Source organism: Astatotilapia calliptera, chromosome 9, assembly GCF_900246225.1.
Source record: "Astatotilapia calliptera chromosome 9, fAstCal1.2, whole genome shotgun sequence".
Lineage (NCBI taxonomy): Eukaryota > Metazoa > Chordata > Actinopteri > Cichliformes > Cichlidae > Astatotilapia > Astatotilapia calliptera.
Genome location: NC_039310.1, coordinates 1,869,593 through 2,007,424, shown reverse-complemented (window position 1 = coordinate 2,007,424; position 137,832 = coordinate 1,869,593). Strand labels below are relative to the sequence as shown.

The 137,832-nt window shown below is 42.1% G+C and overlaps 4 protein-coding genes across 7 annotated transcripts in view; 2 read left to right on the top strand and 2 right to left on the bottom strand.

The window, feature by feature from the left end:
• Positions 1 to 23,470: 23,470 nt before the first annotated feature.
• LOC113029812 (collagen alpha-1(XXI) chain-like) lies at positions 23,471 to 99,928 on the bottom strand. Its single transcript, XM_026180828.1, has 32 exons — positions 99,899 to 99,928; positions 90,228 to 90,345; positions 89,979 to 90,115; positions 89,712 to 89,831; positions 86,052 to 86,168; positions 85,616 to 85,802; positions 85,346 to 85,511; positions 85,028 to 85,250; positions 81,188 to 81,361; positions 79,190 to 79,267; positions 79,039 to 79,050; positions 78,844 to 78,915; positions 77,768 to 77,821; positions 77,634 to 77,687; positions 76,883 to 76,936; positions 76,746 to 76,799; positions 76,044 to 76,097; positions 75,656 to 75,709; positions 57,671 to 57,724; positions 49,535 to 49,570; positions 49,388 to 49,441; positions 45,035 to 45,088; positions 42,825 to 42,878; positions 40,348 to 40,419; positions 39,881 to 39,916; positions 36,050 to 36,094; positions 31,716 to 31,748; positions 30,188 to 30,343; positions 29,860 to 29,914; positions 28,486 to 28,680; positions 24,622 to 24,699; positions 23,471 to 24,130 (listed from the first exon to the last, which is right to left on the bottom strand). Exons 2-32 carry the CDS (start codon positions 90,304 to 90,306, stop codon positions 23,943 to 23,945), a joined length of 2,799 nt encoding a protein of 932 aa, XP_026036613.1. The 5' UTR covers positions 90,307 to 90,345; positions 99,899 to 99,928; the 3' UTR covers positions 23,471 to 23,942.
• A 2,015-nt stretch (positions 99,929 to 101,943) lies between these two features.
• zcchc2 (zinc finger, CCHC domain containing 2) lies at positions 101,944 to 121,326 on the top strand. Of its 3 annotated transcripts, none has more exons than XM_026179366.1 (14): positions 101,944 to 102,932; positions 107,201 to 107,321; positions 107,697 to 107,767; positions 111,344 to 111,415; positions 112,264 to 112,364; positions 114,131 to 114,234; positions 114,682 to 114,765; positions 115,403 to 115,457; positions 115,573 to 115,699; positions 116,429 to 116,496; positions 116,658 to 116,719; positions 117,791 to 117,883; positions 117,967 to 119,415; positions 120,648 to 121,326. In XM_026179366.1, exons 1-14 carry the CDS (start codon positions 102,141 to 102,143, stop codon positions 120,707 to 120,709), a joined length of 3,261 nt encoding a protein of 1,086 aa, XP_026035151.1. In that variant the 5' UTR covers positions 101,944 to 102,140; the 3' UTR covers positions 120,710 to 121,326. The 3 variants fall into 3 exon arrangements, with proteins under 3 accessions (XP_026035151.1, XP_026035152.1, XP_026035150.1); XM_026179367.1 differs by having other exon boundaries at positions 101,945 to 102,932; positions 114,682 to 114,744; positions 117,961 to 119,415; XM_026179365.1 differs by having other exon boundaries at positions 101,945 to 102,932; positions 117,961 to 119,415.
• Positions 121,327 to 124,829: 3,503 nt separating this feature from the next.
• ift74 (intraflagellar transport 74) overlaps positions 124,830 to 137,832 on the bottom strand; it is a 13,565-nt gene continuing 562 nt past the window's right edge. For both annotated transcript variants that reach the window (XM_026179692.1, XM_026179691.1), the window contains exons 3-21: positions 137,288 to 137,421; positions 136,667 to 136,808; positions 136,532 to 136,580; positions 136,198 to 136,296; positions 135,995 to 136,055; positions 135,643 to 135,702; positions 135,487 to 135,548; positions 128,292 to 128,430; positions 128,129 to 128,191; positions 127,901 to 128,044; positions 127,316 to 127,356; positions 127,155 to 127,234; positions 127,024 to 127,077; positions 126,453 to 126,550; positions 126,254 to 126,380; positions 125,953 to 126,116; positions 125,672 to 125,797; positions 125,481 to 125,541; positions 124,830 to 125,195 (exon numbers count right to left, since the gene is read on the bottom strand). In XM_026179692.1, the coding sequence (XP_026035477.1) occupies positions 125,080 to 125,195; positions 125,481 to 125,541; positions 125,672 to 125,797; positions 125,953 to 126,116; positions 126,254 to 126,380; positions 126,453 to 126,550; positions 127,024 to 127,077; positions 127,155 to 127,234; positions 127,316 to 127,356; positions 127,901 to 128,044; positions 128,129 to 128,191; positions 128,292 to 128,430; positions 135,487 to 135,548; positions 135,643 to 135,702; positions 135,995 to 136,055; positions 136,198 to 136,296; positions 136,532 to 136,580; positions 136,667 to 136,808; positions 137,288 to 137,416 (1,815 nt within the window). In that variant the 5' untranslated portion in view covers positions 137,417 to 137,421 and the 3' untranslated portion in view covers positions 124,830 to 125,079. The remainder of the gene's footprint in view (positions 125,196 to 125,480; positions 125,542 to 125,671; positions 125,798 to 125,952; positions 126,117 to 126,253; positions 126,381 to 126,452; positions 126,551 to 127,023; positions 127,078 to 127,154; positions 127,235 to 127,315; positions 127,357 to 127,900; positions 128,045 to 128,128; positions 128,192 to 128,291; positions 128,431 to 135,486; positions 135,549 to 135,642; positions 135,703 to 135,994; positions 136,056 to 136,197; positions 136,297 to 136,531; positions 136,581 to 136,666; positions 136,809 to 137,287; positions 137,422 to 137,832) is intronic.
• LOC113029081 (leucine-rich repeat-containing protein 19) lies at positions 129,781 to 135,480 on the top strand. The gene is made up of 6 exons (XM_026179693.1): positions 129,781 to 130,476; positions 131,848 to 132,203; positions 132,415 to 132,526; positions 132,705 to 132,792; positions 134,045 to 134,251; positions 134,350 to 135,480. The coding sequence occupies exons 2-6, from the start codon at positions 131,857 to 131,859 to the stop codon at positions 134,661 to 134,663; spliced, it is 1,068 nt and encodes a 355-aa protein (XP_026035478.1). The 5' UTR covers positions 129,781 to 130,476; positions 131,848 to 131,856; the 3' UTR covers positions 134,664 to 135,480.

Below are 137,832 nucleotides of genomic sequence, written 5' to 3'. Positions count from 1 at the left end.
TGAAGGGTCACAGGTGGGATCCCGCGCCGCCCGCTATTAGAGCACCTGCTCATCCTGCGTGAGCTAAACCAGCAAGCTGAACTTGTCTGCTGACAATTGTTTTGCTATGGGTAAAATTCGAACTCACGCCTCCCGCTCTCAGAACGCCTGCTCGTATCAGTGAGCTAAAATACAACTCACCGCGGTGAGCTAAACTGGCAGCCACACTTGTAGTGTGGTCCAATTCATTTCAATGGGACAAAAATATGGGAAAAAAAAGCTTTATATTTTAAAATGTATAAAAGTAATGAACACCGAAAGATAAAGGTTACAAGAGCAGAAATGGCAGAGTATTTTAAAATTTGAATGGTGAAAATAGCACAAAAACTGTGGGAGTAGTTAAAGGCCAAGGAACGGAGCATCTAGAATAATAATAATATGAACCAGAAAAAGTTGCATTTCCTGCGAAAATTCAGTGTGAAAGCAGTGTAGCAGAAACTGATTTCCAAAACCAGCTGAAGAAGCAGAACTGTCTGCTGAAAAACAATGTTGCCATGAGGAAGATTCGGACCTGGGCCATCCACTCTAAGGACGCCTGCTCATCTTAGTGAGCTAAAACACAGCTCACCCTGGCGAGCTAAACCGGCGATCACACGTGTATTTCAAAAAGTATAAAAGTTACGAGCACCAAAGATATAACTGGCATTAGCAGAAAGAGCAGACTTTGAATGGTGAAAGTCCCATAAAAACTGTGAGAGTAGTTAAACAGCAAAGAAACGGAGCAACTAGAGTAATAAGGTAGAAGAACAAATATTAAAGAGAAACAGGAACTCAATAGTGTGACGGCAATCACACCATTACACACTAATTATTTGAATGCCTACGGCATGCACACATACTGGACAGCTGCTTAGACTCAGTATGAAAGCAACATGGAGCATACACCCATGGTGGAAGGTTACTTTTAAAATGTATTCCACTACAGATTACAGATTACATGCCCCGGAATATATTTTGTAATGTATTTCATTACATTAAACAATGAGAGTAACATATTCTGAATACTTTGGATTATTTAATATATTATCATGCTGTTTACAGCTACATGAATGTCCTATTGCTGTGTGATTTATTACTATCACTGAAGGTTACTCTCCATACCAGTACCAACTAGATGTTTAAATCTTAATATAAAATGAGTAACAGTAGGTGGACATTACATGCTTCCAGCTCCCGTTTCTGCTCGGTGACAGCTCGTACTTTTCTCTCCCTCCTCGCTCACAGACACATCACGGGTGTGACAGTCCATTCTCCCTGCAGCACGGGCTACACTGCCCATCAGGCTACATTCTTTAGGGCGATGCCTGTAACACTCTGCCTGTTGCCTTCATATTAAGTAATTATTTGAATAATTTTTTAAAATATTTCTTCACGCCATTATGCGGCCGTAAGTGGAGGTGACATGGGCCGCGAGATTGAGACGCAGGCATTAGAGCCTCTGTGTGTGGGTTTTGTTTCCACGCAGGTGGAAATATACAGAGAGAGGGCATAGCCGAACATATGAAACAGGAAAAGGCTGCCGTGTAATCCCATTATTTCAACTATGTAACTGTATTCTGGATTTTAAAAGGCAACGGTAACAGAATACAGTCACTCGTATATTTTATTTCAAATACGTAACGGCGGTACATGTATCCTGTTACTCCCCCAACGCTGTGGATACTGCAATATTATTTCACGCCCACTTGTCTGCATGGAACCACGTGTGACAGGTTGTGGTTGATTATTAACTTTGTCAGTTTTGTTTACTGCTCAGACTAAATTCCCCATCCCTGCCACCCACATATTTCACACACTGTGGTTTTTTAGTATTTAGTCAAAAATATGATAAAATAAAATACATTCATCCATGTTCCATGTTTTCTAAACAGAATGATCATGGATCATCAGGGTTTCTGCTTCATCATTTGTGGACAGCACAGTGAGCAGTCTTTGCAGACAGTGGTTTGTGGAGATTTTCTTGAGACTTCACAGTAATTTCCATGACATAATCACACCTTTTAAAAACCTTTTTTTTAATTCCATTTGCGCCGAGAGCCCGAAGAACAAAAGCATCTAACTCTGATTTCTGGTCTGGCGCACAGAGATGTCTGCAGACAATTGGTGCAGAACCCAGGTGATATTATATGCTGAAATCGGTGAGATATTCACAGTCGTCAAAATTTTATATTGTGGATGATTTTTCTCAAATTGTTCTAGTTTGTTGATGCACTTTTTTTGCAGGTAAGTGAACCCCTCCTCATCTTCAGAGAAATCTTAGCTTCTCTCAGATGCTTTCTTTATAAATAAATTTTATTAACAAACTTTTTCCTTACCTACAGTATTTCCACAAATGTTTAAATCACTGCACCTATTTCACATTTTCTTGAAATAATGGAGGCTCAAGATTTTTGCTTTTCTTTAGTTTTGCATCATTTCTTCTTTTCTTGAACAAGCCCTCTTATCTGTAGCAGGACTGTGTCTCTACTAAGTGAAATTCTTAGAGAGAACATCATCATAGTCATAACTGAATACAGCATCAGATCTGCTTCATTTTTTTAGCCTGATTGAATAAAATACACCTGGATTGGCTCAGGCTCAGACCTCAATCATCTTTTTTTTAAAAATAATTAAAAAAAAAACCTAGATATAACAATAAAAAAATGCTCATGTATAGTATCTTCATGTTCTTATTATGGGAAACCCTCCCGTATTCTGCCTCTTTCCCTTAACTCACCAAATGGTCACAGCAGATGACTGCTCCTCCCTGAGTCTGGTCGTGCTGCAGGGCATCATCCTAACATTCTGCTTCTGTCTAGTATTGCAGAGTTTTCACCTTAAAATATAAAATGGAACTCGGGATGGACTGTACCGAAGTACAGCCTGTTTTTCATTCAGCTTTATTGCAGTCTGTCACTGAGTGTTCCAAACATAGAAAGAAGACTTTTGATTCTTAGGGACGGTGTGAAAATACTCAGAATCATTGACTCATTGAAACAGAATCACTGAAACAGCTCAGTTTGTGACGTGGGGTGTGATGTTCTATTTACTAGCTTGATAGACTGAGTTGCACACCCAGCGTCCCAGTACAGCTCCTCATGTTGAGCATGAAATCAATATACTGTAAGGAAATACATATGCCATGCAGCCTTACTAACCACTCACTGAATGAGAAATGTTAGGAATAAGTTTACAAAGTAGAAACAGACTTATCACACTGCTGCGTCCCAACTTAATCTTAAGTGTATGCAATAGCGGTTTTAATAATAAAATTCACTGCTGTAGAATATCTTCATGATATTAAAACCACTTGTCTATCTAACAGCTTGTTGGCAAATTGTTGGCAAATTACAGCACTCACTTGCTGACACCGCTTGCTGACATTTCCCGTAGCATAGTTGGTACTTTAGCAACAGTATATTCGCTGAACATTGTTACATTTGTACAAAAGTCATTATGCTGAATCAAATTCTAGATATGGGTACATAAAGTAAATGTTAGGCCCCACTTATATTCATGAAAGCTATGACTTTTTGCGAAAAGGGAAAAAGAAATTAGTCTTGACGACGTATGACGATTTTTCTACTATTTTTGCAACTTGTGACACATACAGAAAAGATACCTTTCACTTACATACCCAATTCTTTGGTGGTGAGAGCGGTGGCAGGCTGGGATGGAATATAAACGAGAACTTCCTACACTAACTGCATAAGAAATAACATTGTAAAGCAGAAGTAGTAGTTCGTTGTGGATTTACAGCAAAAGTACATACACTGACACCAAATATCAGAGAAAAAAGAGGAAATCAATAGGAGATTTTTGTGTGTGTGTGTGTGTGTGTGTGTGTGTGTGTGTGTGTGTGTGTGTGTGTGTGTTGGGGGGGGGGGTCATTTTTTGAAAAAGCTCTGTGGAGCAGACCGACATTCGAGGGTTTCTTTGGCATGAGAACATTGTCATTCTTTTTAAAAGCACGTTATTCGTATTTGTAGTCCACAGGAACACATGAATCTATGTTTTTCCACTTTTTCCAATAAGTTTCGAAAATGTTGGAGCTTGGTGTCCTGTAGTGCTGACCAATGTGTGTAATGTTAGTTTAACACAAAGAAAATTCAGGGGTGAAAATAACATTTCTAGCTTTTGAAAATGTTTGATAATAAGAGAGAGTACCGCACCAGCAGCTTTTTGTGGTGAAAAGCAGTTTTGCATCCTGTGCAGAATGTCTAGACAGCCAGTGTGCGTATTAATAAAACACACAGACACAGATATATAACTCAAGCTTGCAGGAAAAAGGCCACCTGCAGGGCAAGTGGGGATTTTTTTAAACCACTTATTCATTAAGGTTTGAATGAAGGTTGAATGTCAGTCTGACTTTCAATATATGAAACACTATTACTCTCGGCATCACTTACGGTAAATCCACAACTAACAACACTAGAGCAAACTATGATTAAGTGTGAGCAGTGCAGCGTGGTAAGGCTCTTTCTGCTTTAGAGAGTTAGTGGGTGATTCCATGGAAAACCAGTGAGTGCCTCCCACCTCAGGTGTTTTTGGAGTTTGGGTTTTTTGGGGTTTTTTTTGTTATACTGGTGATGAACATTGCAAGGCCATTACGACACAACAAATTCTCTCACAAGCCCCAAAAGTAACAATAGCTGACAGCTGATTTAACCAGCGTAGCACTTCTTCCATTGGACTTGAAACCTACATGTAACACAAGCGAGCATGACAGCTTAATCAATAGATTTGAGAAATGACTTGTATAGTTTGCACATGCTGAATATGATGTTCCTTAAGGAAGTGTTCACAATAAATCTTTCCTTCATTTTAATTCTCACTGCTTTGCTACGAACAATTTTATAATAAAGTTTCACTTATTTAAAAACAAACATCTTTTTATGGCTACAGAACATTTGTTTTCCAGGATAATTGTTATCATTTGGAATTATTGCCTAGATTAGAACATTTGTCTCGACTCTATTAACTTTTCAACAATATTACTTTACTACACATCTACTTCCAATTTCACAGTGCTGTTGAATTATTTGCCCAGAAAATTTTATGCAGAGTGGTGAAATCCCCACCCACCACCACTTCCACACAGAAGTACATTCTTTATAAAATGTAATCTTCCATTGATGTGCACACCAACTCATTCAGGCCCTTCTTCAGTCGTTTTATAAAGGATCTGAAACAAACAACAGGACACAACAATTTCTTTGGGCCTTGATACACCAAAATAAATAGTTCCAGTTGCTAAGGATGCTATAGTGTTTCTGTAACACTGTTGCTACTGATTTTATTTTTGAGGTCTGACCATTCATTATTTTTATATACGGCATCCAGGTGTGAATGTTTCAGTTTCACCCGTCAGCTGTGCTTTCACACCCTGACATTGTTGCATGTATTTGCATCTTTGGGTGGTATGCTCTAGCGACTTGGTGTTGTCACAAGACAAAAAACACAGAATAAAGTATGTCTAATGACAGTTAATACACGCGATCACATGAATCCTATAAATAGAGTTCACAAAAATGTTCTGTTTCCTGTTGCTGCACAGCGCACGCAAAGGGGTTTAGACAGCAGTTTCCTCTGAGGAAATGGTGATGAAGTTTGACAGAAAGTTTCCCCAGCCTTGTACCTTATCTCACGACACAACATTGGCTTTGAATGATACAGATAAACAGCTGCAACAGGGAAATGGTTAGTGTCGCTGACACAATTAGTACATCTTTAGCTTCAACTGGACTTCATATTAATGTAGTTTGAAAATGGAGGTTCAAAATAATGGTTGATAACTGCTGAATTGAATGGTAAATGGACTGGTTCTTATATTGTGCTTTTCTACTCTTCTGAGCACTTAAAGCGCTGTACACAACTTGTGCATTCACACAAGCACATTTTTCAAGGTGCGTTCTAAGTAACATTCACACACATTCATACTCCGATGGATGCATCGGAGAGCAATTTGGGGTTAACATCTTGCCCAAGGATATTTGGCATGCAGACTAGGGGAACCCAGGAATCGAACCACCAACCTTCCGATCAGTAGATGACCTGCTCTACCGCCTGAGCTACAGCCATCCCAAATTGAATGTTTATAAGTTGTGTTGAGAGAATCTATAAGTTCTTAATGTTTGTCGTGACCAGTCACATGATGATTCTTTGACCTCACAGAGCACAATCATGTTAGATGCAACAAGATTAAGAAGATTAAAATGATTCTTTTCAGTTTGAGGTGAACTATTGGGGGAATTAATTTGGGGCAATTTGAAGGAATTTGTAGTGGCATTAAATGTCACTACAAAAGTACATGAACAGTCTTAAATGGGGGCGAAAGAAATTCAGGGGACTGGAACCAGCAGCCTTTCTCCATGTCACTACTCTTACTTAGATAAAACCTCCACATAATGGGATGAATAGTACACGATTGTGCTTTACTCATAGTGACTGCAGAAATTACATGACCTGAGATCAGTTTTTATTGGTGTATCTCATACAAAAGTAATTTTTATTGAAAAGCTCTATTGGACACAAATCCTGAGGCCCAAGAGCACTATAAGCATTCAAAGCCTGAAGTGATCTTTAACTGACCTTTGACATCGACCTTTAATTTTCAGTTGAACTTAAATATGCAAAAAGATTCAGAATTATTTCCAAGATTGGCAAAATATTTTTAGAGTCACAAATGACAACAGAATCATGAACAATTGGGGTGATATAGTACTGTAAGGACTTCAAGATCAGATGTGGAAGGATTTTAAATTTGATTCAAGGACTCAAGGAGCTTTATTGTCATTCGTATCACATGTTTACATGAGGGGAAGGAAATTATGTACACACGGTCCCGGAGTGAAAAGAAACAGAATAAGGAAGAAACAGAATTTTAAAAAGTAAATACATAAATATTTTATGAAAAAACAAAACAGAATAACAAGTAATAATTAACACAAATAAATAGAGTGCAACAACCTGAGTATGGATATGGAAATGTAGGTATAAATACTTTAGCAGCAAAGGGCATGATGACCAGCATTGATAAAGTGACGGTGTCAGTAGGTGTCAGTAGGGATTGACGTGCTACAGAAGCAGTTCTTGTCCATTATGCACTGAGAAGTCTCACAGCTTCTGGAGTGAAGCTGTTTCTCAGTCTGCTGGGTTTGCATTTAATGCTCCTCAGCCTCCTGCCTGAGGGGAGCGGGACAAAGAGTGTGTGTGCTGGGTGAGTGGGGTCCTTCATGATACAGGTGGCCCTCTGCCTGCATCTGGAGGTGTATATGTCTGTGACGGTTGGGAGGCTGCCTCCGACCACTCTCTGTGCAGGTACCCTTCTGGAGCTTAGTGGACACATGCGTGGACAGCACCTTTTAGCTCTTATGTCCACAGTCATATTCAATGTTGAAATGGAGGTGAACTTTATTTGAATCATTCGTGGAATAGTAACAGATGAATTTTAAGGCTTCTGAAAATTGTTCGTTCAAACCTTGCCAATTAAACAATCATTCTAACACACATCAAAAACTTTTCACATTTTTATACATATTAAGGTGAGCTATAAGCAAGGGTAACAACAGTTAAATCAGGCAAATCTTGACAAAAATGAAGGTCTTTAGATTCAGTTATCAGTGCCTGCACAGCTTGGGTTTTTTTTGTTGTTGACAAAATGTATCGAAATATAAAGTTTCAACATTTGTCTAATTATATTACTATTAATTAATGAATCTTACTTCTCAAGATCAATGCACAAGTTGTCTGACCTTCACTATGCAGAATGATGTGTGTGCAGATTTTGACCCTTGAAGAGTTTATATTAATCTGCATTAATATAATTGCATCTGCAATCTGCAGTTGAACTTGGAGATTCCTGCCGCTGTCATCTGATTCAGTATGATCATCAGGCTCAGTCTCGACTCTGTGTATCTACAAGAATTGAAAAAAGTCAACACTTTATTAATTATATTTTAAATTCAACTTACCTTATACTTTTTACAATATAGTATAAAATGCATATTGTTTCTTTAAAAACTACTAACACACTATTAAAAACTGCAGAATGCTCAATTCCAGCTTCATTTAGTAATTCAATTAGTAAATAAAAGTGAGTAATTAAGTCACTTAATTAACTAAGCAACTGTAAATGTCACAGTATGCAGAAGTACAATTCAATTTCAATTCAATTTTATTTATATAGCACCAAATCACAAAAAAAGTTGCCTCAAGGCGCTTCATAGGTACAAAGAAAAACCCAACAGTCATATGACCCCCTATGAGCAAGCACTTTGGCGACAGTGGGAAGGAAAAACTCCCTTTTAACAGGACGAAACCTCCAGCAGAACCAGGTTCAGGGAGGGGCGGGGCCATCTGCTGCGACCGGTTGGGGTGAGAGAAGGAAGACGGGATAAAGACATGCTGTGACTGGAAAGGAAAAACTCAATGCATCATGGGAATCCCCGGCAGCCTACATCTATTGCAGCATAACTAAGGGAGGATTCAGGGTCACCTGGTCCAGCCCTAACTATATGCTTTAGCAAAAAGGAAAGTTTGAAGCCTAATCTTGAAAGTAGAGATAGTGTCTGTCTCCTGAATCCAAACTGGAAGCTGGTTCCACAGAAGAGGGGCCTGAAAACTGAAGGCTCTGCCTCCCATTCTACTTTTAAATACTCTAGGAACAACAAGTAGGCCTGCAGAGCGAGAGCGAAGTGCTCTAATAGGGTGATATGGTACTACAAGGTCATTGAGATAAGATGGGGCCTGATTATTTAAGACCTTGATAAATATTGATTTAAACGGGTGTTGATGCTGATAAGAGACAGGAGAGCACACAGCGGAACTCAATCTAACTAATGACACATGGGAAGTACAACTGAACATGCTGAACTGACATAGGCTATCACAATAAAACAGGAAGCACATAAAAAATAAACAGTGACAAAGTACAAACTGAAAACACTGGGTCAACGACCCAGAAACCCTGATTGAAATAGGGTCAAGCTGGGTCAAGTGTTAGGTTTTTAAGTCGTGCTTTAACTATTGCTATCTTGAAGGCCTGTATGAGCTCTGCATGGACAGGCAGCAAGATACATCGGAGATCTTTTACATCCCCAGCAGGTCCTTGAGGTCATGTAATCCCAGCTTGCTGGTCATAAAATGTTGAAAACAAATGGTGACAGAGCTTTTGTAACAGTGGCCTCCAGACTCTGGAACGCTCTCCCTTTGAGCTTGAGATCTGTGGACTCAGTGGCCTCTTTAAAAAAAGTAGCTAAAAGTCATCTTAAACTATTAAACTTGGTTCATTTTTGTTTTTTCTTTTAGCTTTTCTGTGAGACATTTTGTGATTTTTATCTAGAAAGGTGCTATACAAATAAAATTTTACTTTAGGTTAGAGATGGACCGATCTGATATTACGTATCGGTATCGGTCCGATACTGACCTAAATTACTGGATCGGATATCGGAGAAAAATAAAAAATGTAATCCGATCCATTAAATATCACGAAAGCACCTCACAAAACTTGCAACACGCTGTAACTCACCTCAGAACGTTAGCACGTTGGAGCAGTATGCATCACGTGATAGAGCGGCTGTGGCATGCGGGACCTGTCGGTGGTCTGGATAGCATGTGGAGCTTCGATGGCAACCCGGCATTTCATCTCCGACAAAGTTATCCCCGAGAGAAGTAAAGCAAGTGTGTAAGTCCATCTCTGAATGTTTGTAAAGCATTCCTGCGTTAAGCTTACCAAACGATATATGGAGCGACTGCCTCTTCTTGCTGCTACTTCAATCATGAAACTGCTTAACGATCAGCTGATCGGCTTTTCTGTCGCGAGTCCGTCTCTCTGGTTTGTTTTTGGCCCACTTTGCTCCAGAAAGAGGAAACCAGCGGCTGAACAACAGCAGCACGTTTAAGCTTGATCAGCTGTAGTTAGAATTTATTTATTATTACTTTCTACTCGAGGATCTTTTTCTACAGCTGACGGCTGTAACTGTGCAGGGGCGGATCTAGCAAAGTTTAGCCAGGGGGGCCGATAGGGCATGAACAGGGAAAAGGGGGCACAAAGACATACTTTTCTTTCTTATTCTCATTTAAAATGTCGAGCTTTCAATAAATAATTATCTAACACCCAAAGTTTTAATTTGATGTAAAATGAATAGAAGTCCATTACTGTATATAGTAACTATTAAGTCTAATATATATACCCTAGTAAGCTATAGTACTTTTTCCTTTGGGAAGGTACCATCTGTGCAGTCTGCAATTTTGTTGAAGAAAGATGTTGAATCTATTTAATATTTCTTGAAAAATAATTGATTTCTGTGTATTTTTTTCACACTGCATCAAATTAAGGTTGATTACGTTGATTAAGCATCATGAGGTGGAGCGTGAGGGGTGGTTCCCTATTTTTTATTTATTTATTTTTGTTGTTGCTGGGAGTTGGAACCCTATTAGTTAGGTTGCTTAATATTTATGCTAAGTACTCTTTAAAATACCAGAATAGTGAGGATGGTGTAGGTTTAAGTTTATTAGATTGATCAGTATTGCTGAACTATGAAATATTTTTTTTGTATACAGGTATAACAGAATAGCTTTAGTGTCGTTGTTGTTTTAAACTTGAGTATGAACTTATACAAAATGCAGCAAGATATTTAAAAAACAACAGTTTTGTTGATTAAAAAACACTATATCGGATTCATATCGGTATCGGCCGATATCCAAATTTATGATATCGGTATCGGACATAAAAAAGTGGTATCGTGCCATCTCTACTTTAGGTACTTTTACTTTACATCACTGATTAATAGATACATTACATTTGAGATCATTTACTTTTAAGATCAAATTTTAAAATCACCTAAATCACTCTGTGGCCAGCAGACTGCAAGCGCAATCTCTGACAGGCCTTCTCCTAATATCAGGAGACTTTAATCATGTCTCACTGGACTCCACACTGCCCACCTTCACCCCGTATGTGACCTGCCCCACCAGAGACAATAAAACACTGGACTTACTGTACGGCAATGCAAAAAAAGCATTAAGTTCATCACCTCTCCCTCCCCTGGGCAGATCTGATCACAACCTGGTGCATCTTGTCCCTGTGTATGAGCCCAGCCACCCACACAGTGCAGAGATGGTCGGAGGAGAGCGAGGAGGCTCTTAAGGACTGTTTTGAATCTACTGTGTGGGAGTTGATCTGTGACGACCACGGAGAGGACATCGACAGTCTGGTGGCGTGCATTACGGACTATATTAACTTCTGTGTGGATAACACTGCACCCACCAGGACTGTGTGGTGTTTCTCCAACAACAAACCTTGGATTACCCCAGAAATGAAAGCTTTCCTCAAGCAGAAGAGGAGGGCCTTCAAATCTAGAGACAAGGAGGTGAAAAGGGTGCAGAGAGAGCTGAGGGGACTGATAAGGAAAGGGAAGGACAGCTACAGGCAGAAGATGGAGAACCAGCTTTAACAAAACAACGTTGGTGAAGTCTAGAGAGGCCTCAGAACCATCTCGGGCCACAAACATCAGAACTCTCTGCCTGGGGGAGATGTGAGGTGGGCAAATGAACTGAATCGTTTCTTCAACAGATTTGATTCATCCAGGATGCAGCTTCAACATCTGCTGCAGACTCACCCACCCCCACTGCTGCTGTTCCACCTCTGACACCTCAGATACTTCACACCTCCTCTACTCACCCTGCTCACTCCTCCCCACCCCCAACAACAGCATCCTATAGAGATTGAAAATGTGACGTCATTCAGGGGTAAAACCGCAAAGGATTCTGGGAACTCGTGGCAAGAGGTACTAGCGCACGCAGGCTTTCAATTGAAATCAGTCACACAGCGATAAAAAGAAACACAAAAATGTCAAGAAGCTGTTGTATTATTAACTGCAATAGCCGGTCGCATGACAGCCACGGGAAGCCGACGGGTAAAGAGATCGGTTGTTATCGGATTACGTCGTTGAAGAGAAATTGTTCGAGCCATGTTTCCGAGGTAACAAAGAGGCGACGGATGGCAGCCATTCAAAGATCAAATATAACGTCCCAGAACACTCCAGCTCACAGGTTAGTCTGCTCCAAGCATTTACACGAAGCTCAGTCTGCTGTTGTAGTTAATACGTCATTTTCATAACATAATTGGTGATATAGGTTACAAGCAAGTCTGGCGCTGAACAGAAATTGTCGCGCTATGCTCCTTTATTTATTGTGCATAAATAGTGAATTGTCCTGACACAATATTGCGTTTCGCTTCTGTTATTATGGTACATTGACAAAAACATATACTTTTATTCACAGGATAAAACAGGTTTTTTGTATCACTAATTGCCCAGTACGATTACAGCATACAGTATTATTGTCACTGCTACATTTCTGTGATGGGTACCAGAAATTATTTCCACTACTAATTAATTACCGTTGAGCTCAAAGGTCCTATTAATAAACGGTTAACGAATGTGTATTTATGAAGACGATTTGTGAGACTGGTAAACTTATGATACGTACGATGGTCTTTCGTTCTACACGGTGCATTTCAAGGTCCTGTACCCATCCGTCGGTAAACTGTACCTGGGCTTGTTGCAGTGACCTGAAGTTACTAAACTTCATGAGTGTATGCACTCACTCCAAGAACCGTATGATTATAAATCTGCGCGTGGTGAAAGTTGGGCAGCACGCTAACGTCTTTTATCCACTCTGTGTGCTCGTAAGGGTCTAACCCTTTCTCTCCTTTGGTTTTTCCTCGTATCTTTTCTTTGACTCTTCATCAAGTCTGTCTTCGTACGGATCGGCATTGTTCTCCTTTGTTTTGTACATAACTTTTTTGGAACTGGAGAATGAACGTTTTGTGGTGCTGCAAATGCTTGCGTTTGATGCAGTACTTGGATTGTTTTGCCACAAGTTCCCGGCATGCAATGCACGAAAGTCACGTGGTCTGTCAATCTCTATGGAGATTGACAGACCACGTGACTTTCGCGGACCTCACTCTCATGACACTCATGACAGGGTTAGAAGAGAGAGACCTAATGGTTAATAATCCACCTTTCACTGCTTCACTCTTTTTTGTAGATATGGATATTGTGTTGTTCTTACTTTGTGATTCTATTTTGAATGTTTAAACTGTTTTCTGTTGATTTTGCTGATTTTTGATTTGTTTTGTGTTGGTTTAGAAGCAGATGCACTCTCTAAGGGGATGCGGTTTGGGGGTATAACAGGAGAGAATCTGCAGAGAGGTGTGCAAGACTACAACTCTGCTTCCTGGTCCCAACTCTGGATGCTCTGGATTTTAGGGGATTTAATAAATTTGGCCAGATTTCTAGAATGAGAGCTGTTCTACACAAAGTCAAGGGATGACTTCGCTCCTAACAAGACCAATTTTGCCCCAGAAAGTTTCCCACTATTTATAAAACCCAAACCATTTTTGGACACCATTCAGACCAACAGCATTTTAAAGAGAATATGCAGCTAATCATGTGATTCCTGGTCTGATTAGCGAGAGAACCAGAGAAGACTACAGAATTTTGGCAAAGTCGATTCAATATTAATTTTAGTGACCTCATGTAACCGAGTTTCATTACTGCTGATGTGAATTACTGTTTGGCAGAATTTATGCTTGCCTTTAGCCAGCAGCTGCAGTAGTGCTTCAGTATTGACCTCTGCAAGACAATACACCATAGTTGTTGAAGTATCTCGCTTTCTCGCTGAATGAATACTGTAAATATAATTACAATATGACAATATGAAATAAGACATTTTCTAAAAGCTTTTAATGAAATGGGCTGTACAAAAAAGCTACACAAACACACCACTGTGTATTGTAACAGAAACAGGAAGTGATACTGCACCACAAAGAGTGCCAACACTAAGTGAGAGCATTGGTATAGGAATGTGAAAATGTTTTTCACACGGATTTGGATTTCTGACGGATTTCTCACACTGCAAACACATTTGTGGCACATTCTCCTGCAATATGCATTGTGTGGTCTGTACACTAGCAATGTTTTTACATTGATACAATCAGCTGTTAGATGTTTTCACTCATCTATGACACACTTATATTAGGAGCCTCATCACCATAAAATACAAAAGTACAACCTTATTTGAGCTTATCTTCTATATTTTATTACATTTATTCATTTATTTATTTGCATATTTTCACAGATTTCTTTATTTACAGGATGCTTTAAGTGCAGTATCGATTCTCTTGTTAAACCGTATCTTGCTAATGTCACAAATGGCATCCAGCACTTCTGAGGTAAATGCACTCATGCACAATAAACAAAACGTAAACATACTTTAATTAAGTTTGAACAGAGCTGTCTGATAAGGCTATCTCTGCTTTAGAGAGTCAGTGGGGGGTTCCATGGAAAATCAGTAAATACCTCCCACATCAACTGGTGATAGACATCTCCTTTATGAAGCTTAACAAATTTGTTGAAAACCCCAAACTAACAAACTAATTTGCATGAGACCAGCTTTTACTAGTTTCCTGTACCCACTTCACATCAGTTTAGAATTCTATCATTCATCTGATTTTAACAGTGCATCACTTACATGTGAGGCGAGTGAGCAGCTTAAATAAATCGATATGAAATGGCTTGATTTGTTTTGTACATTCTGAAGGAAGTGTTTAAAGTCCTATTCACATTACATCGCACCTTGGAAGGAACATTATTGTCATTATGTCAAATCTCACTGCTTTGCAGATGATACACAACTTTATATTTGTGTTTTACCAAATATCTAATAATGAAATTCCTTTTTTAAAAGGTTCAGGTCACAGTGTATGAAGCTGAAGCATTATCGGTACCCTCATGTGTTTCATAAACAAATAAGCTTTTACACATTTAGTGAAGATATGAGGGTAACACAATTTTATTAGGGTGTAAATTACCTTGTTTTTGCTGAATTAAACAATGTAACACTTCCCCTCACTGACAGTGTTGCTGCACAGTTCTAGGGTGACATAAAGAACTGAAGCATTATGTAGGTTAATGAGATTATTAGCATCACTTCATTATAAATCTGTCAAGTTACCTAAATGGAATCAATCACAGAATACCATGAAAAGTTTAGTTGATTTTAATGTCAATAAAGAAATACAGCTGGGTTTGCAAGCTATGCTGTTCAGGAAGTTAAGCAACCAAAACTCTTCACAGGTTAAAACTAAGCAAGTGAATAAGCTGATAGTTAAACCACCGAGACTTTGAGCGGATGGTTAGGCAAAAGGCATTTAGGTAGAAAAGGTTTACATACTGTCACGATAAGGGCTCACTGTGTTTCCTGAGAAGGTGAGTTAACGCCCCAGTGAACAAAGCTCTCTCATACCTTCCTACCATTTGCTTACATGAGACAAGTCATTTTCCCGCATGCAAAGTCAAAGTGGGATAGGCAGATGATGTTCTCCCGAGAGGTTCCTAAACAGAGGAAATGAAAGGTGAGTGGGTGTTACACAGAATAAACTCGAGCAAACAGTCTGTAACTAAAGGCCTGAACAACCGTCCTGCTAGAGCAGGTTAATGATCTGGCCATGAGCAATAGTGAAGTCGAAGTTCAAATACGGAGCTTGATTGGTGGATGACAGGTGTGCTTGGTGTCCAAGGACCACACCCACGCTGGAAGAGACTGGTTGATATCCAGTCATGCCCACAATTGCACAGACAGGGCGAAGAGAGAGAAAGGACAGTTGGTGCACCTGGAGGACAGGGGAACTATGAAAAAACAGCCTGGTTCATATAAATTATTATTATTCATAATTATTTATACATGAAAAAAATGTAAATAACCGGTCAATAGTGTAGTATCCAGTTTATTGAAAATCACAGAACAAACAAATTTACAACAACAAAGTGAGAATAAAAGGGGTGGAGGAGCCTTTTGAGGGCCTTGCATTCTGGGTTTGAGCAGTGTATATATTTATCTACTGTGTAGAGACACCAGTAGAAGCAGTTTCACAATTTAAAAAAACAAAATAAATAAATACACCAAAAATAAACAACTTAAGTCAAATGGTAAAAAAAAAAAAAGCAGCGATATTCATAATACAGTCCACTCAAGGTCAGTGACTGTTAAACAGAAACATGTTTCCTCACAGGCAGTTTGAGTGTTTCTTAGGCAGCGGTGACTTGCACTTCATTCTGTCCTCAGATTCTATGGAAACGTTGTGTGAAGCTCTGGTGCAAAAAGGAGACATTTCATATTCCACTGTGCATGATTAATAATCCAGTCTAGTACTGATGATGAACAGACACATAATGTGCACTCACAGACTCAGATCTGCTACATTTATAAAAATACAAGAAAACATAAATGCTCACTTCTTTACATAAACAGAACTCAATATAATTTTGTTGGGTGAATGCAAAGATGTTAAGTTCATCTAATTCAATGAATGTTTGGTTGTTGATACAAGTAATGGAAACCACGTCTGTTTAACAAGTGATATATGAAAATACAAGTATATGCATAGTTGTTATTATTTTATTTCCAAAATAATAATATTGTCGTAACTATTAATTATATATTCAGGTTGAAAATACAGTATAATGCAATATTATATACAACTGAAGATACTAGTTGTGTAAAGATTTTAACCCAGCATGTGCACAGTTAAACCTTTTTAAAACACATTGTTATGTTTTATTTCAGCAGGTGAATAAATAAGTCTTAGAACTGTCAGCTGTTGTCTTCTGCTCTAGCCAACTGTTTTGTGTAGCTAAGAAGATGCTTTTTACATCATGCACAAAATGTTTCCTTTACAGGAATCAGAGCGCACTTCCGATACTGATAAGCACATTTGAAGATTTAAAATGATGCCCACATGAATTTTATCATAATATTCTGTGGTTTACCACAAACACATAGTAGAGTTTATTTCATTTCCCAAATGGATTAAGAAACGGGGCACCCTGCCTTGTTGTGAATTTGTGACAGTTGTCTTTGAAGCATCCAAACCTTCATTTTTAAAGTCAAAATAACAAATGAAAACGCAGATAAACAAGTCAGAGTGATAAAATCCAGAATTATTTTAATATTATTTGTTTTTACAAAAAATACAATGTTGCCATTTGTAGATTTTATACATATATATATATATATATATATATATATATATATATATATATATATATGTATATGTGTGTGTGTGTGTGTGTGTGTGTGTGTGTGTGTGTGTGTGTGTGTGTGTGTGTGTGTGTGATATCATTGTAACATGATATTTTTCAGCATTTATGAATATTAACATTAGGTTACAATATATATAATAAATACAGGGGAAAAAAACATAACATACAGGTACCGGTGGTGATGTCACCGTATGCAATGGAAAAGGTTTTCACACATACAGTACGTGCTGCTTTTGCACTGAAGATGGTGAAATGATAAGACATCACTTTCAAGATAGCACCAGCAATGGTAAAAATAACCAACTCACTCATGTATAAGGTGAGAATCCTCAACACAATAACAGGAAGTTAGTTATGAGCAAAAGCAAAAGTAGCATGACATTTAGGAGCCAGAGTGGGAAGTACAAAACTGGTGGCTTTTATGATAGACGTGCATCCTAACCTTCAACTTTGTTTTGCAACCTTAGTATCTTATTGCTAGATGTCAAGTTGTTTTGATCATTAAGAAGTATATTTCTATTCTTGTTTAGAGTTATAGGGTTTGGGCTATTATTAATTACACGAAGATTCATTCTACAAAGTACACAGCCTTTCCATATTAAGGTGCTCAATTCTCAATAATGTAAAATGTTCAAAAGTATTTTTCAAGTCTATTTACTGTATATTTAACTAAAAGCAGCATTTCCAATTACTTTGAGCTTGTGTATGACGTTTATCTGCAGTTGTTGAAGTTGTAAAATGAGAAATTTGTCTTGTGTGTGGCAAATGTATGTTGACATGTCAGCGGTCAGTGCTGTCTCCATCATGTTCAAACTTATCTTATTGTCACTTAGTGGAAAGATGCTCTACACAGTTCAAAACACTGAAGCTTCTGAAGCCCCTCCTACTCTGAGACAAACCCGCCGAGGAATAACACTCTGGTTACAAGCAACTCAGGGAAACGTGAAAGTGGAGACACTAGTGAAAAATTATAAATCACATCAGCAGTAATGATCCAGTTAGGTCAATTACAGGTCACCAACATCAGTTTTGAGTCACTGTGCAACTTTACCAAAAACAATGTTGGAGTTTGTGCTGGTTTCCTCTCAAGGTGAATCAGTAGAGACATGTTTAGCCACATAATATTTTTAAACACTTGGCTGTCTAGAAAGCTGACTGTCTATTGGGCAATTATAAGGACAAACAGCATCCACCCCACTTTGGGCGGAGCAGTTCTCCAGTCACAACCTGGCCAAATGTATTAAGTCCCCAAAATGTGACTATCGGGAGTTGAGACCAGGAAGCAGCGCTGCAGTCTTATACTCTCTCTAGTTATAAAACAGCTAATGGGTCATGTTGTCCATTTTAAAGGTACAGCACTGATACTGCTTTGAATCATATCTATTCAACAGATTCAAATTTGTTTATGTAACTGGGGAGTCCTCTTCACACGTCAGGTGAATCATAGAGATTACAAGGTTCTGTGCTGGGACCAGTTTTTATTACAATGCAGATGATACCCAGCTTTATCCATCCAAAATTAAAATTAATTAGAACCAAGAATGTCTTACAGACATAAAGTCCTGGATGATTTCTCATTTCTTGCTTCTAAATTCAAATAAAACTGATGTTATTGTACCCTGACCCTCAGAAGTTTTAGAAGTATGGTGCCTAACCAGATATTTACTCCGAATGGCATTACTTTGGACTACAGTAACACTGGGAGGAATCATGGAGTCCTTTTGGGCCAGGATGACCTTCAATGCGTGTAGTAAACACATGCAGTAGTGTGAAAAAGCGTTTGAGCCCTTCATGATTTGTTATTTGCATTTGCACAGTATCCATAAAAACTGGAAACATTCTGTCTTGGAGTGGAAAAGGTAGTTCATGCATTTATTAATTATAGACAGGACTATTACTAAAAGCTCCCTGAAAGGCCTTCAGCTCATCTAGAACAGCGGTCCCCAACCCCCGGGCCACAGACCGGTATCGGTCCGTGAGTTCTTTGGTGCCAGGCCGTGAGAGTTCAGGCTTGGGTGTGAAATTTATGGTTTTCAGGGTTTTTATCGTTAACTCGGTTTCCCTGGGTCTTTTCCCGTGTTGTAGTTGTGTGTCTTATTTTGAAAGAAATATTTACTGCCTCCGTCTTCCCGCTCCACCACAATCAACCACACATGCAAGGCTAGGGGTGCAGGTGTTTCACCAGGGTGCAGGAGAGGCACTCCCCCTCTGTCCCCTTCTGGCCGCCTGTGCCTCAATTTTATTCCGAAACCTAGACATCCACATGGGGGGGGGGTGTGCACGTTATACAGCGTCCAGAGGATGGTCTGTGTATTCAAACCCATCTCTGGCGCTGGTGCCCTACCCTCAATTTTAAATGCTGAGGGTTTTCGGGAGGAGCCGTGCTGCTCTCTGGCAGGAAGCACCATGCCCTCCTGTGTTTTAAATGCACTTTAGAACAGCACGCAGCAACACTACATATGAGCGGGTGGAGGGGGGTTGGGGTTCCTCACTCACCCCCGTTCTCTGTTAACCGTCGGGAGGTGTTGGCCGTCCGATTGGGTTCTGGGATGTGGGGCCTCCCTGCTACTGCAGATACGGCGGCGGTCTGCTTGCCTCCACCCAGGGAAAAGGGTTACATCTCCTGGGTCTAGGTGTGGTTTCCCCCTCTGGGGGCTAGGGTACCTGGACCTGGGGTATAAAGTATGTTTGGGGAGTGTGATTGTGTGTACAGTGTCTATTTGTGTCTTTCTCCACATCGGGTGATTGTCGAGTATTTGTATATGTGTGCATGAGGGTTGGAATGCACGTTTGTCTGTGTGCGCCTGTTCGTCTGTGTCTATGTGTCAGGTCAGGTCTTAGACTCCACCTCTCTGGGAACATCTCAGGCCCTCCGAGGTATGAGGGCTTATCTCCCCACCACACTCCCTGCCGGTGGCGGATGCCCTCAGACGTCAGTGCGTTGGTGGTTCTTGGTGTCTGGGGCTGGGTGGTCATGTATGTACAAGCTCACTCCAGGTGGCTGCTTGGCAGCACCTGGCGCCTGTGATTCAACTGGGCCCTGGGGGGTGGGGGGCCCTCTGGTCTCTGGGCCTAGGGCTCGGTCCTCTCTGGCACAGCTGGCTGCTGGCAGAGCCCACAGGCACATCACTGCAACCCCCTGTGGCCTCTGCTCCGTGGCTGCTGGGTGACCCCTCATCTGGGGCTCTCCTCAGCTCTTCCCAGGAGGATGGCACGGTTGCCCCCCTGGTGATCCTCCTTGGGTTGTCATACTCTGGGGCCTCTGGATGTCTGGGGCCTGGATCTCTTTCATACCTGCTTCATGCCCTGGGGGACGGGGCTATAGCTCCCCACACTCCCTAGCATATCGTTACATGGAGAAACCTTTTGAATACAAGTGCTCTCATCCACACAGGTGTACACACGGGTGTTCACAGACACAAACTACACCCTTCTTGGCTGCTACCTCAAAGCACATTGTGTATAGCAACACAATGACAGGAAAGTTTTAGCATCTTTTTGACAGCATTGACTGCTGAAGAGAAACACACGCTTGTTAACACACATTTGTACATTCGCATAAATAGGACGGTGAAAACAGGAAATAACTCCCAAACTGACATTTCTGATTATACATATTCAACAATAATTACACTTTGAACAGGAACCAAACAAAGAAACAAATTCAGATGAGTGATCAGTTAATAACTATGCGCAATATAAACTTATTAACATTATGTTAATGTTTATGTCATATTACTCAGTGGAAACCAATGAATGCAAAATGGCTGCATTTAAATGTTCTAATCTGAAAGAGTTTCCTGATGAAAATCCCATTATTTCTACAAATGGGTAAATGCTTTTCATTTTCAGACAAATGAGGATAAACCACTTTCATATCTATTTATAGCCTATACACATATTAATGGATATTGGACTCACTTGTTGTAGACACTAATTTTTCTGCAAAAATGAATTTGGATGTTTTAAAAGCCGTTCATCATGGTGAAGGCACTGGTCAGAATTTTATTGCTGGGGTTTTAAAAACTCAGTTTAACTGTACTCTATCCCCACTCGCAGCAGTCATATGAATCTTGCCAAGTTTATTCTGACAAGTGAAAAATTAAAAATCTTAAACACCAGACTTGTTGGGAAATTGGCTTCCTAAATTGTAAAGCCTTCCAGTCTACAAGTGATAACATGCCTTATCAATCCTAACCATACGTGGAATTGGGGATCTCTGGGAGCCGTTCCCTATGAAAACAAACACCTTGTACAAATGCTGACGGAGATGTTGTGTGAAAAAATAATTACCATATTGTGTCCCAGTACTTGCATTCATTGTTTCACTGATTATTCCTGTATGAAAATGCTCACTGAATTTTGTCTAGAACAGTTAGCAAGGATAAGCTGCATCATGCTAAGTCCGTCTACCTGGATCTGATAAAACTGCCCTATTAGGCTCCATCTTTCCACTCATTTCTGTACACAGCTAAGCAGAGTTGATTTTGTTAACTGTTAGCTATCAGTTGGGTAAAGAATGGAGAGAATTTGTTAATTAAAAAACACAATAAAAGGAATATTTAAATGTTAGCCTGTTAGCATTAAAATGCTATGTTTTGTACTGTATCGCAAAATTATTAACATATAATTGTAAAATGAATTTGTTCACATTGTGATCCTGCTGTAGGACGACTAAACATACTTACATTTAAGAAGGATGCCTAATTCAGTTCATTGTTCTGTGACTGTGACGCTGTGTAAGACCAAGAAAGTATTCTATGGAGCACTGGGGCCTTTGTGGTAACAATTAACCAAGCGGCAGCCTATGAACCCAAACTTGAAGTCCAAACAACTGCTGCTGCTCCAGCTGAGCCTGGGACCAAAGGTTGGTCAGTTCACATATTTATAGATAGTCTGCATAATGAGGGTAAGAAGTTTTGCTTCATGAGGTCACAGAGACATTTCCTCTTAATGCAGTATTCTGATTGTCTACAGTAAATGTGAGCGTTTTCTCCAAATATGAAGAAATTAAAAAAAGGACATTGTATGCATTGACAAAGTAAAACCTATTTAAAAATAACATTTATACTGTTTTGATGTTTGTAAATTGCGTCCGTATCATAACTTTCTGTTCCAATGCTGTTATAGGCGTTTCATTTTTGTAAAAAAAATTCTAAATAGCAACATGTTGCCAAATATATTCACTGCTGCAATAATATATCTTTGAAAACCACGATATAGATAGTACCCTGTTTTTATCAGTACATTGACCTGTGCTAAATTTTCTTATTCTTAGCTTTATCATTAGGAATAGTTTGTTTTTAATTCTCAAATATAAGGGTGTGTTTGAATAATAATATTACTACAGTACTCACTAGTCAGACTCCCGTGAGTCTGAATCATATATCTTTTTTTAGTTTTTGTTTTTTCAGGTTGACATTAATAAAACTCCACACTTCCTCCAGTAATTTCAAATTAAAAGGGGGTCTAGGATGTGATGGATTGTGCCCTGTGAGGTGTTTGGAGACTGTTAAGATAAAAAAAAAAGCTGTATAATTTATAAGGCAGAATAAATGATTGAAAAAGGAAAGTGACTAGAAATAATTAATGATTTTAACGGTATTAAAAATAGAGAAAAGAAATCCAAAGCAGAAACACGATGGATAATGTTGAAGACATGGATGACCTTTTCACTTGCAAGTGGCTTAAGCAGCAATATTACAATTAGAGTTTGTTTTTAAAATAAAATACACACCTGAAAGAAGAAGAAAGAACTTAATCTAAGCTTCAAATATAAAGGACTTGTTCATTCTGCAGATGAGGTGAATTAAGGCCACTGACAGAGGTTTTACAGTAATCCACATGAACACAAAAGGAATGCAAAGTGAATACATAATACTGGCAAACAAGAAAACAAATATGACAGATTAAAAGCAGTAACAGGTTTCATGAAAACAAAAACAACCCATCTGTCACAGCTTTGGATTTGAACAAATTGTGATGCTCTGTGCACAAAACATGACATAAATATGTTTTTCCACCTTTAGTGATTACATGTACTGTGCACCTGAAGGAGGTCAAGATCTTTATCAGTTATGAACCTTTGAACTTTGTTTAAATTCATATGTTTGACCAAAGCGTTTAGCGAACCACAACATAATCATGTGAAAATGTGTTCCATACAACAGATCCTGATTCATCATCGCGGCAGGTGCTGCACTTCTTACCATTTGCAGATGGCATCATTTCTCAGAGGCAGAGCTGCACAGACGACAGAAATAACCTCACTGGCTGATCCTCAGTAGAAAAGCAGAGGTTCCAAGCACAGCATAAGAACTGATCCTTTTCTATTTCTTTAATATTTTAATATGCAGTTTATAGTAATTGTGCTTTTCTCACATTAGCCCACGATTTAATTAATAGAGGTTATACATATTTATTGAGGGTATTAATCATATTTGCCTTCTGTATCATTAACTTAAACAGTAATTCAGGTAAACAAGGAGGTAGACATATTTATTATTATTCAGATTCCTGGCCTTCTTGCCTCTTACACTGACAAAAACAATGCGACTCAGTTACAGCTCTTGGTGTTCGTCTGACTCAATCAGGATTTAGAATTCACTATTTAAACTTTAGAAGTTTAAAATATCTAGGACGCTAGCCAGCTTGACCCTCTTTGATCATGAATTCAGTGATCATGAATCAATGCCCTCCCTATTTCTGTTCATACCAGCTCATGAGGTTACAACTGCCTTGGCTGCAGATATCTCTGTCTTAAAGGTGTCAGCAGTGTGTGCCAAGTCAAACGCAACCTCTCTCACTCCCATGTCATCAGATGTGTGGTCCTTTGCTGTAGTGTTCCCTGAGATTGTAGGTCTGATAGCACATAGAGATGTCACAAACCCCTGGAAGTCCTGGGCTACCCCTTTTGCCAGGATCTCCCGGGGGGCCCGGTTTGCCTGGGATTCCCTGGTTGCCCGGCTGGCCAATCCCATCAAAGCCACGGGGACCCTGAATCCCTGGAGGGAAAAGAAAAGATTGAAATAAGAACCACCTCTGTACTTAGCCTAATTTAGGTCAGTGATAATTGAATTAGGAAGTTCAAGTCAGTTAGATCATAGGTTTACAAAATAATGCAACAACTCCACAGTGGTATTATGACACAGTGGGTGGGAACAACAAAAACTCAGCCACAAAGTGGTCAACCACATAAAATGACAGAGTGGGGTCAGCAGATAGAAGAGCCTTATAAACGTACTTAAATGTACATTTATAAGTGTACATAAATGTGCACTATATTAAAATTAAGAATGGGATATCATTCAAGTTCATTTTCGTGGTATATTTGTGGCATTTATTAAACATCCACACTACTTAGAGCTTTCACACATTTTCCAGAACTCTCAGGTAAAGTTCCTGGCATAGGTGAATAATAGAGGGTAGTACCAGTGTGGAGGTTATGGGATTGTAAAAGCAGTTAATAGGTTAATATGTGCACAATGAAACATACCTTGGTGTCCAGGTGGTCCTGGTGGTCCCTGGTCTCCATCTCCTTTTCTGCCTTTCAACCCTCTGGGTCCCATGTCACCTGGGGATATGATAGGTCTGTGTTTAAAAACTAACATTAGATTCAGACTGAGAGCTTCGGGAACAAAAATGCCATGTTTTCTGTAAATTTGAGTTTTGGGGACATTTTACGTCTGTTTTCCATGCAAACAATAACTTCCCATGCTGAAAAAGGAAACGATACCAAAAGGTTCAGTGGCTCTCCTTGCAACTAGAGGCTGACTCCAAAAGTGAGGTCGCAGTGGGAGATATTCGTATACCGTACTGTGAAAAACGATTTGCGCCCTTCCCAGTTTTAAAAAGCTAAACTTTCTGAAATCTTTCCATCATGTTTTGTCTGACATAAAACTAACACAACATATCAGAAAAACAGCATATGAGTCGAGTCCAATATGGTGGCAGGAGTTTAATGGTCGGGTCGGCTGAATGACTGTGACATGTTGAACCCACAGGTACTGCAGCCAGTTAAGGCACTGGCTCAGATGGTGGTGATGGTTGCAAATGAGCGGCAGCTGGACACCCAGGCTAAGTGACAGACATGGGTGCTGGAGAACCTGGTTGCTCAGTCTGGGGCTACTTCATCGCCTCCTGCTCTGGTGGTGGTGCTACACCAAACAGGAAGGCAGATGACCCCCAGTCCTTCCTGGAGGTGTTTCAGGCTATGGCGGTGGGCTGCCTGCCATCTCACACAGGCCCAGAGAGCCTTGGCGTGACAGTATGTTTAAGGCCCTATTGGTTACCTGAGCACAAAAGACAAATTACTCATAGGGCTGAAAGAGTCACACAGTGCACGGTCCATAGTTCCTGTGGTAGAAAAAAAAGAGTCTATAGGATTCTGTATTGACTATCGCAAGGTGAACGAGGTGTCACAGTTTGATCTTTATCCCGAGGTGGTTCTCACTCCCGACGTGTAACATACCGACAACTTGTCACATCCCGAGGCGTCCCATGGGAACGCGAAAGGTGGCCGTTCCCATGATACACGGCGGATTGTGAATGACATCGAATACAATGACACTCCCGCAGTAATACACGCTCCAGCCATGTATTCCAGCCCTAACCCTAACCTTATCCCTAATCTTAACCACCACCTTAATCGTGTTAGATGGTGTTTTCCAAAGCGATTTAAGTAAAATAAACCTACATGTGTAGATTCATTCCAAACAGTTCTCATGTTTCCTCGTTTTTCCAAACTCGTAATATAGGAAATGGACTGATTCTTATTCTTTTCTACTCTCCCGGAGTCGTCAAAGTGCTCTATAAAAAAGCCATGATCACCCAATCACACTTTCTCTGAACTTACTGCTTTTTCTAACTGCACTCACACTCCAATGGATGCATCGGAGAACTGGGGCTTAGTATCTTGCACAAGGATACTTGACATGCAGATTGGAGGAGCCAGGGATTGAACCACCAACCTTCCGACGCTTTGGGAGTGAGAACGTTTTGTTATCCCATATCCCGGGTCAAGGAGTTCCTGGATTGGTTAGGCATAGCTCGCTTTTTTAATCACACTGCATTTAACAAAGGGCTACTGGCAGATTCAGATGTGTGCAGAGTTCAGACGAAAAATGCCTTCTCCACTCAGTATGGTTTGTGATACATAAATAAACTTAAAATGAATTAAACTATTACTGACAGTTGTACTTGTACAGTGGGGCAAAAAAGTATTTAGTCAGCCACCGATTGTGCAAGTTCCCCCACTTAAAATGATGACAGGGGTCAGTAATTTGCACCAGAGGTACACTTCAACTGTGAGAGACAGAATGTGAAAAAAAAATCCATGAATCCACATGGTAGGATTTGTAAAGAATTTATTGGTAAATCAGGGTGGAAAATAAGTATTTGGTCAATAACAAAAATACAACTCAATACTTTGTAACATAACCTTTGTTGGCAATAACAGAGGTCAAACGTTTACTATAGGTCTTTACCAGGTTTGCACACACAGTAGCTGGTATTTTGGCCCATTCCTCCATGCAGATCTTCTCCAGAGCAGTGATGTTTTGGGGCTGTCGCCGAGCAACACGGACTTTCAACTCCCGCCACAGATTTTCTATGGGGTTGAGGTCTGGAGACTGGCTAGGCCACTCCAGGACTTTCAAATGCTTCTTACTCCTTTGTTGTCCGGGCGGTGTGTTTTGGATCATTGTCATGTTGGAAGACCCAGCCTCGTTTCATCTTCAAAGTTCTCACTGATGGAAGGAGGTTTTGGCTCAAAATCTCACGATACATGGCCCCATTCATTCTGTCCTTAACACGGATCAGTCGTCCTGTCCCCTTGGCAGAAAAACAGCCCCATAGCATGATGTTTCCACCCCCATGCTTCACAGTAGGTATGGTGTTCTTGGGATGCAACTCAGTATTCTTCTTCCTCCAAACACGACGAGTTGAGTTTATACCAAAAAGTTCTACTTTGGTTTCATCTGACCACATGACATTCTCCCAATCCTCTGCTGTATCATCCATGTGCTCTCTGGCAAACTTCAGACGGGCCTGGACATGCACTGGCTTCAGCAGCGGAACACGTCTGGCACTGCGGGATTTGATTCCCTGCCGTTGTAGTGTGTTACTGATGGTGACCTTTGTTACTTTGGTCCCAGCTCTCTGCAGGTCATTCACCAGGTCCCCCCGTGTGGTTCTGGGATCTTTGCTCACCGTTCTCATGATCATTTTGACCCCACGGGATGAGATCTTGCGTGGAGCCCCAGATCGAGGGAGATTATCAGTGGTCTTGTATGTCTTCCATTTTCTGATGATTGCTCCCACAGTTGATTTTTTCACACCAAGCTGCTTGCCTATTGTAGATTCACTCTTCCCAGTCTGGTGCAGGTCTACAATACTTTTCCTGGTGTCCTTCGAAAGCTCTTTGGTCTTGGCCATGGCGGAGTTTGGAGTCTGACTGTTTGAGGCTGTGGACAGGTGTCTTTTATACAGATGATGAGTTCAAACAGGTGCCATTCATACAGGTAACGAGTGGGGGACAGAAAAGCTTCTTACAGAAGACGTTACAGGTCTGTGAGAGCCAGAGATTTTCCTTGTTTGAGGTGACCAAATACTTATTTTCCACCCTAATTTACGAATAAATTCTTTACAAATCCTACCATGTGGATTCATGGATTTTTTTTTTTTTCACATTCTGTCTCTCACAGTTGAAGTGTACCTCTGGTACAAATTACTGACCTCTGTCATCATTTTAGGTGGGGGAACTTGCACAATCGGTGGCTGACTAAATACTTTTTTGCCCCACTGTACCTGTACACTGGATATGTGCACATCCAGGGCACAGAATTATTCAGTGTCTTCCCTTAATGTTCTCAACCAGCTCCTCCAAAGTCGCTGCATGGCTGGCCTAACAAGTTAAAATGCTACACAGCAGTGGAGTGGTATCTTCCACAGCTGATTAGCCACTCTCTGTGTTGAAGTGGTGATAAATCACAGACAGCTCGCTGAGATGGGTGTGGAGCATTTGTTGTCTTTTGCTCTGCTGACTTTCACTGATGTTCGCTTGTTTAATGATCTTGTTTTATGGGGTACAGTGAACATCAACACATCCAATTTGTTCATTATTGACACTGTTTTGATTTTAACTGTTGATGAAAGCGGTCGTAAATTTTGTCCCATCGCTTCTTTGTGATGCTGTGTTGTTACTTATTGCCTTGTTTTCATCAGAGTGAGGAGCCAGAATGGAGCTTTTTGTCACAGTGGAGCAGATATAACACTGGTGAGAGGAAGCTTTGTGTATAGACAACATAAACCTGTCTGAAGGTACTGGTTCATAACTTTAAGAAACTGTGTCATATCAAACCTTTGAGGCCTGCGGGGCCCTGTATTCCAGGAGGTCCTGGGTAACCAGGAGCGCCATTTCTGCCAGGGTAGCCTGGAGTTCCCATGGAGCCTTTGGGTCCCGGTGCTCCTGGCTCACCTGGAGGACCCTTCACACCCTGGCAGGGTTCACATCTAGAGTGAGGAGTCAGGCTCTGTAGCAATGCTGGCAGCTGGTCTGTAGGGCACAGCCACAACATGAGAAGAATCTGCTTTTGTTACACACTTTAACAATACACTGTATTTTGCGCACTATAAGGCGCACTTAAAATCCTTTAATTTTCTCAAAAATTGACCGTCCGCCTTATGTATGAATTCTGGTTGTGCCATGCTGTAAAATGGCACCTGTTAAGAGACATGCTTACGAAGCGGATTTCAAACTCAAGGCTGTCAGTCGCGCAGTAGAACACGGGAATAGAGCAGCTGCAGAGAATTCAACATTAATGAATCTATGGTACAGAAGTGGAGCAAGCACGAAGAATGAGCTGAGTCAAGTTTGACTTATCTGACTGTTTTGTTTTGCTTAATGCGTCTTATAATCTACAGCATGTAATTGCCAGCTTTAGACTCGTAGTTGCAGTTATTCAGTCTTATAATATGAATCTATAGGCAGTCTCTGTATTTTTTAGGTTTGTACTAAAAGCTTAGCCCAAAACAGCAGACAGACAGGACTGTGAGCAGCAGTTAAAAAGCCTGATAGTACAGACAACATAAGACTTTATTCAGACAACATGCTGAATTGTCTTAATTTTGCATTTTTGAAATGGCCACTAAGAGACAAAAAGCCTTTTGACCCTACAGAAGTCAGCAAAATACTGAAATACTAATTTCGTTACACTGAATCCAACATTAAACCAGTTCTGAAACCTTTGGTCGTTGTAAGAGGCAGAAAAGAACATTATTCAGCTCGTGTCCATGAGTGTATGCTTTCACAGCCACATCCACGCCTCATTTGTCACATCCAGTTTCAAAACACTGAGATGGCAACATTGGAAATGTCATCTCAAGGCTTCAGAACAGGACTTTACAAACCAGCAGGTGACAGTACAGTATCCATCTTTTATTTTATCTATGGGTGGGAAAAAAGGAGCTGTGAGAAAAAAAACATTCACTGGATTCTTCTTTACGTCAAAGGCTAAAAACAGGAAGGAGGTGATTTATCACGACTAACACGTTCATTCTGAGTTTAAGACTGTCTTTTACAAAACAACTGCACTTAAACTAGACTAAGCCCATTCGCCAATTTACTGCAACAAGTGGATATGGATGAAAAGCTATTGTGTGAAATGCATGTTTGAGACAACTGCGGCTTTGGTTTTTGCACCGCAGAGTGATGTGAACACAAACAAATACTTACTACGCAGAACATCAGTGCAGAGCTTTACGAGATGTTCGTCTGAGGGAGGCTTACCCTGGAACACACAATTACACTTTGATTCAGCTGAAGCCACTCTGGGACTTGGAAAACATGCTCTGGCTCATGCCTGCAGATTTAGAGGATCTTCTCAATGCTCAGTTCTCCATCTTCATGTAGCTCACACACACTGACAGCAGTGTCACAGTAACTCCCAACCCTGACCTCTCCAGGTGTGGCAGGAAAGTGTCCTTTCTCCAACATTTTTCAGTCCTTTTTTATTCTCACTGCTATGGTTGTTAACATCAGATAAGAAAGGAGGCACACTTACAGGTTTGCCAGGATATCCCGGTTGGCCTGGTTGGCCCGGTTGGCCTGGCGACCCATCCTGTCCGGGAAATCCCCTGGGACCAATGACACCCATGTGGCCCATGTCACCCTTCTTTCCATCGGGTCCTCTGGGGCCCGTATCACCTGTCACTCCTTTCTGAAGCAGCAACAAAAGAGCACAAAAAAGTCACACTCTAAAGAGAGAAACAGTAAAACTGATCTGCAATTACTGACTGCTAAACACTTTTTCTTAACACTCCTAACAACTGCATAAGCAGATAAATAATACGAAGGCTTGTTGGAAGGTTGTGTAATAGGTAATAACAGTGAACTACCTGGGATACTGTTACCTGTGTCAAACACAGGTTTGTCCTCATTCAAAAGCCTTTCTCTTGTAATGTAAGAATTTAAAACATCGTAGCATATCAACATTGGTGTTAGCTCGGCAGTCAGACACTGCAAACTCATCCTCAATCTCAAATCATTTTTGGGGCGTCCATGAGTGACACGCAAGGTCTCTTTTGAGCTGTTCCAGTAATAGTGAGGTGGGTATCCCAACTTGCCACATGTACACATAGAATGAGATTTTTTGATTTTTTAACATTCACGGTGCTGTGAGAAGACATTTGAACCAAAACCACAATAGTTCAATAGCACTGGTGCTCTGTCATCCTTCATTCCTCTCTGCCTTGCTCCATTCAGTCCAATATTGCAGCAGCCGGTCTACGAAATCTTTGATACACCAGTGGCTCTGACAAAAACAGCAGCATTTGACACCCTGGGTGTGAAAACATGTTAATACAGCAACTTTCATCCACATGGCTCGGACATACAGCTTTTACCTCAGTCTTCTGACATCTGCTATACCAGGGTGTAATAAAACCTTTACAGCTTTCTTAGTTTAGATCAAGTCAGTTGGAAACAATAAAAGTTTCCAACGCTAGCTAGCTGAACAGCTAGCTAGCTGAAACTGATCGAATCTGGTATTTCAACTGACAGAATTTGTGATAAATACAAATGCTTTGTCAGTCAAGAGAAACTAGTTTCTGTAAACCTGCCTAAGAACAAGTACAATGACTTTATAGGCTGCTGTTGTTGTCAACCTGCAGGTGTGCCACGCACGGGCGAAAGGTTTGGCAGATATAGGTGTAGGGCAATGACAGTCTTAAAGGAGCTTTAGTAAACAGTGAATAACAGTGAAGCTTTGCATATCTGCTTTTCTAATGATCAAAAAGCAGATATGTTTTGATGTCCTACAAATGGCAGCGACTGAGGGAAGTTGTATCTCCTTAAATTGTGATTCTGCAGACAGTAGAGTAAGTGTTTGATTTGCAGATGTGTGCATCTTAGGGAAAGAGTGCTTTTGTGATGTATATTTCTGCCCGGGGGCCCAGATTTCCACAGGCCTGAAGGTACTGGCTCTGTAAGTCTTTTATAGCAGCCATGCAGGCTTGACAGGCCTTCTCACTGTGGTGCAGAATAAGACAGAATGGATTATATCTAATACCGCAAAGTCTAATTCGACAAACCTCTCCTTTCCATCCCCTGGGTCCCACTTCGCCCTGACGGAAGAAGAAAAGAGAGTGGGGAGGGAGGGGAGGACGAGAGGAGGGGAAAATAGAGAAAGACAGTTAGAAACTTCTGCTTACATCAAAGACAGTATGTCAGAGAAACTACATGAGCTGCTCTGCATTGCTGATGCAGAACTGCTCTTTTCTGTCAAACCGATGACTTAGATTGGTTATTGTAATGCATTTTATAAAGATTTTTCCCCACCTCTTTCTCTTTGTTGTAATGTGATGAAAATGTGGATTTCTTAGCCCCTAAAAACACGATCCAGTGGTAACCACAGTTCTATAAAGCTTCTACACTGCTGAATTACAGATAGGTTGGTATGTTCCATTTTCCATGAAATGCTTCCCTTTTTGCTCCAGACTTCCTCTTTCTTTCATGACCAGGTAATTGATTTCAATCATTTTAGGAAAGAAACTCTAAGAAACCTTACTAAAGCCATAATGCCAGGGGCTTACAGCACAATCTGCCAAAGGAACTTTCTCAATCACCCGCACTGCTGATGTAACAGGAAGAAAATCAATGTGAAATTAAGGTCAAAAACCCTACAGACATCCACTCAAAGACTCGAGAATGCATCCAGCAGTGCGACACTGTTGGTGTTGGGAAATGTTCATGCATGTTCAGTAGCCGTTTCTGTTTCTGCTCAAACTGCAGCTCTTTGTTGCTTTCTATTCAAGTCACTGTGTGGATGCACTTCACACAAAAACTGAGCTTTCCAGTCAAAGGACTCACAGCTTTTGTGGTTTCAGTTTTACAGAATTCAAGAGTTTCAGTTACCCTTCTTTGTCATTGGTCATCAATCAGTGTCCACAAGTGTTTCATCATTTTTTAGGTTAATAATATAGACCAAACACACAAATCCATAAAGCTAATATGAACAGCCTTGCAAGACCTTGCAGCTTACACTTCGTAGAATAATTAAAGAGCCTTCAATTGAATTATTCAATGAATTAATGAACAAAACAGCCCATGTCTTGTGTTGTTAAAATTTAGTCTAGACGGAAGGTCTTGTTTTACGTAGGGAATGTTTATTGTAGCATGGATAGAAGTTTAGAAAGACAGGATTGAAAACTGCAAAAAAATAACCCCTAACCCAACATCTTTAATTACCCTACATGTTGAGCAATGTAAAATGTTCAGCTCGGGAGACTCAACGTCCACTACAGCAGTTACTCAACTCAGCAAACTAAGGTTAATGTGTTCAGGTTCCAGAAATTCTCAGCAGAATTAACCCCGTGGCTATCACAAAAACCACATACAAATGTACACACATAAATATTGTGTAATTCTGTGTAATTATGGTTGCAAAAACCACCTCTGTGCATTTGTATTTTGACTTGAATCAATGCTCCAAACAAAGCTATTGAGAAATCTGACAGATAGCATTATTACTATTGTTTATTTTCTGTTGCAGTAACATCATGTGTGTGTGTGTGTGTGTGTGTGTGTGTGTGTGTCTGTGTGTGTGTGTGTAGGGTCTTACTAAAGAATTATAATTATGGATTTAGAGTCATTCCAAGTAAAGAGCCAGTGCTGTCAAGAGGGATAAAGGTTTTTAAGTTTGCTGCTTTGTTACTTTACCTCATTGGTCTCTAAAAGCTTCCTCATAAATGCTAGCACTGAATGTACGCAGTAAACTCCACAGACTGTGTGTGAAAGGTATTGTAGCCACCATGATGCCACCTGTTGGAGCATCAGTGATGGATTTTTGGACGTCACCAGCTAACACTAGCAAGCTAATTTAGCAAGCTGTAGCCATAAAGTGCATGGGTGCAATACAGACATAATAAGGGTCAGTAACAGACTAATCAATGACATAGTATGTTGCACAAGAAACATCCCTTAGGTACCAAAGTGACAGCTTCATCACTTCCTCTTGGGAAACAGGGGCACACCCGCCCTTGTTCCCTCGAACTACAATCATATTCATTTTAGCCAGCAGGAATTAGGAAGTGTGTCTGAAGACAAAAATATCAAATTCATTTCAGAGGTGACACGCTTGTGATTCACCGCTGATGCATTTAGCCTAGAGTGCACATCACATGGAGGCTGGGCTATTCTCGACACTAAGGAATTACAGAGTGTGAACATTAAGCTGCATGCTGAGACATTCATGTGTCTCCAGTGTCGCACGCATAACCACACAGCCGTGGCTCAGTGTGATGCAACATGGCTGCTGCAGTGCACACACCTCCAAGTTTACTGTCAAATCCTTGTCTTGGAACGTGAGGGGCAATGCCTCAGGGATCAATACCTACTGATAAACACTTCAATTACATAGATTAGGTGGAAACATTCTGATTTTTATGTTTTCTTATTGTGTTTATTGACATTCATTAAAGATGATAATTGCAATGTGGAAAACATGCTAGTTCTATTATACTGCCCTGCTTCTCTAATCTCATTTCACCTTGTTGCCAGGAACAATCATCTGCCAACAGCTTGAAAATACTCCCCAACTACAACAATTCCATCTATTCAGCATTAGCAGTTGTTCTGTCTCTGCAGCTGTTTCTTGCCTCTCTCTGATGGATAACGGAGTGTTTCACAATTACATCTAATAGATTTCTTCTTATAGTAAATATCATGTAGATCTCCTATTGTTTGTTTATTACAAACAATACTTTACATGGCTGACAGTCAGTTCTGCGTTCCACCCAGGAGTGGTTCTTCAGCTCCTGTATCTAGCGAGCTTATCACTAGCAGGCCTTCCTCCATGTCACGATAAGAACAACAAAGTAGCTAAATTATATTTATCTGCTTCAGGTTCCACATGCTGATATTACTCATGTTATTAGTAATACTTCTGCTTTTTCTTCTTTGACAAGTCACAGCTGCCAAAGCAAGTATGTGAACAAGCTATCTTGGTAATTAGTGACTTGTTTACACATACGTCAATATAAATTCACACGTTATTTTTGCTTGTGTGTTTTTTAAAGATATATTTGTACATGTCGTTCTACATCTGCGGAGCATTTTACACAGAAACAAATGAACCTGAGAGAAAATAGCTGCTAACGGAGCAACGAGAGGTTTCTCCATGTATGACTGATGTTATTAGACATAGATAAAATATCATTAATTTTACCTCCCTGAGCAAATCAATCATGGTGTTGTGTGAGCTAAAGTTATTAGACTGAGCTGTAAAATGTGTCTTTTTATTGCACTTCCAGCAGTCCTAGAGCTGCTGTCTGTCTCTCTAATCATCACCTTCAGATTTGTTCGCCAGTTCACGCCATCGAAACCTGTAAACTGACCATTGATTTTCAGTTAAACGTCTGTATTTCAGCCTATTCTGACACGGTGTCTCCTCTGGGCCCTCCTCGCTGTTGCCAAGAATCTGAACTGTGGCACTGTGATCCTCAATAATGTGGATCTTAGCTTGAGCCTGAACAACGAAGCTGGCTGGGGCTTTGCCACGAGGGCCCCTGGAGTTTGTCTCCAGGGTCACTTATCAAGGCATATTAACTCAGCTTAGTCACCTCTCTCTGAGTGGCTGTTGAATATGTGCTTCCAGACTAGATTTTATGATTCTTTGTGTAAAGCACTGTTGCTGTTTTACTCCCCTCTTTTTCTTTTCGGTGTTACTGTGTTTTTAATGTACTGTTTTCTTTTAGCAGAAATCCATATAACACTTCTCTTACAGAGGCTTTTTAAGGTGCTTTATAAGATCACAATCAGGCAGTAAGTAACTCATGATGAGCATGAATGTTGTGATAATTCTCATTCTCACCCACTTTCGTGGTCTCTTAAAAAAGTATTTAGAGTTTGGTGGCTTGTTGGTGGCCAAATCAAACAATTCAAAAATCCAAAAACAATTTCAAACCTTTGCACCCAATTGTTGTTTTCAGCAGCCACTAAGCATGTATGCTGTGCAATCATTCCACCGTTTGAACAGTACAAAGAAAGCCTACAGTTACAGTCACATTCACGATGGATGTGTGCAAACGTTTGACCTGATCTGTAAGGACTGTAATGACTTTGGGAGAATTTCTATGAGGGCTCCAGTTTATTAGCTACAGATAGCTAAAGAAAAGAAATTCTAACAAGATACTGGTTTGGTCAAATTTCATCAATTCTCTATTTTTCCCCAACCTAAACTAGTTTAAAGTAACCTCATGATGTAAGCCTAAATTAGCTCCGTGTAAGTCCCATCCCTGTGTCCTTGTGGGGACATTTGGTTCAAGTAACTGTGCACACACACACAAGAAACACACATTTTGAACACAGTGTTTGAAAACATAAGCTCCGCTGCCACCCAGTGGAAGCAGAAGGATTCTACACTCACCGACACGCCGGGACTCCCGAGATCTCCGTCTCTGCCTCGCTCCCCCTGCAAAAGAGATACCTCATCATTGACTGGAGGATTGTGTGAATTTGTTTGCATGTGTGTGGGGCTGAATGTGTGTATGCACTGGTGTGTGCCTGTCAATGTCTTCATTTTATATGTGTGTGTGTGAGAGAGGGACAGGGGGAGTGGAGAAAAGGTCATGATTACCACTAGCAGCCAATAAGGGAAAGCCAGAGTGAGAAGGGATAAGAATTGGCTGCTGGTGACCTTTAACAAACCTGACTTTTTTATCTCATTTGTGTGGTTTTCCAACCACATCCTGCAGCAGAGGAAGCACCCAGAGGAGCTTTCTCTGTTCCTCTGGGCCATCACTCTGTCTGCCATTAGTGCATGTAAAAGCAACCAGTGCAGACAACAGTGGCTGCAGCAAAGCTGAGGTTTTATATTAAAGATCAGCTTACATTAGACATCTTTGGCCTCTTACACTTGCTCTAAGAAACTGGAGCTACTTAAATATACTACATACTCACTGCAGTCCAATGCAGTCATATTAGTGAAGTAATCGCTTGAATAGTTGCTGCAAACATCTTTGTCCGCTGTGTCATCCTGTCAGAACAGGGTGTTCAAAATGTTCTTATTAAAATTAGAAGAACTGAGGAAAATCTACCAGTTAAAGCCTGTATCAGAGAACACTCAGTACTCATGCTATTTAAAAAAGTGATAATTAGTTAACAAGCAAAAGCTCTGCTGTAAAATAATGTCAAATAGATCATCTGTAACACTATATCTGATTGTCCTGCAGGTTCAAAATAAATTAAATTAGATGATGTCTACCTGTGTAAACCTCTGATGTCCACCTGTGTAAACCTCTGATGTCTACCTGTGTAAACCTCTGATGTCCACCTGTGTACCTGTGTAAACCTCTGATGTCCACCTGTGTAAACCTCTGATGTCCACCTGTGTAAACCTCTGATGTCCACCTGTGTACCTGTGTAAACCTCTGATGTCCACCTGTGTAAACCTCTGATGTCCACCTGTGTACCTGTGTAAACCTCTGATGTCCACCTGTGTAAACCTCTGATGTCTACCTCTGTAAACCTCTAATGTCTACCTGTGTAAACCTCTGATGTCTACCTGTGTAAACCTCTGATGTCTACCTGTGTAAACCTCTGATGTCCACCTGTGTAAACCTCTGATGTCTACCTGTGTAAACCTCTGATGTCCACCTGTGTAAACCTCTGATGTCCACCTGTGTAAACCTCTGATGTCCACCTGTGTACCTGTGTAAACCTCTGATGTCCACCTGTGTAAACCTCTAATGTCTACCTGTGTAAACCTCTAATGTCTACCTGTGTAAACCTCTGATGTCTACCTGTGTAAACCTCTGATGTCTACCTGTGTAAACCTCTGATGTCCACCTGTGTAAACCTCTGATGTCTACCTGTGTAAACCTCTGATGTCCACCTGTGTAAACCTCTGATGTCCACCTGTGTAAACCTCTGATGTCTACCTGTGTAAACCTCTGATGTCCACCTGTGTAAACCTCTGATGTCCACCTGTGTAAACCTCTGATGTCCACCTGTGTAAACCTCTGATGTCCACCTGTGTAAACCTCTGATGTCTACCTCTGTAAATCTCTAATGTCTACCTGTGTAAACCTTTGATGTCTACCTGTGTAAACCTCTGATGTCTACCTGTGTAAACCTCTAATGTCTACCTCTGTAAACCTCTGATGTCTACCTCTAATGTCTACCTCTGTAAACCTCTAATGTCTACCTGTGTAAACCTCTGATGTCTACCTGTGTAAACCTCTGATGTCCACCTGTGTAAACCTCTGATGTCCACCTGTGTAAACCTCTAATGTCTACCTGTGTAAACCTCTGATGTCCACCTGTGTAAACCTCTAATGTCTACCTGTGTAAACCTCTGATGTCTACCTGTGTAAACCTCTAATGTCTACCTGTGTAAACCTCTGATGTCCACCTGTGTAAACCTCTAATGTCTACCTGTGTAAACCTCTGATGTCCACCTGTGTAAACCTCTAATGTCTACCTGTGTAAACCTCTGATGTCCACCTGTGTAAACCTCTAATGTCTACCTGTGTAAACCTCTGATGTCTACCAGTGTAAACCTCTGATGTCCACCTCTGTAAACCTCTAATGTCTACCTGTGTAAACCTCTGATGTCTACCTGTGTAAACCTCTGATGTCCACCTGTGTAAACCTCTGATGTCTACCTGTGTAAACCTCTAATGTCTACCTCTGTAAACCTCTAATGTCTACCTGTGTAAACCTCTGATGTCTACCTGTGTAAACCTCTGATGTCTACCAGTGTAAACCTCTGATGTCCACCTCTGTAAACCTCTAATGTCTACCTGTGTAAACCTCTGATGTCCACCTGTGTAAACCTCTAATGTCTACCTCTGTAAACCTCCAATGTCTACCTGTGTAAACCGCTGATGTCCACCTGTGTAAACCTCTAATGTCTACCTCTGTAAACCTCTAATGTCTACCTGTGTAAACCTCTGATGTCTACCTGTGTAAACCTCTGATGTCTACCAGTGTAAACCTCTGATGTCTACCTCTGTAAACCTCTAATGTCTACCTGTGTAAACCTCTGATGTCCACCTGTGTAAACCTCTAATGTCTACCTGTGTAAACCTCTGATGTCTACCTGTGTAAACCTCTGATGTCCACCTGTGTAAACCTCTAATGTCTACCTCTGTAAACCTCCAATGTCTACCTGTGTAAACCTCTGATGTCCACCTCTGTAAACCTCTAATGTCTACCTGTGTAAACCTCTGATGTCCACCTGTGTAAACCTCTGATGTCTACCTGTGTAAACCTCTGATGTCTACCTGTGTAAACCTCTGATGTCTACCTGTGTAAACCTCTGATGTCCACCTGTGTAAACCTCTGATGTCCACCTGTGTAAACCTCTGATGTCTCTGATTTCCTTGTCCTCTACTGCTCAGTGGGTAAACTGTTGTTTCTCTCCATAACAGTGTAAAGTCCTGACCCTGGTATGCAGCACCAGCTGTTTTCATCTGACATGATGCCACATAAGTAAAGCTGGAGATGTACCGCCGATTAACCAATCACGGGACTCAATGAGAGGTCAGGACCACTGACCAAAAACCTGACATTCCCCTTCCCAGGAACAACAGTATCACAACTGTTTGTTGTTCCCACTTCACGGCGATATACCACGCCACAAACAAACACATGAAACCATTGTGCTAAAATCTTTTTTTCAAAACTGGTTTTATCATAATGCTAATGCTGTAGCCAGTGAGCTGTCGGTGTAACCTTTGGCTTTTCTCTAGTTTCATGTTTCTGGCCCCGTCTGCAGAAGCAGAAGGCAGAGCGTCGCTCTCTTTGCTTTTATATTCATGTCATTGTTGTTTAACATTTATTAGCTGAAACTTTGACTTCACATTCACATATTTACCATATTTGAATACTGCCCCTGGGTATTTAAGTTTGCTAAAAACTATGTTGTTATGAAACAGAATGATTAACAGGGTACCTCACTTTTTCTAGATATTTTAATAACCCCGCTGCTTCATGAATTAGCATGGCACATGTGTTTTTGTTGAAAATGATTCAGAAACATACCTCTAGGCTAACGGTTGTTTGGCCCTAGAACACGATCGATGGAGTGCTGCATCACTAATGCTGTTCTTTAGTTAAGCTAAACCTACTTGTGCTGAGATGGAGCTTAGAGTCTGTGGAGTCATGATGGATCGTATGTTCTCATGAAGCTGGTTAGTTTGGATGTGATTCCACACTGTGAATGAGTGTCGGGAAGAAAAGCCACCGACCGTACCTGTGCTCCTTTGGACCCAGGTTCACCTCTCTCCCCCTGATGACACAACACTGAGTGTTAGAGCACGCCCACGTTACACTGTGGCGACAGCGCGAAGACTTAACCAGAGAGAAACAACATGTCCTGTGGATTGCACACTGCGCATCAAACACAGCCGTATGTTCTGGATCAGGGCTGTTTATTGTGTCTTTATGTGTCTGGGCATCTGCTTTTGAAGTGTGAAGGACAACCTTCAGCACCATTAAAATTAATCATGCCATCTAAGCACAGTATGAATAATACATCAACAAGCATGTATTATGTTACGCTGTCAACATTTCCACAGTACAGCTTGTAAATCATGTAAGCTCCTGACAGTTAGAGCCATAAATCATTCATCAAGTGCTGCCTCTGCTGCCTTTTCAAGACTTCATTATGGACAAATAAACCATGTTTTTTTGTATGTAATTACACGAGTTGACTCTCACCTTATGACCTTTGAACCCTGGCAGACCCATGGCCCCTGGCAGCCCTGGAACGCCTGGTTCTCCACTTGATCCCTGAGAGGGTGAACATTTCAGTGATGTGGGAGAAAAGAAAAGATGCAGAGAATGTAAACCAGGTCTGTGATTGTTTGGTGTCCAGCACAGAGCCGACACATTAAAGCCAGGATCTTTGGAACGTGGTCAATAAATACCTCGGGCTCCAGATAATCATCAGCGTAGGTAAACGTGGCTTATAAAGATATCTGAGCGAAGACATTTCAAGTGTTCCTTTGCTTGTGAAATTATCATTTCTAAAATGCTGAAGCAAATTGTGCTTTGAAGGATGACACCTTGGAAATAACAAAGGTACCTGTAATTAAGCAGCAAAGACAACTTGGGTTCTTTTTTTAAACGGTTGACATTTGTGGGCGTAATTCTTCAGTAACATGTTGCTTAACGAACAAGCGACATAAAAAGTGCTGCTGTCACTCAGCAGGAAGATCCAGGCTGGTGAAATAAGTACGAGCTGACAGCAGGAATGTGGGTTCATGCTGAATTATCAGACTGTCACCTTTATGTAGGCTGGAACTGCTGGAACTGGGAGATTGTGCAAATATCGTCATGTTTGCTGTATCTTTGTGTTAGGCAAACACAGATGAAACTTCACTTTATGTTGCTATTGTGTTTGAACCTCAAACACCGAATGCTTAGGTTTAGGATTAGGAAGCAAAACTACTTGGTCAGGTTTGCTTCATGCTTCAAAAACACAAATATATTATAAACATTTTCTTGTGAGTAGATTGGCCTGTTAAGTCCACAATGCAACAAGCAAAGCATGGACATGTGGATTGAGCCCTTGGTTAAAAAAAACTGGTGAAGTCGATGTCTTGTTTTAATAATATATTAATGAACTGAATTCATTTCAACACTAAACTATTCATAGACATGTGAGACGTAATCTGATGAAGTAATAAATACATTTAGCATTATTGTACAATTTTGAGTCCACTTGTGCCGCAGGACCCACCAAAGCACATTGGAGGCCTGAATATCAGGCAGTGTGTTAATGTTTATACTTGTGCAGATCAACAGACGTCTCATCTAGCATCACGTTTTTGTATTTAATCTCAGCAGGAGTCTGCAGAACAGGTCATGGGGACATGTCAAAATAAGAAAACAACAAAAAGTGTTAATAGACCCAACAGCGACTAAAAAAACAGAAACATAATAGAAAATGCTTAAAATGGCCTTTTTAGCAACGCTAAGAATGACGTTATATGGCAGTGCTTAACAGAGTTACTAGACCACCTGTCATAAAAACATTCAAGAAACCCCAAATATATTAGAAGAAAAAAAGAATTGTTTAAAACTGAAAATGATATTATTTATTAGGCAAATAACAAAATGAAACCAGTAAGCAGTCCTTATTTTCATATAATAACCATAAAAGTTCATATTTTACATGCCTTCCTTTGGCCTTGATAATAGCTGTCATTACTGCTGGCAGCGTTTTTTGGACTTTCGATAGTATCGTTTATTATTAAGGTCCAAATAGTTCCAGGCTGTTCCCGGACGCTGGCTTGTTTGCTATCTTTGAATCCATTGCATCTCAAATCTGTGGATTCAAGTCACACTTCCATTTCCAGTGTTCCTTTTTACTGGTCAAATAGTCTTTGGAAAGCTTTGAAGTACGCTTGAGGTCATTGTCTTTTTGGTATATGTACCATGACCTTCAGTTTGAGACTAGGGCTACGTCCACACGTACACGGGTATTTTTGAAAATGGAGATTTTCCGTTTTCGTTTTAAAAAATAATCCCGTCCACACATAAAGGCAGAAATGAAGGAAAACGCTGCTATGAACATGCCAAAGCAGCAGGTGGCGATATATTCCTAACCGTGTAGAAATGTTGGCCAATCAGAAGTCTAGAAGCCTCGGTGGGAAATAGTAAACAAAGATGGGGCATAGAAGCAGAACCGGTCGTCTGTGTGGAGGGACAGTAACTGTGTGTATATGTAAGCATTTAAACACTGCAGAGATTACAAGTAACAGTAACAGTATTGTAGAAATTCATTTCACCGAAACAATAACGTGGCGCACAGTGTGACGTCAAAAAAGGCGCACATCTTTGACGCTGCGTTTTCTTCGTTTTCTCCGTTTTCCTCGTCCACACGTAAATGCAAAAACAGAGTTTTCAAAAATATCCACCCTGGCAGGCGTTTTTAAAAATCTCCGTTTTCAGTGAGCGAAGACGCCATTTACGTGTGGACGAAAGGTGCAAACGCATAGAAAAATCGGCGTTTTCAAAAACACCTGGGTACGTGTGGACGTAGCCTAGGAGGGCATGCCATGATGCACTGAGATGCTGTGTTGGACCTTCTGGTTCATTATACCTTCAGTTTTCACTCATTTGCTCTCACTGTTTACATAAACGGCTTTTTTGTCGACATAAGCGCAACACAAAGGTAGCCCCCCACTCACCGTCAGGCCTGGTGGACCAACAGGACCAACCACTCCTGGATCTCCACAGCTCCCCTAAATGAAACACACACAACATCCGTCTGAGCGTACTGCTGAGGGTCATCTGTTACCCACATTCTCAGCTCTGATGCAGTTTTTGAAGATCAAGACAGGCACAAGGGTCATGGAGGGCACATCAGTGCATGGCTGCTATTTGCATTCATATAGCTGCACATGCTGCAAAGGAGATGAGTGAAGGTGAATATAAATCACACAGCACAGTGATTCATCACAATCCTCTCAGCCAGTCCCATTACTGTTCTCGTCCCTGTTAACCAGCTGTGCTAATCAGAGTAGCACATCACAAAAGTGTCTGACTAAATTTAGAGGACAGAGAGCTTTTCCAAGCACCAGTGCTGTCAGTGCCAATGTGGGAATTTGAGTATTACAAACACTGTGCTGCTTGCAAGCACTATTTTAATGCTGCAGCTGGTCGATATGGAGTTGATTGCGCTTACTTTTATGCCGTCTTCAATCGCAGAACTGAATTAGCTGAAAGAGGTTTTATGTGCTGCACCTTCTGTTTGGAAGCTTCACCAAGCAAAACTACAAAAGTTGCTTCCTTTTTAGGAGCCTTATGTTTTCTTAAGGATACAATGTGCATAATTTATATGACTACATTTTCACATTCACTTCACATTGTCATCCTATATTTAAAGAAATAGAGAGAAGCGTGATATTCAAACCTTTCTCAGAATCTTACAGTTTCCTGGTCATGTTTGTGCTGAAAATGTTAATGTATAAGAGGTGTGTGCTGTAGGCATCTACAGTGGCTAACAATAACACTAGCTAACACTAATATTGCTTTCCCATTGCACCTCTACTATAGTAAACACTGCCACAACTGTGCTTGAGTACAGCACAGTAACAAATGAACTCAGTCATCTGTTTAGCTTGATTGATGAATTTAAACTTAATCTTAGACCTCGCGGTCACATCCACTGGTTTCAAGCAGAACAGTGATTTGGTTATAGTCATCTAAGCGTTCACACGGTCACACTGTGACGAGTGAGAGACGGCTCAGACTTGTGCTGTTTGGCAGGGATTTCAAATAAAATTAAATCTTTAAGTTAACGTGTAAAAGTTCCTCTCAAGGATCAGTTACTACTTTAGAAACATGGCAGCACAACATATCTGGCTTTGTGAAAGGAGAACTCAATAAATAGCTCATGCTCTGCATACTTACATCTATAACAACATGATTATGAATCTCAAACAATTCTACTAACAGATGCCCCTGAATCAATACAAACTAAGCAGACTGTCCAACCCCAGCTCCTCGTTTCTCATCACGTGTTCCTGGTATATTAAGAGGCCCTCGGAAGTTTCCAGGAATTTAATGGGGTGATGCGAAGGCAAGGAGGCCTTCACCTGCATTCGCTGTGCATGTAAGCCTTTACAACAAATATACTGGGCTCAGTACAGACTGCTTTAATGATACAAGTCTAATCTCACTGACTAATGTCTATTTATGTTGCCTTACAGATAGGTTGGCATGACCACTTTATCAAGCAGCATTTTCCTGCTCAGCACAACAGCAAAGAGGCCATTTTCACCTTGATATGCATGAAATCATCTTCTACCCCTCCTTTCCTTCCATCTTTGTGCCATGCATGCTGTGCTGAGTATACAAATTCCAAAGGGCTAGGAAATATGCATTTCAAGGTCAGAGAAATATGAACGTGTCCTCATGCCCCCTGTGCTGGTCTCTGTGAGGAGCCTCAGACTGATCTAATTTCTGAAGCTTTTTCACACAAGTTTAAAAAAAAAACAGTTTTTGATTTTGAACAATCTGGTTTGAATTTGTCTCTTTGAAATTATCCAACTTTACACAAGTGCAATAGCAATTAGGCTTGTGTAATTTGTGTATAAGCACCTAAATGAGTTCATAGTGTGAAGCCTAATTCTGCACAAATGCTTTTGCTGTAAAGAAATTTGAGTATCTGCACATTAAGAGTCAAAAGTATGAACCATCTTTGGCATTTATTCAGAAACATCTACACACTGATTCCAAACAGTTTGACTCCTGCTTAGAAAAATGCGCTTTTCTCCACGGGAACATCAAGAGGAGAGGAAGGGTGCAACATCAGAACGGGCTGAGAATAGCCAAGCGGCTGGGGAGTAGCAGGCCATTAGCATAATAACTAATTAAAAACATTCAACACACAGACCTTGGGACCATCTCGGCCAATCTCTCCAGGCGGCCCCCGGGGCCCTGGGGCTCCCTGGATGGAGACAAACATTAGGGGGAGGGGGAGCAGGATGGGGGTGAGAGAGCAAGGAAAGGAGGAGGAGAGAGAGAGAGAATGAGATGAAAGAGACAGACACAGCGCTTTGGGCTGAATGTGACAGAGTGCGTGACGGCTTAGTCAGGAGGCACTGAGGGAGAAATGAGATGGCTCAGGTCCACTCACACCAGGAACACACACACACACACACACACAGGGCATCTACATTTGGACAGTGGTGTGCGTAAACACACACAGAGTTTGCATATTCAACAAAGCATTCTGCTGTATCAAGAGCGCAGCTTGAAGCTGTGTGTTAGCTGCTCTATCTTCCCACATGCCTTCACAACAGGAAAAAAAAACACAAATAAATTCTACCATCCTGAAATATGCGAGACTGTAAGGGAGGAACAGGCAGCAGAGCTCTTTTATTAACAGTCAAGATAGGAAAAGGCAAAAAAATACCCAATACACTTATCGCTGTTACTGCTGATTCGTGTGTCTGCAGATACAGGCTGCAGAAACGGAGCTGGAATTGATCTGTTTCTAACTCTGTTATGTGTTATGCTATTCCAGTAAATATCTGTTTATTGTCAAATAGAAATTTGATGTTTTACTTTGTATTATTTAAGTTTCTCCATATATTCTGGATCATCCATTGAATGTAAAAAGCAGTGATTGCACGTGGATATGCTGATGTCACAAAACCAACTCCCAAAATTTGGGATACTTTGTAAAATGCAAACATGATGGGTGCATTGGGGGTGATTTTAGTTATGTCGCAATCCGCATCCTTCGGGGGCCATCAGCTGTCAGCTCAGAGTTACTGTGTGTTTGCAGACAAATGTGAAAATCTAGTGTCAACCCTGCAACTCTGCTCGCAACCAGAACAAGGAGGTTTTTGGTGCAGCACCTTCTGTGCAAAGATTTTGTCCAGCAAGCCAGCAACCTCCAAAACCAGTGCCCACCAGTCAGGGAATGACATTTTTCTTTTGGAACATCTCAAATATTATCCCCACCTGGCCAGTGGGAAAGAATGCAGGCTTAAGGTACTTCACCTGTCACAACCAGAGGCTACCTGAATGTATTTACTTATCCAGCAAGTTGGAGGAAACACATGACTGTACATGATATATAAGGAGCCAAAGCACAAACAGGCACGTTGGAAATGCCAAACATAATGGGTGTCAACTGGGTCAGCTAACAGTAAGTTTGAAATCTCTGTATATTTTATAATCACAAGAATGTATGTGGTTGCCTAGTTACAAGGGGTGGCTCATCCCGCCCACACACTTTCCTCCTCCCTCTTGACTCAGTGTGCGTGTATTTGTGTGTATATGTGTTGTGTGTGTCAGATAAGTCAGAGGCCCACTGCAGGCATAACGTCATAGCTGGGTTCTGTTGTACTGACACAAATAGGAAGAGGAGGATGAAGACTCAAAGATGAAGCTGGTGGTTGTGGAAAGGTGACCTTTGTGCAGCCTCACATTGTAGAGCAGTCTGCAAAAAACAGACCAATGCAGAAAATATCTGCCATTAATCTCATGTCTGATTCAGTTTTCTGCAGTGTAGATGTGTCCTTAGGTCTCAGCGCGATTCACTGAGACCCTCCCTCACTCCAGCTGTACTGTCCCACTCTGGCCATAGGAGGGTGACAAAGCTGTGAACAACGTGTCCAGCCATTATCACTGAGCAGCGTGTGCTCTCCAGGCTCTGCTGTAATTGCATTTCTCTGTGTGTAATCTTGTTTACCAGAGGGGGGGTCTCCATACTGTGTGTACAGCTATAACCCACAGCACATGCTGGTCTGACTTTTGGTCTACAGCAACAGGCACTTGCAGCTTTAATGATATTGCCAAATAAATCAGTGAATGGATTCATAAGGATCCGTGGCTAAATTAATGATCTCATTATGAGCTAACCGCAGGGACGGCCGTGTTCTGGAGATGGCACACATAAAACTGCACAAAGACTCATTCTGAGTCCGAAATATTTTGTTTTGCAGACACATATGGTGAAAAAATGATGTTGGATACTGTGATTCTACACAGCAAAATCTCCAGTGTTAAATTAGCACTGGAAAATAACTCAAAATGTTAGAAATATTCCAGTGTTAGAAAATCAGCACTGCTCAGTGTTAGCCATTGTTAATCTTCAAAACTGACTAGGTTACTTTTAAACATATAACACTGTCAAAAGTGTTAATTTAACACTCAACAGTGTTGTATTTAACACTTAGGGGTGTGGACCCATATAGACACTCTCCAGTGTTAATTTAACACTGGAGATTTTGCTGTGTAAAAGTAGGAGCCTCTATAGACGAGAGAAAAGCTAAGACAAATGTTTTGCTGTGATTGCACTTTTACAAAGTAGCCTAAGGAACTATGTTCACTGTGGTATTAATATCTTAAACTCTGAGGTTTGCAACCCTATATTTTTAAAAGAACAGCAATAAGGTCTTTTTCTGTAAGAATACTAAACAGCTGTTGATGTGTGTCAGTTTAAATGATTAGAGCATTTATCCCCTAATTGCCAAAACTTTGGAGAATAATTTTATATATGGTGTATCTCAGCGGTCCCCAACCTTTTTTGCGCCATGGACCGGTTTATGGCCCACAATATTTTCATGGACCGGCCTTTAACCCTTTAAGACCTACCATAGAACCAAGTCCGCCAGAGCTTATATTATATTTTTACATGCTGTGGAGCCATTTTTGGGAGCATTTCAAGTTGCTATACATCAATACAACCATTATAGCCCAAACTTTAATAATATGTCTGCATTAGGTGCATAGTAATTACATAAATTGCAAAAAAGTGCAATAAACTACAAAAAAATTGAAAATCGTTTTTGTTTTTTTAACATATATTTCTAGTTAGAGAAATTTAAGAGGCTTATCCCTCAAAACTGTAAATACAAAAAAGTTACACAAACTAGTTTCCCACCACAGGAAATTTATTTTGAGTGTCTTCATAGTTTTATTTTTGAAATACACCAATTTTTATATACTGCAGGAAAAACGAAAATAAATATTATAGTGCAAATTTGCAAAATAACAGCATATGCATCAAAATAAACTATTTCCAGCAGTGCAATATGAGTCCTAAGCATCCCAGAAACGACACAGAAAGTCATAAACTCAAACATAACTTTTTAAAACACATAACAAGTAAAACACAAGCTCATAAGGCCCCGATCGTAAAAAACTACATTTCCGCAAAATGACGTCACTTCCGGTTTCGGGCAGGTCATGCGGTCATGTGATAGTTCGCGCTGATGGACGTAGGAAGTGTTACAAACAGCTGATGGATCGGCGAAGCGTGTTTCTGGAATATCATGTTTTTGTTGCTGCAAGTGATTTTTATGCAGTTTTTGCAAAGCTATATGTGGAAGGAAACTGTGACCTAGGACAAGCTGATGGCATAAGATGTAAGTACAACTCCTCCAGTTTCATATGCAAAAAAAATTATTGCGCTAGCTTACTTGGTTGCAGAGCTACCGGGATTTAAAAATAGTTACGCAAAACAGAGCGTGCCCGCTCCGATCGGCTGTAAAGGGTTAAGGTGTCGCGGATAAATACAACAAAATAAAACTAGTACCGGTACCGAAAAAAAGAAGATTTATTCATAACACACGTGAAAAGACCCAGGAAAACAGAGTCAACGAGAAAAACGATAACAAAATCACGCTGAACACCGATAAAAACCCTGAAAACCATACATTTCACACCTGAGCCTCAACTCTCACGGCCCGGTACCAAACGACTCACGGACCGGTACCGGTCCGAGGCCCGGGGGTTGGGGACCGCTGGTGTATCTGACATCCTTGTGTTGGTGTTGTTCCTGCATCATTTTATTAACCACCAGGGTCAACATTGCAACTAACCAATCATGTTGTTGTTGCAATTTTGCGTGAGGAAAAAATGTGTTTATATAAAATTAACTTCTGCAACAAATGGTAAGCAATCAAGTTACTGTTGCAGGTGACATTTGTCATGCTGGTTTGCTAGTGATAGCTTTTAATAGCATTAGCTAGCTTCTGGGCTAATGCTAACTCAGAATACTCAGACAACTTGATTGATCAGCTTTAAAGGCAGAATGCATGCAAGGGACTTTTTTTAAAAGCTGTAGTCTCTGAAACCTTTTTATTTAACGTGGCTACCCTAATCATATCCCTCAGTGATTTATTGGGCGACCTGAGGGATGTTCATTAGTTAACAATGTCCTAATTTGCTGTGAATACTTGAAGAAACATTTTAAAAAGTGGAAGCAAATGAAAAGAGATGTCATACTAACCAGTGTTCCCTTTATTCCAGGGGGACCTTGTGGGCCAGGCAACCCCTTTTCACCCTAAATGCAAGAACACAAGAAATGAGTTAAGGTCACCAACTTGTGTCACCAACAGTTCTGACACGAGTTAGTTTCAGAGTTTACCAGAGGTACCTGTTGACCTGGTTCACCAGGAGGTCCCCGTGCCCCCTGTGGATTACAGTAACAGAAGGACATGATTACATAAAGCTGTATTTAGTCTTCAGCTCAGCTTCAGTGAACTGCATTTTATTTTTGTTCAAAACATTGACATGCAAAGCTAATGTGACAATGATGTAGTAACTGTCTACAGATGTCAAATAAAGATCGAGTTTATATTTGAAACTGTGAAACGGTGGGAGCCAGTGTCTGATAATGAAATATGGGCTTTGTTATGACAGTTTTCTAAATAATTCCACTGCTGCTTCACTAAATATGTAAATTGTATAGAGGACATATATATTGCTCCAAATGTTCCTGTATTCTCACCATCTTAGTGATTCATCATCACTGGCTTTGAAAGTTTAGCTTGAAAATCGTGTGTCATCAGAAAGAGCAGCTGACAGAACGTTCGCCTTGAGCTCCGTCTGTTAGACTCTTTTTGTTAAAGCCTTTGCAGAATGAGTGAGAGCTCCAGACCGAGCGGGCGAACAGATCTTGAATAGAGAACTTTTTTTGTAAACTGCTGTTTCAGAGATCAAACGTAAGCTGTCCAGCTCAAATAAGGTTCTGCTGTTGTCACTACAGCTGTCTGCATATGCAGGAGGCAACTGTTCACGTTCCAGCATTCAAGCATTCAGCTCACGCTGGTGTTCATCTTCCACTACAGCTAACAGTGGTGGTTCTTGGATTCTGCTTGGAAAAACTTTGTAGATATAATAATTTAACCTGATTGAGGTAATTATCACTAGGTGGTTACGTTACACAATGCTCTGATTAAAGAGATGCAGAATTATTGAAGCACTGACTTCCCACCTGTTAAGTGTGCACTGGTGTATCAGCATACTTTGGATTCCCAGTGTGAATCTTTACTGATGCAGATAAATTAGTTGTGGTTGTGTAAGTGTGTAATAGAGTCAGCTGTGTAAAATAAGGCTGATAAATGTGGACACGGGCAGGTGTGTGACATACAGGCTTTGATTCAGAGACAACATCAGGGCCATCTCATCAAAAACACATCCTGTTTGCTTCCTGTCGTCTTTCCTAATCTTTCTACGTGGAAGTGTTTTAGTATTTCAGCAACTGGTTTAACTCTTTCCCAATAAAGACCACATTAGACAATAACTTTAACAGGCATTCAAGAGAGAAAGAGTTAAGGTACCAATAAGATGGCCAGGGAGACAACAAGTACTCTAACCTTAAAACCAACACATAAACACAGAGTGAAGCGGGTCCTGCATTAGAACATTCATCATTCTCATCCATCTTTCAACAATGCCGCGAGCCTGAAACACCATCATACTTTCACCTTGAAGTGAGCAGAGGGCCAAACAGGGAAAGGGTGGAATGACAGATGGACTGAGAGACAAGAAAAGTGCTGCAGCACAAACAGCTTTGATATATCGCAGGTGCACAGAGATTAGATTCATATGTTAGTAACCACAGCTCTAATCTCACAGCTGGAACAGGAAAAACAAGCCGATACCACATAGAGACGTGTTGGAGAATCACGCCTAACTTGCAGCATGGTATCGCACTCGTTTCCTCAAGGATAGCATCGATTTCAGTGTTGTACCAAGTTCTGTTTCAGATGAACCTTTATGATGGAGACATTCATGTTTTTGTACTTGACAGGTCTTCCTTTGATTAAAGGTCAAACACTGGGTACAACAGTACTGCCTGTACTTGCATATCGCTCTGTAAATATATGAATAAAATGAATGAATATCATTTTAGAACAGACGTTGGCATCTAGAAAAGGACCTAAAGCTGGATTCTGGGGTAGAGGAGCTGAGTAACACCGACGGTCAGGTCACCAAACTGGGAGGATGAGTTTGGTGAATCAGGAGGAGGAGAGTGAAGCACGTTACTCTTTAACTGTTGACCTGATGGTTGGTTAGCAGAACTATTTCTTATTAGGAGCCAGATTCATTTAAGCATGTGACAAATTACTTTGCTTTTGACTTCACATGGCTTCACATTCTGACCACACAGAAGCTCAGAGAAGCTTTGCATGTCTAATAAAGAGTTTTTAGCAAAGTTCCAATAGATTTTAATGAAAGCATCCTATAACTCACAAACAATCCTATTTATTCAGCCAAAGAAGACTAAAGAAAATCACCTTGAGCCCAGCTGTCATCACTAAAGATCTTATGTGTCTATAGCTAGGACTGTGTGGTAATCAGACAGCTTAACATGGACATGGAGACAGTTCTGTGCAGGACCTCTGTTACAAGGCCATAACTACTGGGACAACACAGCATGGTAAAACTACTTACAATAATAAAACCTACATTCACCAGCCTTGCATGTGTAAACCAGCTTGATCGGAAAGAGAGGGTTTGGCTTTGGGAAGCAGTGGGGAGCTGTTCAGCACGCGATACTGCCTGCAGTGTGCGCTCACTTGTAAATGTGGGTATCCACTGCAATAGACTTTTTTGCAAGCAATGCATCAGCAAAATGCTACTTGGTGTCTGGATATCAGCACGTGCAGCTGTGGAAAAACTAGCTTCACACTTTGTGTGTATATGTGTCCTGTTAAAAAGTGGAAGTGTGTGTGGTTGTGGGGTATGGCAGTGATGAGTTTTACCACTCATTTACATTTACAGACGTAGGATGTAGAAGTGCAAACATGAGGAGCTACAGGATGTTACAGCAGCCTGAGATTGTTTTCAAGTAAACTTGTAAACTTCCCATATAAATAAACCCGAGTGTATTTCTGTCTGCCTCACTGCCTCATATAAAAGTATATTCAAGCTACAAACACGCCCAATTTGTAAATTAGTACTACATGGTAATCCATTACACCTAACTCTGCAATACAGTCACTAAAGTCCATAAAATGGCAGTAAGATTGTTTGTATGTGTGTTTCTGTTGGCTCTAAAATGAAAATAAAAAGGGCTCATTCTGGTGTTTCGCTGTTGTGGAGCTGGAATTTATATTTAATACATGGATTTGAGCAAGTAGAAAAAAAACGATTAAAGAAAAAAGCTCAAAGGGCGATGTACGCCGGCTTTAATTCGGAAATATGGCTCAAGCTTCAAAAAAACTGGCTCCCATAGGAGACTGCTGCATGAAACAGACAGCAAACAACACAAGCACACATGAAATATGCACCTTAGTAAGTATAAATCTAAATGACGTGTTATAAAACAAACATGTATAAACAGAATTTGGGGTGAAAATATGAATAAAGTGCTGTAAACCAGCATTTTTTCTAATTAGCAAAAGGGGCCAAAGCAGCGGCTGAAAGTGGACTTTTCATTTTTCATTTGTTCGTGAGAGATGACCCACAGCTCCTTGGATCGCTGACCTCAGTGAACACTGTTCTGATGTCTTTCTGGGCTCAAGTACTAATTTCATGTTCTTTTTCACATCTTGGCCATTAGCAGAGCCAGAAAGGAGCAGACAGTTGTTTCGCACCTTGCTTCTCATGTCGAACAAATATATATATATATATATATATATATATATATATATATATATATATATATATAGGAGGGAGGTTAGCCAACTAACGGAGTTGCAGAAAGGTGCGACAAAGAAGGTGCATAAGAAATACAGCAAGTTGTCCATACCTGAGGCCTTGGAAACTGCCAAGCAAAGACTCACAGCCTTGGCCAGCCGCTTGAGGAGGTACACCAGAGAGATAGAAGGCAGGAGAATAAACCAGCTGTTCTCCACAGAACCAGCAAAGGTGTACTCTCAGTGGCAAGGGAACAATAATAAGAGAACAGCACCACCAAGGCTGGAGACGGAGCAATACTGGAAGAGCATATGGGAGAAGGACGCAACCCATAACAGCAATGCTCAGTGGCTAGTGGATCTGAGGGCAGACCACAGCGACCTCCCTGAACAGGGTCCAGTAACCATCACAGTGGCAGATGGTTCACGCCTACTGGCTAAAGAAGCTGACTGCACTCCACGAGCGTCTGGCAGCACAAATGAACCAGCTGCTAGTTAACGAGAGACACCCGGAATGGCTAACCGAAGGTCGGACGGTCCTGATCCCCAAGGACCCCAAGAAGGGACCGGTCCCCTCCAACTACCGACCAGTAACCTGCCTCAGTACTACATGGAAGCTCCTGTCAGGCATCATATCGGCTAAGATGAACAGGCACATGGGTCAATACATGAGTGGGACACAGAAAGGAATTGGCAAGAATACCAGAGGCGCAAAACACCAGCTACTGGTAGACAGAACAGTCAGCCAAGACTGCAAGACCAGACTGACCAACCTGTGCACTGCCTGGATTGATTACAAGAAGGCCTATGACTCAATGCCCCACAGCTGGATACTGGAATGCCTAGAATTGTACAAGATCAATGGGACCCTAAGAGCCTTCATCAGGAACTCAATGGGGATGTGGCGTACAACACTAGAGGCCAACTCCAAGCCCATAGCACAAGTCACCATCAAGTGCGGGATCTAACAAGGAGATGGTCTGTCCCCACTGCTGTTCTGCATAGGCCTGAACCCCCTCAGTGAGATCATTAACAAGACTGGCTACGGAGCAGTTGTCAGCCACCTCCTGTACATGGATGACATCAAGCTGTATGCCAAGAGTGAACGAGACATCGATTCACTGATCCACACTACCAGGCTATACAGCAATGACATTGGAATGTCGTTCGGACTGGAGAAGTGTAGTCGGATGGTAACAAAGAGAGGGAAGGTAGTCAGAACTGAGGGGATTGAACTACCAGAAGGCAATATTGCAGACATAGAGGACAGTTACAAGTACCTGGGGATCCCGCAGGCAAATGGGAACCATGAAGAGGCCGCTAGAAAGGCTGCAACCACCAAGTACCTGCAGAGGGTCAGGCAAGTCCTGAGGAGTCAGCTGAATGGTAAGAACAAGATCCGGGCCATCAACACGTACGCCCTGCCCGTGATCAGGTACCCTGCTGGGGTAATAGGCTGGCCAAAGGAGGAGATAGAAGTCACTGACATAAAGACAAGAAAGCTCCTTACCATGCATCGAGGGTTTCACCCCAAGTCCAGCACCCTGAGGCTGTACGCTAAGCGGAAGGAAGGGGGCCGGGGACTGGTGAGTGTCAGCACCACAGTCCAGGATGAGACAACGAACATCCAAGAATACATTGGGAAGATGGCCCCAACTGACCGAGTGCTCAGTGAATACCTCAGGCAGCAGAAACCCAAGAAAGAGGAGGGAGACGAGGAACCATCATGGAAGGACAGGCCCCTGCACAGTATGTACCACCGGCAGATAGAGGAGGTGGCTGATATCCAGAAATTCTACCAGTGGCTGGACAAAGCTGGACTGAAAGACAGCACAGAGGCACTAATCATGGCAGCACAAGAACAAGCTCTGAGTACAAGATCCATAGAGGCTGGGGTCTATCACACCAGGCAAGACCCCAGGTGCAGGCTGTGTAAAGATGCCCCAGAGACAATCCAGCACATAACAGCAGGGTGCAAGATGCTAGCAGGCAAGGCATACATGGAACGCCACAACCAAGTGGCCGGCATAGTGTACAGGAACATCTGTGCCGAGTATAACCTGGAAGTCCCTAGGTCAAAATGGGAGATGCCCCCAAGGGTGGTGGAGAATGACCGAGCTAAGATCCTGTGGGACTTCCAGATACAGACGGACAAAATGGTGGTGGCTAACCAACCGGACATAGTGGTGGTAGACAAACAGAAGAAGACGGCCGTAGTGATCGATGTAGCAGTTCCGAATGACAGCAATATCAGGAAGAAGGAACACGAGAAGCTGGAGAAATACCAAGGGCTCAGAGAAGAGCTCGAGAGGATGTGGAGGGTGAAGGTAACAGTGGTCCCCGTGGTAATCGGAGCACTAGGTGCGGTGACTCCCAAGCTAGGCGAGTGGCTCCAGCAGATCCCGGGAATAACATCGGAGATCTCTGTCCAGAAGAGCGCAGTCCTGGGAACAGCTAAGATACTGCGCAGGACCCTCAAGCTCCCAGGCCTCTGGTAGAGGACCCGAGCTTGAAGGATAAACCGCCCGCAGGGGCGTGCTGGGTGTTATATATATATATATGTTAGGGGTGCAACGATACTCGTATCGATATTGAACCGTTCGATACAGTGCTTTCGGTTCGGTACGCATATGTATCGGACAATACAAAATGTTTTATTTATTTTATCAACTTTCCTTCTGACGATGCTGTCTGTTTTGAGCGCTCAGTGGATCTGCGCTCGACAGTGCAGCCTAGGCGGAGTAGTCGAACGCAGATTCACTGAGCGCAGGGCAAGCTAGCGAGACAGAAGCTAAGCTCGTTGCAACATGGCAAATTGAACCTCCCCCACCCTCATTCAGATCTGGCCTTTGGAACTATTTTGGTTTTCATGTGACGTATGACCCTGAAGGTAAGCGCGTCATGGACTAAAGTAAAACAGTATGTTGGATGTGCCACGCAATGCTCAATTACATGGGTGGGAGCTAGTGCGTTAGCGCAGTTAGCTCGTTAACATGTTGGCCGTCCAGCCCCATGCACAGGGCGATCGGCGGTAGCTCGTTAACGGAGATTTGACATTTCTCTGTAATAAACTCTCTTTTCCAAAGATGAGTGATTCCTCAATCAGATACAGGGCTCGCAATGCAAATATATGTCAATGCTTTTGCATTCTTTTGGAAATGTAGCTGGGTAATTATGTCATTGGCATCGGTGAGCCACTGTCAATATGTGACATATTGAAATCGCGTTTGAATTTGCGCTTGTTTTTTGCTTTCACTTTGCAATCGCGCGAACTGTGTATAGAGAGCGACAGCACTGATTGGTGAGTGATGATAATTTGTGCACCAATTCCTCTGACATCGTCTTATTAATCGTTAGCTTACTATGCAAACATGACAAGTGAAATCTCCCGCAGCTTAAACATGTGAGAGGTTGATCGCGCAGAGAATCGCTGAGCTTATGTGAGTCCGTGTGTAAAAGCAGCAGGATATATATTTTAGTTCTGCTGAGCCAAATAAGACAGGTCAGGGTGAAGAAGTGACAGCCAAAGAAAAGCTTACCGCAAAACGGAGAAGTTATGACAAATCAGACTATAAGGCAAAAAGAAAGTGCAGCTTTATGGTTTCATGGACAAAATAATTTCTGTGGCTGCAATATGACGAGCTAAATAACCAGGGCTGCACATAAGTGGTCCGCAGGTGCGCATTCGCTGTCAAAATAAAAAACACGCACAAGATAAGAAGTTGCAACGCGTGTTTGCGTACATAAGATTTTCTGGAGGAGGACAGACATTTGTTTAGAACTCTTAAAGATGTCGAAGAAGCTCCTTTAAGCAATTACTGTGATGTTCCTCCACCTCCAAAGAAATGTCAGGAGTCCGAACCACAAAAGAAGCACGTATTCTCGGAAAAGTAGTTGCACCGTGACACCAAAGTATCAAACCGAACCGTGAATTTTGTGTATCGTTGCACCCCTAATATATATATATATACATATATATATATATATACATATATATATATATATATATATATATATATATATATATATGTATATATATATAATGCTGGAACACTTTTCTGACTCAGTTTGTGAGTGAAGCTCAAGGTATTTTCTGAAGCTGCGTCAAATCTAACCTTCAATTTGTTGTAAAAAATGATCGATTCTGTTGAGTTTAACTGATTCTTTTACACAAGAGTTTGTATCCAGGATGGACTGCTCGATGAGAAATATATTCAACATTAATCAATGAGATGCAGTAAATCTGTTCGGTAAATAGATAAAAGACTTTTTATTGGGAGAAAGTGACTTCCACAATGAAGTGACTGCCCCCGTAAAATAGATGAGTAACCTGACTGCTCCCTGTTCAAGCACAGAGCTTTAAAACAGCTTTTACCATCTCCTGTTTCCTGGTGTGTGTGTGTGTGTGTGTGTGTGTGTGTGTGTGTGTGTGTGTGTGTGTGTGTGTGTGTGTGTGTGTGTGTGTGTGTGTGTGTGTGTGTTTACTAGCAGCGTTTAAAAGGCTGCAATTAATTTCAGCTCTGGTATTAATGTCCTGATTGCACTTTCCTTCAAAACTTTACGTGTCAGTTTAAAATCAACAACAGCACTGAGTTAACTGTTTATGTACAAATACATATTAATGCATGAAATCATTATCAACTCACCGGGGCACCTTGAGCTCCAGCAGCACCAGTTGGCCCAGTATCACCCTTCTCTCCCTGTGGACACAACAGACATGTCAGTACCTTCCAGCTTGGAAGTATCCAGACATTAACTGGATACCGCCTCATCCTGAAGTCTACAGTCCTGACAAAAAATGCATCAAACTTGTAGCCTAAGCAAAAATAATGTATTCCAGCGCTTCCAGCCTGCAAACACAGGAGATATACTGTTTCACCTAAACATCAGGACTTCATAGCACCTGGAAAAATAACGTTGACGTGTAGAATCTGTGGAATCCCCATTTAAGAAGAGCAACCAGTCATGAAAGATGTCTGTCTAGCTTGCATCTTCATAAAAGTATCTGCTTTTGTATTTTATGTAAGCTCCACAAAGAGAAATTATATGTATCTGTGCCACTTGAGTGTGAGAGAACTGCTGGGAATTGTTATGTCGTGGTAGCGGCTCTGTATTGACGCACTTGTGCAGCGTGTCCTGTGGTGAGATCTCGCACTGAGCCCACTTCTTGTTAAAACAAAAATATAAGGCAACAAACAAACACATTTGTAAACCACAACACAACGTGCATATAAAGTTTTAGCCATCTGCAAGACAGCAAAGTCCTCCGAGACCACTCTATACCGTGTTTGTTGACTGTGTGGTATGTGAACTGGTTCCAGCGTGGACCGCTCTAATACACTGGCAACGGCAATGAACATGCGAAACAAGCTGTAAAATGTATTCTGGTGCTGCAGGCCAGTCATTTGTGAAGATTTGACGCTGCTTTGCCTGCTGAGCAAATGTATGAGAAAAGAATTTTTCAGATTTTTAAAAGAGCAAAAAAAAGATTATGAAACCCAAATATACTAAAAGCTTTTCTTCAGCCTTTGGTTCGATGTTATGAGTGTGTTTGAGTGCTTTGATGTTACTTGAATCCAGTGAACATCATATTAAAAACTGATGGTTTCCTCTTTCTCATACATATTCTCTTTTTTCCTGCACAATGTGTTTTGTTCATCTACACACAAAGATCTTACTGTAGGCCTTCTTCTTTTGAAATTGGTTACAAATAAACACTTTTATACAAGTGTGCACACTGTGTGTTTACTGTGTGAGACCAGTGCATGTGTTGGGGAGGGCTCCAGCAGTGGATTGGTGCTCTAATACAGGACAGTATGCAGAAACATAAACTGTATTTCGATGGTAGTTGTTCTCTTTTGTTCCACTGTTTCTGTCAGTGTGACTTTTTCTTCTTTGTATCCTGGGCTCGTGGTTTTGTTTCTTTCCTCTGTGGATTTCCTGTTGTGCATCTGCAGCACCTTTTGTTCACAAAGTAAGTTTTGCTAAAGATTTTTTTTAGGTTTCACTTGATAGAAAAAAATCTTAAACAGCAAAGGATAAACAAAAAGAGAAAATGATTGGCACCAACTATGTGAGTTTGAAAAATATGCACCTCCAGTCATGTTAAATAACAAAGCACCCTTCTTTAAACTTGTCACAACATAATAAGAAAAAGTAACCTGGCACTTGGCAGGTACAACCTCAGAAGAACTACAAAGTATGACATATTACTCCATGTCATTTTTTTCTCTGCCAAAAATTAGACCACAATGTGGAAGCGCTGTGTGAAAAACTAAGTACATTATAGAAATGAAGAAGCAGCCAGGTGCCTCTAACCAGATCAAATCAGCGAGGAGGACCACCTTTATAAAAGCACAAGTTTTGCTGTTTGCAGTATACAAAACAAAACCCCATACTGACGATTCGTCACGGCCCGAGACGTGTCACAGTAACGCGAAAGGTGCCCTTCCACATTACGAGATGCTCCGGATTCTTAATTGAAGCGCTTCCCGTTATTCACTTAGCAGCTTTCTATTACAGCCCTAACCCTAACCTTACATTTATAGATCCCTTCTAATACGCTCTCATGCCTCGGATCATATCGACGATTTGTCACATAGCGTCGGTATGTTGCATGTTGGGATGAGAACATGGGGAGAATTCAGGCATACCACAGAGGAAAGACAAGATGTTACTGTGGCTGCACGTCCGTCTGCGTGGGGATATAAGTCCATTTCCCAACAGTTTGATTTCCATCATTCGACAGCGAGAACGTGGCAAACATTCTTGACAGCTGCCAGTCTTCTCAGGAGTGGATGTTCCAGTAAATTCACCCCAAGGCCAGACTGTGCAATGCTTGGAAAAACTGCAACAAACCCAAGAGCAAACTGAAGCATGAGTGACCTTTTCAATAATACGTTAGCTATAAAGAAAAAGGATTTGATGTCAGCTGTCTGCTGCAGATGAAGAAAACAATGTGTCTCCATCATCCGAACAGTGAAAGAAGGGTGAGCACTGACAGTAAACTGCAGCGCTCGCACTTAATAATAGATGACCAACTAAAATCGTAAATGAAGCTAACAATAGCATTAGCATCCCCGGAGCAGCATCAGTTGTCAGATTAGATTCTTGCTCTTGGAAATAAATTATAACATCTTCGAATATTTATACCGATAAGCCAAAACCTTCTGAGCATTTTGTAACGAGGGCCCGTTTCAAAGTCTGGGATATATTAGCTGAGGGGTCGGCTCAGAAGAAACGGGCAGGTGTAAAAACCAAAGTCATTTGGACAAGAGCCAAAGTGATATAGCCAGACGACTGAATCAGAGCATTTCAGAAGTGCTTGTGCGGTCAGCCTGATCCACAAAGGACACTGAGAGGTTTTGTAGAGTCAACAGATGTGTGACAACAGCAGCATGTTAACAACAGTGGAAATAATTTACTGTACAGCATTCACCGTAGCTCTTAGCTGAAACAGCTAACAAATATCTATCTTTTTTATACAGACCTTTAAAGGACAGTTGTATTACCTTAGTAACCAGCTGACCATCTAATCTAATTAAATAAATTACATTTATTTCTACAAAGAGCTGCACAGGCGCCTAAAAATCATTTCGAGGATGTTTTGCTATATTCCATCATATTTATGCAACCTTTATTCAACCTTCTCACATAGCACCTAATTGCTTGTTTGGTCCTAAAATATCTTTTCCTTTTCCAGTTACAAAGAAAGTCCTGTGCGGTAATGTTCGCTGACATATTAAGCCAGGCCTTCTTGTTAACCTCAGCTCAGCAGCGCCTAACTTCAGACCTGGGTACTCTGCGGGGCTTCAAGTATGACAGTTTGAGGTGTGAAACATTTCTCTCGTGTTCGAGCTCTGTGCTGAACACAGAGGTTACCGGGTCCCTAAGATACAGTATATTTTGAGTGCACGGTTATGAAAGTTGGCAGTGAGGAAACAACTGAATTAGCTCTCTGTTGCATCTGTTTTCTTTTGAAGTGTCTCGCCGCACTACGCACATAAACCCATAAGAGCAGCAGACCTCATAATTACACAGCCAAGACACCCACCACAGCCCAATAAATGACAAGATGACATAAATCTCTGGGTGTCTAGAACAAGAGAAAATAGACAACACACAGAAGCTGGCCTGACACGGTCCTTTTATGTAAGCACACTAATCCGGCACTTCACCCTGCCTCCCGCTGTTAAAGACTGAAGAGCCAGTGACAAGTTGATATCTCTGAGCTAAACCGAACTTAGACACATAATATTTGTAGATTTGAAAGAAAAAGTCTGTAAGAGATAAAGGCAGCAAGCACAAGAATGTAAGAACACGCTGTGTCTGACCACATCTTTTTATAGGAGAGGATCACTGAGGGCTGGGGGTGGGTAGAAGCCCAAAACGTAGTGGTGATGTACTTCAAGCAACAACAAGAGCTGGTGAATGAATGAGGGAAAAATGTGACTGAAAAAGCAGATTTAAGTCTTGATTGGCCAGCTGATCTGCATGTCAAACATAACCAATGATCGTGAGCAGTTTGAGCATCTGACCAGCACCTTGGTACTGCTTCAAAGTACGGAGCATAACCAGATTACAGGCATTCTGGCCTGAAACTCCTTCTGAAATCCACTAGGAAGGCCTGGGAGGAGCAGCTAGAAACAGTTTACCTGGAGGGTCAACTACTGATCCTTTCTGTTAAAAGGTTCCAGTTGAAGTAATTTTATCTGATAAGGATTCCTCCTGACTTCCCTTTAGTGATTTCCTGAGCACATCCAACTGAATGGAGACCATGCAGCATAACCAGAAAATGCTGGTATGATTGCATATCCCGGGAATGCTCCGGGATCCCCCATGATGCTCTTGGGAAGCCTTTCATGTTGTATCAGATGTTCCCCTGCTGATGCATACAGTAGTAATAACAGATTTAGAGCTATCTGGATCTTTCTCCAAACCCTCAACCACCCGTCGTTGTACTGGAGAGAATTCAACAACGAGCAGCATCACCAGGTGCAGCTCATTGCTTGTTGGCTTTCCCTATCATACGTCTTACACTAAAAGGCAACTGTAGTTGTAAGGTAGCAGAGTGTATATGAAACTGTACTGACAATCTCTAAAAGTACAGGAATTTTCAAATCTGGACCAATAACAAAGCTAAAACTACTTGTATGGCCAGATACCAGTAGGTTAGCTAAGATAACAGTTCATCAGCTGTGTAGCTACAAACTGAAAAAACCCAAGAGTTGGGATGAATGATTAGTGGCTACTTTATTCCAGAAAGCATTTCCACTTGCATATTCTCAAAGTTGGTGGAGTCTAAATATTCTGTATAAGGGAAGCATCTCATTTTCCTTAAATGAATAAACAGCACCCATACTCCCCATATTTACCACAATTAATCACCTCATTAAACAGCTTAATGTGTGAGTTGCAACAGTTCGGTGTCGTTGAGGAGGTATTTAACTGTGTGGCAACATGTGAGGACTTCTTTCAGTCACACTGGGGTAGTGTAGTTTATTTCCTACAGACTTTGGTAACTGACTGTAGTAAAGTAAACACTGATTAGCAAGCTGCACGGCTATTTCCCACAAACACAGATACTTGTTTATTAGTGCTAAGTAGTGCAGCAAACTTAGCAAAACTGAAGCAGAAACTTCTTGGACAGTCTGTGAGATAATGTCATTAGAAATGCTCCAAAAGCCACCAACCCAGCCGAGGCTTCACTTATCTCATTCTGTCCGCTTGGATGAGGTATTCCTGCCAACTCCATGCAGCACTGCCTTTGATGTTGCTGGATAAGTAGCTCTCATACTTTAGCTAAAACTTGCTTCTTGTTACATTTTTTGCTTCACTCTGAGCTGCTGCCTGCTTTGCTCTGTGTGTAGGTGGAGGGACACACACACATACATCTTTGAGAGGATAATCACAGAGTATTCCAAATTTAGTCATAGCAAATAAGTGTCAGTCCTTTAACTGCATGTCAGCCCACTGCTTTTCATTCGGGCCCCCTGGTAACCTCTTTTTTTGATTAGGAAAACTAAACAAAAAAGTACCCTACATGCTGTTGGGATGCCTTTTCTTTAGGCTTCTGAAGTGGATTTCCTCTGAAAATTGAGGTAGTTACTGAAGCTCCTGTCCCTCACAGCCACATTTTACACATATATGTGTGTGTGCGCACACACACACACACACATCAGGTGTTGCTATCCTAGTGGGGACATCTCATTGACATAATGCCCTAGCCGCTTACCCTAACCATCAAAAATGAATGCCTAACCCTGACTGTTACCCTAAACCTAACCATAACTTAATTGTAACCCTGACACTAAAACCACATTTTAAGTCTCAAAAATGCCTTTGCACTAGTGGGGACCGAGATTTTGGTCCCCAGAAGTATAGTAAACTTCCAATTTTTGGTCCCCGCAAAGATGTCTAAACAGGTACACACACACACACCTCCTCTTGCCAAACAGTAACTTTATGACCGCCTTGATGTGATGCATTTTGGGAATTGCTGGCATTAAAAAATAACACGGGTTAAATTATACAATGCAAAATACAAACAGGACATGGCAATAAGAATTCATATGTGTAATAGTCAGCCATATAGCCTTAAATAGAAGAATATAGATTTTATTGTAAGCAGCGCAGATACTCACAAACCCACTGAACTGACGAAAAGAGGAAATATTAATGAGAAGTATCTATCTGTGCTTCACAAATCATTTTTTTAAGTACAAAATATTTCAATCTGTGTTTTTAATTTTGACTAAAGTAGAAAATTATATCATGATAAAAGAGTATTTTGGATGAAATTTCTGATTTTCCTGTTATAGACAAAGAGCAGTTGATTTTACATATTCTCATATTAACTAACATTTTGTTACAGCTTTCTTATGTGTGTAATGCCCCAAATGCCCAGCTGACCATTTTCATTCTCAACCAAGGACCCTCAAGTGTCTCTATACACAGTGTTGGGAAGGTTACTTTTAAAATGTATTCCATTACAGATTACAAAATACATGCCCCAAAATGTATTCTGTAACGTATTCCGTTACAGATTCCCAACACATGCACTGTGATTTATCACTATTACTGAAGGTCAGCGGCTACAAACCGTAGTAAAGGGACCTCTGGCTAATATGGTGGGTTCGTGTCGGGCTTGTAGCCGAAAAATCGCTTTACTTTGTTGTGTGGGTCAACTTTTCTTGCGAGAGACAGAGAGAGGCGTTGAAAGGAACTTATTGTTTCAGAGGAAAACACGGACACGGTGTACAGTCGAGTCTTGACAGCTTACTTACAACTGGGCTCGTCAGGCTCTCTTCTTGGCTGAAGTGGTTATTATTATATTTACATGCTTCCAGCTCCCGTTTCTGCTTGATAACAACTCGTACTTTTCCTTTTTCTCCCTCCTCGCGCTCACAGACACATAACGTGTATGGCAGTCCATTCTCCCTGCAACACGGACTACACTGCCCATGATGCTACATTCTTTAGAGCTATGCTTGTAGCATTCTGCCTGTTAGCTTAGCACAACAACAACAACAGCAACAACAAAAAGGCGCTCTCTCATGCAGGAAACACGCAGAGAGAGAGCGTCGCCCTGTAACCATGGCAACCGTAACGCTGCCGCCTGGAACAACAGAACGTAGCTGTCAAACAAAACCCAAACAGTCCTGACCCACCACAACATGAAACAGGAAAGTACCGCAGTGTAATCCATTTATTTCAACAAAGTAACTGTATTCTAAATACCACCTTTTTAAACGGTAACTGTAACCGAATACAGTTACTCATATTTTGTATTTTAAATACGTAACGGCGGTACATGTATTCCGTTACTCCCCGACATGGTCTATACATCTGTTACTTGTGGGTAACAACTGATGATTTGTGGGCCTGTCAGCCTGAGGGAGAGGGAAACTCGAACTTATGCATGTACTTAAGAGGTCTCTGAACTCGCTTCCAAATTACAAGAAACAGAGTTAAAAATAAACCCAACCTAAATGCTACCGGCTTCCTTTTGATCTGTGTAAGTAGACGATTGTCATTTGTTGGCTCATTTAAGCAACATCATTTAAAGGATCCTGTGGTTTCGTTGGTCCCGAGAACATGCTTCTGCTAATATTATTAATGGGTTTTCAAATGTATATGGACAGCCTAGCCCCATTTGAAATCTCCCCATCCCTGTTTTCCAACAGATAATAGTTATACAGTTAGTAATTACAGGGCAGCACTGATTGGCATACAGTATCTTTATCTCTTTATCTCTCGTAACATGAAAACCTCACACAGCTGCATCTGAAATGTTATAATTTTGGGTGTAGAACACTCGGTATCTGGTAATAAGAGACCTACTGCCAGCACTGAGCTGATCATTTCTATCTGACTTCACTTGAGTGTGAAACATCAAATCCTAAACTCTTTGAAAGTGTGATGCTGAAAGATAGCAGCTTTATGAGTGTGATTAAAGGCCACAGTAGCAGCCTAAAGCCTTCTACAGTATATCTAACGTTAGGCATCATTAACATTCAATGGGGCTTCCACAGATCGGTGAAAATAAATTCTTTACAGCTGATGAGGGAGACCACCTCAGGCAGTGACCACACTGAGAGCTTTTTTACTGCTATACATCACTTTTTGTTAACTGCGTGGAAGTTGTTAGAACGGGGCTTTTACAGACTAAGAGCTAACTATTTATTCAGTAACGACTGTTCAGTTGTTCTCTGTGTATCTTTTTAAATGATGCTTCATGCTTTTCCATTAGACGTCCCCATTACAATGTTCTGTTTGGTTTTTCATTTTATCATCAGCAAGCAAACTAACATTTCTGAAGGTAGAAGCACGTACACCTAAAACTGATCAGGGGTGTCAGTCATCCTTTATATGAGCTACATGGTTGCTATTTGCAAAGGCAGGTGGAAACCTGAACGGGAAGGAGGCCAGACCAGGTGGAAACCAGTGCGGAAGTACGACAGCGCTATCCAACATGACACCTGAACAAATGTAGACCACAACACTCTATAGAAATCTTGGACCGCAGTTTATTGTCCAACATGAACCCCTGTGTGCTGAGGTCATGAGTCCCTCCCTGTGGCAGGAGAAAGGCTGCTTTGCTCAGCTGACTTGTTGTGTCAGACCTGAAAGGAAGCTCTGTCCATCTCACCTGTGGTTGTGCTCCAAAATAAATGTTCTCATCAGACCTCAACAAATATTAGAGAAAGACTCAATTGTGTACCCAAAATAATTTTCTGTACATTTCTGTTTAAATTCCAGTTTGGTAAGAGGAGGAAGGAAAAAGAGATCAAGTCAAACATACACAGCGGTCAGAGGTTTCTGTGGTAATTTTTGGCTTGGAATGATTTTCCTTGAACTGCTCTATTTCCAGGGTGGGCTGGTTGTATAGCATGCATCTTTAACCATTTACAGAATGAATTTAATGTCTTTTATTTATTCTGCATTTTTTAACACACATCAGGTCAGAGTTAAACATACAGGCTCAAAGATGTACTTTGGTATTTGGTGTAATGTCCCTTAGCAAGTTGCAGCTCCGTCAGATGCTTTGATAGTGTCGACAACCTTGTGTCATGATTCTGCTTGAAAATTTGACCACTTTACTTAGTAATATTGGCAGAGTTCCTTTCAACTGATTGGCTTCCTAGCATGGACACGGCTTTTAAGCATATTCCATATTTCCAAGACGGCTGACGTCAGGGATTTGGGAAGGCCATTCCAGTAGCTTACTGTAAGTTTGGATGTGTGTTGGGGATTATTGTCCTGGTGGAACACTCAGTTGTGTCCAAATTTCAACCATCTATGGATTTGAGTTCCACTTCTGCATTATTCCATCAATTTTGTGCAACGTAGCACTGCAGCAAAACAGCCCCAGAGCATGATGCTGCCATCGCTACTTTCATCTAGGTTCATCTAATTCTTTGGACTTGATCATGAGGATGAGCAGTGAATAGAGCCAGGTCCTGCCGAGTCAAAGAACAATATAAAATATTTAACTCCACTTCTTCCAATATTTAAGTGAGAATATGTATCAGGGATGAAGAACAATATCATTTCACAGTATTTCCAAATGTGAGCCTGTAAGTATTTTTATAAACCTCTGTGGATTACAGAAAATACAAATTAAATGTAAACTTGTGCAGGTTTTTTTAGGTTGTTAAAGATGTATTCATTCAACAATCAGTCCTTCAAAGTATGTTGGTATGTTGTGCTTCCTGGTAATCATTATGATGATCAGTCTTCCCTGACTTTGCTGCAAGAAACTGTATTTGTTTGTTAGGCTTCCTGCATCGGTGATGCAGCTCAAGTCACCAGTTTAGTTAATCTCAGCGGCTCTCTTTACTTCACTTTCTACTCAATTTACTTTACTTATAAATACTATAAATTAGGCATACAGAAATACATTATCTCAGAATTATACTTGGCGCCGGTGAGGTCGGCTGCCGTGCTGGATGCTCTGCCCTAACTTCTCCACTTTTTGCAGTTTTTCGTCACTTTTTGCTATATCTGCCATAATCTTGCATGGGCATCATGCAAAACACACAAATCCGCTACAGTAGAGACACTTTGGTTTCTATTGGTCTGCAATACACGAGCATTTCACCATGTTTAACTCCGGACCCAACCTGGCCAAAGGAGATCCTGAGAGAGAACAAAAGACGCGACCCTAAGCGACGGCCTTGAGGTAAAAGAGCCGGCATCAGGAATAGGCTACGGGCTCGCGCACACCGCGCACCCATGCCCAGTATCCTGCTAGCCAATGTTCAATCCATCGAGAACAAGCTTGATGACCTCAGAGCCAGAATCAAGTTCCAGAGAGACATTCGGGACTGCAACCTCCTCTGCTTCACCGAGACTTGGCTGAACCCAGCGATACCAGACCACGCCGTGCAGCCGACGGGGTTCTTTTCGGTTTACCGCATGGACAGGACAATGGAGTCGGGGAAGAAAAGAGGTGATGGAGTATGTTTGATGGTGAACAACAGATGGTGCGACAGCACAAACATCTCCCCACTCACACGCTCTTGCTCGCCCAATCTGGAGCTTTTGATCGTTAAGTGTCGCCCTTTCTATCTCCCTCGGGAATTCACTGCGGTCATTGCCTGCACTGTTTACATTCCGCCTCACGCGGACTCGGACACTGCCTTATGTGAGCTACATGAGGCTCTCACACATCAACAAACACTTCACCAAGATGCCGCACTCATTGTTATGGGAGATTTTAACAGAGTGAATCTCAAACGGACATTTCACAACCTTCACCAGCACATCAACTGCCCCACCCGGGGCACGAGGACATTAGACCACTGCTACACCCCGATCAAGAACTGTTACAAGGCTCAACCCCTGCCGGCATTTGGAAAATCAGACCATTCCGCCATCTTCCTCATGCCTGCTTACAAACAAAGGCTAAAGCAGCAACCACCAATCAGGAGGGAGGTCGCTCGCTGGACGGACCAATCGGTGGCCGCGCTGCAGGACGCACTGGATGACGCAGACTGGGACATGTTTCGGCGCAGCTCTGATGACATCAACATGTTTACGGAAGCGGTTGTGGGATTTATCGGGAAACTAGCGGACGACACAGCAGAAAGAACTATCATCCGAACATTTCCCAACCAGAAGCCGTGGGTGGATAAAAACATCCGCGACGCTCTGAGATCACGCACCGCTGCCTACAATGAAGGGCTTGTCTCCGGTAATATGGACCTATACAAGGCTGCGTCCTACAACGTGCGCAGCGCGGTCCGAAAGGCAAAGCGGAGCTACGGGGAAAAACTAGAGTCACAGCTACGACAGTGCGACTCTAGGAGCCTGTGGAAAGGACTGCGGACTATAACGGACTATAAACGACCAGCTTCTTCAATGATGAATGCAGATGCTTCACTGGCTGATGAGCTGAACACGTTTTATGCTCGCTTCGACGCCGCAGCATTTAAAACAACAAACGGCTGCGCGCGCTCGGAGTGCACCAGTGAAGAAAATGCATTCGTCATCACAGAGCATGCCGTGAGGAACACCTTCAGGAGGGTGAACACCAGGAAGGCAGCAGGACCAGATGCAATCCCTGGCCGGGTCCTTAGAGCCTGCGCTGATCAACTAGCACCGGTGTTCACGGAGATCTTCAACCTCTCCCTGGCCCAAGCTGTGGTTCCCACGTGCTTCAAACAGTCCATCATTGTTCCTGTTCCAAAGAAACAACAGCCCGCTTGCCACAATGACTACCGTCCAGTAGCACTGACTTCAATTGTGATGAAGTGTTTTGAAAGACTGATGAGAGATCACATCACTTCTTCACTTCCTGCCACCATCGACTCACTTCAGTTTGCTTACCGGACTAATCGTTCCACAGACGATGCCATATCTCACCTGCTCCACACATCCCTGAGTCACCTGGACACTGGCAGAGGGAATTATGTTAGGATGCTGTTCGTGGACTACAGTTCAGCATTCAACACAATAATTCCCTCTAAGTTGACGGATCTAGGACTCAGCTCATCACTGTGTCAGTGGATCCTCAACTTCCTCACAGACAGACCCCAATCAGTGAGGGTGGGAAAACAAGTCTCCCCCTCCATCTCACTCAGCACTGGAGTGCCTCAGGGCTGTGTTTTAAGCCCCCTGCTGTACTCACTGTCAGAGATGGGCAGTAACGTTACTGTAATCTGATTACTTTTTTCAGGTAACGAATAAAGTAAGGGATTACTATTGCAAAAATGGTAATTAGATTACCGTTACTTTCCTGTAGGAACGCTGCGTTACTGCGTTACTAAAACCGTGATTTTTTGCGAGAATGTCTCACGACAGTGACGTAAGCGAGTGCGACGTTCGTGACAACAGCTGTGTGCAGATCAACAATGGATCATATATCGAGTGCGGGAGAGAGTATGAGCGTGCAGTGTTTAAAGCGTGGAAATACTGACCTTACACCGAAAAAAACCCCTAAACTTCTGAGCAAGCACCGAGTAGCTACGACGTAATGGGAAACTCACAGAGAAACTCGCGGATTCTTCAACTGACCGCGGCACACTTGCACCAGGGTAAACCTCCGCCTACCCAACTCCTGCTTTACAGGTGAAAATAGAGCAACAGGACCGCTGAGTCTTTGACTTTATTTATTTTCTGCTGTGTTTTACTTGCATCTATTTGAAAGACTGAGTGTAAACACACAAAATATTTTATTTTATGTGCTGGAATGTGCAGAAAATAGGTTTAAATATTAAACTAATTTCTTCCAGTCAGAGAATGTTGCATATAATTAAATTTTTGCTTGATGCATAAAGTTAAAAGATTAAAACTAACAAAACAAGTTTAAAAAAGAGACTTTTCCATTTGATTACATTTTGTATGATGGATTATGTAGAAAAAGTAGAATTGGGCTGAAAGATCTATCGCTTTATCACCTCTTCAGGTTGTAAATCATGTTTTTAAAAAGTAACTAAGTAACTAAGTAATTAATTAATTTTGAAAATAAGTAATCAGTAAAGTAACGGGATTACTTTTGGGGGGTAGTAATCGGTAATTAGTTACTGATTACTTTTTTCAAGTAACTTGACCAACACTGCTCACTGTACACTTATGACTGTGTAGCCACATCAGACAAAACCTCCATTGTCAAGTTTGCTGACGACACTGCTGTTGTGGGCTTGATCTCTGACAACATCGAGACGGCCTACCTGAAGGAGATTAGGAACCTGGAGACCTGGTGCCAGGAGAATAACCTCCTCCTAAACATCAGCAATACTAAGGAGCTGATCGTGGACTTCACTACAAAGCAGGCGAGGAATTACAAACCCCTCATCATCAGTGGCACGCCAGTGGAGAGAGTGGACAGTTTCCGATACCTGGGTGTCCACATCACTCAGGACCTGTCATGGTCCTGTCACATCAACACCCTGGTTAAGAAAGCCCGTCAGCGTCTCTTCTTCCTCAGAAGACTTAGAGACTTCCATCTGCCACTGAAGGTGCTCAAGAACTTCTACTCCTGCACTATCGAGAGCGTCCTGATGGCAAACATCTGCACCTGGTTTGGGAACAGCACCAAGCAGGACAGACGAGATCTGCAAAGGGTGGTGCGCTCGGCAGAACGCATCATTCAATCAGAGCTCCCTGACCTGCTGTCCATCTACACCAAGCGGTGCAAAACCAAAGCTAGGAAGATTATGATGGACCTCTCCCATCCCAACAATGGACTCTTCTCACTGTTGAGGTCTGGGAAGCGCTTCCGCTCCCTTAAGGCCAAAACAGAGAGAATGAGGAGGAGCTTCTTCCCCCAGGCTATTCGGGGCCTGAACCAGGTGTAGGACTGGACTCTCCCACACACGTCACCACACGCACCACCACACAATCCTATAATTCCTATAATTTATAATCCTTATCTTTATAATCTCTTCTGCTATTTGCACATTCTTTACTGTAAATTCCTAAGTTAATTTGTAAATTTTGTAGTAAACTGTAAATTGTAAATATTGTAAAACTTTTCTTCTGTCATTTAATGACATTAAATGGTCGGGCATTGTACAGCTACAAGCATTTCACCCCCATGTCATACTGTGTATGGTTGTGTGTGTGTGACAAATAAAATTTGAATTTGAATTTGATACTTAATCTCTTTAGGGTCGGGTAATGTTCCCATCTGTCCTTCATATGGAATGTAAACATGTTTGTCAGACACAAATGGAAATCTTAATAGAAGAGCTCTAAGATCAAAGTGCATGCAGTAAACTCTGTTTGAAAGGGAAGACGTTATCATTCCTGAAACGCTGCTCGTTTAGCACAAGACTACTACCACCATAATCCTTCTCCTAATGGTCCTAATGTCACCTAGTAGATGTTATGAGAAAATAGCATATGGATTTAAAGGGCCATTACTATCTATTAGAGATGGACCGATCCGATATTACATATCGGTATCGGTCCGATACTGACCTAAATTACTGGATCGGATATCGGAGAGAAATAAAAAATGTAATCCGATCCATTAAATATCAAAAAAGCACCTCACAAAAATTGCGACATGGCGTAACTCAGCTCATAACCGTAGCACGTCGGAGCAGTGTGGTCACGTGATACAGCGGCTGTGTGTATTTGTAGTCTCGCTACCAAACCAGCATTTCATCTCCGAGGAAGTTATCCCAGAGAGAAGTAAAGCAAGTGTGTAAGTTCCTCTCTGAATGTTTGTAAAGCATTCCCACGTTAAGCTTAACAACCGATATATGGAGCAAGTGCCTCTCTCTCTCTCTCTCTCTCTCTCTCTCTCCTGCCGCTACTTCATGAAACTGCTTAACGATCAGCTGATCATTGATCAGCTGATCGGCTTTTCTGTCGCGAGTCCGTGTCTCTAGTTTGCTTTTGGCCCACTTTGCACCAGAAAGAGGAAACCAGCGGCTGAACAACAGCAGCACGTTTAAGCTTGATCAGCTGTAGTTAGAATTTATTTATTATTACTTTCTACTCGAGGATCTTTTTCTACAGCTGACGGCTGGTAACTGTGCAGGGGCGGATCTAGCAAAGTTTAGCCAAGGGGGCCGATAGGGCATGAACAGGGAAAAGGGGGCACAAAGACATACTTTTCTTTCTTATTCTCATTTAAAATGTCGAGCTTTTAATAAATAATTATCTGAATCTTACACCCAAAGTTTTAATCTGATGTAAAATGTATAGAAGTCCATTACTGTATATAGTAACTGTTAAGTCTAATATACCCTAGTAAGCTATAGTACTTTTTCCTTTGGGAAAGTACCATCTGTGCAGTCTGCAATTCTGTTGAAGAAAGATGTTGAATCTATTTAATTATTCTTGAAAAAATAATTTATTTCTGTGCATTTTTTTTTCACACTGCATCAAATTAAAGTTGATTACATCGATTAAGCATCATGAGGTGGAGGATGGAGGGTGGTTCCCTATTTTTTATTTTTTTTTGCTGGTAGTTTGCAACCCTATTAGTTAGGTTGCTTAATATTTCTGCTAAGTACTCTTTAAAATACCAGAATAGGGAGGATGGAGCAGGTTTAAGTTTATTAGATTGATCAGTTTTGTTGAACTATGAAATATTTTGGGCGCAGTGTACTTTTTACACACAGGTATAACAGAATAGCTTTAGTGCTGTTGTTTATTTAAACTTGACTATGAACTTATACAAAATGCAGCAAGATATTAAAAAACAGTTTTATTGATTAAAAAACACTATATCGGATTCATATCGGTATCGGCAGATATCCAAATTCATGATATCGGTATCGGTATCGGACATAAAAAAGTGGTATCGTGCCATCTCTACTATCTATTCATATTTACATCCTGTTTTCCTTTATTTAATTCCTATCTAACAGCCTGGTCTCTGGTAATGATGCACAGCTGGAAATGTGTGCACTTACAAAGTAATTGTTTATTGTTTATTAAGTAATTGTTCAACAATCACCTTGATGCTGGACAGATTGCAGAGACTGCTTCTAGTCTGATGCTAAATTAAGCTAGTTAACGTGTGCCTTCATGACCAGATGACCAAAAATGCGGATACGTTCCACAGGGAGTGCTCTGGAGACAGTAGCAGCCACATGTTCCCACACATGGACACCAAATGTGTACCAGCATCCTCCACTTGGTAGAGAACACTTCCAGATCCTTGGAGAAAGTAGTTTGTTGTGATAGCAGGAACAGGCCCAAATTACTGAGCAGAGTGGCCGAGAGTCAGCGTGGAGTTCAGAGAAAACTCAAAATAGCAGTGTGCACACTTGTAGCTGGTGGGTGTGGACACACGCTTGCAGATGTGTGCATTTGCTCTTTCATTTAGCCACAGCCAGCTTGCCACAGGAGAACATCCCATGTAGTGTGTGGCTGTAGCCCACTACTAGTGTTAATTAACTGACAGAAATGGTGGTGGATAAGATTATAACAACATGCAGCCCGACTCTATGACTCATATCAGAGCAGCGAGAAATAAAATCTGTCAAAGAGATTTGTTTACAAAATTAATTCATGGACTTTTTAAGTTACAGGTATTTCTTTCTTTATGGCCCTTTATTTTTACCCTGCATGAGCTTCCATTTGGTCAAATTACTCCCATTAGGAGCATGCTGAAATAGCTATTAGCAGATCCTCTCTAATGCAGCCCATGGATTTATGGACGACTGTCGCTGGATTACTTTTCTAGGCCGCTAAAGAAAACTTGTAAATGTGCTGAGTCTTAGGTGGGGCCTAATGTCCTTTTTTAGTTTTTTATATAAGAGTTTACCTTTATTTGTTTGTCCTGTCAAATGTACATATCTATCAGTAAAGTTTAAAATTACCAGGGAGCACAGGGAGTATCTTATTCCCTGCCTCCCATATAAAATATTTATCCCACCCAGATGGATCTTTATAAACTATTTCGCTTTCCAGAAGACAAAAAAGTAAGTAGGAAGTTGAATATCTTTATGTCTTTCTGCCAACTTTGCAGTTTTAAAACCTTTTAGGTTTTTTCAAGTCTGAGACCACAGCATGCTTTGCATTAACTTACGCTAAGACAATAAAGCTGCTTTAAAGTCTTCTTTTGTTTAATATGTTTGCGCTTCTCAGTTGTTTTATGATCTCGTCTATACAAGCTTAAATTCTAATTCAAATTTAGCTGTGGTACATTATCCACATTCAACTCTTAAATCTAATTCCTTGACAGAACAGGATCATTCATGAAATGAAAAGGCTAGCCCACCGTCTGCTACTACTGTAGTAATGCTGTCACCTAATCTTACAATCACTTATGCTACATAGCCAAGTTACAGCTAGCTAGCTAAACTCCACACTAACATTAGTTTTATCAATGTGCAATTAATGACATCATAAATGTTATTACACATATAGCAAATAAACATGTTTACATTTAAATTTCTGATTTCTGTTAAAATGTGTCAAGAGGAAGATGAGAAAGACCTGGGCTACAAATACAGCAAAGCTCAGTGAGGCTATAAAGTAACCGCTCAGCAGCGACACAGGCTGACTGTCTCCAGGCCACGGCACACTGAAAGAGTCATTTGTGATAAAGGAGTCCCAAAAAAGTACTCAGAGTGTAATTGTCATCGTTACCTTTGTTAAATGAATTATGAAAAAACATTTCACAATATTTAAATGTCTTTGAGATGCACTGGTACTATTGCAAAGTTTAAACGAGGGCAGCTTACACAGAGGTCGGAAATGTTTTTAACATTTAATGTCCTGCTCAGTTCTGCTATCAGTCAGCGTCTGAACTGTCACATAAAGTAAATGGCAGCCACTTGCTGGCATTCATTGCCTTCAGTTTCAGTATGAATATCCATAAAGACAAACGTGCAGCTTTGTAAGATCAGCTTAAAGGAGGTTCGTTCTACAAAACCACTGCTTTGCCAAACAAACTGTCCTGTATGCAGAGTGTGGTGCTTCCCAACACTTTTGTGATGAAGCTGCAGACAGATGCTGGACCACAAATGCCACTGTGGTCAAATCAAATCGAGCTGTTCAGACAGCTTACAGAAACACTGGCAGCTGTTAACAGCAGCACACATGTTAATTGTAACAGAAATATTCTCTATAGTGTTGGCACGAGATGTTGACAATCACAGAGTGCAATGTTTGCAACGTGAAGCGGACTTGATGTCTCAGAAACTACAGTCTGCACTGACCTTTGGTCCCAGCGCGCCAACCAGTCCGACACGGCCTGGAGCTCCAGGCTCCCCCTAGGAGGATGAAAAATTCTGTGAGGCAATATGAAACAACAGGGTCCTGGAAATGGTACAGAAGGTGGAAGAAATCCCATCCACAAGCAAACTCGTCTCTTCACTACTGTTCAATTAGGAGAAGAAATAATATCATATAAACACATTCAAGATATTTTTGATTTGTTACATTTTGAAATACTTTTGCTTGCCGTGTTTAAACTGCTTTTAACTTATCATAGCTTTCTTATCGAGTGTTTTGGAATAATCTGATGATCTCGTGACATCAGACAGAGCCCTACATTTGAAAGGTTTAGCATCCTATGAGCATCAGCTAACTCCCTCTAGAGCTTACCATCGGCCCAGCTTCTCCTGGAGGTCCTGGCTCTCCTCTCTCACCAGGGAGACCCTGCACATGAAGAATGTTGCTAACATTCAAATGTGATCACTTTTAAATAATAACTTCACCATCTTTTAATTTTAATTCTGTTGGTTGACATAGAAAATGTTTCTCTAGAGTTTCAAACTCACATTAACAGCAAAGTTTTGTTATTGTGCAGGAAAATTTGTTAGAAACAAATTAAATTCAACAGGATGATCATGGTGAATGTTTTAAATGTCCGTGCTAAATGTGGCAGCATTTAAAGACTCGTGTCTTGAACCTGAACTTTTTCGAACATTTATTTCTTACAATTTAGGAGATTTAAGAGTGAATTTAAGAATCATGCAGAAAGATTTTGTTTTTATTTGCTACAGCAGCATGTACAATGTTATAAGATTAGCTGTGGGGAAAAAAAAGGAAAACAAATGCTTCTAATTTCAAACGTTATTTTTTAACAATTCATTTTGTTTTTAACAATTTGTTATACAAATCATTAAGTTGTCTAAAATATTGTAAAGCATCAGTGGCTTCTTGTGCCTTGCAGTACAGCGACACAAAGCAGCACTAAAACAGAAAAAGTGGCCAAGACACAATGAACGAGAGAGAGCTGCAGAAATATATCTATAATATATATCATTCAAAACGTCCGTGGGACTGTTGCTCTCCCAGTCTTACCTTAGGTCCTGGGAGACCTGGTTCTCCTGTTAAGCCTGGCTCGCCTCTGTCTCCCTGCAACACATTGAAGAACTGTCTATAAAACAACCAGTGTGAATAAGAACACACACGAATGCTCCTGGTTTTCTAACACTTACCTTTGCACCTTTAGGACCAGGTGCTCCCCTTGCTCCTGTCGGACCTGCTTCACCCTGCAGAGGGAAGACAGGTCAGAAAAGTGTTCACCGAAATAAACAGCATAAAGTATTTTGATCTGCCTGTTTTCTATAATACATTTAAAACTTAATACATTTGCAGGATATTCAAAGACATAACTTGTTAGGCTTATAGTTTGATCACATCTGAACAAACATGTGTGATGTCACTATTTCAGACGTCCTTTATGAACAAAGGCATGCAGAAAGACTTTCCTCCAGATCATCCATGACAGTCACCACATGTTAATTTTTGAAATTGTGGCTGTTGTGTGTACATTCTTGGGTACACAATAATTATCGCTCTGCATTGAACTCCTCATCACGCAAATATTAATTTGCTGGTGAAACACAGACTTAAAAAGCGAGTTAAAGCCAACAGCGAATCGATGAGTCTCCAGAAACGTTTCTGTCTTATAGCCACCAATGCTTTATGTAAAGTGCAGTTTTCTTCCTTGTGTCAGACATAATAATAATAATAATAATAATAATGTTGTATTATTATTATTGTTATTATTATTAATCAAAGGGAAAGACAACCAAATTGATATATAATGTGCTATAAAGGATGCGGGTGGGTGAATAATACAGGGAGGAGTAACTCTTTGAGGACATGCAGCTCTGTACAACTCACACAGAAACAGAGAAGTGAAATGCGTCTATTCAAAGGTATTATCGTGGTGTTTCCTTATACCTTCATCCCTGGAAACCCCTGGGGGCCAGGATCACCAGGTTTTCCTTCTTTACCCTGAGAACAATTGCATCATGTTCAAACATGCATCCAAAGATAAAACAGAATGAAAAACGTCCAAAGATATCCATACTTACAGGCTTGCCTTCAGGCCCTCGTGGCCCATGTGTCCCTTTCTCACCTGGTGAACCCTGTAATATAAAAATATTCTAATCAGAAACTTTCTTCTTACATTAAGACACAACAGCAGCTATGCCATTGGCTCTATGAATACCAAGGCTGTGGCTGCCCATCGCTTCAACCGTCCCAGAATATGACAATGAACTGCCTTCAAATTTGGAACAACTGATCCCATAACATTTAATGGAAAGTACTTTCAGACGCTCCACCACAGTGATGGAATCACAGGTATGATTTTACACCGAGTGGTTTCCTGATGCGAGCGTCCCATCTGGGTTTTGGACTGGCACTGGGAGTTCACCGGCTCATGACCCCCTGAAACGGTGCGACTTGAACCAGGGATCTTTTGGCTGCAAATATCTTTCATGAATTCTAGGAAGAATGCATTTTTCAAATCCTTGTAAATCAGAAACCTTAATGTTCCTAACGTGACTGTACATGGCTTTGGCTGCAGACACGATGGAGACTTTTCAGGAAACATAACAAGTTTGCAAGAGATGCGATTTAGGCGTGCACTGCTGTCTACATCGTGGACACTTTCCAGCACTTTCCTTACCAAACAAATACTATTATGACTCATTAACTGGGCTTCATCACAACCACACATCATTAGAGGTAATTAGTAGAGGAGTCAAGTCTTGATATGTATGTTTTTTGAATGAGGCTCCAAATCCACATCAAATAAACTAGCAGTTTCCTAGTTTCCAATTGCCCTGTTGTGGTCTCTATGTAGCATATACCATTTTAGATGGGTGTGTAATGACCTCCAATATAATGATACAGTAAAGAACTGATTATTATTGCATCCAAAAAAGCAACAAAGAATGTTGTGTAAACTAGCAGCACATTCTATATGTGAACATCAAAATCAAAGAATAACCAAGCTGTTAAATGAGAATGATGATGGATCACACTCATCAGCACACTCTTTGTTGAGCAGCAGGGATCTTGCAGACATCAGAGCCTGGTGTTAAAACCATAGGAAAGGAAACAGACATGTAATCTATCAAATGTAGGTCTTTATGTGTGTTACCGTGGGTCCTGGTGGGCCGACTACACAATCGCAGTCTTCTTCTTCCACTGTGGCACTTCTATTCAGAGGGCACTGAAGATACACATACACAATTAAATTAACAGAGTGGGTCACAAACGGATTACCCTGACAACACCTCAGTGGTGAAACTTTTATTAGCGACCTCAGATTAAATATGTGTGAATTCACCCTTACCCTTTCATCATCCTGCGTATCAGGAGAGACAAGACAAGAGAAAACATAATGGTTATCGTCATCGCAGGCTCATACACGCAGCCATACACAGCCTTTCAAGTACAAAGCCTTTGAAGTGGAAACGAAGAGAGAGTGAGAGCAGAGATCTTACGACGGAGTAGATTTCACAAGCTGTTTCCCTCTCGCTCTGATGGGGATCACAGTAGAGACGCAGCTTCTGAATCTCCACCTGAATCGAAACAACATGGACGATCTGATTATTTCAAACATGCTTTTTGTAAAAACAGAAACTAGTGTCATCTTTGATGCGTGACACGATGCTTTGAAGGCTGAACGGTGATGATTTTGCAACATGTAAATGTTACAAATGTTGCAAACTGCGCTTCATATGATAATAGTAATGATATCTACATCCATACATGCAATAGCCGTGTGTTAAAAACAAAACAAATGTTGCATGGTATCCTAATGATTGTAACACCTTGCAAACTATAATAATAATTGTAGGATCATTTATGCAGAATATCATTCTCTGGACAGTCAAGCATATTAAACAAAATATATCCAACCTACTGGCAACATTTTAAAGGGGTCCAATTATGCTTTCCATATTTCTTTTTGTATATAAAGCGTTGAAGCAGTGAATGCTCATATCAGTCATGGCAAAATGAGTGAAAGCGTGGATTGTCTTCCGCAGGTTGGGGATGTGTTGCTGCTCTGATTGGATGAGCACCAGTATTTTGGGCTCTTGCTCAGGTAAAATAGTGCTCTGCCAGCTAACAGTCCTCCCCTCATGTAGACTCAAAGGTCTGGTTGTCATATACAGTTGTGGTCAGAGGTTTACATACACTCATCATGGGCATGGCTGTCCTGTTTTGGGCTTTCTTTGAAGTGTTCTTTTTCCAGGGTGGAATGATTATACAGCATACATCCTAAGTTACTTAAATAAAAAGCATTGGTTGTGCAATTTTAATTTATTTACATACAGGCTTAAATATATACATACATCTCCTTGAAAATATTTTAGGAAGTGGTTTTGAAGGTTCTGCAATACATTTTAACTTGACAAGGCCTATTAACTTCCCACTGATGATCATGATTAACTATGACTGGTAGTTTGTCTGTGCCAGCATAAAACAGAATTCGTTTGGCTCGTTTGAATGACCAATGCTTAAAAATTGATCATGTGCAAGAAGTCACAGAAAGTCTGAAAAGGAAATCTGTAGCTTTATACACTATAGACTGGGAGGGACTCTTGGAGCCATTTCTACGGCAGATTTCCTTTTTTTGGAAGGATACCCAGATGTCACCCTAAAATAATAGGAAATTGCTTAGAAAATCCAGGAACCACCCAGGCTTAGGGTTGCCATGAACTGGAAACTGCTGCAGCATCAGTGTCACTGTTCACAGTGGGCGTCCACATGGACAAGCCAAATGATTTCTGGGAAAGTTTTATGGTCAGACAAGACAAAGATTGAGCTATTTGACAAGAGATATGTCTGGAGAAATAAAGGGGAGCCTTCCCAAGAACATTGCACCAGCTATGATGCTCTGGAGCTCTTTAGCTCCCAGTGCTACAGTACACTGCACAAAGTGGACAGAACAATGAAAACAAGAAGCTACCTCAAAATTCACCAAATTCACCACAGATGGTTAAACCCAGGACACGAGTGGATGTTCCACCAGGACAGTGATCCCAGAAACACATCAGAACTGGTTTGGGAATGTAAACCATTAAGCTTCTGGAATAGCTTTTCCAAAGCATGGTTGCTCAGGAACATCTCACTATCCTTCTAAAAGAGCTGGAGGAAGTAGCCTGGGATGGGGACATCTAAATATTCTGCTTAGGCTCCTGCCTCTGCAACTCAGGTAAGTGACAGGAAGTTGATGGATGATTATCATGGCTAATTTCTTACCAGAAGCATTTCCTATACTATATTTGGTCAGATGTGGTGTAGCTCCCAGAATGAATGTACTGGACTGAAATAACGTATTGCTTTAACAAAAAGGATCATCAGAAAGTAAGCTAAACATGCCAATGATCTAAACTCTTTCTGCATATAAAAACACTCCAATCTCCTCAAATCAAATCAAGTAAAAGATCAGCGTCAGGGCTCAAAGCTCCAGTGTAATTACATGTGTTACTCACAGGTACAGTGATGTCTGTTCCTCGCCTCTTAGACACCTGCGTTTCCCCATTGATGTAAATTGGCTCCACCGGTTTCAGCATTAGTTCCTGGATGCGCTGGTCGTCAAGGAAACCGGTGACCTGGCGATGCCTCACTAGTACTTTAATCTGATGCCATTTTCCATCATAAAGAGTCTGAGAGAGATGATATAAATTTCATGAAAAAATGCCTTTTGTCAGAACAAAAAGATGCTTTAATTAAGAGTTTAAAGCACGTTTTTGGTCAAGCTTTCATTCATGAGTAAAACTGGATGTGAAAACAATTATTAACCTTACAGTTCTTCTTTCAGTCAGTCTTCTGTTTCTGTTGCCAGCCTTAACTGTGTTCATGCATTTCATTAAATATAATTTTGTGGGCAAGACCAAAAACGTGTGTTCCCTAAATGCTCTGCAAATAGTTCTGACACACCAGGTACTAAGACCGAGGACTTTTCAGGCCATAGGCAGAGAGAGAGACAGAGCAGCGATTGTTCCATTGGGGCTGAGAGTCACTTTTGAAAGGACAAATCACAAGCTCCTAGCTTGTGCCACATCAAACCAAATCAAACATATGCAAACACAAATTCAATATAATTACAACCCTGTTCAGGCCTACACATTGAACATTGCGTCTAAGGACGGAGGGTGGTGGGTGCTTCTTAGACTGAACCTGGCGATTATTACCCAGAACTGCCTCGGAAATAGAGACATGCGCTCCAAGTTCTACACATCCAATAAATGGTTTCCACCAGGAAAATACAGTGGTTTAGAGTAGGAAACAATTTCTTTGGGCTTCTCCTGGCATCACATTGCATCTTCTCTGGTTCCACTGAAGTAAATGTGGAGTGATGTTTAAATAGCTGCCAAGACTCATTCACTAATATGAAGAGAAAGCTGAGGTAGGTGGAGATGCTCTAATAGCACAATGAGTCCTTTCAAGGCAGTACAGCAAACTACACTTCTTACATCCTGCTTAGATGTTTATGTTTCTCACATTCAGATTAATCATTTTATGACACTTACTCATATATATATATATATATATAATCTCGGGTCATTGCAGACATAGAGGACAGTTACAAGTACCTGGGGATCCCGCAGGCGAATGGGAGCCATGAAGAGGCCGCTAGAAAAGCTGCAACCACCAAGTACCTGCAGAGGGTCAGGCAAGTCCTGAGGAGTCAGCTGAATGGTAAGAACAAGATCCGGGCCATCAACACGTACGCCCTGCCCGTGATCAGGTACCCTGCTGGGGTAATAGGCTGGCCAAAGGAGGAGATAGAAGCCGCTGACATAAAGACAAGAAAGCTCCTTACCATGCATGGAGGGTTTCACCCCAAGTCCAGCACCCTGAGGCTGTACGCTAAGCGGAAGGAAGGGGGCCGGGGACTGGTGAGTGTCAGCACCACAGTCCAGGATGAGACAAGGAACATCCAAGAATACATTGGGAAGATGGCCCCAACTGACCGAGTGCTCAGTGAATACCTCAGGCAGCAGAAACCCAAGAAAGAGGAGGGAGACGAGGAACCATCATGGAAGGACAGGCCCCTGCACGGTATGTACCACCGGCAGATAGAGGAGGTGGCTGATATCCAGAAATCCTACCAGTGGCTGGACAAAGCTGGACTGAAAGACAGCACAGAGGCACTAATCATGGCAGCACAAGAACAAGCTCTGAGTACAAGATCCATAGAGGCTGGGGTCTATCACACCAGGCAAGACCCCAGGTGCAGGCTGTGTAAAGATGCCCCAGAGACAATCCAGCACATAACAGCAGGGTGCAAGATGCTAGCAGGCAAGGCATACATGGAACGCCATAACCAAGTGGACAAAATGGTGGTGGCTAACCAACCGGACATAGTGGTGGTAGACAAACAGAAGAAGACGGCCGTAGTGATCGATGTAGCGGTTCCGAATGACAGCAATATCAGGAAGAAGGAACACGAGAAGCTGGAGAAATACCAAGGGCTCAGAGAAGAGCTTGAGAGGATGTGGAGGGTGAAGGTAACGGTGGTCCCCGTGGTAATCGGAGCACTAGGTGCGGTGACTCCCAAGCTAGGCGAGTGGCTCCAGCGGATCCCGGGAACAACATCAGAGATCTCTGTCCAGAAGAGCGCAGTCCTGGGAACAGCTAAGATACTGCGCAGGACCCTCAAGCTCCCAGGCCTCTGGTAGAAGACCCGAGCTTGAAGGATAAACCGCCCGCAGGGGCGTGCTGGGTGTTTTTTATATATATATATATATATATATATATATATATACATATATATATATATATATATATATATATATATATATATATATATATTAATACCAATTCTAGTTCAGTCTGCTGCTTTAGCCACACTTATTAAAGCAGCATCAACAAATGTTTTACTTCTAGAGAGCAGAGTGGAGACGCTGTTATTGCAATAAGTGTTGTTTTATTACGTTTTATGTACTGAGGTACTGATTTACTTTTACTTTTTCTGAACCAAATCAAGGTAAACTACTACTTTAAAATATTCACTGTATATGCAACATGGAAAAGCTATTCTTTTTATTCAATCTGTCAAACTCAGTGGCCAGATGAACAGTACAGCTGTTAGTCTTCTTTTACATAAAATCCTATGGTTTATTTTTAGCTTCGGTATGGTTAGAGAAACTGGTTGAGTTTGCATCTCTAAAATCAAAACATAAAGAATAAAACTGTACCGTATTTTCCGCACTATAAGGCACACTTAACTCATTCACTGCCATTGACGTCTATAGCCGTCAATTGCAGTGAATGAGTCAATGGGTTTAACTCATTCACTGCCAATGGCTGGCAGTGAATGAGTTAAAATCCTTTAATTTTCTCAAAACTCGACAGTGCGCCTTATGTATGAATTCTGGTTGTGCTTACCAACGAACCGATTTTATGTGGTACACAGCGCTCAAAAATTTGACAAATGTTTTAGTAGGAGTTTGGTAAACTAGCCTCACCGCTTGATGGATTGTTGGAGCATTACGGCTACCGCGGAGAAATCTAGGTCCTAAACTGTTAACTTCAGGTCCCAAAGTCAAATGATCACTGCGGCATCACTGGCTGTTAAAAACTGTCTAAATTCTTTTTGCTGCTGCTGCTTTACCAGGTGTAACAATTAAGTTTAACATCCAGACATCCATGAAAACAGAATTTATTAAATTTAACAGAATTAGAAGTTAGCAGGAGGCTAGCTCGCTAGTTTCCACTTAAGCATGATATAGCATGTTCTGACTGAGAGATTTCTGCAAAAATTCAAACGTACAGCTCTGCTACCACTTCCAACATAAATGAAGACAGAAAACTAAACAGCAGTGACGTTTGTAGGGTTACTGAAGTTTGGCTAGCTGGTATATAATGATGTGCAATATGATCGCTAGCGACACAGCTATGTTAGCATAACATTAGCACAGTGAAGCTGGAGGATGAATGCTAATACTTTTCCCCTCGATAAAAGTTAACGTGAGGGTTCCTGATGGTTAGGGACAAATGCAATCGCAGGATGCTATAAACGGACCAAACTTCAGTCAGGAGAACAACTGAGATAATTCATCCACAATACGAGGTTAGTCATTAATGTACTGCAACAACATTGGAATAGAGCAGCTGCAGAGGATTCAACATTAATGAATCAATGGTACGTAAGTGGAGGAAGCAAGAAGAATGAGTTGAGTAAAGTTTGACTTATCTGACTGTTTTGTTTCGCTTAATGCGCCTTATGGTCTGAAAAATACGGTACTTGTTTTTGTTGTTGTAGCTTTATCCTGAAGCCAAGGGGGTATCATTGGTCTCTATGGACACTCAATCCTAACACCAACCTGAAAGCCTGTTTTAAAGACAGCTTTCTGCTCTTTCTCTGTCGTACTGGTGGTGGTGAAGGTAACAGTTTTGTCTTTTCCGCTCAGTGTTACTGCAGCTTGAATCGCCTTATCCTTTGACAGCACCCTCCAAAGGTCAAAGGACAGCTTGCTAGAGATCCCTTTCAGACGTAGAGTGGACACAAACACGTACGATGGAGGAAGGCCTTCTGGGAAAATCTCCCTAGTTTAAAGATTAAGAATGAAAAATGTAAATAGCTGTCGACCAAAGCCCAAAAGCTGTTTAGAATGAATGTAATGATAGCGATAGCATGTTACCTGGTGTTCTCAGTAATGTCTGTGGAGGCAGCAAGGGCATAGGCAGTCTCAGAAACTAAAGAGCCAGGGATCTTCTTTGCCTTGGTCTGAATGTTCATGCCCACCATCAGCTCGAAGCCTTTCTCATCACGGGATGCCACTGGGATTCGTGTGGGACAAACAGACTCTGGAAGCACCAGGGTGATTCATTCAGTCAAGTGGTCATTCAGCTATATGATATTTGGCAACACTCTAATTTGTGCTTTTGTAGATACACTTGAGTTTTCTGACCTTCACAAAGCTTCTGCTCCATGGAGTCTCGAATACGATCGATGGTGGTGTAATCTTCAGCATACAGGACATAGGTAGATGAAGGTTTATTGGCAATGGAGATCAGCTCTGAAGTGGTGATCTCAGTGCCAACTCCCACAGCAAATACAGTAATACTCTGTGCTCGAGCCTCCATGCTGGCGTCAACCTACAGATATAAAAGGTTATCTTTTGGTTTAAATTGTTTTCCCAGGTCTGGGGAAGAAGTGCTAGGGTCTCGGTTACAGTTAGGGTTAGGGGGTAAGTACTGGTTAGCTAGAGTATTAAAACCTCACAGTGTGGCTTTTCTATGCCGAAGTTTCTTTCCATGTTGATACTTCTTTTATGTTGCCTCTGTTATTAAAGGCCACCCAAAAACACTGACGTGGTTTTACCCATGAGGCAAAGGACCACTCACCACATCATCCTGTGACTTGCCATCTGTAACCACCACAGCGATGCGGTTCTTGACCAGATTGCCCCGCTGGGAGGAGGCAAACACGTGGTCCACTGCAAACTTGATGGCCCTGCCAGTCTACAAAAAGAAGTGAATTAAAAAAAATAATTTTACACCAGACACCAGACCTTACACAACCCCAAAGGTTATTTGTGTCCCTGACTGATCTGCCAAGTGAACATGTTAAAGACTACTCAATGAAACCACTAGCCATTCCCAGTCAAGCATAGACATTTTAACAGAGGTCTTTGGAAATGCAAAAGTTGAGTATTACAGCTGCAGAATTTACAGGGATGCATGTGCAAGTCTGTTTGGTGACCATGCTTGTGGCCGTGTTGTGTGGTCATCCTGCTGCAGATGCAGTGTTGGCAAGTGGCACCAGTGAACATGCCTAAATGTGCAGTCTGCTTTTATGTGACGCTTTAAAGGTTGCATCATAGGAGTAAAGTCTGTTTTGTTCCTTCACTATGCTTTGACATGAATAGTTTGTAGGAGCTGGCCACCTGTGTAATAATTTATCCTTTACCCATTTTCCCACCGATTGTTTCATAATTTTTGATATGCTTTGTTTAACTTCGCTTCCAGTGGAGTCAAAAGTTTCATTCCTTCCCTCTCCACTCTGCTATTACAACCAAGCAGTGTTGCTTATAACTTGTGCAGTTTTTTTCTGCGTAATTGTTTATATTCCTATATCTATTTACTAGGGGTGCAACGATACTCGTATCAATATTGAACCGTTCGATACAGTGCTTTCGGTTCGGTACGCATATGTATCGAACAATACAAAATTTTTCATTTATTTTATCAACTTTTCTTCTGGCGATGCTGTCTGTGTTGAGCGCTCAGTGGATCTGCGTTCGACTACTCCGCCTAGGCTGCACTGTCGAGCGCAGCGCAAGCTAGCAAGACAGAAGCTAAACTCGTTGCAACATGGCAAATTGAACCTCCCCCACCCTCATTCAGATCTGGCCTTTGGAACTATTTTGGTCTTCATGTGACGTATGACCCTGAAGGTAAGCGCTCATGGACAAAAGTAAAACAGTATGTTGGATGTGCCACGCAATGCTCAATTACATGGGTGGGAACTAGTGCGTTAGCGCAGTTTGTTTGTTAACGTGTTGACACCATCCAGCCCCACGCATGGGGCGATCCGCGGTAGCTCGTTAACGGAGATTTGCCGTTAACGTCATTTCAGATTTACGCTGACAGCACTAGTGGGAACACAACGAATATGACTGCACATTTACGCCGACATCATCCTAGTGCAAAGACAACTGGAAGCAGACAAAAACAACAAGCACACATGCTACAAACTTTACCCGAGTCATTTAGACAGCCGTTAGCACATGATTCTCCTTATAGGGACCTGATATGTTTAATATGCTGCTGAGAATATAGCCCAGAAGAAGCGTATAGTATAGCTTTTATTTTGGAAAGAGCCATTTCTCTGTAATAAACTCTCTTTTCCAAAGATGAGTGATTTCTCCATCAGATATATTTATTATTTTATCCCTTTGTTGTTTCAGCAACATTAAATTTAAAAACTGTACCTTTGAGTTAAAATATATATTTATAATTTTAATAAATGACAAATTAAAAAAGCATGAACATTTTTTTGTATCGAAAAAATATCGAACCGTGACTCCAAAGTATCGAACCGAACCGTGAATTTTGTGTATCGTTGCACCCCTACTATTTACATATAAATGATCTAAATTACTAATCCTTTTATTTATGTCAAGTCTTAATATTCTGCTTACATGTCCTGTGCACAATGTTGGGGAAGCTTCTTTAAAGACATAGTTTTGCAAAATACTTCATAACAGACAAGCTGGACAGCAGAGATACTCTGTTCTGTTTCCTAAAACTACTAAATTAGTTTGCAAAAACAAAAACTGATCAAGTTCACAGCGTAGCTATGATAACGTGTAACATGTAATAACAAAATAACATTGGCAGCAAAGCTTCACTGCTTATGGAAACAGTGCAGCACTGAGAAACGCCTGCCCTTTCGCTCATGCAATAAGCAAAGGTCAAGTGTGTGGAGACGGCTGCCTCACAACTGCACTGACTGAGCGTGTCGTAAGGATCGTACAGAAGAAGTAGGACGGCTTTGAGTAGGGAGGGGATTCAGTTACAGTAGAAATGCAATGGTCCTAACACACAAAGTTAACGCACATGTGTCACACAGTATTATCACTGTGGACATACAAATGCACAAGAATCACAGTTCATCACAATACAGTTTTAGCACATCACATTTCCCCTGTGCTAACCGATACACAAGTAGACAGTTATCTATTATCTAGTTATATGTTTGTATTTTATGATGATTATTTAATGGGATATTAATAATGTGATGCCCCCTGTCACATAGCCCGACAGAACAGCTGGTGTCCACCTGGAAACCATCAATCAACAGGGAAAAATATTCCCCAGTGGGTTGTGAGTGGGTACTGGGAGTTGCTAGCAGTCACTGTGAAATGAATTGCTGTACCTCAGTCATGAAGGCCTAAAGTCTGGTCATTAACCAGGGAAAAGTGTGCATTTCCAACCAGTTGGTAAGGTGGTTGTCAGGGCTGCTGGCTGTCATCTGGTGTATTTGGCTGCAAATACATTTATTTGCAGCTCATTTCACAGTGACTGCAGGAAAAACATAACTGCTTTTGTTACTAGTAAGTTTGTCTGGTTGGTTAATATGTTAGATGTGTAACCACTCGCCAAGTACACACTCAGGGTGTGTGGAACTGTGAAGAGTGCAACATGAAGCAGAAATGTGAACCTCCAAAAGTTGATTCTGTTCATCTGGACGTAGCGTTTTGTGGGAGAAACGTTTCGTCTCTCATCCAAGTCTCAGCTGACTGAGATTTACTTTCCTGGATGATTGAGAATGCATCAAGACAGAAATAATAATAATAATAATGGATTGCATTTATATAGCGCTTTTCAGGGCCCTCAAAGCCCTTTACAGTTCCACTATTCATTCACTCTTACATTCACACACTGGTGGAGGCAGCTACAGTTGTAGCCACAGCTGTTCTGGGACAGACTGACAGAAGTGAGGCTGCCATATGGCACCATCGGCCCCTCTGGCCATCACCAGTAGGCGGTAGGTGAAGTGTCTTGCCCAAGGACACAACGACCGAGACTGTCCGAGCCGGGGCTGGAACCGGCAACCTTCCGATTACAAGACGAACTGCCAACTCTTTGAGCCACGATCGGAAATAGTATGAAACTTTCCCTTCAAAGTGAAAAATGTTGGTAACAAAGAGTTTGGAGACAAACTGCTGTTTGTGTTGCTGGTTTGCAAGCAGGTGTTTGCATCTTCCATGCAAACTAAGGCGACTGCAGCAATCACAAAGCGCTTTTTGGATTTCCCCCATTGACACCAAAGCAACCTGCAGCAGCTAAAGCTACTTGCCAACCCCTCTGTGAGTTTCTCCTTCACCTCAGGTTAGCTCATTTCTATTCAGTCACCGAATAAGTCAAGAAATACAAATATCGGCATGTGTTACATACATGTCGATGCTGCTGCATCTGTTTATTCTAAACACATCCCCACGATACATGATTTTATATGTTCTTCTGCAAATTAGGACATTTAAGGAGAAAAGGTCCTGCCTGTGTGTTTCCTCCCAGGTAGCTGATGCTCCGTATGGCCTTGATGAGCTCTGCTACTCCCTGGTGTTTCCCAAGAGGAATCTCCAGCCGAGGTGTGTCACTGTATTGTATCACAGCCACCTACAGGTGACACAACAAAACTTATCTGAGTGGATCTCTGTTGTGTGTAATGCACCAAATAACTCGAGTGAGGAAAACTGCAGTAAATCTGAAAGGAAATTGGAGGTTGTTCAAATCATTCTCATTATGCACAGCATGCAGCATTACCTGTGTGTAGTGGGAACTGATATCAAACTGGCTGGTGATGTTGATGAGCCACTGCTTGGCAGTGTCAAAGTCCGAGACGCCAACGCTCCATGAGCCATCAATGATGTATACCAGGTCATTGACAGCCGTGCTGCAGCCTGTGCACATAAAGATATATACACGGTCATTAAAGAGAAGCCATTACACTCAGGAGACTTAACAGATCAGTTTTATGATCTGCTTTCATCCAAAGGTGCATGTCATCAGTACCTGCTCTCACATCTTCCTCCTCTGCAGCATCCACTGTCGTCAGTAGTAAAATTACACTCCATACTGACCACAGCAACATGGCTCTGTAGGAGAACAGTGCACCGCAGGCCAGCCCAACCTACATAAAAACAAAAAGAAAGCTTCTTATCGTAACGATTAGGCAAACATTCTTTCACACCTATGAACAGATTACCATTAAATTATGGCCTAAACTATGACCACGCCCCCAAAACCTGCTGAGGTATTAGCTCTACGAGCACGCTGTACAGCACAGAGCTGTGAGCTGAGCCATCAGTGCTAAAACGTTCCTCGACACTTTTGATTTCTGACGCAATCAGACAGCAGTTACAGGAGTAAATGAGCTTCCCTGAGGTGCTGAGTTATGAGAAGTAAAAATAAGAAGTAAACAACTGCACGGCAAAATGCTGCAGCAGTTAAATGCACATGTTTGTGTGTGGAACGTGCAGAATTTCCTTACATAGAAAAGTCTTTGCATGCACAGTTATGGTCACACGTTTATATACACGCACCATGGATGTGGATTTTGGGGCTCTTCTTGTTCTTGTTCCAGAGTGGAATGATTGTACAACATCTTTAATAACTTCAAATAAAAAAGAAATTAGGTGGGCGGATCTTTACTGAATTCCCTGGACTTCCCAGGATTCACACAAAGCAGGTCCATTCGATCCGTGGATACATATTTATTTAGATATAAAGTTATAGTCAGAAAATAATTGAGTTGTGGGAACCAGAGTGGGCATATGCAAATGAGCTGAGAATGAAAGCCAGCAAGAATAACTCTGTGTTTACTCTGTAATTCAATGCAGTTACACACAGAAGCAGAAATAAAGACTCATAAATCAGTCAGCCAATCACTGCTGGTTTGGCCATAACACCCCTGCTTTCTCCTTTTCCATTTCTGCCACATCAAACACAATAAGGACACAATGACTCTGACTGTCACATTGTTCCTTCCTGTGTGAAAACATATGACAGTCATTGATGCTGTTTTTCACTCTGTTATCAGTTTGAATATTGTTCACAGTTTCTCAGATGTGGTGGAAACACGAGGAGGAAATGAGACTTCCTGTGTAGCTAAGGAGCCTATGGCTTAAAGAGATTTTCAAACCATGAACCTGCTCATCATTGTCATAACTCATAGAGGGATTTCCCAGCCCAGGAACTAGAAACTATCAAAGCTCTCAGAGCATTGATTTGGTCTCTTTTTATGATTGGCAACAGGTCATTAGCTGTGTTTCAGAAGTACAGATAGGGAGGAGCTCACCACTCTGTGAAACACTACGTGGGTTTTAACAGTTAATCAGTGCAAGTTATCATTTCTAAGTGATTGAAACCATATTCTGCATGTGCTGAAACAATATGGCTCGCTAATACGTGCTAAACTGGCTCCCTGCACTCAAGACAGCACAAAAACAACACCATTTTTCTCAAAATGAAACGTAAATACACACATTTTTATCTCAACTTGCTACTTCAAAGTAAATCAGTGTACGTGAATAGCTTCATCGTCAGCACTTTGCCCTTTCTGTGCCACACATAGTGCACCAGGGAGATGTGTAGGTTAGCCGTCCCCCCTCAGACCAGCTGAAGCCAGCAGAACTCTTGTGAAAGAAACCTTTCCTTTTTTACCCCACTGTCATCACGAAACTCACGACAAACAAAAAGTACAACACTTCCATTCTGACACACTCCATCATGTTGTTGCAGCTGTTGCTAGCTGCTGCTATTCCAGCCATCAGCTGGCTGCAATTAAGCCACCTTGGGGAGCTCCCCAGTGAGCAGTTACCCTGCAGCCCTGGAGCACATTTAGCCTGCCTTTAAGGAGTAACTTGTCACTAAGCTGAAAAACTCTGTTTCATATTCGCTTTCACCTGCATGTAACCAAATGTTTCACTGCTGTCACCGAGCTCAGTGTGTAGTCAGTACAGCATGAACGAGAAGTCAAAGAGCTGGAGGTCAGCTAGAGCAAGATATAACTGCTTTAAATGCTTCAGTGTTATTACAGTCATTACGTACTGGCTTTGTGTGTGTTTTCAGCTAGAGCTAAATCATGCTACCAGAGGAACTCTGTCCTGAGCAACAGACACTGAGCACTAAAACATGTATGCAAGGACTCAGCCCACGTCCAGTGGACACACTGTGTTGTAATATGCAGCTGGTACATACTGCATGTGATATATGATGTGAGAATGAGTCCAGAGTGTCTTGTGAAATGACTACATCTCTGTCTCTCCCTCTCCTCTGTCCCCTCTCCTCTCACCTCCTCCTCCTCCTCCTCTGTGTTGTAAAATTCTTTTGTGAGTTTTTTATTTCATGCCATACCATGCAACACATGATGGAGCTTTCCCTGTTTTCATTCGGCAGCACAAACATGGCTCCACCGACCACAAGGCAGGCCCAGAGAAAATAACAACGTGAGCAGAAACACAGGCATGGCAGAGAAGGCTGCGCTGTGCTGGCACAGGCTTTAAAGACAGGGGAGGATCCGTGGGCTGCAGAGAGTACAGCCACCACAACCTTTCTTTGACATGGTCCTCTCCCTGTAATGCTTGTTCTCCGAAATATTTTTAAACCAGAAACACCGAAAGAATAGCCAGTGTGTGCAAAACCTTGACAGGAATCACTAAGAATTGTTATTAAGTAACTTTTTTGTATTACTGCTTACATATTCCTCTCTACAAGATCAAACTGGTGAATAAATTTAAATTAAACGCCATATAAGTTATATGTAGGTAACATGGGTAGTAAGTTTGCTACAGGCTTGAAATGGGCAAACTCTATGTTTACTATAAAAGGCCTCTGTGTGTTTAGGAGCATGGGTTCATCATGGGTGTGTTCTGAGTTTTAGAATGAATCCCAGTTTCTGCTTTAAAGTGAATTAAGAGCCACTGAAAAGATGAGCTGGGTGCTGTTTTTATCACTCGTGAGTTAATCAGGTTGATACATGGAGTCCTCGAGCCACATATGAGATGCAGGCAAACATCTCTGTGTAGTTTGGGTCTGTTGCCACTTGCAGAGTCACTGAAGATCGATAAAGGTTGTTCTGAATCATTATTGTTAACGACCATGAAACGTTTCTATCGTGTTGGGGAGGATCTCTTCCAGAATAATAATGCCTTCTTGTCCATTCTTGTTTTTGTTTACACGGGTGACTGAACCAGGTTTTGGGACAATATGTCATGGAAAGTCTTTATTTTGTTGGACAACAAATGACAACATACCAGGTCCTGGGGTAAAAACATACCATATGTTGTACTTTTCCAGCAAGAAATTACTATATCATTACTTTTAAAAATACTCCAGCAGATTTTTTTAGGAGGCAGCTCTTATTTGTGTTTGTTGCCCATAGCAGTGCGACTGAAAGTGCCAGATTTTATTACTGTATAGTTTAGATTAAAGTTGGTTAGCTTTATAGCTTGCTTGCTCATTTTATCTAGTAGACCAGCTGGTAGCTAGCTTCTGACTGATCTGAATGGTAGAAAAATTGCTAATCTGAGATGCTAATGTTCTTTTTATTGTGATAATTAAGCTGCATAAGCAGACATAAGTAAAAATGTAAAAATTCAACACTGGTCTTAACTGGGATTTTGCACCCTGAATAGTAAAAAGAACAATGGGAAATGTATCGTGGCTTTCACAGATACTGACTCTGAATTGACTGAAGCTATGAAGGGTGCTTATACTTTTCACCCACTATACAGTGAGCAGCTTTTATTTTCTGCAACATTTCCAATCAGTGCAACATTATCAGGCCACGTTAATAAAGAAAAAACATGCGCAATTGAATAATTGACCATGTTGATCATTTAAAGGCCCAAATATAATTATTCAGGTCTTCTCACTGTCCGCTGTATGTCAAGGTGGGAGAGTTACCTCGCTATCACTTTTTATGTCATGGAATCGTGTGAGTGCACAGCTGTAAGCAAACACCGAATCTTTACTTAAGGAAAGGAAAAGACACAATGTTACATTAAAATGTTAAACTATTCAATATTAACTTTAATATTTACTATAATTCAATAGAACTTTCACAGGGAGAAAAAACTACAGTAATGTTAGCTACATTCCATTTAGTGCATGTTAATTCACTGTCATGTCTCATGAGGCTTAATGGAGACACTTAATGGGAATAAGTTATCTCTATTATACCTCTGCTTTCCCCATGCTGATGTGCAAAAATATGAAAAAGGTCTACAGAGTGAGGCTAGTTTATCTGTCCAAATGAGAGCTTCATCTGACCTCAGCTGTCACTAGGTCATGCTCTCAGCACATGCATCCCTGACAGCTCAACTCATTCAGCAAGTCTGGAGATCCACAGGTACCCCAGGGGCAGAAATATCAGACTGAAGCTACAGACTGAGCTATGTGTGCATTATACTTGTAGTTATGTTGTTTATTGTAATATTAGATATTGAGTCCTGGTAATTTTAACTGCAGCAATTATATTTTCTGTGAATGTGCTGATAAAACTGGAACTGATGGTTTGAATGCAAACACATATTTAATTGAGCCAAAGTCTCACAGCTGTATTATGAATGTGTAAGCCTGTTCAGTTGTATAGCATCCTGGGTAAAGATGGAAAACTGTGATTAATGTGGAGGCAGTGGCTGTAATAGTAGAAATGAGTCCTGCCTCTTTGAAGGCTGCAGTGCAGCCTGTGCAGAAGCGTGTGCTAATTACAGTGTTAGTGCACCACATGCGCCGGAATAGTTGCTGCTTTTAGCCTCATGTCAGGCTGCTGCTAGCCCCCTTTGCTAACTGCTAACATGTTGAAAGTATAAAGTATCCTTTGTGTGGATGTTTCATCCTTATGTGTGAATACTAAGCATCTGTTGTACAAATCTTTCTTTTCAGAACCACAAACACACACACACACACATATGCACACAGATGTATATTCATACCTACATCCTTCAATAAAACTACAGCTGGACTGTGCATCATGGCTTCTACACATTTCTGAACAATTCACCAGCCTCAGTACCAAAGTGTTATTTAGCTTCCTATTATGAAAGTCTCTTTATCGAGAACCAGCGTATTCATTTATGTCCTCTGAGCTACCCTCCTACGTCCTGATCTACTAAATAAAGGACATGCAGGGCCTTCCACAGATATCTCATTTGCTTGGGTGGCCTCCACAACGTCCAGAGAGGAAGGAAATCACAAAAAAGTTCAATGGGAAGATTCTCGTTCCCTCGGTTCTCAGGAGGATATAGCGCTTTTCTATTCAATTTGAGCACTCACAACACTTTCTACTACAAGTCTCATTCACCCAGTCCCCCACACACACTCATACAATGCTTTCATCTGTACCTCTGCACTCTCACTGCTGACACTCACACTCCGACGGACACATCATGAGCAACAGGAGGAGCCGGGGATTAAGCCACCGGCCTTCTAAATCATCCTGCTCGACCATAAAAGAGACAACATTCCCACTTTAATGAGAAGAACCAAACAAACCTGCATAAGCTGTGGGTTTCACATAAAAGCAGGCAATCGTTGCTAACACTGGCAAGTATTTTTCAATACACTAACATTTTTGGTACAACTAACCCTTTCTTCTTCAGACATGAGCCTGTGAGCTCAGTGAAATGGCTTATTTGTACAACTAAATGGCACAGTGCCCTAATTAAGGTTATTAGCTGTGCCTGTGCTTTTCCTACTATAGCGAGTGGAAGTGTTTGGCACATGGGCACTGAATTCAAACATCTCTTATATGACACATGGGAACGATTGGTCTACAGAGTGGGCTAATTCACCTAAATGATAAATGTTTGCATCGCACGAACGCTGCCATAACTGGGATGCTTGAGTTTTTCCATGACTTTGCAAATTCTAATTTAAGCTAAGAGGGAAGCTTTGCGACTGTTCCCTGAGCAGCCTCTGTCCAGTTAGATAACAGCGTATCTGAACTAGCTCCACCACATGAATGGCTGCTGGATTCAAAAGTAGGCACTGCCTGCCTGCACAGATCAGCTCAACCTGTCCTCTTTTCTGGAGTGAAGCTGAGTCCCAAGCTGAGAGCAATAAGTCAGACTGGATGGGACCGGCTAAGACTCAGAACAGAACTTGATTCGTACACACTCCTGATCAACACTTTAAAATACAAGTAATTATAACCATGTACAAATTACGTAAAGACGCAATTCAATTGATTTGATGTGAAATTTAAAGTTATGCTGTTTCCCCATTTCTGTCTTCATGCTGCTCTAATGGCAGATGCTCATATTAAACATGGGCTGACTGTCTGAGAGTATTTGTCCAAGTACAAATCCTAAACAGCTCTTTCGTTATAGCAGCTGGATTCCTTTAGAGAGTAGGCGGACTTTTAACCCAACTTTAAATGGCTGAGGTGGAAAAGGATAAAAGAAAGTAAAAGATACAGATGTAAGACATCCAAAGACAGAACATCAACAGTAAAAGAGGGAAACAACACACCAGTGGAGATCATTCATAACCGTTCACTGTCTTTATCTTTACCAGGTCAGGAAAAAACCACACAGACACTCTTTTTGCTTCTTCTCTTTGCATCCACCATTCCTCGCTTCTTCTTTTCCACACATCAGTCAGTAGACATGGAGAGGTGTGTACTGAACCTGAATTCCTCCAAAACCTCACTCTTCTTCTAGCAAACCAGAAGTGCAGTTTACCAACCACACGAGCAGCCTCCGCTGGCTTCAGCATCCCAGAACATTCCTGGTGCATAAATGTTGCTGGGATTGCTCAGCGCCTTTCACTGGTCCATGTAATATGATGACTGCGGAGAGCAGCACTGCTACTGGATCCCAACCTGTTCAAGTACACTATAGCTTTCTCAGTTAAAATAATATGATTTTTTTTTCCAATACATTTTGAGTGGATAAATCTGGAACGGTATTATTTTAGCCGTGAAGTTAGACACATTGTATCCGCTTTAGAAAATGCTTTCAAATGCTGACGCCTGCATTCTACACACACTTTACCTACTTGTAACTCATTTCCTCTGAAAGCTTAACAAACAATAAATGTGTCACATCATTTAATTAATGCCACTGCGTCTTACAAAAAGTATTCTCCAAAGACGGCACGTGACTCTCTGAGGCAACGTATCAAACAGAAGATACTCGTGCCCTAAAGCAGCTTTACTGTCTATTTTACTAAAAGGTGGGCGCATGTTTGACAAACTAAATATCATTTTTAGAATAATTGTGACTTGACACATGGGGATTGTGCCCACAGACTCAACAGGAAAGTGTTTCCTGATGTTAAAGAGCTCCTACATTTCTTTCGCATCACGCTGCTTGACATTAATTCAGTTCAATTCATTCCACTGTTTATAGCACCAAATCGCAACAACAGTCCCTGAAGGCACTTTGTGCTGTAAGAGGGCAATACAGAGAAAACTCCAACAATTCGATCTCTCCCTATGAGCGAGTACCTGCCTACAGTAGGAAGGAAAACTTAACAGGAAGAAACCTCCAACAGAAACAGGCTCAGCGAGGGGCGGGGCCATCTGCCGTGACCTGATGGTGGTGAGGGGAGGGAGACAGGACTAAAGACACGCTGTGGAAAAGAACTAATGATTAAATGCAAAGTGGAGTATATAAACACAGAGAGTGAAGAAGAGGCAGTGCATCATGGGAAGCTCCCAGTACCTAGCGCAGAATAACTAGGGGTGGATTCAGGGTCAGCAGAATAAGTACGAGCCTTATCAAAAAGAAGAAAGAGGGTACGTGTGCTTCACCAGAGCTGATCTGGACAAGCAACTCCACTTCCTCTTCATGACCTTGTAGAGAAAATTGGAGACAAGCCTAAAAAAAGTGAATTTTACACCTGCTTCAATACAAGAAACTTGCAAGATGTTCTTAAATTGAAATAAACTGATGATAACGAATGGAAGCCAGTTTCACACATAAAAAGCTAGCCTTCTACTCGTGCATGCTAACAGCTCAGTAATACGACAAACACTCGATGCAGGCTTTAACAGATGATAATGACACTTTATGAGTGTAATCAAAACCCAACAGAAACGTTAATGTGCCCGAACATGAATATTACTCACAAAACCAATATAAAACTCTGACAGTTGAAATATATCGATTGTCTCTTATTGTTTAGAGAAGAAGTTTTCTCTTTGTAAGACCCCAAAGCAGTGTCCATCTTTTATTTACAGCCTGTAGTTCTGCAAGGCCGCTTCGGTTTTGACCTCATGCCGTCGGCTACATCCTGGCATTAATTTATCTCTATATTCTGAACACTGTCCAAAACATATTTCCTGCGGTTTCACAGGTAGATCAGGGACTGATCCTTCAAATACATTTTGTTCCGTTGGAACTGCAGCCTGATTATCCCTGTTTATTGTCATGTAACACTTATATGCAGTAACAGACAAAAAGAAATATAGATCCAGATGTGAGGTTCTCTGTGATGAGAACTTCACGTCTGGATTTAATCTTGTCGGATTAAATGCCTCCTGTTTAAAAGATGAGCAGTACACTTTTGATTTCACTAAAGAATGTTTGGTAAATGAAATTCTCAACATTTATGTCAGGTTTTCCAGTTACTTGAGATTTCACAGATGCTGTTTCAATTTCAAGTCACATTTTGCTTCTTCTCTGCTCAGTTATTGCTTCTTTCTACGTAACAGCACGTTTTGTGCCTTTTCTAGATTTGTGTTACAGTTACATGAACTTGATTAGTGCTCTGATTAGGGACTGACCTGAAGATCTGAAGAGTGGAAAACATCCCAGTGAAGTAACATAATGCGATAGGGTTGTGTTCGGACAATGAAGGGGTTAGAGTTCATAGATTCATCTTGTCTGCCCAGAGTGATGACATGTTGGCTCAGGGTAACCTGACATTTTAAACCAATGTTTCTACAGACCTGCTCAACCAGCCACAGCTAGCACAGGTAAAGGTACAAAGACATCAGTGAAAGAGCTCTGTTTGCAACGCAGCCTTTACAAATACACTGCTTTGTATCTCCTGCTCGTCAAACCAGGTAATATTTTACCAGATCCGATCTTTCCTCTGTCAAAAACCAACGAGCAGCTGATGTCAAAAATAACTGCAGTGACCGAGCAGAACTTTCACTGTCATCTCTTGTTCAAAGATATTTGGTGACTGCATCTGAAAACTGCACTTTTCTTCCATGCGATCCATGACGATCTTAAAAACTGTCCGGCACACACCTTTTCCATCGTTTCCAATTTATTGTGTTGCTGTACAGTGGATACAGTAATTAGAAGTTATTTCAGGGAACAGACATAACTGACAGCGTAACTTAAACATGCCAAGAAACACACAGGGAGGCTGGTGCTTTCCAGTAAAGCTGAGGACCTCAACTCTCTGACCCATAATCACAGAGTTTGATGTATGACTTCTGCAGTATATTTAGCTTCTTGTTGTCCTGATGGCCGGTCAGTTTTGGCCAAACCAAACTGACGCTGTGGTAACATCGCATTTTAGACAAGATGCATGCATATCGCAGATTAAGTAGTAAATGAAACAACAACCACTATCCTGAGCAGAGATGGGCAGAACAGAGAAGTCCAGGAAAGGAAGAGTAGCTGGCAATCTAATGGACAGCTACTCTGTCCAGGCTTCCTCCTCATAAAGCTACACTGTGTGAGAGCATGTGTAATAAAGAAGTGTTGACAGGTCCTTACCTTTCTCCTTTTCTCCTTCAGCTGCAACAAGCCAATGATGAATGCGACTCTGCTGGGAGACGCTGAAGAGAGAGGACGCCTGGCTCGGCAGTGACAGTCCTCCTCCTGGTTGGCAGAGGGTGCAGTGGGAGTGTCAGGGCGGCCTTTGTAAACTGTGGCCAACTCCACCACGGAATATGACACAACTAAGACCAACGTATATCCAGTGTGGATCTACTCACACACACTTACATGCACGGTGCTACTAGATGTGTGAAAAAGGCTTACAAGTCTGACTATATAAATGACTCATTTAACATTCAATGTGAAATAAACAACAAACAGTTAATAAACTTAACTGAGCTAAGTGAGAGTAGGAGCCTCATTCAGTGAAGGTTGTTAAGTTAAACAACAGTTTCTCTGAGTCTGAGATAAAGGGGATCAAGTGTTGAGCCTGTGATCAGCAGTCGTGTAATAAAGCACGGCAGCACTGTGGTTTCACAGCACGCTGTTTTCTGCAGCTGTACAGGAGATGAGTTCAATTAAAGGGTTACAGAAGCTCTGCAGCGAGAGATGAAAAAGCAGCTGCGGCTCACGTTGAATCACTGCGATAAGGTCGCGATCACTGACAAAGGGAAATGACACGTTACACTCCGTCTGCTCCTCACAGACCAACCCATGGGAAAACTTGGATTTTAGCATCATTTTCTACAATAACATTTGGATACATGTGTTATCAAACCATATACTGTACTTAAAAATTAAGCTGAAGCAAAAGACTCAACTGTGTGTAACAGCAAACAGCAGAGCGGGGAAGGTTGAGGTTACCTTTGCTCAATAAAAAAGTAGAATTATGTTTAACATGTTTCTGAGAGAAACTAATGTGTTGTCTCTCTGTAATCTCAGCCCATTATTACTAAAAGAAAATCGATTTAATTGAAAATTCACAATAAAATTGTGAAAAGTGCAAAGTGGAGGCTGTTTATAGTAGTTGACATAATTTTTTGTAGTATAATTTGTTTGTTTTCTTTATTTATGTGTATTCATATGAGCACAGCAGTGAAAAAATAATGTGTTAATATATATATACCGAACACATTATTAATGAGCTTGAAGTTCAAGATTCAACATACAGCATTAGTTACATGGATACCGCTGTCACACTTTTGTATGGGAGGTGCTGCTGGTAGTTACTGCCACTCTTGTAATTTCCAGATGTTTCCTCCAGAGGGCGGTCTTGCCTCAATGAACAGTACTGATGGCTCGTGATCTTCGCTTTAAACTGGAAAAACTGTCCAGGAGATATTAACCTTTTAGCATATTTTGCCCCTAAAATAGGGATTGGAACACATTTGGACAGATACAGATTAATTAAAAGAAATACTTATCCTTTGGGTTGCTGATCAATTTTAAATGTGAGGTGATCCTATATTTTAAATAGAAGTGTTTTAATGAAGTCTTGTTTTCAGCACTTCAATAAAGTTCAATAAAGTTTCATCAGTAAGTGGAATTTAGAAACGAATCATCAGCCTCCATGTTTTACAAAAAGAATTTCTAATGTAGGTTCGTTTCACCACAGAGCAGTTTCTCTCTTTGCTTCAGTTCTTGTTTGACCCAGAGAAGATAGTGGCGTTTCATGTTCATATGTGTGGCTTCTTTTGTGCATCATAAAGCTTTAACCATGGATTTGAGGATGGCACAGCAAACTGTTCACAGACAGTGATTTCTGGAAGTTTTCCTGAGCCCATGCAGTGACCTATAGTGGAGAACTATTGCTGAAGATCACTTTAAAAATGGGTGATGGGTATGTCGGCTGTGCCCACGAAGCATCTTTTTCTGGCCCTCGATTTAGTTTAGTGTTTCATGCACTACACTAAATCTCACTGAACAAATTAAGTAGCAGAATACGCTGTTTTGCATTAGAGTATGCCTATTACAGTAAAATTACAGGCCTGTAATTTGATTTTACGTTTTTCAAGTACAGTATTTCATTGTGCCACTGTAACTCCAACACCAGTCGCGCGGTGGCAGCAATGAGCTAACAGTAGTTGCCACACTGCCGTTAATGCAGAGTAGAAGAAGACTGTAACTTCGTGAAAAGGGCTTCTGTAGTGGCGCCGCGTCAGATGCTTAGCTAACAGTAATAACACGGTAAAACGACGGATATTCGGTTCTCGCTCAGTATTACGAGGCAGTGTGAGGTTGTCAGTAATGTATATTGGTCCGTCGTCTGCACTTTGAAGGCTCTCTCGTAGCACTGATAATGCTGAAAATGAAGCTACCGACGAAAACGGGCGAGGAAGGAGGTAACCAAACGGCTAAGAACGATTCATTGGATCGGCCGAAGCACCAACATGTTCTCGGGGCGGCATCTCCCTCCGTGGCGTATGACAAGCTGGGGGACTCGCCCAGACCTCCGGTGCATCCAGCACAACTGGACAAGGAGAGCGTCTTTGAGTGGTTCGGCCTGCACCTAAACCCTGCTAAGCGTATCGAGTTCATGTGCGGGCTGTTGCATATGTGCCAACCCCTGGAGCTCCGTTTTTTAGGATCTTACTTGGAGGATCTCGCTAGAAAAGATTACCATGTTTTACGGGACTTTGAGTTTCGAGCAAATAGTCCGAGCGATTTGGGAGTGTTAACGGACGTGGTTGACCCAGTGATCAGGTCTAAACTCCTAGTCTGCCTGTCCCTCCTCGGGTCTGACAGCAGGGAATGTGCTGGAATACTCTTTCGGATACTCAGCCATGTCAACCCGGCCTTGTTCTGCAGAAATTACGACTGCCCCCTCCCTCCATTTAGGGACTCTCACGTTCACTCGCCGTGTCAGGCCGACAGTATGTACGGAGATTCAGAAGAAGACTGCGGCTTCTCTGCAAACGACACAGCCGGAGGACCTCTGGAGCAGATTGCGCTGCTTTTTACTATGGCGTCCCTGCACCCAGCCTTCCACTTCCACCAACGCCAAGTTGTTCGGGAACTGCTCGACAAAATAGAGCTTGCTATGGAGGAGGGAAAGCGTCAACGCCAGCGTAGATCAAACGTCCAAGCAACGGTAATGAGCAACAAACCAACTTTAGCCCATCTAAATCCTAAGCTAGCTTGTTAAACTCGCCCAACTTTAAAATGTGTTCTTCAGCAGAATTGGTTAAAGTGGGGAAAAACGTTAGATACATGTATTTCAAACTACGTAACATGAAAATGATGTCACATACTGGTAGAGTAGGCTCAGAGCAAACATTATTCTGCTAGCATTAGCTGCCATTATACTATGCTATTACTAACATGAAAGCCAGCCGGTTACCCTGCTGCTAGCTACAGTTTGGGCAGCTGTTACACGCTGTCGCACGCTCGGAGCTGTTTTGTAGCCTGCTGTTTAACTGTATGGGTTACCATCATCTGTCTAACCGCCATTTACAGTGTAAGTCGATAACAAGCTTATTGGAGGGTAAGTTGTGCCCTTATTAAAGCTATATTCAGATGCAATGCCAAGCGCTCCTCTGACAGCACTAATTCTCAAACAGAGCGCTTTCCAAGCGCCTCTGTGCTGTAGCAGGTGTTTGATAAAGAGCCGATCTCCCAACAATCACCCAGCCACACAGCTGAATATCCATCCATCCATCAAAAAACTCCTTTTAGCTGGTGTGGTCTTGATTTTCTATGAAAGGTGGGATTGGTAACATGTTTTGGTGTCTTATTTTAAAACGCTTTAGAATATATATACAAACAAAATAAAGCACGAGTTGGAAATGGACTCCCTGCAAGTGTATCTCATAATCTTATCAGCCAGATAAGATCAATAGTGTTAACTGTAAGAATTGCACGTTAAAAGAAAGATGCAGAAAGCTTTCACTTGGGGAAGTGTGGTTCAAATCTCATGTCAGGCTGATTTGAGGGTCTATCTGCTCAGTAGTTCTCTGCTAATGCCTGTGGAAGGTCACGTAAAACCACTTGTCCAAAGCATTGCACATGGAGCAGTGTGGATGTTAATCCTAAAGGAAAGAAGGTTCCCACTGCTGGCACTGCCAATGTAATGTTAATGTACCTGCAAGCAGCACGACATTTTTGACACATTATTGCTGGGGGACCTGATGACACTGTATACAATATCACGGACATATCAGTGGGAGCAGCAGAGATGCAGTGTGACCCCTGCTCCTTTGATCTGTTTTTCCTCCATCTATTGGCAACAAAAATTGCAAAAAATGTTGTTGTTTTTTCTCTTCATTGGATTTTTAAATCTCACCCCTGAACACAACCTCCTATAAAGTGGATAAGGTGTCATTATAACCCAGCCAAGTTAAGTGATTCCTTCGTGACATTAATAAGTATATTGAGTTATTAATGTATAGCTTTTTTAGCATACCTCCTTGGGCTGTTATCAACACCATTTATGACTGAATCCTTTAAACTGGCTGCTTTTTGTTTCGTCTAATCTGCTTCCAGATTTGTTAATATAATTCAAAGATATACCATAGAAATGCATCACAAAGTTGCATACAAAGCCAGGACATTTTGTCTACCTGAATATTATTTTTTTATAAGCAGGTTTACTGTGACATCCACTCTGAATTTTCTTACCTTTCCTCACCAGTCTGTGTTTAAGACTTCAGTGATTTCTCTGTTCTATAAGAGGATCCAAGCAACTCAGTAAGCCTGCTTTGTTTAACAGGCTTCACTTTGCTCCCCAATGACTGAAACTGAAATATTAATATCATTTCTGTAGTATTTAGCTGTTTCTTGATGTGAGCGTCCTGTAGCTCTGTGTAAACATGGTGGTCCCTCTTGTCTTCAAACAGCAGTTGTTAGTTCATTTGATTCCAATTAGGTACAAACTGTTGATTTCAGTCATTAAACCTGGTTCCACAGGTTTGTGTTATAAGTGGATAAAGTTCAAACCACAGGCTCTGTTGAAGCGTACAGGAGGGCATAATAACATCGGCCGTATTGAGAAAACGGTTTAATAGTTTTATCTATTAAACTATTGTTTCAGCTTTATTTTAGGAATGAACAAAACCTCAGTTAACTATCCTGAAGTCATGTGAGGAATGCAAAGCTCTTCTGTAGCCACTCAAGGGTGAGACCTTCCCTCTGCCTCATGAGAAACCCCTCACTCGTTTTAGAGTCTCAGCCACTCTAAGGGATCTGAGTTTGCATGTTGCTGCCTAACACGTGGGGGATATGTAGCAGGAAATAGCAGTCGCTATTCCCCATGTAAGATACTTAATAGAACAAAGTGTGAGTTGTTTGGTCATGAGACTTAGTTTCCAGCCCAGTCACATTATGCTAGTAGCAGCATACGTGTCTGTATCTCTGACTCGAAGGCTTTCTGCTCCATGAGTCCCGGGATGAAGTCATTGTGAGCCAGAACCCTGCCTGATGAAGATGCACTGCTCTTAATAAAATCACTCGTGCCCTTTTTAAAGAATAGTCTCTGGACTGTGCCACTGTCAAATGTGGGCAAACACACAGAGAAAGTGAAGGGTTTGAAACAAATGGAGGGTTCTGGGGTTTTGTTATGCATACATAATCTGTTTCATCCCTTGTGACTGACACAATGTTGTGCTTTGCTTGGCCTTCTTGTACCCACAGACGGATGCTGTAGCTTGGCTCTGTTCTGTACTATTTGTATTATGTATGCATATGTGCTCTTTTCCCTTTCTTTGCTCAGCATTTCTGTGGGTTCATGTTTCCTGTTGGCTTGTAATTTATCACAGACTAATATTTGCTTTGGGCCGTTGATTTCATTTTGTGTCAGAAGTGAATTATAAAGTCACTGCAATTAGTCTTACACTCCGTAGAAAAAGCTGAAAAATGTACTCAGAGATTAGAGATGGCACGATGCCACTTTTTTATGTCCGATACCATAAATTTGGATATCTGCCGATACCGATATGAATCCAATATAGTGAATTTTTTAATCAATAAAACAGATTTTTTTAATATCTTGCTGCTTTTTGTATAAGTTCATACTGACGTTTAAAAAAAAAACCCCAGTAAGGCTATTCTGTTATATCTGTATGTAAAAAAACACACTGCACCCAAAATATTTCATAGTTCAGCAAAACTGATCAATCTAATAAACTTAAACCTGCTCCATCCTCCCTATTCTGGTATTTTAAAGAGTAAGCAGCTCCCCCCCACCCTCCACCTCATGATGCTTAATCGATGTAATCAACTTTAATATGATGCAGTGTGGAAAAAAGAAAAAATGCACAGAAATAAATAATTTTTCTACAATAATAAAATAGATTCAACATCTTTCTTCAACAGAACTGCAGACTGCACAGATGGTATCTTCCCAAAGGAAAAAGTACTATAGCTTACTAGTATATTAGACTTAACAGTTACTATATGCAGTAATGGACTTCTATATATTTAACATCAGATTAAAACTTTGGGTGTCAGATAATTATTTATTAAAAGCTCGACATTTTAAATGAGAATAAGAAAGAAAAGTATGTCTTTGTGCCCCCTTTTCCCTGTTAATGCCCTATCGGCCCCCCTGGCTACACTTTGCTAGATCCGCCCCTGCACAGTTACAGCCGTCAGCTGTAGAAAAAGATCCTCGAGTAGAAAGTAATAATAAATCAATTCTAACAACAGCTGATCAAGCTTAAACGTGCTGCTGTTGTTCAGCCGCTGGTTTCCTCTTTCTGGTGCAAAGTGGACCAAAAACAAAGAAGAGAGACGGACTCACGACAGAAAAGCCGATCAGCTGATCACTGATCAGTTTCACGGTTGAAGTAGCAGCAGCAGAGAGAGAGAGAGAGGCAGTCGCTCCATATATCGCTTGTTAAGCTTTACAAACATTCAGAGATGAACTTACACACTTGCTTTACTTCTCTGGGATCACTTCAGAGATGAAATGCTGGTTTGGTAGTGAGGCTACAAATACACACAGCCGCTCTATCACTGAGCACACTGCTCCGACATGCTACGGTTATGAGCCGAGTTACGCCGTGTCGCAAGTTTTGTGATATTTAATGGATCGGATTACATTTTTTATTTCTCTCCGATATCCGATCCAGTAATTTACGTCAGTATCGAATTACATACTGATACGTAATATGGGATCGGTCCATCAGAGATCCTGGGATAGTATTCCAATTCCCTTCATTGATCTCCAGCTGTGTATTGTGGGAAAAGTAAAACAAACCACTGGTGGTGTTGATCGAACTTTGCCTTAGTAATTTGCACCCACAGTTGTTTAAATTGAAATGTCATAGGTAACTGTGACACTTGTGAAATGCAGTACTTTCTAAGTAGAGCTCAGCGTGCAGTGAATTATTATGTTTCCAACTTTGAGTGTTTGTTTTCCAGGAGCTGATGGGCCAGAAGGGAGATTACCTGGCCTCTCAAGGGCTTGGGCTAGGAGAGTGTCCAGCCTCCCATCCACCTTGCCAGAGCCGACGGTCCAGCCGCAGGGCAACACAGAGAGAAGGTGAATAGAAAGGGTGCACATACTGAACACGATGGCAATTATGTGCTGCAGGTGCAACTGAGATCGTGGCAGCTTTGATATGTGCCCTGAGTCAGTTTCACGAGTAGCTCTTTTTCTTTGCTGTAATCATTTCTAAGGCACTAATGGTTTTTGTTCTGTTGGCACTTTGTACAGCCGCAGAGAAGCCAATGCACATTTTTCTCTACTTGCTGATTTATTCATGGCAGGTGCTGAAGTGACCCTGATATTGTATGGGCTTAAATAATTCAACAGGCTTTCAGTAGACCTGTACTACTGTGTCTGAAGACGGTATTAGCTATGTTGCTGTTTTTATGGAAAAACGATATCATTAGTGTGTCCTCTGTGTTTGTGCAGCTGTGCATATCGAGGGAATTGTGCTTAGGGGCATCTGTCGGAAGAGAACGGACAAGGAATACAATTTTGAGGTAGGTAACCGCACACGCACTCTCGGGCACTGCTTCAGATCAGGTCAAGTCAAAGATGAGCTGTGATGTTAAGTTACAAATCTGAATTTTTACTGTTAACCTTTGAGTAGCTTTGCATGATTGACAGTTCAAAATAAGAAGTCTGTTATTGCAATAAATTGTCTTTTTCCTGTCGTTGGCTTTTCCAAATACACGTGTATACAGGCAAAGGGTCACTGGTTGTTTTGCTAACTTGCTGCTTCTCAGGCGGGTCTGAACAAGTTTGTTTGCCCTTATATTCACCACATGTGATAGTGACAGAAAGTTAAGGCTCCTCCTTCTTGTAGAAACTTTGTCTGTTCCTTTTTTGTTCGTATACCTGCTCAGTACCACGTACAGAAACTTGCTTTCTGCTCTGCCACCAACACCTGCAGCTGTGAACTTGATCATGCAAGAAAAATGCAGCTTTTACACGTGCCCCTATTGTCTCACACACACAGGTATGTGCCTATTATAACGCCCAGATAGTTTCCTGTATTTTCTTTACTTTGTTTGACCTACTTGGCCGTTGCGCTCAGAAAAATCCCGTTTTCAGTGGTGCGTGTCAGTGTCACAGCTGGTGACTTTATCCCTTGAGAAGTCTGTTTAGATCTTTATAGAACAAAGTAACCTGATTGTTGCTTGTGTGCAGAGAAATCATTAAACAATTGGAGAAGAGCCCAACTGTCCTGTTGGCTTTTCTAAGCTTTGACAGTAAAGCCAGCAGCTCTGTTTGGACTGGAAGGAGCTGCTGATGCATAAGACACAGACACTCTGACGTATCTTTGTAGTGCACTCACTCATAAACAGAACTTTAACTTTGAATTCTATTCTATCTTTTTGACATGAGCAACTCCTGAGATTAGAAAAGATGTCACACCTCGATTTCTTAGCAGGAGAGTAAGCCAATCTTCCTTTTAACACTAGGAAGGCCCAGGCTTCTACCTTTCTACCTTTAAAACCCGGAGAGCAGCCAAATGGCTGGTAGGCTTTTAGCTAAGCTTTAGCTTCAGGCAAGTGGAAGCTAAATTGGCTAGTCATTCATATGTAAATTGGGTTGTTACCTGGGAATTCTGGAGGGAGGGGAGTGGGGGTGTGTGGATGAGGGGGGGGGGGAGCTGCTAAAAGCGGTGAGCTTCCTTTTGTTTCATCTTGATGCATTCTCAATCATCCAGGGAAACAAATCTCCAAAAGTCACCAACTTGGAGTGTTTCAGTTTGCCATCTTAGGGAGAAATCAACACACATGGGTGTAGGTCCTTTGTTGCTGAGATTTATTGATAAAAACAGTACAAAAAATCAACCATTTGTACACATTTTTACAAATAATTATAAAAAGTGAGTGAGTACATTTCAACATTTTCAGCAATCACTCACAATCCTGGCACTGCCATGGTATCTGTAGTCTGCATTTACCACATGTGTATCTGTTGCAGTGAACACATCGCACAGTGGCATGATTGTTCTTGCAATTGTGTTTGACCTGACACATGGCTCTTTTTCCAGGGCTAGGTGTGGAGGGTTGTGTCAAAGGCAACTGTTCTTTTCTTGCCTTCTTCGCAGCTACATGAGAGTGAGCTAACTCCCTTGCAAGCTCCACCAGGAAGTCCACCCGTCTTTCCTTCGTCCCGGAGCATGCTTGATACAGCACATGTGCATTCAGTGCTGCCATGTCAATCATGTTATAAAACACGGCAACTGGCCAGCGCCGTGTTCCTCTGCGGACAGTGTACTCCCGAACCATCTGGTCCATCACATCCACGCCACACTTTGTTTTGTTGTAAAGGGTGACAGTGTTTGGCTTCCTTTTGGTAGTGTTATCAGTCTGAACCACGCCGTGCATGCTGCTAAGAATATAGACTGTCTTCTTCCGTTTGGCCGCATACGCCGTCAGCGTGGCAGCAGAGGTTGAAAACACCTAAGAAATAAGATAAATTGTTATTTCCATAGCACTTTTACACACAATGAAAGGGAGACAGGTCCCCACCTGTTCTTCACGCCACACTGTGCCATCTTTCGCTGTCTCAGTCCCCAAACAAGCTCTCTTTTTAGGTGGAGAAGCAGTCTCCTCATCTGCAGTGTGAACAAATTCAAATTGTGAGCAATGGGAAGGTCCAGTATCTCCTCCTTTTTCACATCGCTTTCACTTGCGCAAAAACTTCTTAGACGGAAAACCACCATCCTCGGCACAGTCAACAAGATTCGCAGGGAAATTCCTCAATCCACTAGACAGACAGATCGCAATGAATTCACCACTCAGGTATGTTGCAGGTCTTTTCTGGTTCTATGTTTATGTGTTTCATTGTGTGTAAAAGTGCTATGGAAATAACAATTTATCTTATTTCTTAGGTGTTTTCAACATCTGCTGCCACGCTGACGGCGTATGCGGCCAAACGGAAGAAGACAGTCTATATTCTTAGCAGCATGCACGGCGTGGTTCAGACTGATAACACTACCAAAAGGAAGCCAAACACTGTCACCCTTTACAACAAAACAAAGTGTGGCGTGGATGTGATGGACCAGATGGTTCGGGAGTACACTGTCCGCAGAGGAACACGGCGCTGGCCAGTTGCCGTGTTTTATAACATGATTGACATGGCAGCACTGAATGCACATGTGCTGTATCAAGCATGCTCCGGGACGAAGGAAAGACGGGTGGACTTCCTGGTGGAGCTTGCAAGGGAGTTAGCTCACTCTCATGTAGCTGCGAAGAAGGCAAGAAAAGAACAGTTGCCTTTGACACAACCCTCCACACCGAGCCCTGGAAAAAGAGCCATGTGTCAGGTCAAACACAATTGCAAGAACAATCATGCCACTGTGCGATGTGTTCACTGCAACAGATACACATGTGGTAAATGCAGACTACAGATACCATGGCAGTGCCAGGATTGTGAGTGATTGCTGAAAATGTTGAAATGTACTCACTCACTTTTTATAATTATTTGTAAAAATGTGTACAAATGGTTGATTTTTTGTACTGTTTTTATCAATAAATCTCAGCAACAAAGGACATACACCCATGTGTGTTGATTTCTCCCTAAGATGGCAAACTGAAACACTCCAAGTTGGTGACTTTTGGAGATTTGTTTCCCTGGATGATTGAGAATGCATCAAGATGAAACAAAAGGAAGCTCACCGCTTTTAGCAGCTCCCCCACCCCCTCATCCACACACCCCCACTCCCCTCCCTCCAGAATTCCCAGGTAACAACCCAATTTACATATGAATGACTAGCCAATTTAGCTTCCACTTGCCTGAAGCTAAAGCTTAGCTAAAAGCCTACCAGCCATTTGGCTGCTCTCCGGGTTTTAAAGGTAGAAAAGCCAAATGGCTGGGCTCTGGGCCTTCCTAGTACACAAGTTTTGTTTTTTCTTGTATTATTTGAATGGTTTGTTTGTTTTTTCCACTTATGCTCACAGGTTGCTTTTTATTCAGTATCGTTGCCCTGCTTGGGTGTCTTCACGCCGTTACTGTGCGGTAAACTTCTAGTGCAGTCCTTCTGTGTGGTGTTTTTGGCTCTTGTGGCTTTGCAGTGATGGAGTGTCCTGCTGCTGTTTCAGGTGAAGTGGTCCGACTCCTCTTTCAGCAAAGTGACCAAAACCCATTTTGAGCTGGAGAACTTCCTCCTGAAGGTAATCACAGCAGTAATATTAAAGCAGAAGAGCTGCAGAAGTATATGTAAAGGACTTTGAGTGTTGTTATATTCCTTTATTTGTTGAACTGTTATTTGTTTTAAAGATATATAATTAAGACGGTTTTCTGATTGTACAGAGGTTTCAGTCTGAGTGTGTCTCTGTCACATGTGCAGCTAGGTCTGTTTTGTTGTAAACGATGCAAAGACGTTGTGGCAAATGGACGAAGCTGTAGGTAACATTTAATCAGCACAGTTAAATGGCTCACTGTCAGAACTTCAGCAGACACATCAGCAGAACAAAGTGACAGCAGTGTCATTAGTAAATAGGACTGATACACTGGTAATTACTGATTATTTCTACACTGAGCACTCTCAGCAGTTTGTACTTCAAGCATTTACACAAATGTTTTTCTTGTGTAACATCTGCACACCAGCTCTGACGGTTGTATCCGGGGAACCTTGCTGAGGATACTGTGGAGTAGTTGTCATTGGCAATCGAACCACTTTCTGATTGGTCTTACCTCCATCAGTAACAGCTGTATGAGTCCAGATGCCAATTTCAAATGTTTGGCCAGTTTTTAAAAAAGAAGCATTTTCACAGTGGGAGGTTTCACTAAAGTTTATTCGTCGTCCTGTACGAAACTAATCTGTGCACAGGTGATCGGGATGTACCATCGTATATACATTATGGTAATACAGCTTCAGTCCACGCCATTGAACCCAAAGCTGGTTATTTAGCACAAAAAGGAAGTCGAGGTCTTGAAGACACATAATGAAAACTTGTATGTGCAGGCAATGCTTCAGTGCATCCCTCCTGTTGTTCACCTTCCCTCTTTTTCTCTGCAGCTTCCGAAGGATCAGTGTACGGAGTCCTTTGAGAAGAGCATCTTGAGTCTTTTGAACCAGGGGGGCCAGTATGAGAGCAGGGAGGTGGAGAAGAACCTCAGGTAATTTACATCTAGCCCACTTGTTCACCTGAAATCTTAAAAAGCTGCGGGACAAATTCTCCTTTTGACCTCTGGCTAGATGAGCCAGTTTCTGATGAGGAATATCTATTTTTGTTGAGCATTTTTGTGGCTAGCTTGTGTTCAAATGTTTCGGCTCCATCTTGTTTGGCGTTTTCTGACATTCTCATATCTGATCACGTGGAAACACTGTGGACTGCAGCTTTGACCGAGGACTTGCCGCAGTCGCGACTGTGGTCATTTTGTTCTGTTATTCTGAGTTCTCCAAGGATAAGAGGTCACCATCTGTCTTGCTTTACCCAAAGACGTTGTTCAGCATCATTTCCTGTGTGTAAAAAATCTGACATGCATTCCTACTCCTCACTGTGCCGCAGTTTACTTCGAAAACAAGCAAGAAGCTTTGTGGCATTTTGAGGCGCTCAGTAGACTTGAATGGAATGACCCCAGGTCAGTGAAGGAACGCTGGATGAGATTCTCAGTGTCCTGCGGTTATTTATCTCAGGTGTGTGTGTGCATGTGTGGAGGGAAAATGTCACCAGAGATTAAGATGTAGTCACAATGTGATGAGGAGGGCAGACTGAGAAACAAAGGGCATGTTAGTGTCAGACTGTAATCCTCCTGTTTGACACGATTTTGCAAATCGAACAGCATCGTCTGTCTTTTCTTTATATATCAATACAGCCAGTTTAAAATGTAAACCAAAACAATTAGCTAAGCATCGCTGTATTATTTTGAAAGCTTGAGCTTAAAATAGCTGTGAACAAGCAGCTCCGTGGGAATTTTAAGTACCTTCGTTTCCGTCAGTGTGCTGTGTGTCAGTTATTGTTGCTGCTGCTACAAACCAGCAGGACAAACTGTAAAACATGACTTGGGGCTGTGTTTGGACCCCCGTCACCCCCATCATGCCAGTACTGGAGGGTGGGGAAAGGAGCGGGGGCCCTTGACCTAGAAAGCACAGCTGAACATGATATTCTGTCAAATGGGTCTGACCATTATCTGCAAAGCTTTGTAAGGGTCCCTGTAATACATGTCAGGCATGCTAAACAGGGCTGGTTTTCATTCTTGGTTGAAGGGATAGTCAACCCAGAGAGGTTTTTGTTGTTGTTTTCCCTTTCATTTCTGATAAAACACACCCACACAGTGGGTGTGGCCTCTCCACCAGTTTCATTTAGTGTGAAGTGAGACTGTGGAGCGAGTGGGGAAACTGAAACCTATCTGCTTGGACTGTTTTTGTTTGCATCCAAAGTCCGGCCCACTGTCAGACTTTTGTCTTGTGTCTCATCTTGTATAAGGCGAGGCTTAACTAGTGCTGGAGCAAAGCTTTTTGCTTCACTGTTGGCTGCAGTTATGGGCCATTAAAACTTGCACAGTGCACGACAGGTTCAATGTTTATGGACTGGGGGGTTGGTACAGTCATTACGAGAACGGGGGCACCCAGTGATTAGTGTGACTGTGTTAACCCTGGTACAGACTGTACCCAGCCTCTCCATGCACTCCCGCAAATCTGAAATTGATAAGCAGAAGAAAGTCCATGGATATTTTTGTGAATTCTTCAAGCCTTTATGATCGTGTAATGTAACGGAAATATTGTCAGCTCCACCCTGTGCGTGCAGTTTTTATGTCCTAGTGACTATTTCTATGAATAATCGTGCCAAACACGTTCTCAGAGGAGGAGTTTGTGTTCAGAGTAATGGTGTCATTCTGAAGTCTAAGTTTCACTCATGCCGTCTCTCTGCTCTCACCTGTAGAGAGAGGTTCCTGTCTGCACCTCCGCTGTTCAGGCAGGCCAGGAAGGTCTGCAGCTTCTTCAACTGTGATTCCAGTTACGCTGCTAAACCTACTTGTAGCAGATGTGAGTATAAGGCCAAGATGCTCATATTCATGTTAGATCATGCAATTGTCTGAAAGGTCAGCTGTTAATGAAAGCTGCAGCATCATCCTGCAGAAGAGTCGGTGGTCTCACCTCCTCTCACTGAAACACGCATGTCCACCAGCATAATGTCCTCTGGTCCTTTGTGAGGGAGCGCAGTCACAGTTCAGGTTCATGTATGGAGCCTTACAATAGCCGGAGAAAGCAACAAGAACTGTTTTGTGTAATGTTGTATTTATTGATTTTACATTTTGAACCTCTCTGGCTTCCTGTTTAGTTCGTTTTCTCTATTTATGTAATGAAAGTAATAAAATGCTACAGATGTGCAGTTTTTGGTCTTGAGTGATCAGACATATGGAACAAAGTGGTTTTCATCACTTGTGCTTTAGTTTTCACCTTTTCTGTGTTTTTGGGGGGTTTTTTGAACAGGCAACTGTCAGCTGGGCACAGCCTACCAGGGAGACTGCTCCGATGCCTCCAGTCAGGAGGAAGGTGAGAAGAAGCAGCTTTCAGGTCCGCGCTTTTTTCTGGTTTTTCTTTTTTTGGGGGGAGCGGGTTGTTTTTCTATGATACTGGTGGCAGTGCAGCATGATGAGGGGAGGAGTGCATGGAAGTGTGTAAATCGCTGATTGAGAAGTGATTGTGGGCACTGACAAAACAAAGGCGTGGCCAGCTAACCAGGCCTGCTGCTCGAGTCTTACTAGTGTTTATTTTTGGAGGTCAGTCGGAAAAGCTGAGTCTGTTTCCAATCCTCATATTTCACAGCTATATTTGCCCCATCATGTGCCACGGGCAGCAGTCAGCACGGCCTCGTCCTGCTCATACTTTATATAAAGCTTGTTAATCCTGGACGACTTTTAGTTTTAAAGCCATTTACCTTACAGACACAGAGATGGGCTATCTCTTTCCAGCTGTAAAAAAATGATGTATTAAATGAAATTTGAGTCTTTGGTCCTACAGCCACTGCTAACAGTACACATGAATTGCTTCTCCTTTGTCAGAATGTAATCAAACCTGTGCACTGTGCTTCACCCTAGTTGTGCTCACATTTGTCATTTGATGGGTAATAATGTGTGAATTGTAATGAACAATGAGTTGGATGAGCGCCTCCATCATTGACTTTTTCTTGTTTAAACCCTGTGAAATCTAGAGTCGTATCTACAGGGACACAAGAAGAAGCACGGGTCCAAGAGTCCATGCCAGCTGTGAGTATGATCTCTGCTTCACCGCTGTTTTTGTCTCCAGAATTGAAAAAACTGTTAGTGAAGCAGAAAAAAGCTGCACGTAAACGTATTAACCAAAAGCACGTGTTCCTCTCAGCGGTCTGTCGGGTGCCAAAGGCTCCCAGGTGGACCCTCGCAGGGGAGGACACGCCGCAGAGCTCAATGGGCCTGCAGAGAGGAGGAAGAAGAGCTGCGCACCGCGAAGCAGCCAGGAAGCCGAGCAGGTCGGGTTATTTGCCAGTCTCTTTGTCTTGCGTATACAGAAACCTGTTTTGATTAAAGAAGTTCTTACTCGTGCTCAGCAGTACTTCAGCGTGCCACTGAGACACACAGCAGCCATATGATTGCTAACACTGGCACGAGTGTTGTAGAAATGGTAGCTTGCTGTGCTGCAATCTGCTCCGTTTGTGCAGCAGGTAAGCTCCTTGCTGCACCAGCCGCTGTCAGAAGCAGCTCGGTTCAGTCCTGTGAGTAAAGCTCAGAGCACAGTGAGCACCATTTCACCAACACTGTTAATCATTATGGGCTGCAGAGGTTTGAAGGCCGCTATGATTGCATTAACCCAGCTGCTCCTGTGTCTGTGATTGGACGTGCCATGTGAAGGGGAGTGCTCTGTGCTATCTCGCTAACACGCTCAAACACTGAGAGGTGGAGGACAGTCTGCTGACAAAGCACATTCTTCATCTCACTCATAACCCGTTTATTTCAGAGCCCTGGATGGGATTGACTCCTCAGAATCCTTCTCTCAGTGTAAACTGGTGTTACACAGGGTCATTTTTCTTTCTTTGTTGTTGTTGTTTTGACTCATGCTCCAGCTCTGTGTAGTATTTGTGTAAATTGGTAGGGATCCCCTAATACGCTGCTAGCTGAACAGCTGAAAGTGATTAATGGCAAATCGAGTCATTCCAGGGGAGCTGTGAGCTGCATGTTAATGACTCCTCGCTTTCTTACAGCACCAGGACACAGACAAGAGAAGCCACCCAGCCACCAAAACCAAGAGCAGAGTGCTGCCCACAGAAGGGTAGGTCTGCTTCACGAGCTAAGAGGCTCCACGTTTACCCTGTGTGACACGTTTGAGCAGTCATTAGACTCTGGCTCTGTCAGTCTGTGCATTAGTGTACAGTGTGCTGCATCTGTGTTAACATGAACATGACATGGTCTCCCATGTGCTCCTGTTTTCAGGGAGAAGGTGAAGTGCAAGTCCTTTGTGTCCAACGGGTGTTTGGTGGCAGCCCCGAGGAAAGGTAAGCGTCTGTAGCAGGAGGCAGTGTACTTCAACAGGACGGTGCTTTGTTGAATGCTTTTGAAGCAGCTCCAAGTCCATCAGAGCAGTGTTGCCAACTTAGCGACCTTATTTCTTTTCTAAAAAGCGACTTTTGTTGGTGTTATTAGTCAGACTTATGACCACTTTTTGACGTGAAAGCACGTATCGCATCGCTGTTCCTCTCAACAAGCAGCGTGCCGCCCGTGCCAAAGCGCTCACAGGCGGCGGGTCATTCTCACGTAGCAGTCGCCCACAGCTGCAGTCGGAGCAGGAGATGCTGACCCCTACGCGCCCAAACTGCAAATGAATCGCGCAGGAGCGAAGCCGCTGCTCCCGCACTGACTGTAACGCAGTCAGTACTTTTTGTGGATCAGAAGGTTTAAAACGACGTAAACACACACAGTAACTCTGCCAGAGTGCCTGTTTCAGGTCACTTTTGCCAGTACCAAGCCTGGATGAAGGAGGTGGGATCGTGACATTAAAACAATAATTTTTAAAAGAATTTCATTTGTAGTTCTAAATATATTCTAAATGCATTTAGGGTGGTTTGGTTTTTTTAACATAAGCATGACCAGTTATGCAAATTAGGTGATGACCTCATTTAGCGACTTTTAGGACAGCCAATAGCTGTTTTCCTTACTGATGAGTTGGCAACACTGTATCAGAGGCCGTCCCTCTCTGGCATGTGCAGGCTTGTCTCGCTGTTGTGCGCACCAGGAATGTAAACACATGGTATTGCTGTAGCAATGATACTGCGATGTAACACCTTTATGTTGCCTAGTTATTTTTCTGTATTATCATGTGACATGGCCCTAGTGGCTGCTTGCATGGTACGGTATTCGTAGACAGTAAATGACTAATAATAACGCCGTCTCTTACAGGCTGGAGTTCCTCATGAATTGCAGCTGAAGCAGAGTCTCAGTCACCAGTTTAATAAACTCATCAGTAATCTTGTCGTATCGTAAAGGACACGTTAACAATCGTGCTGTGTTTCCTGTTGCATACACAGTAGATGGGCGCTGGTTGGCTTTGACACACGTTGTTGTTGCAGATGGCGGTTCATCGTCAGAAAGCTGCAGCTCCCCATCCAGCCCACAGCACCGAGGACCAGAGAGCCTGGAAAGTGAGGATGAACACAACAAAGGTAAAACTATCACACACGCCCTTTTTCTAAATACAGCCACTGTAAAGATAAGCGATGACATTGCTGTCCTCTGTCAGATACAGATAGCCCCTGTGACGAGCTCTGTAAAGGACCAGGCTCTGACATGTTCTTCACCGGCCAGACTGACTCTGCTGTGCTGGCGGAGGCCTCCTTTAGCAGCCTGGAGGGGAGAGCAGACTTCCCCCATATTTCCTTCATGCATAATGTGAGCTACATACTCCCCAACGGAGCTGCGGATGCTGGGCTCCCATTGGGTTCACTTCCTGGCCAGAGCATGGTTCCAGAGGGAAAGCCCTCACCAGGGCCGCTAATGATTCCGATGCCCACACTGCCTCCAGCCGTCTCTGGAATTGTGGACGACCCGGAGAAGAGGGATGTTGTCCAAACCTTTGGGATTCCACCTACTGGACTGCATCCTGCAGGAACTTCTGCCATGCAGCCCTTGATCCAGGGCTTCAAAACGGCTTTGTCTCACAGCCAGGGCGGCACTGACGGAGCGCCGGGGAGTGGATCTTCACCTGCTGCACCGCAGGTTTCACACCAGGGTCCAATCAGACCCGTCAGCGTCATGTCTTCTCCAATACTAACCTGCCAAGACCCAGCCAACATCAGCCCGGGCCTGGCCTCTTCTCTACCACATGTGGAGACATCGCAAAGCAAGCGCCCAGGCTTACCGTCTGCCCTGCCTTCTCCCTACGCCCTGCCCCCCGTCCCAATGCCATCTCTGGGGGCACCCGTGGCCCCTGGACAAGTACAAGCTGCTGTTCCACCAGCTGTGCCCACACACACCCCTGGACCTGCCCCGAGCTCTAGCCCAGCACTTACACACAGCACGGCACACAGCGACTCTACATCCTACAGTAACAGCAGTGCTTCCACTGGAAGCACCCCGGTCGCTCCTGGTAGCCCTCTCACTCTCCAGCAGCCAGCAGCACCGCAGCAGCTGCCAATGGGCTGCGGGACGTGTGGCTGTCACAATAACTGCGGCAGCCGAAGCAGCAGTGTGAGCGTCGCCTCGGGTCAGACGCCTTTATTCTTCCCTGGCCACCAGATGGCAGCAGCGCACCAGATGTTCAGTGTTCCTCCACCGCTCTTCCAGATCACAAGCCTGTGCAATAGCAGCTACCTCACCCAGGCTCACCCTCCTCACCAGGCCAACGGACCCACCTCCATGCCCCCTTACTTCCCCAGTGCTGCTCCAGCACATCCATCCCCTTACCTTAACACTCACACCCAAAGTCATGCAGAGGTACCATCGCACATGCTGGCCACGCAGGCTACAGCAGTGGTAGCCGCCAGCTACAGCCTCCAGCAGCCGATGGCTCCAAACACTTCGTTCTGCCACCATGTCTACCAGCATGTGTACCCTCCCCTGGGGATGCTGCCTCCCTCTCTGTTGGGGGGAGGTGGCATCAATAAGAAGAACGGGAACGTGTCCTGTTATAACTGCGGTGTGAGCGGCCACTTTGCTCACGAATGCAACCAGCCCTCCATTGACTCCACACAACAAGGTAACAGCGACACCCAACACTCAGCAAAGACTAGAAGGCAGCGCTGATCCTCCACATGAAGTATATTTGTAGCTGTCTTTACTCAGCTGTGCATGGTTCACAACATGCGCTTTCAGATATGGCAGAAGAATCTGCGTCGCTCACATTATTGTAGTGAGATGCAGCATGTGTGCAACACCGCAGTGTCACCTCCTACGTTAAAATCAAAGTAATAGCTGAATACAAACAAGTACAGTTATCAGCCATAAAAGGCCAAAGTTAGTGTACGAGAATGAGGCGGTGTGGGATTTCTCACTGATACTGTGGGTCCAAGTTCAAATCTCAGTGACCTTGACCTCAAGATCAAAGGTCAGGTTTTCTGAAGGTACTTTGAACACAAACGAGGCAGTGTAGGGTTTTTGTTTATCTGCACTTTTGCTTGACGTTTCCACAGAAACAGTTTGGTTAGGACAGGCTGATGGCATCTAGGGCTACAACTAAAGATTATTTTGGTAGTCGACTAACCTCCACTTCCTGTGGGTAAACCTCGCGTTCTCTGCCCACTTATGAATATCGCCCCGTTGTGTCTTCCCACGGAAAATTAATGACTCAGGAAACGCATGAATTTAAAAATGATCAAATGTATTTTTACCGTTACTCGACAGGACCATCAAAATAAATGAAAGGGATCAACATGGACCCATTCAGAGTTACAGCTCCAGGGTGCCGGTGTTTGACATGCTCGTGCGCTGCAGTGATGCTGTTGTGGAGTGAAAGCATTGAACTTTGTTTTCTGTGACACGCTTCCATCCTCCTGTTTGGCCATTAGCGCTGCTGTGTTCTTCTGCATTAGTGCGTCTGCAGTCTTGGCAGGTGATGCAGGCGATACTGCCCGCACAGCTTGCTGTAGTGTGTTGCACATTCACGCTGTATTGGTATAAATCGCACTACTGTGTACAAATGTATAATCTTCAGTATTACCAGCTCACACTTCAGGGCTGTGATGGGTTTTACAGTTGCAGTTGTCCTTCCTCACAGGTAGAGTAATGTAGTGCACAAAATAAGTGTGTGTGGGTTTGTCGAACCACAGTCATAACACAAACCTGAAGCGCGGGCCGTGAAATAGTAACGTTTTCCTTTTCTCTGTTTGTTCTTCAGCAAACACGCTCGGCATCACTGAACACTGTTGGTGTCATGTAGTCGTGCTGTGATGAACCACTGCGAGCTGATGTTTGTGCGTTTGTGTGTCACAGGTGGGTTCCGGTTAAAGTACGCACCGTCCCACATCTCAGACGGCCCTGACAACGCTGACTGAAGAACACGAGGAGGATGGAGGAAGTTCCTGCGACCTCGTTTCCATGGCGGCAGCCTCTTCCCTGGGAGCTGTTTGTGAGCAGCGTGATCAAGCTTCTGTGTTCGCCACCGCATCCTCTGAACAGGACCGACCTGCCAAGGGCTCCGTGGACAAAGCCCGAGTACTCGTGCCTGGAAGAAACCTTCATCCCGTGGGGATTACTCATTGCACACGCAAACTGTCCATGTGACTCGAAGCCCCACCCCCTTTCAGTTGGTTTTTGATATTTTTGCACTGAGGGTCGGAAATGATTAACTTATTAATTCTTAGGAAGTGAAAGCTATTTTGAGGATATTTAGTTTTAACATTAAGCGGAGCCTTCGGTCTCGACTGGGAGCTTCTTAAACACTTCTTTGTAAGAGCGTATTTATGCCTTTTCTTAACTGTTCACGATTTTATTGTACAGCAGTTTTCAAAGACTACGAATCAAAGATGGATTTTGTTTTCAATTTTGCTGTAAGGTTTTTGAATGTATGTTTAAAGAGGAAGCTGATTCAGAGTGGACGGATCTCACGCATTTTTGCCACTTGGTGTGTTTTTAGTTGAAGGGTAATTGCTGCTGCTTTGTAATTTAATTTTCTTATTGTTTTCCATTTTTTAAAAGTTCTTTTTTTTGGTCAGATGCACTATAGAGAAGCAGGAGCCACTACAACATTGTGCACCGGATACACGTTCACGTAAACATTTTATTGGTGTTCATTTGAAATCTGCATGAATTGGCCAACTGATCAGCATTTTGTGTAAAACGTCGTTTCAGGTGTAGAACCAATTTTGATGGCTAACAGTGGAAAAAGTTGAAGCGACATACTGTAGAAATAAAACTGAGATTCCAGGTAATGAGTCAGACCAGTTCTGTTCCAGGCAGCACGTTTGGTCCTCAACATGTTGCTCTGATTTATTTATTTTTCTCTTAAACCTTAGTAGCTGTTTCCTTTTAGCGTCCATGCTCGGAGTGTGCATCAAACTGAGACGTGCTGGCTCGTCGTGTCAGAAAGGCAAACGTGTTCAGTTTACTTCATATCCAAGCCCCCTCCAACATTTTGCATTAATTAGTATTAAAGTTTAGGCCACTTGCATTGTTGGGAAACATCCTTTTCTCTGCTGTAACCATGTTCACGTTTGGCCAACTTTAGCTACCCTGTGTTGCCCAAACATGGTCGAGCAGCAGAAGTGTTGCCTCGGGCCCCTCCTCCAGCGTTACCTGGGCCGGTGTATTTACAGCAACTACTGGTCTGAGGTGGGTCCAGTTTGATAGTTTGGCCTGTTGGAATCGTCATCGATCCGGGAAGCTCCAGACATATTATCATAGGAGTGTTTGAAAGGCAAAACTCGTCTTCTTTCAACCAAAGTTAGCCTTTAATTTGATCTACTAAATGGCAAAGTGTCATACAGCGTTCCCACGAAGCGCTCGTGCTGTGGGCAGAAGCTGTAACATGGAAACTGACTTGTAGAGCGCAGACTGGGTGGGTCCAGCCTCTGACAGTTACAGGCTGAACTCAACGCTGTCACAGACACCTGACACTTTCTGGATTCAACTGAATCAATTGAAAAGATCTACAGTTTTGATTTCTGAATATTTTAAGGTGGACTTTAGAGTTATTTTGATGTGGAAAAGCAGAACAGCAGATTTAAAGCGATAAATATTCTCTTGAGGTTTTTGTGACACAGATTAAAGAAGGCAAGGTGTGAATATGGAGCCCCAAAGTGGTTGAGAGTACATCAATTAATTGTTGATCATGTAGAATATAAGTGTAATTAAAGGTGGCTTAATTCATAACCCAATATTAAGTTTTTAAGGAGGATCTAAGATTTTTCTAATCTGTTTTTAGTTTATAATGGAGTTTGTCTGTCGCTGTTCCCTTATGTTTTAGCTGATAACTACAACTATGCCACTACAACCCTGTGGCATAGACGGTGTACACAATGGGCCCACCCACTGTGATATCACCCACTGGTTAGTGATGTTTGTTACCGGGCCTCAAACTGGCAGGTGAGGAGAATCTGTGACACGGCTTGATGACCTGTCGGTGACACGTCACAACTCGATAACCATAGTGGTCGCCCCCTGATGGCCACTGAGAATAATACTGCACGTTTAAGGCACTGGCTTCACTTTTCACATCAGTCTTTACTGTTCCAAGCAAACTGCTGCCCACATTAGTCAGTCAGCACAGCTTAGAGTAACTAATGCTGAATCTAGCTGCTAGTGTAATATTCCTTCGCAGCGCTAACGACTTGGATAAGGTTATAATCTAGTTTTCTGTTTAGCTAACATTAGCTTATTAACCAGTGACGTCTGAAGCCTTTTGAGCAGCCATTCAGAAGCTTGGCAGCTTAACTGAGCAGCACGAGTTGCCTTGTAAAACAAACTTGGTTATAAATAATCAGAGGAGGCTGTTCCCACATTGAATGTCTTCAGCACCATTGCTGTTCTTGCTCCAAGCAGCTAGCTGGCTATAGTTGAAAGCGGGTGATGAGCTTGCTTTGACACATTTTAATATTAGAATTTTAAATGCAGTTTGACAAAAACATAATTCCCACCTCTTCTTTGGGTTCCATATGTAACATTTATTTAAGCAATTAAGTTGTCAGTACAAAATAAACGAGATCAGTTCGAGAACACTCGTCGCTAACACAAATGTAGGATTGTTTTATTTATTAATGAAGACGCTGACGTTTCTGGTCGCCATTTGATGCACTCAGGCTGTTCAGTGGTTGTTTTCAGAGCTTTGTGGATATGGTGCTTGTTTTTGTGCCGCGTCTGTCCTCCATCATTGCTCAGCCTGCTGTCAGTGCATTAGTTGATCTATGCATACATGTTTGGATCCTCCCCCCCCCGATGTTTTAAATTGGGTGACAAGAGAAGCAAGTGGTGGCGACGACAAGATATTTCATGTAAAACTGCTGAAGAGATGCACAAAAACAAAAAACTGTAGATGGGCTTTATTCATGTTTCCCTTTGAAGTTCTTCCTTTTCATTCAAGGCTTGACGATCCCACTGCTCTGGATCACAAGCAGTGAGAAGATGTGGATGAAGAAGAGGGGATTCATGTGTGTACATACTGAGGACACCAAATAAACCCAAGTTTCATTTTATTGACCTTTGAATGGTTAGAAAAATGCTGTACTGTTCATCAATGTTTACTGTACTCTTTGATATCTGCACACCAGAAAGGTCAAATATTTCTAGAGTGGAATTTGGATTTTATGCAAATTGTTCCTGTTTTTTTTCTGTAATTAAAAGCAATAAATAAAAATAAAACGTGTCCGTCTGTCCTTTAGATTTGGCTGCAGCCTGTATTTTGCTGTGCACATTAAGATGCACCGTTTAGATTCCTGGGTGGGTAAACGACCAGCCATGAAAACCAGATATTATCAAGATCAACTCCAGCTTTTACTGTGACAAGACGAGATTACCCTGACATCTGCAATCAGTCTCTTTGTGGTTAAACATAAAGCTTTGTCAACATTTTAGCTTCTGTACAGCTAACTAGCTCGATAGTTTGAAAGTAGCAGTGAATGCTAGCAGGCTAACTAAAGGTGGACTGTTGTCTTTAAGAAGCTTTAGTTGGTAAGCAAAAAGTTGCTGGTTTGATTCCAGCTAGCGGCACAAATTACTTTTGGGATTCATCAGGAAGGAACGGTGCCAAATCAGGCACAGGGAACGCCTAAACACTTCTATACATTCAATTTCTAGACCTGGAAACTATGCCCATCTTTTATATACAGTCTTAACGACCTTGTAGTACCATATCACCCTATTAGAGCACTTCGCTCTCGCTCTGCAGGCCTACTTGTTGTTCCTAGAGTATTTAAAAGTAGAATGGGAGGCAGAGCCTTCAGTTTTCAGGCCCCTCTTCTGTGGAACCAGCTTCCAGTTTGGATTCAGGAGACAGACACTATCTCTACTTTCAAGATTAGGCTTCAAACTTTCCTTTTTGCTAAAGCATATAGTTAGGGCTGGACCAGGTGACCCTGAATCCTCCCTTAGTTATGCTGCAATAGACGCAGGCTGCCGGGGATTCCCATGATGCATTAGACATGTACGTTCGTTTAACTGATGCATCTGTATGTCTCCGTCTCTCAGTTAATTGTAGTATGTTTATTTCTTTCTTTTGCAATAAACAGACAGTACCTATGAAACATTTAAATTAGCTCACCGTTTTACATTTACATCTCTACTTGAAGCTGCTGTCAGAATGCAGCACAATCTCTGCCTTTGAATGACTGAGAAGCTATTTGGGTATAAACACTCAACACATTTTGCTTTTAATGACCATGAGCCTGTCAGAAAGCGTCACCTGGAACCAAATGAATAAAGCCTTTTGTTTTTAACTCATGTTGTTCTGCAGCAGCTCTATGAGGCTCTTGTTGTAATCGGCCACCTGCTGGGAGACGCTCTTGGCAACTGAGGCGTAGTCGCTCTCCTGGGATTTGGAGGCGATGACTGACGCTGCAGTTAAGGAAAAATCACTGAGCTCACAGACCTGGTGTCTCAGAGACCAGAGGTTTATAGAAGACACAAACTGGGCAGACAAACCGAGAGCTGGAAAATAAAATTAAATGTATGCACACATCTGACAAGTACTGCTCCTTTAATTACCTCCAAAAGCTACCAAAGCTGTAAAGAACTGGTCCCAGTGTTTAAAAATCTCACTTTCTCTGGATGCTGGAGACTGAATAGAGGGCTTCTAGTGTGGATGAATTCATACGTCATATTTCTAAAGGATACATTCTTTCATCACAAAGTTGTTCTGCTCCAGGTGCTGCCATTTCCTCTCCAGGTTAGCCAGCTAACGTTCAGACACATAAAGCAACACAAAACACAAGACTGCTGTGAGCTGAAGACGGGAAGGCAGGTGGTGAGGAGCGAGCTGAGTCAGAAGATTCAGTCTGTTTCCTGTGTACCAAAACACGACTAACCTGAGCATGAGTCTCATTTTCCTGCAGTCTGGTCTTCAGGGCTTCATGTTTCTGGTTCATCTCCTCCAGCAGCTGTCCAAATGCATCTCGACGCTGAGTCAGCGACACCTGCTCCTCCTGCAGCCTCTGCAGCACAAGGAGAGAAAACAAAGTATAGTCAGTTCATTTTTTAAAACGGAGCTCCATTATTGATCTCCAGTATGGAAGCTCTCGGGGACAGTGGTGAGAAAGAACTCCCTTTTAACAGGAAGAGACCTTCAGCACAAAGAGTTTGCAGTTACCTTCTTCCTCTCCTCAGCTGTGAGCCTGAGGGTGTCCAGGTCCCTGTAGGTATGCAGCTCAGACTGCATGGTGCTGACACGCTCCTGCAGGGTGCTCAGCTCACCTGTGATCTTCCCCTCCAGCTGCTGCACCTTCTCCAGGTCCTGCTGCAGGCGCTGGGACTCTGTGCAGGGGCAGAGAAGGGGCTTTGTTCAGTGCTCGTGTTGTCGGGACGTAAATGTTCCAGACTTTAAGGTTAGAAATAAATTAATGTGATCTCTTTAGAAGTGAGGGAAACCCGACTGTGTGCGTGTCACCCACCTGTCGTCAGTCCTCTAGCGGTGCTCTCTGACTGGACCACCTCGGTCTCCTTGCTTACCAGCACTTCCTGCATGTCCCTCAGCTCACTGGCTGTCACTGTATCCACCTGACGGAGCCGCAACATGTTCTACAAAGACATGCACAGTTAGTGCAGTGGACCACGCTGTGTTTGTCCTCCCATTTCATCAGTGCTCCTCACCCTGCTGCAGTGCTCCAGGAGTGAGACAATGTTCTCCTGGCCCTGCTTTAGTCTCTCCTCCTCCTGAGCCCTGGACTCCTCAAATGACTCGAGGAACCCTGAGAAGAGGACAGAGGTTATATCCATGCGCTGCTAGTAGACAGTAGGTTCCCTCTAGTTCCTCCTGACAGTGGAAATCAAACTACTGTGTTTTGGTGACTCCTAACTGTCATCAATTAGGCTTCATGCTTTCACATGCAGTGTTTGCATCAGCCCCCACATTCCCAAATGTGGGATCATCAGTGTTGATTAAACAGATGAACAAATACATGCCTGTCAGCCTGCATCTGCTCAACTACTCTGCCCCACAGTCCAAGACATCAAGATGCAGTTTGTGTGTCTGTCAGTCGCCTGTGACGCTGACCGACTGACCGTCTCCTCTCAGTCGCTCCGTTAACTGTTGTATGTGTTCATTTTTTTCTTTTGCAATAAACGGACACAGTACGTAAGAAATGTTCTCGAAACACCTTAACTTTAAATGAGCTCGACTATGCTGCCTATGTCACAAGTGTTCGGTTCGACTGGGACTCACGGTTGATCTCCTCTTCCTTCCTCTTCAGCTCTTTGTATTTTTGTTGACATTCGCCTGTAGGAATGTTCAGAATATTGAAATCACATCAAAGGTGATTCAGGTTTAGAGTCCACCCTCATCCTGTGGGTTACCCTGAGCTGCTTCTGAGTCCTGCTCCAGGTGTCGGATCTCCTCTGTGATTTGTCTTCTCCTGTCCCGTATCTCCGTAAGCCTGAGTACACACAATATACACATATTCTTACACGCACACACAGAAGTGACGAGTATCTAAGTACTTGTAATGAGTACATACTGCCTCTCCATGCTGGCAATTTCCTGGTTGTCCTCTTTCACCTGGAGAACAGAAGCACAGCTTCAGTCTTTGGTTTTTCACGTCTGCTAACATCAAGCTTCAGGAGCTCTGCTCACTGCTGTTTACAATCCATTCATCAGTTTGACCACATGATGGTGCTGTTGACTCTCTGAATCAATGCACACGTTTAGGATGAAGAACAGCCCTACTGCACATTACCACAGTAGCCTGGGTTAGCATTAGATCATCTAAACTTCAGTGTTATTAAGTTTACTTAATCAGAGAACATCGGAGAACAAAATAAAGTACCAGGACCCAAATGTCGCAGCTATAGTTGCTTTTTAATGCTGAAAGAGGGTTTTTGCCGGTGCAGACCCTGAATGTGTGGAGGCAGTGAACGCTGAGGAACCGAATTCCTCAACATGACTAAAACTACTCAACCAGACTGAAACTGAATTCATGTGATATCCTTGTAAAAGCCCGTTTCAGGAACACAAACAAATCTATTTCCTGTTTGTAAAAGTTTCTGTGATATTTCATCAAATCCCTCCCGTCCTCTGATGTAGCAATGACCAGCGCGCACACCTGCTTAAATAACTTCTCTCTCTCTTCCTGGGGTGAACCCAGGCTCTTCTGCTCCGCCTCCATCGTGTCTCGTTTGGCCTCCAGCGCTGACAAGGTCTCATGAAGCCGAACCATCTCCTGCTTTATCTGAGAGTGGGACAGCTCCTGCAACGAGGTTCGTTCACGTAAAACACCCGCAGCCATGCTGTTCCTCCACCTTGCTCACACCGCCCCCTCCACCCGACTCACTGCTTCATAGTCCTCCTTCCTCGTTATTAGCACGTCCAGCTCCTCCTGGAGAACAGTCAGCTCCTGCAAAACAAAAGAATCAGCTGAGTACTTGCCAGAGTGAGATTTCATCATGCCTGACATGAACCAATCTCCTCTTTCCCCATAACAACTACAGCTTCACCTGCAGCAGTTCCTCATTAGTGGTTGTCATGGTGAAATATTTCTCTTGCTTTGCTGCCGGCATTGCTTGGACGACTTCATCAGCAACGCGCCTCTCTCTCCTGATCTCCTCCTCGATGGCCCTGATTGCCTCCTCTCTCCTGCAGAGCAAACAGAGTGGACAGAGTGCACGCAGACAGATAAAGGAAGCCAAAGAGTTTACAGTTCAATAACAGCCCACATCAGCTGACATGCTTCTACACATCAGCTAACATCGGGTCAGGCTATCTAAGCTGCTTAAGTTGTGGCACATGCACAAGCTGCTTTGCAACCCACCTCCTCGGGTTCCTCTGAGTCTACGGAGGCCCTGACTGAACACTGCACAAGCAAAACGTTCCACATGAAAAATAAGGCAAAGCAGATGAAGAACCTAAAAAACTGTTGTTGTTTCTTAAATTAATTTTCATTCTTTACTACACCAACCAACGACAAACGGAGACAGAATCAAGCAGCGGTGGTCAAAGCTTCCTCCTGTTTCCTGCTCAGCTACATCACAGGACTGAAGCATAACTATGATGTGAAGCCGGCCGCATCAGTGAAACGCCTCTTTCTCTGAGATATTTTAACATAAAAACACAAATGCAATTCAATAATACATCTCAGTGTCTTTGCACTTAAACTGTAAGAAACAAATAAGCTTTCTTTTTAATTTTGGGGCCTTTTCAGCCCTTATTCCATAGAGACATGAGTGTGTGTGTGTGTGTGTGTGGGGGGGAGACATGCAGCTTAGTGCGGCTCGGACTCAAACCCGGGCCTACCGCTCTCCGGCCACACGGCGTATGACCTCCTGATCATCCCACTGAGCTAAACCATAAATAAGTTAAATTGGGTTCTGTGTTGTGCAGACTGTCCTGTAATTCAACAATGAACATTTTTGTCCTTTCTGTTTCTGTTTCTGGTGAATCGAACATAAGAATGATACATTTCTATAGCAGCCAGTGAAAAACGAGGAACTTTCTGCCGTTTATTGCTTTATCTACGACTTATTTACTTTGGTACAGTACGTGGTCATGGAGCACGTCCTCACCGTAGAAGATTTATGCCCTCCTTCACATTTTCCACAGTGGGCCAGACTGAAGACTTTGGAGGGCTGATCCTGGCCCATGGGCCTTATGTTTGACACCCCTGCTCTGGGACTGGTGGAGGAAGACTACAGCACCAAACTCTTGAATATTCACATCATACGGTTACACTTGAACCTGACCCCTGTGATGTAGATCAGCTCCTCCAGTCTCAACATTCCCTCCTCTGTGCTGAAACCCGACTTTCCCAGAGACGGTGCAGTCGGGCTGCAATGCAGCTCCATCACATTTACATCAGTCTCTACTTCAATTCAATTCAATTTTATTTATATAGCGCCAAATCACAACAAAAGTCGCCTCAAGGCGCTTCATAGATACAGAGAAAAACCCAACAATCATATGACCCCCTATGAGCAGCACTTTGGCGACAGTGGGAAGGAAAAACTCCCTTTTAACAGGAAGAAACCTCCAGCAGAACTTCAATGGAAGAGTAGGAATGTGGGAATTCTTGTTCAGCTGTATGTAACCCAGTCTGCTGCTGCTGGTGTGCCTGCTCACTTTCACAGTACTATTAATCATTACAATGTTTACAATAGTTTGCAAATGTTGCTGAAACATTTTACAATATCAAGAGTGAGAGTACACGCACTTGGGTTTGCCGTGTCCACACAGGCGCACAGGTATGTTTGCTGAGACGAAGAAGCAGCAACACTGGCCTCTTTCATCTTCTACCTGCTTTTCATCCACTTTTTCTTTTCTCCGTCTGATCTTTCACACTCTTCTCCTTACTTTATGCTTTCTTTTCCATTCAGCCATCATCTCTCCGTAAGAAGAGGTCATTAAAAGAACTAAAATGCTTGTCATTAATCATATTCAGTCATTTGCAGAATTATACCTTGAACTAGTTCACATATATATTTAGATGAGCCATTTCCAACAGTAACCTAAGAGATACTTGTAGGCAGAAGAAGGAAGACAGCAAAGATGGGAGGACCAACTTGATCAATCATAAACAGTTAGCACAGAGTGCACACTTGTTTTACAAGGAACAAAGGTCACTCGTACGCTGACTGCGTGAGAGTAACAGAGGACTAAAGGTTCACCTTAGTGCGTGTAGAAGAACAGGTAAGATTCTTCTGCTACTTTTCATTAGTAAAAGATGATTACACAACAAGTATAAAGAGAAACAGTGTGAAAACCAGACAGGAATTGTGATTGTGAGATGCAGAAGTGCGAGGTTAGGCAGCAGACACGTTTCTACACGTGTCCTTTAAAGGAGAACATGCGCTGAAGTTTCTTTTCTCTGTAAGACGTGAAAAAGACACTCCAGCATCAGTGTGCACTCACTCCCTAACACGGTGCTTTATCTCTACTGTACTCTGACCTCGGGCTTATGCTGCAAAGTGCCCGATTTCTCAGTTCACTGCACATACAAAGAATTCACATAGAAATATGAGGGCATAATGTTTTCTGTTAATGGAGTCCAACGCTGAGTCGTATATTTAAAGAGGAACATGACGTGCAATGATGGGTAATGTTTTTATCCTCAGGTTAGATGGCTTAATAGCTCCCGACTCTAAAGGGTATTTTCATCAGATTCTGAACAGTTTTTTTTCCTTCTGCTCTTTGTGATGTCAGTGAGAACAGGTACAGTCATGTCAGCGAGCTGCGCTCCGCCTACCTGCTGTTTGAATCAAACACTTTAAACAAAATGTTGTAAAGTCTCAAGCTGTCACCATGCTGCTGTTTGGTAACAGGCACACACGGACGTTGTGGTAAAGTTTTATCCTGCTTTTTGATTCTAAGGGGCCATCATTGAAAAATCAGTGTAGTTTTGTTTTCACGTGAAACTGAGACCATCAGCTTATCGTGAAAGTGATAATAAGGTCAGTGATCAAGAGACCCAAGCACTGTTTTACTGTTGCCATATATTAGACTTTCTGCAGCACCCCCTGCTGGCCATTAGAATACACATTTATGGCACTTTGTATCACTCGTAGTATTTGTGAGTATTTGTCCTCATGACATGCTGTGCTTAGTGTAAACATTGGCCAATACTTATTTACAAAATCTTGTCTCACACTTTTAACCCCTGCACACTTTTCACAGCATACACTGAGATTTTTCACCTCTTTGTGGTCTTCAGGTGCTACCGTGTCACGCAACCTTGTTTTTAAGAGGCACAGCCAATCCAAAGAACGCTGGCTTAAAGGGGGAGGAGCTAAACATGTATTTCAGAAAATACATTTTACTGACAGGCTAAATAACTGTAACTTATGCAAACCTTGTGTATAAATGGAGTTGATGTTAGTCAGATTATTTTAGTCCAACTACATAATTTGCAACCGTCGATATCTGTGCCGTAGTAATGCTTTTTCAATCAAAAAGCTGAATTCTACCAGGCAAAAAATGAATTAATTACTGGTTTTGTTAAGGAATGAGCGTGTTTTCTCTGTCACGTGTTGGTTACAGGACTTTGTATCCATTTCCTTTCAGTGTGGTGTGATGGAGAGGTGCTGGCAGCCTCTCCTCCTGCTGTGGCTCACTGTAGGGCTCGTGAAAAATAATGAGACAGTGAATTGTTCCTGTTCCACCCATCAGCTGACAGCAAACTTCACCAACAAACATCTTCAAGTCATCCCTGAAAACTCTGAAAATGTAAATGTTACCAAACTGATGATTGAAGGGAACCTAATTACTCTGAATGACACGGACCAACAAGCACTAGCTAGCTATCCCAGCCTGGTAGAGCTTCACTTGGATGCTAACTGGATCACTGCTATTCCAGCCAAATACTTCTCTGTGGTACCAAACCTCAGAGTGCTGTCTCTCGCCAGAAACAACATCAGCAGGTCAGTAGGCTAGCAAAAGTCTAACTTCTAGCTAAATGCTAATTAGCTGCTTTAAGTATACTGTGTGTTAAACACCAACCATTAAACTGGTTTGATTTTGATATTGGTGCATACTTGTTAAAACGTACTACTGTTGCATGTTAGTAATATATCCAAGTACAGTGTGGTATGTAATCAAGTGTAATATAATTCTGCTGTGCTGTTTTTGTAGCCTTCACCCTCAGGCTTTCAGTGACCTGGAGGTCCTGACAGAGTTGGACCTGACCCACAACTTGCTAACAAGCCTCCCTGCACAGCTGATCAGTGGGCTGAACAAGTTACAGGTAAAACGAGCATTTCAAAAAGAATCTGCTAACTTAGAGTTTAGTTAGAACTAATCTAGACATGACATGCATAAAGAAATGCATGCATGTGTATGGGGATTTAGGGCTGCACATGTAAGTGTTTCCTGTACAGGATGTGTTATTATTTCATTTACCTCGCTCTGTCTGGTCCCATCAGGTACTGAACCTACAGGGAAACCCCTGGAATTGTTCCTGTCCACTGCTGACCATCATTGGACAGATCGATGCAGCAAATGTTACCATGGGTAGTAGTTTTCATCACAGTTTTAAATGTTGGCTGACCTGTGACCCTTTCTGGGAGCTAATGAGTCAATTACAGCAGTTTGAAAACTATAAACACTGCTCAAAAAAAGAAAGGAACACACACACAGTTCATGAGTGTGCTGAGGACACGTGACACATGTGAAAGGGTCTGGAGCAGCTGTAGAGAACGTTATGCTGCCTGTAACATCGTTCGGCATGACCAGATTGGTGGTGGGTCAGGAATGGTCTGGGGAGGCATATCTATGGGGGGACACACAGATGTCTACAGGCTAGGCAACGGCACCTGCCTGATATCAGGGATCGGGACAACAGACTGGCTGCATCATTGCTTCACTTTTATTTGTGTTGTGTCTTTGAATTCGGCCCTCTCTAGGTTGATCATTTTCATTCCCATCTTTTCGTTCCTAAAACATTCCCCGGTCCATATCAGTATCCAGCATGGCTTTCCCCCCACTGAGACCAGTATGTGTTCAAAGTGTTCCTGAACTTTCTTTGAGCAGTGGATCTTTATTTGAAGGAATTTTAGGAGACACGGAGTATCTTGCTTGAATCTGCAGTGGCACATTTTTACTTACAATCTATGAGCCATGTAAGAGACTCGCACGGCTGGTATGGAGGTTTTATTTGAACCTTATTTGAAAGATTTTTGGCAACTGATGTTACTGGAAGCCAGAATTACCTAAAGAACCTAAAGCTCACACTGCTGATCAACACATAAGAACACCCGGTGCTTTTGTCTGCTTCCTTTTAAACTGCAGACAGGTGATGTGGTGACACTTTGGTGATGGTTACCATAAAGCCGTACCATAAAAAGAGCAGCATATATGCAGGAGAGCACCCACCATATACAACCTGGTTCCCATATAGAGTTGAATGCTCTGCCTTAGTGAGCCAAAAATGTCTACTGGGGAAACTGAGCGATGGTCTGGTTACTTAAAGGAAAATGTTGGTAGCTTGATTATTAAATCATATGTCCCATGTTGCAGATTTCAGTGATCCTCTTGGATCAATCAGTGAACTACATTATTTTCACATCATTCTTAAAGATTTATCCCAGTATTAAAGCCAAAAACACTACTTTGAATGAAAACAAGTACAAGTAGAGACAAGTAGGAGTGTAGTATAGAGAGATAATGAGGCCAGTGTTTAAAATCCCTTTCTATGTGAAGAAACTGTTCTCTAACTTTAGTAACTTAAAGAGCATGTACTGAAGGAAATGGTGTGTGGCTGCAGGAGGACCACAGGTCATCTGTGCATCTCCAGCAGAGCAGGCTGGACGGGATCTTCTTAATGCTGCAGCACTGTACTCCACATTATTACCCAGCGTCACTCCAGACCCTCAGAAACCAAAAACACCGGTCCACCCTCAACAGACGTCGGGCCCATCAGTTATTATGACGACCACACAGTCAACCGGTCAGAACAACAGCACCAGCAAAGGTACGACATCGAGAGCTGCAGATCATTTTCTCCACTTAAATATGTGGACGCACAAATGCAAGCTTATAACCCCGTCTCCATCCTCAAACCCAAACTAGACCCGACTCCTGCGCTCGGCAACACGTGGAAATTCACAGCATCCGTCGCAATCTTGGCAGTGGCCACCTCCATGCTCATCGTGTGTGCCGTCAAGGGGCCGTCCTGGTACAAGCTCTTCCACAACTACAGGCATCGGCAGTTACAACAAGAAGTCGAGGAGGGCGACGAGGATTTTGTGTCAACAGAGTTCTCGGCGACGGGAAGACACCCGACCCATCAAACATTCAGCTTTGAACCAATGAACAGACAGATAGACGAGGAGCAGGAGGAGCAGGAGTACTTTGAGGATCCATATATCAGGAGAGAAGAGTGACATGCACGATGATAAGAAAGCAAACCACAAACACAATACAATCCATTCAGTGGCAACCTTGCTGTTTGATAAACACCGCTGAGTATTATCATTTCACGGGTCACAAAATCATTGTGTGAGAGCTGTACTGTTGGTCACTGAAGGAGCTTCTTTGCAACATCTTAACTCCACGGCCTGCATTGTTGCCCGGATACTTCCATTAGTACACTGTTGTCAGCTGCGAGGAGTCTGCAACAACCCCAACTCCACTTTTTGACCACTAGAAGAACAATATTCAAGTACAGAACACTTCCTGTAATCTGAGCCATTAGTGTTAGTGTGTGAGCGCCCAGTTAGATCGACAGCTTTATCCTTGTTTGCACGGCACTAGAACGATGAAGTCACATGGTTTACAAGAGTTTTTACCTCTTCATGACTCGACAACACCAGCAGCAATGTGCAGCGTTATACAAACCTCAATTTACGGTGGTTTGAAAACAGTTTGCAAGTGTTTCAGATAAAACACACTCCACGTGTTTGTTTGCTCACGGATCTACACGGCATTTATTTTTATTAAGAAAACTCCACTGCTGCTTCATCTTTACATAACAAGCAGTCGTTTCCTGTTGTGTTTGTGTTCAAAAGTCTCATACCTGCACATATCTGAGTCTTTTTAAATGTTTTATGACTCACATGAAAACTAGCCAGCAGGCTAAATTAAATAATGTCCTAGTACTTCATTCTGAAAATGATACTTCACAAAATAAATACGTTAAAGTGTATTTGTGAACATAAAACTGTCTAATGGAGACACAAGTGTCTTTATGAGAACACGTGCACTTACTCTCTCCTCTCAGTGAAGATGTTATCGATGCTTTCTGCCTCGCTGTCATTCTCGGCTTTCAACTAAACACAAGATCAAAAAGTTAAAGGGAGAATTTTGCCCTATATTTCCAGTTCATGAAAAAACCCTTTTATATTGTTTTGATGGATTACTTACTATGTTGTAGTCGTTGATCATTTCCTCCATCTCTGTGTTGGTGTTGAGCTTGTCCACAAGCTGGAAACACAATAAAAATGTACAAAAGTGAAGTAAAAACGAGTCCAGTGTTTAACGCATTCACTGAAAACTAAAAACACAACCTCACCAGTATAAAGGTTTTAAACGTGCAGTTGCTCTCAAACATAACATCGTAACACCTGCAATCAAATAGTTACTGTCCCTGAAGTGGGAAGTTTACATCGTCTATTTTAAGTCATCATGGCCGACTGCTTAAGCTAGACATTCCTCAACAACACAGTGAAAAAGGGGATACAATCTTTCAGTGTTTAACAACATTGTTGCTGTTTACCATATTGTAGTCAGCAAGCTGGCCTTGCATATCCTTAATCTCAGCAGCGAGGCCTTCAGCTCTGCAGCAGACACACATCACGGGGACATTATACAGAGTTCATCTGGATTCAGTGGATTTCATCTTTCACTCAACTATAACTGTTAAAGACGGGAATGAAGACAGAAACTTGGTCATAAAAGAAGAAGACGAACACCACCCACCTCTTTTCATAAGAGAGATAGACGGAGTTCTCCTGGTTGTAGCTCTCAATCTCTTTGTGCAGTCTGCTGGTCTCTGTGGTCAACTCGTTGATCTTACTCCTGACAGAAGAACAAATTTCACATCGATAGAATTTTTCACGAGCAGCGTAAAAAGACCACATTTGAATCTATGGTGAAAATAGAAAATACATTTTAACTCAAGACCAACTCTAAGAAATGTGAATGTGCTCAGCATGTTTGCATCTTTTGTGAAGCGGTCTAGCTGACCTATGGTTTGTGCACTCCTTTACTTTGACATAAGTAGTTACTGTTAATGCCAGTGAGTATGTGTTACCTGAGAAGACCCAAGTAGTAGGACTTGTCCAAAATCTGTCTCTGAGGCCCTTTGGTAAAGGAAATGTGGGAGGGAGGTCACAGGTTTATTTATATATTAAACACAATCAGAAAAATATCCAAGAAGAAAACATACCTTTCATGCCAGTTTTCATCCCACTGAGCCCCTGCTGGGTGACCGGCCTCTCAGTCACTTTGATCTGTGCTGTCAGGACTCCGGGGGTGGTGACGGGGATGCCACCCCTCAAACCTGGATGAGCACTGGTCCCTGGGACCATCTGGAAGAGGAAATGCAGTGCCTTAGTTGTGGCTGTCACAAAATTGCATTTTCACTCTGAAATTATTTTAGCTGAAAGAATTCACAGTGACAATATTATCACGATATCTAAAGGACATCTGACAATAACCATGTTACTCTCTCTAAACCTCATACTCAGCTTTTTTCTCATATTAGATACAACACACATGTAGGGAGGGGAAAACAGAGTCTGTACTCATAACTGCACACAAGATTACAAAAGAAGCATGATGCAATGAAAATGCATCATAAGCACAATGTCCATTTTATTTTTGGTCTTTTTTCTTGCCAAAACTGGTCTATAGTGTTACACGTAGGCTCAGTAAAACCTGGCACTCATTTCTTGGGCGTGCAGAAACACACAGAATCAGCAAACAATTGTATTTTCAGACTGAACATAACACACTCAGACTGATAATATCTCAAAGCTACAGCGTATCCATGCTGCTGATGGCTAACCCCAGTTGCAACACGCATAGCTGTAGGAGGAGGCTGGATAGCTGTAGGGGGTCTCCCAGCACCAGGGACCACAGATCCGCTGCGGCTCATCGGCCGGCCCATGCTGGATGGAGGCCGCTGGCTTGCCATGATGCCTAAAACCCGTGGACACACAAACAGGAACACTGAGTAACAAATCAGACACGTGGAGCTGCTGGCTGGATTGAGCCATTTTATGTTATTTCCTATATTTTTAACTTTGTAATTTATTGTATTATTTAATTTAGTTCAGTCTGTTACTGTTCCTGTTGCCTTGGAGCAACAGTAACCACATCATTTCCAGATGCTGTTACAGTTCGGTGCTTGTTGGTGAAATAAAAGGGCCACACTTGAAGACACTAAAGAATAACCTTTAACCCTGTGGTGCCTGTTGATTCATATACTGACATTTTCCACTTTAGATTTTACTAGCACAACAGATCAGGCGGTCACGTGATTAGGAGTGGTAGCGAAAGGCTGAAGGCAATAAAGGGACTGATTTGTACCTCACAGTAACACAGAGCTTG

Excerpts from the sequence above, each read along its gene's own strand:
- LOC113029812 (XM_026180828.1), bottom strand. The coding sequence starts at position 90,306 with ATGTTGCTGTGGTCAGTATGGAGTGTAATTTTACTACTGACGACAGTG. Across the intron at positions 85,803-86,051 it reads GCAAGTCACAGGATGATGTG|GTTGACGCCAGCATGGAGGC; the intron begins GTGAGTGGTCCT and ends TTATATCTGTAG. Across the intron at positions 76,937-77,633 it reads AGGGGTTTCCAGGGATGAAG|GGTGAAGCAGGTCCGACAGG; the intron begins GTATAAGGAAAC and ends TTCCCTCTGCAG.
- zcchc2 (XM_026179365.1), top strand. The coding sequence starts at position 102,141 with ATGCTGAAAATGAAGCTACCGACGAAAACGGGCGAGGAAGGAGGTAAC. Across the intron at positions 107,322-107,696 it reads CAGGGCAACACAGAGAGAAG|CTGTGCATATCGAGGGAATT; the intron begins GTGAATAGAAAG and ends GTGTTTGTGCAG. Across the intron at positions 116,497-116,657 it reads AGAGTGCTGCCCACAGAAGG|GGAGAAGGTGAAGTGCAAGT; the intron begins GTAGGTCTGCTT and ends TCCTGTTTTCAG.
- LOC113029081 (XM_026179693.1), top strand. The coding sequence starts at position 131,857 with ATGGAGAGGTGCTGGCAGCCTCTCCTCCTGCTGTGGCTCACTGTAGGG. Across the intron at positions 132,204-132,414 it reads GCCAGAAACAACATCAGCAG|CCTTCACCCTCAGGCTTTCA; the intron begins GTCAGTAGGCTA and ends CTGTTTTTGTAG. Across the intron at positions 132,793-134,044 it reads TGCAGCAAATGTTACCATGG|GAGGACCACAGGTCATCTGT; the intron begins GTAGTAGTTTTC and ends GTGTGGCTGCAG.